The sequence below is a fragment of the Eulemur rufifrons genome, chromosome 1 (genome assembly GCF_041146395.1).
Source record: "Eulemur rufifrons isolate Redbay chromosome 1, OSU_ERuf_1, whole genome shotgun sequence".
Taxonomy (NCBI): domain Eukaryota; kingdom Metazoa; phylum Chordata; class Mammalia; order Primates; family Lemuridae; genus Eulemur; species Eulemur rufifrons.
This window is the reverse complement of record NC_090983.1, coordinates 50446685-50590863: the sequence shown is the minus strand read 5'-3', so window position 1 is coordinate 50590863 and position 144179 is coordinate 50446685. Positions and strand designations below refer to the sequence as shown.

The 144179-nt window shown below is 38.6% G+C and overlaps 2 protein-coding genes and 1 non-coding gene across 9 annotated transcripts; 2 read left to right on the top strand and 1 right to left on the bottom strand.

Annotated features, from left to right (window-relative positions):
* The first annotated feature begins 4769 nt into the window (after window positions 1–4769).
* Window positions 4770–4875, top strand: LOC138387866 (U6 spliceosomal RNA). The gene has a single exon (XR_011233999.1). It is a non-coding gene; the product is annotated as a U6 spliceosomal RNA (small nuclear RNA).
* Window positions 4876–94457: 89582 nt separating this feature from the next.
* HNRNPA3 (heterogeneous nuclear ribonucleoprotein A3) lies at window positions 94458–103615 on the top strand. 3 transcript variants are annotated; one of them, XM_069493791.1, is made up of 11 exons: window positions 94458–94570; window positions 96449–96571; window positions 96663–96809; window positions 96897–97107; window positions 97419–97508; window positions 97592–97687; window positions 97778–97858; window positions 98385–98525; window positions 99523–99645; window positions 99735–99802; window positions 102586–103615. In XM_069493791.1, exons 1-10 carry the CDS (start codon window positions 94499–94501, stop codon window positions 99785–99787), a joined length of 1137 nt encoding a protein of 378 aa, XP_069349892.1. In that variant the 5' UTR covers window positions 94458–94498; the 3' UTR covers window positions 99788–99802; window positions 102586–103615. The 3 variants fall into 3 exon arrangements, with proteins under 3 accessions (XP_069349892.1, XP_069349900.1, XP_069349883.1); XM_069493799.1 differs by lacking the exon at window positions 102586–103615 and adding an exon at window positions 99895–101982 and having other exon boundaries at window positions 98385–98522; XM_069493782.1 differs by lacking the exon at window positions 102586–103615 and adding an exon at window positions 99895–101982.
* Window positions 103616–110137: 6522 nt separating this feature from the next.
* NFE2L2 (NFE2 like bZIP transcription factor 2) lies at window positions 110138–142827 on the bottom strand. Of its 5 annotated transcripts, none has more exons than XM_069493492.1 (5): window positions 142587–142827; window positions 114322–114369; window positions 113402–113491; window positions 112222–112410; window positions 110138–111839 (listed from the first exon to the last, which is right to left on the bottom strand). In XM_069493492.1, the coding sequence occupies exons 1-5, from the start codon at window positions 142818–142820 to the stop codon at window positions 110625–110627; spliced, it is 1776 nt and encodes a 591-aa protein (XP_069349593.1). In that variant the 5' UTR covers window positions 142821–142827; the 3' UTR covers window positions 110138–110624. The 5 variants fall into 5 exon arrangements, with proteins under 5 accessions (XP_069349593.1, XP_069349467.1, XP_069349524.1 ...); XM_069493366.1 differs by having other exon boundaries at window positions 114103–114369; window positions 142587–142826; XM_069493660.1 differs by lacking the exon at window positions 142587–142827 and adding an exon at window positions 141465–142425 and having other exon boundaries at window positions 110175–111839; window positions 114103–114369.
* Window positions 142828–144179: the final 1352 nt, after the last annotated feature.

Here is a 144179-nt window from a genome sequence, read left to right as displayed (position 1 = left end):
ACTAATACATATTCCATAATTTATTTTAAGATCAAGAGTTCTGAAACATGATACTAATCCTTTCTTTATCCCCTCACTTGTCTCAACACTCCCTGATCCTGGTGAATATGTTTGGGCTACTTGCTGGTAAGAAATCCTGATTCCGGCCGGGCGCGGTGGCTCACGCCTGTAATCCTAGCACTCTGGGAGGCCGAGGTGGGTGGATAGCTCAAGGTCAGGAGTTCGAGACCAGCCTGAACAAGAGCGAGACCCCCGTCTCTACTAAAAATAGAAAGAAATTATATGGACAACTAAAATATATATAGAAAAGAATTAGCCGGGCATGGTGGCACGTGCCTGTAGTCCCAGCTACTGGGGAGGCTGAGGCAGTAGGATCGCTTGAGTCCAGGAGTTTGAGGTTGCTGTGAGCTAGGCTGACGCCATGGCACTCACTCTAGCCCGGGCAACAAAGTGAGACTCTGTCTCAAAAAAAAAAAAAAAAAAGAAATCCTGATTCCGTCAGAAAGCAGAATCGCCTCTCTTTCCGGTCTCAAAGTGTTGGTTCATGTTTTGAGAGGCAGAACCACGTGACAGTCAAGAGCACAGATGATGGAAACGGATCACCCAGGCTCCAATCCGAGCCTCCCCACTTGCCAGCTGTGTGACCTCGGGCCACTTACTAAACTCTCTAAACTCCAATTTCCTTATTTTTAGAATGGGGATGATGATAATAACAGAATCTCCCTGATAGGGTTGTTGTTAGGATCAAATGAGTAATACCTGTAAAGAAGTTAAAACTATTCTGCTGAGGATGTGAGGAGTCAAGCAAGCATGATTTTAAATAGGACACCAAATGCCATTACCTTACCCTAAATCTAAAGCACTCTCTGAGTATGTGATCAGTGGCTACTGAGTAACATTGAGCAAAGAACTCTCTAAACCTCTGTCTCTTCATCTATAAAATGATGCTAATTGAAAAAACACTTGTAATTTACTTGGCAATTACCTGACATGCAGTAAATATTGATATTAGCTGTTATATCATCTGTAAAAATAATCTGTAATTATATCTGCTTTATAGGAGTGTTGTAATAAGATAACAAAGGTAAAGTACTAGCATGATGATTTAATATTTCCTAAGCAACGGGCTAACACACAGTTTACTTTTTCTCCACACTTTGTTTTTAAAGCCCATGGAATTACTTATCATCTCTTCCTGGATTGCCTTTGCTTTTCCTGCCCTTGCCAGCTATACCTGGAGTTTAAATGACTGGAGAGAGCCAATGATTATGTAAACTCTGTGTAACATCAGGACCCTCCACAAACCTACAATTGATAGGTAAGTCTTTATTGAAAGTGAGGATTTATCAGGATAATCCAAGTTCAAGAAAGGTGGTCGAGTTTCTGGCAACATAGCAGACTAAGTATCAGGACAAGCCTCCCTGGTAATAACTAAAAATGCTGGACAAAACATAAAAACATCATGAAAAATATATATATATATACTTAAAAACATCCTTGAGAATGCATCCATATGTGAGCAAAAGAGTAAGGAATACCTAGGAAGGCAGCACTGAATCAGCTTTACTCTCAGGGCATTTGCTGAACCCAGTGAAGCTGAGCATAGATTTTCATGCTCTGGAGACAGAAAGCAAAGCCCAGGGACCACCCACGTTAGCGTGTCCTACATTAGAACCCTCATAAAACAGGGACCCAAAAGCATACACTCAATGAAAGAAGGGACTAAAATAAACTATCCACTTTCACTCCCCTGGAAATTGCCTGGAAAACTAACAGTCTCAAAACTTGGCAGTGAGTAGAATGGGGGAATTTTATACTGGAGAATTTGTAACCACAATCTGGCCCTCACACAAGTTTGCACACAAATGCACAACACTCTTGAAGCAATCGTAAAAAAAAAAAACCAAAAAAAAACAAAACCAACCACACAAAACCTGAAGTCAATATTATGTAAACTGGTCCCAGAATGGTAATGTCTCAGGTAGCCAATAAAAGCAAATACAAATCCTTTGTAGGAAACACGTCTTTCATTTCACACACCGAGAATCTCCATGGATAAATTTTCAAGAAAAACTAAACAACTCAAGGGTCAAAATTAATAAACACACAAGGAGTCAAGGCCATAAGCAAGAGCCAGCAGAAACAAAAGACAGCACAAGCAGACCCAAAAAATTCCAAATACTCAAATTATCAGATGGAGAATATTAAAAAGCATGTTTAATTCTAGAAACTAAAAAAAAGTAGCAGTTCAAATTGAACACTCAATTGGCAGATTTAACAACAAATAATACATAGTATAATTGAGAGAATTAGTCATCAGAAGATAAACAAAAGAAATTATTAAGAATGAAGGTAAAAGAGGCAAGAGTTTAAACATTGAAAGAAGAATAAATTGGACTTTATCAAAATTAAAAAACTTTTATGCATCAAAGGACATAAGAAACGGAAAATTGAACATTCATATATTCATGGAGAGAGAGAGCGAGAGAGACAGAAACAGGGAAAGAGAAACATTATTCAACCATAAAAAGGAATGAATTTTTGATATTTGCTGCCACATGAATAAACCTTAAAAACATTATACTAAGTGAAGTAAGCCAGGCACAAAAGGACAAATATTGCATGATTCCACTTACATGAAATATCTAGAATAGGCAAATTTATAGAGACAGAAAGTAGATTAGAGGTTACCAGGGGGCTGGAAGGAGTTGAGAATGGGAAGTTATCGCATAATGGTTTCAGAGCTCTGTTTGGGGAAAAGTTTTAGAAATAGTGGTGATAGTTACTCAACATTGTGAATATAATTAATGCCACTGAATTGTACACTTAAAATGGTTAAAATGGAAAATTTTATGTTACATATACTTTAAAATAATTCCTAAAAATTACTACAATGTAATCAAAATTATTAAATTGTATATTTTAAATGAGTGAATTGTATGGTATGTGATTTATACTTCAATAAATGTTTGCTAAAAATCGAAAGAAAGTTTGTGTCCATTAAGGCAGTAAACTAGCTTGCTGGAACAAATAGACCCAAAGTATGAAATGCCTCAAAGAAAATAGAAGTTTATGTCTCTCTCGTGTAACAGTCCAGGCTGGGTGTTCCTAGTCCATGAGTATTCCTCTGCCTGCAGTGATTCAGGGACTGCAGCTCCCTCCAACTCATGGCTCTGCCATGCCCTGAGCCTGGGGCCTCCTTATTATCTGTATTCAGCTGAAATAAAGGGAAAGAACATAAGGAGATAAATCTACTTCCTAAAAGCTGTGGCCTGCAAATGGTCATACACATGACCACACTAAGCTGTAAGGAAGGCTGGAAAATGCAAGCTTTAAATACAGTTAAAGGACTGTGATATAAGAGTAAGACACTCCAACATACATCTAAACAGAGTTCCAAAAAGAAAGAAAGGAGTGGGAATGAGGTAGCAGCAATATTTGAAGAGATAATGACTAAGAATTTTCCACAACTAATAGAACACAACAATCCATTGATTCAATTATCCTGCAAACCCCAAATAGAAAAAATAAAAATAAATTCACACGTAGGCACATCATAGTGAAATTAAAGAACATGAAGACAAAGAGATATTAAAAGCAGCCAGAGAAAAAAGATAGATTACCTTAAATAGAGACAATTAGGCTGACAGCTGACTTGAACAATAACGTAATCAAGAAGATAGTAGAATAAAATATACTGAGGAAAAAATAATTTTTTAAATAATTATTAACTTAGAAATATATACAGAGGAAATTTTATTTTTTAAGAATGAGTACAAGGCCGGGCGCGGTGGCTCACGCCTGTAATCCTAGCACTCTGGGAGGCCGAGGCGGGTGGATTGCTCAAGGTCAGGAGTTCGAGACCAGCCTGAGCGAGACCCCGTCTCTACTAAAAAATAGAAAAACATTATATGGACAACTAAAAATCTATATAGAAAAAGTTAGCCGGGCATAGTGGCGCATGCCTGTAGTCCCAGCTACTCGGGAGGCTGAGGCAGTAGGATCGCTTAAGCCCAGGAGTCTGAGGTTGCTGTGAGCTAAGCTGACGCCACGGCACTCACTCTAGCCTGGGCAACAAAGTGAGACTCTGTCTCAACAAAAAAAAAAAAAAAAAAAAAAAAAAAAAGAATGAGTACAAATTAAGATGTTTTTCAGACAAATAAAAACTGAGAATGTCTGCCACCCTCACTAAAGGTGTTTCTAAAATACGTACTTCAGGGAGAAAGAGGACGATCCTTATGACAACTCAGATTTTCAAAAGGATAAAGAGCAAAAAAGCAGTAAATATTTTAAAGTGTTGACTATGTAAAACAAAAATATTGGCTGGGCGCAGTGGCTCACACCTGTAATCCTAGCACTCTGGGAGGCCCAGGTGGGAGGATTGCTTGAGCTCAGGAGTTCAAGACCAGCCTGAGCAAAAACAAGACCCTGTCTCTACCAAAAATATAAAAATTAGCTGGGTGTCATGGTGTGTACCTGTGATTCCAGCTACTCAGGAGCCTAAGGCAGGAGGATCCCTTGAGCCTGGGAGTTTGAGGTTGCTGTGAGCTAGGCTGATGCCATGGCACTCTACTCAGGACAACGGAGTGAGATTCTGTCTCAAAAAAAAAAAAAAAAAAAATTATGTGGAGTTAAAAAAGATAGAACAAATATATATAACATCAATAGCACATAAGGGGTAATTGAAATTAAAGTGTTCTAAGTCTCTTATCCAGAAGACCATAAAGCTACTAATGAGTTAAATGTGCAAGTTAAAAATTTCTAAAGTAGTGCTCACTTCGGCAGCACAAATATTAAAATTGGAACGATACAGAGAATATTAGCATGGTCCCTGCGCAAGGATGACATGCAAATTAAAATTTTAAAAAACTAAATAAAAAAAAGAAAAAATTTCTAAAGTGATCACTGAAACACAGAAAAAAGAAGTTATAACTTCCAAATTAGTAGAGGAAAAAAACTGAATATGAAAAAATATAATCAACCCAGAAGAGGGCAAGGAAGAAGAAATAAGTAATATAGAAAAAGTGGGGAAATATAAAACATAGAAGACAGTAAAAATAAATCTAAATATGTGTGCAATTACAATAAATATAAACAAACTGCTTCAGTTAAAGACATCAAGCTGAGTTTTTTTAAATCCTGCTTTTTGCTGTTTATAAGAGACATGTCTAAAACTTACAAATACAGGAAGATTGAGGGTATAAAAATAAAAAGGTAGAGAAGAATATATTAGGCAATTTACTAAACAAAAGAAACCTGGTATAGCCAGTTCAAACAGACAAATAATTTATAGACAAATAAATATTATTAAACACAAAGACAATCATTACATAATGATTAAAAATTCAATTCATTTGGAAGATATAAATTACATATTCATATATGTAATTATGCCTAATTACAGCCCCAAAATACATAAAGCAAAACTGACAGAACCACATGGAGAAATTTACAAATCCTCCATTATATTGAAAGATTTCAACATACTTTCTCAGCAAGTGACTGCTGAAACAGACATAAATATCAATAGTTTTATAAAAGATGTAAAGAATGCAATGAATAAATTTAAATTAATTGTCATATATGAAACATTGCATTCAGTGGCTCAAAATGAACATTCTCCTCAAGCATTCACAGAACATTTTAATCAAATGCTGAACTATAAAGCAGTTTTAACAAATTTTTTAAAAAATGATAGCATACCAATCAAGTTCTCTGATTACAATGGATTTGCAACCAAAACAAACATAATGAGAAAAATCCCTTTATGTTTGGAAATTAAAAAGCACTCTTCTAAATTACTTAAAGATCAAGGAATAAATCATAATGTTATTCAGACTTGAATAACAAACAAGATATTACATATTACAACTTACATTTTGAAACTAAAGAAAACTTAGAGAAAAATATATAGCTTTAAATACTGACATTAGAAAATAAGAAAAGCTAAAAAATAGTGAAAACTACATCCATCTTAAGAAGTTAGTATGGGAAAGGCAGAATAAACCTAAAGAAAAGAGAAGGAAGGGAATAATAAAGTTAGGAGCAAAAATTAATGAAGTAGAAAATGAAGGATTTAATAATAAAAAGTTGGTTCTCTGAAAAAACTAGGAAAATTTACAAACCTATGACAATATTAGAGACAAGAAACAAGAGATAACGTCAAAATAAAAAAATATGAAATGAAAATGTTACATAAATATATGAAATAAAAGTGGCACATAAATTCAGATGCTGCAGACATTAAATAACTAGGAGATGTATAAGCATTATGCCAATAAACTTCAAAATTTAGCTAAAACTATTCCTATAAAACAGAAATTATTTAAACTGGCTCAAGAAGAAAGCCAAAACTGAATGGTCCTAAAACCATTAAAGAAATTTAGGCCAGTGGAGTGGTTCATGCCTATAATCCCAGCACTTTTGGAAGGCCAATGGCTGGAGGATCGCTTGAACCCAGGAGTTTGAAGTTACAGTGAGTTACACCACTTCACTCAAGCCTGCACGACAGAACAGGACCCTGTCTCTAAAAAAAATTTTATAAAGGAAAAAAATCTAGTCATTAGTTTAAAATTTTCCCAAAGGAAACATCAGGCCCGGGTAGGGGTTACTGGTAGACCACTGCCATTCAAGAAACAATTTCAATTTTACAGAAACTATATGAGATTATAGCAAAACAAACAAACTAAAAAAAAACACTACTCAACTCATTTTCTAGGCTAATATAACCTTGATACCAAAATTCAACAATGTAATTCAAAAGGAGGAATTTACAGAACAATCTTACTCATGAACATAAATGCAAAAATCCCAGACAATGGGAGATGGACACGCTTGAAGCTCTGACTCGAGTGGGGCAAAGGCAATATACATAACCTAAACATTTGTACCCCCGTAATATGCTGAAATAAAAACATTAAAAACAAAAACAAAAACAAAACAAAACAAAAATCCCAGATAAGACACTAACAAAGTGAATCCTTCAAGGTATTAAAAATACACACACACATACACACACACACATTATGGCAAAGTGAGTTTATTCAGAAATAAAAATGAATTAAAGAAAGAAAGATAAGTAATATAATTGACTACAGTAAATATTGAAAAAAATTATATGATTATCTCAACAAATGCATAAAAAGCATTTGATAAAATTCAACATTCCTTCATAATAAAAATTTTTAGTAAATATGAATTAAAATGAACTTCCTTACTCTGATACCCAATATCTACCCCCAAAATTACAGCAAATATCATATCCAATTTTGAAAGCATTCCATTTAAAGATCAGAAATAAGCTTATCTGCTATTCCTTCTTCTATGCAAAATTAAACTGGAGGCCTAATACAGTACAAGAAAGCAAGAGAAAAATAAATAAAAGGTCTATTCAGAAAGAAAGAACAACCTGCCATTATTCAAAATTGATACGAATTTCTACAAAGATAAATTATTAAAATAAAAATAAATATGCTGATATAAAATCATTATGCAAAATCTATTTTATTTCTATGTATCAGCAATAAGCATAAAAAATTTAAAAGACATTATAGCATCAAAAATATGATGTGCTTAGGAATAAATCTAACAAATGATATGCAAGACTTTAAGGAGAAAAGTATAAAACTTTATTGAAAGATATTAAATAAGACTTTAATTAATGAAGAGATATATACTATGATAGATATTTTTTTAAGAAGGGACTGGGGTATGGAACCTTAGACCAATGGAACATGATAGGGTGTCCCAGAAACAAACCCACACATAACTTGCCATTGAACATATGACAGAGGTGTCATTGCAGATCAGTAGGAAAAGGATGGATTTTTTTTTCAATAAATAGTGCTGGAACAATTTGTTTCAATATGAAAAAAATTAAATTTACTCCTACTTCACACAAAAAATAAAAATCAGTTCCAGGTAAATTAAAGACCTAAATGTGAAAGGCAAGAATATAAAACTTTTAGAAGACAATGTAGTAGAACATCTTTATGATTTCAAACTGAGGAAGGAATTCCTAAACCAGGCATAAAAATTTCAAGTTATAATGAAAAATATTAGCTACCTTAAAATTAATGACTTCTGTTGATCAAAAAGCATTATGATAAGTGAAAAGACAAGTGCAAACTGAGAGAAGATGATTGCAACACACTAACGAAATATCAAAATGCAAACTATAATTTAAAACTTTTGCAAATCAGTAGGAATGACAAATAACCAAATAGAAAATGGGGGCATAAATAGCCCATAAACACAAGAAAACATGTTCAAAGTCATGGCAAATCAGAGAAATTAAAACCATGAAAGATTATTGCAAAAAGTCCAGACTTAAGAAGTCTGATGAAACCAACTGTTTAGGAGGGTGAGGAAAAATGAGAATGCTCATACTCTCCTGGCGAGAATGTAAATTGGTATAACACGTTTGGAAAACAGCATGACATTACCTGGTGAAATTAAACGTACATATACAGGTACTCTGTGATTCAATGTTCCCACTTCTAAGTATATATCCTAGAGAAATGTTGTATATGTGTACCAGGAGACATGTAGAAGACTATGTATAACAGCATTGTTTATAATAGAGAAAACTGAAAAACAACCTAAATGCATTCAACAGACTAGATCAATAAGTTGTGGTATATTTTCATAATGAAATACCATCAAGCAATAAAAATTAATGAATCACATCTACAAACATTAACATGGATGGATCCCAAAAATAAAATTTTAAATTAAAAGAAACATGTCAGGAAGAATATGTACAGTATGTTTTCATTGACGTGAAGTTTAAAACAATGCAAACTAAATAATACAACATTAAGGGGCATAAACAGGTAGTAATGACCATAAAGAAAAGCAAAGAAAGGATTTAAAAAGTTCAAAATCGTGGAGAATCCTTCTTCTCCTTTCAGGGGAGGAGAGAAACACATAGGGACTTCTGGAGTATAGTACCTGTAATGTTCTATTTCTCAGCCCGAGTGCTAGGTACAAAGGAATCCATTTGATTTTTCTTTAGACTGAATGCATATATTTTTATACATTCTTTTGTATACCTGCTATGTTTTATAACAAAAATAAGATTTAAAACTTTTAATATTTGTCTTATCTGAATTTTTTTCCTGAATTACAAAAATAATCATTTTTCAGTTTCCTCCTCTAGGACTTGTAAAAGGGAGTCACAGAACTTGGGGTTCTCTCTGTGACAAAACTTAAAGAAGTAATTTTATGCACAATCCCTAGGTTACCAATACTTTTTTTTTTTTTTTTTTTTTTTGAGAGAGTCTCACTGTGTTGCCCGGGCTAAAGTGGCGTGGCATCAGCCTAGCTCACAGCAACCTCAAACTCCTGGGCTTAAGCAATCCTCCTGCCTCAGTCTCCCGAGTAGCTGGGATTTCAGGCATGTGCCACCATGCCCGGCTAATTTTTTCTGTAAATATTTTTAATTGTCCAGCTAATTTCTTTCTATTTTTAGTAGAGACAGGGTCTCGCTCTTGCTCAGGCTGGTCTCCAACTCCTGACCTCGAGCAATCCTCCGGCCTCGGCCTCCCAGAGTGTTAGGATTACAGGCGTGAGCCACGGTGCCCAGCCAGCAATAGGTTTTAATTAAGCAGTGTAGGTTTTCACAGTCACTGAAAGCATAGTGGAAAATTATATCTCTTTTATTCTTAATGGCATTCATAAGATTCAAGAAACATCACTCGATAGCAGTGCTGTCCAATAGAAATATATCATAAGCCAAATATATAATTTTATACTTTCTAGTAGCCACATTTCAACATCTGATCAATATTTTTAAAATTATCAATATTTTACATTCTTTTTCATACTAAATTTTCAAAATCTAGTGTGTATTTTACACTTACAGCGCATCTCGATCAGACTAGCCACATATCAAGTTCTCAACAGCCACAAGTGGCTGGTGACTACCATACTGCCCAGCACAGCTTTATGGCCTCCAGGTTAATAATGACTCACTGGGCTTCAGCTGTAGAAATGAGAAGGAGAGAACCACCCACCAAACCCTGAGCCCTGTTAGGCTTCCAAACTACAAAGGAGAATATTTCTAATTTTAGCAGTAAGTAGAGGTAGGTACCTTATTCACATAGAACAATAGAACTAGTCATTTTTATCGCATCTTTTCTCTTTATATCCCTGAATTTCCTCTGAATTAGGCCTAACAGGAACTTCTTGTAAAAGGAAATAATAATGCTTTGGACTTTTAAGCCCATTTTCCTCAGGAATCTAAAAAATTTTAAGCCTACTGGTCCATTATTAAACAGCTTTACAACAGTCTTGACATAGTCGGCCATTTCAATTTATGTGTATTTAGAAAAACTGAGCCTTAGACTAGAACGGCTAGTATCACATATGAAACAGAAACTGAACCAGGGGCTGGGATTCTGAGTCTCATGGCTCCGCTAAGCACACACACATTTCTTTAATGAATTAGATTTTCTTTTGGTTCCACTTGTCCACTCATGTATGGTTAAATTCATTTCAATATTGTCCCATCCCTTAGTTAGTTGTCTGCAGGAGCCAAATTTAATATGCTGACTTAATGCCTTATTAATAAGTTTCTAGAAGGAAATACACAATTGCCAAAAGGTCCTTATTTTTTAAAGACCAAATATTATAATTTCTGTAGAACAACTGTTGTAGCAACAAAAGGCAAATACTGACTAATTATACGAAGCGGGAGAATGAGATCATCAATATTTATGGAATTTTTCTTCTGACTCATTTTCATTATTTTGCATAGGAAACCTGAATTTTCTTAGTAAGTGTATTCATTTTCTAGTAGTAATTGCATAAAGGTGCTACTAATGAGAACCAAACATTGACTTCCCGGGACTCATTTGTATGCTTATACACACACTCATTTTCCTGGTCTTTCCCCATTTTTTAAACTGTATTTTATCCACAGCAGCACAAAGTATTATTTAACTAATCTCTAGTACATTGGTTTTCTGGCTTTCAGATTTCATAACCAATAAAAAAATAAATGTTTTAATTGAGGTACTAGCATAAAGTTGCCAATTTCCTATTTTGCCAATTATAGTTATAAAAAAATAATTAAAATCTATCACTTATTTTATCACCATCATTTCATTCAAGCAGTGGTTCTCAAATTTTAGCACACATCAGAATCACCTGGAGGGTTTGTTAGGCCACAGATGGCTGGGCCCCACCTACGAGCTTCTAATTCAGTAGGTCTCAGTTACAGCCCAAGAATTTGCATTTGCAACAAATGCCCACGTGATGCTGACGCTGCTGGTCTGGGGAGCACTGTGAAAATCACCACATTAAAGAGAGGCCATCTCAGCAGCAAAAATGAAAAGAGGAGGTAATCTCAGAATACAAGGGAATCATTTAAATTGAGTAAATGTAGCTTTATTTTTCTTACTTCTCCCCCGTCAGTGAAAATTTCACAAACAGTAACAAGTCCTTGAAGTAACATCTAGAAATGTTATTGAATAAGCAGCCCTAACCAACCGCATGTGGCTGCCGAGTGCCTCAAATATGACTAGTCCAAATGGAGATGTGCTGTACGTATAAAATACACAGATTTATAAAGGATTCATTAATATTGATTAGATGTTGAAATTATAATATTTTGGACATACAGGGTTATTAAAAGATGTTAAAATAGTATCACCTTTTACTTTTAAAATGTGATAACTAGAAAATTTTTAATTGCGTATGTGGTTGCCATCCTGATTCCATCGGACAGCATTGCCCTAGAGCAGCGGTTTGCAGTGTGATCTCTGGACCAGCAACATCAGTATCACCTGGAACATGTGAGAAATGCAAATTCTGAGGCCCCACCCCAGACTTAATGAATCAGAATTTCTAGGGCTAGGGCCCCACAATCTGCATTGTAACAAGCCCTCTGAGAGAGAGATTCTGATCCATGTTAACATTTGAGAACCACTCCTAGAACAATGCTTATCAAACTTTAATGCCCATACAAATTACCTGGAGATCTTTTAAAATTCAGATTCTAATTCAATAGGTGAGGGGTGGGACGCAAGATTCTGCAATTTTATCAAACTCCTTCATGATGCTGGATGCTGCTGGTCCTGGATCATTCTTTAGGTTACAAGGGCCTAAAACATTTACTCCTCATAGAGCACCCTGACCAATGTCCGATACAAATAGGCACACACCCCTAAACTCTGAAGGATTCTTACCTAGAGATTACAGTTAGGCTGCTCTAAAGAAGAGGAATTGTGTTTCTCTGACAGAAGGGACTTTGTCAAGACCCTTTGAGAGCTATAAATAAATTCTTCCATTTAATTGTTTGCATTATCAGACAACCTGCCATGTTCATCTAATAAGAAAGTGTGTGTTTGTGTTCCTATTTTCTCCAGTAGGTTAATGGTGATTCAATATATTTAGAGCTGGAAGCTACTTCTACGAGGCTGGAACATTTGAATGAAAAATGGGCACTCCAGCTGCATCTCCCTTGGCAAAGTGATCCATTTAATCAGCACTGTTGTTTATATCTAGATAGTGGGTTTTAATCTGTGTTACTATCTGCTGAATTTAACCAGAGAAGGTAAGGAGGATAAGAAAAGAAGAGGAAACTCTTCTCTTGAGCTGTGCTGAGTCCATTCTTAGTGTATCCAGCATGACAAGAGCCACGTGACAAGAGACAGGCACAGACCTTCTCAGATCTGCTTGATTCTCAGGACACTCGATCATACATCCAAGAAGCAGCTGTTCCCATATTTGAGAGAGGTGTTATTTTTTTTCTGGTTTCCCCCTCCTTCTGAGTTTGCCATTACATTTTGTCCACAACTTCCTATAGTAGAAGAATATAGAAAAACAGACATATTTGCAATTGTCAGGAGAAAAATGAAACCTTATAATCCAACTGAAAATATAGAAAGTGACTAATAATTATTAAGCTTTTATCATGTCATGTTTTTTAATAAACCAGAACACAGAAGTGGGAAGTTAGCAAACATGTCTTCTACAAAACTTCTTTGACATAAAACTACAGAAAGCTTCACTTTTTAACCAAAGTTTATCTCTTTTATTGTTTATTGTAAGTATAAGAAGAAAAAACACAGAATTAAATGGGTGAGTTGGGTTTCTTAAAGTAAATGTGATTTATTACCCTTTCTGTTAGTTTCTATAAAAACCTGTAATATATGGTGCATAATCCATGCTAGGTACAAGAATGTGCTATAAAATAGATTTTTGGTATACATACATATATACGTATGCATTTATGCACTCAGTTAAAGCCAACAATTAAATTCAATTTATAAAATGCTGAGTCATGAGAAGTCAGGCCATTTTGTGCCTAGACCTCATTGTCATTTGAACAGATAAAGAACCACATAATACTTTCATTTCCTTTCAACAAAATGAAAACTTTGGCTATTGAGATCTGTGAAGATTGCTCCTATGTTGCCATAAATACAAAACAATCATTTATTGTTTGGACAGAGAAAGTGAAAACAAGTTCCATAAATCACTAGGTTAGCTACAATACAGTAAAAGGTTAAATTCAAATGTTCATGTTACCTGAGAACAAGCAGTTTGTGTCTTTTGCATGAGTTTAGATAAACGTGTGATGGTGGGGCAGGTTTTTGTGACAGTTGACATTGCCAAGAAAGAAAAGTGTGTTGCGGAGTCAAATGAAGAATGAACAAGGTATCGTGAAAGGCCTGCACATTTAACCGGCCATTCCTTGGGGTGGGACACTCAGGCTTCCTCTGGTCACATAGAGCAGTGTAACAAATTGCTCTTACACAGACCTTGCTTTGAGTCCCAGCTGTTCCCAGTTACCAGCATGTTGGCTTTGAGCAAGTCACTTAACCTTCCTATGCCCCGATTTCCTCAACTCAGGTTGACTATGAGTGAAGAGCAATGTTTCTTTCAGTAATTTATGGATAAATCCTTTCATTCCTTGGACTCTCAAGCCCTGTGATTTTTAGATCCTTTCAAAACTCAGGAGCACAACACCTACTTTCCAGCATTGTTGAACATATTAAAAATAACATGTGTAGAGTCCCTGGAACACAGTCAGTGCTCATTAGCTCTATCGGGCAAATATGCAGGACGTGGAGACAACCTGGAAGAACTGGCAGAGTAGTCACTGCTGCTCTTCCCACTCCCTCCCACGTGGACGGAGCTTTGAACCCTGGCTCCTCTGAGGAATGGGAAAGGTCCTTATTTTCTTTAGTTAAGCCACTGGTGGCTCTTGTAATCTTTTTAATGTCATGGCATTTTCAATTAGTTCAGAAACCAATGCCTACTTTGCTATGTTCCCATTATACATTTTCCTCACCTTCCCAAGTCCTAGCTTTGTCCATTCTTTCATTTATTTGTGTTTATTCATTCATCAAATATTTAACACCTACTGTATTAGATTTTAACACGAGGAATTTTTTATACCTACATTTCTCGAACACACCATCTCTGGGAGAGTACCTGAAGTCCAGAGCTCAAGCCCAGCACCACTCAGCTGGAAGTCTGGCCAAAAGATGATACTGATTATAACCTCACTATGAGGGTCAGAAAGGTTCCACACTGAATTCAGAGTAAAATGCAAACCTTTTTATGTGGATTCTGCTGACCTCTCTAGGAACACCTCCCCCCACTCTGCAACAGCTATTAAAATTTTAGAGAGTTCAAACATCTTCCTCCCAGAAACATTTCTAATGCCCCAGTCCCATCTCCATTTCCGTTGCACCTATAACATTGTACTGTAATTTTCTACTGAACCAAACGCTCCTCCTAGAGGCCAGTGGTTCTCAAACTTTATGGTGAATCAGATTTAGTAGGTCTGGGGCGGGGCAAGACAATTTGCGATTCTAACAAGTTCCCAGGGATGCCAGTACTGCTGGCCCTAGATCATACTTTAAGGACGTCTGCTATAACCTACCAGTTCTTTGAGGAAAAGAACCCCAAGTTATTTCATTTGGTACCCCTGGCACCTAACACAGAGTCTGATATATGGTAAACATTCAAACAACATCTGTTGAATAGAAGAATGGATGAACTAGTGAATCCTTTGCCATTTCATTTGGAGATGGAATGACAAATTGGTCTCAAAGCATAAGAACCCAAGACACTCCTCCATTGGTATTAAGCTCACTCTTAAAACAGGCAGGGGGAAGGGCTCCTCTGCTGGGCTCTGAGCTGCCACATACTGACTATCTGGTACTGCTGAAAGTGCCATTTAAAAATGCAAATTTTATTTTTAATACATAAAATCATCCCTTAGGATCAGAGACTTGGTTTGGTTGGAAATAAAAATGGCAAACCTCTTCTGTTAAATATTTTCTTCTTTAGTGGTATTCATATGCAAATAAGTAAAAGAAGACAAGACACTAAATTTATTTCAAAAATGTGATATTAAGTGCTCTTTCCCAAGATCAATACCCTAAATTGGGTTGATCAAATTTCTCTGATCATCTGGGAGTTTTATTTAAAATAGAGATACCCAGGGCCCTCCAATGTAGAGTCTAAATTTCATAGGTATGTAATGGGGCCCCTAGTAGTCAGCCTTTTTAGCAAGTTTCAGGTGGGGCCCAGATGATGGTTGTTTTAAGTTCCCCATTAATTAGTTAACTTATGTGCAGCTGGGACTGAGAACCACTGCAGGAACCCAAGTAAACGTTTTCTCATAAAACTATTTTGGACCTAATATTTTTCACCTGGAACAGGTTAGGTCATGGTGCAAAAAGCCAGGTTCTCAACCTGGAATGTTGCTTTCTTGCCCTTTGGTTTCCTGGAGGGAATAAATGTGTAAGGCATTTTTACCAAAGATCAAGTTTTGCGTCATAACACTATGGTGCATGAGCCACTCCAACAATAACAATAGGACCATTAGTCAAAAGACCTCAGGAAGAGGGGAAACTTGTCACAGGATGACGCCAATTACCAATTATTCTGAACTCAAAAACTAGACCTTTAACACTTGTCTTGTAACATCAGAACTATGGTATGATCTGCAGAAGTAATTAGCATATTGGAATCCTATGCTGGAACACTGTCAGGGTGAAATAAAGGTGGGCTCTGGAATGTAGGGGGAGTTGCTGAAACTAGGAATGGTCTTGCATTTAAGTGTAAATATGGTGGTGTCAACAATTAACCTTCCACTGAAAAATATTTTTCCTGTTTATATGTATGCTCTGGTAGAAAGAAAAAAGTTGATGTCATTGGATATTATGTTTGGAATAGGACTTCCGTTGTGCTAAGGTAATTTAAGGTGAATTATAATTTTAATTCAGAGAGTGAAATTTTCTATCTTTTTTTAAATCAAATTATCTTGGAATCACACTTGCTTTCCTACCTCTCTTCACTCTCTTGCTTTCACGTTAAGTCCCAAGACTAAAATCCAAGCATCTCACCAAGGCACTCTATATTGACCTCCACATATGGATCTAGGCGAGGCCGGTCAGGCTATGAGAGGTCTGAGGCACTTCAGTTCATTAAATTATTTAAGATGAGCACTAATTTTTACTATCTTGTAATAAAAGTACATGTTTTCTCAAATGAACGGTAGACAAATGTAGAAAAGAATATAGGCTTCTAGTATACACGCCCATGGGGAACTTCACTATTTTGCTAAAAAATAGGTTGCAAAGTGTTAACACAGCACCAGCACATCAGAGTTACCAGATAAATGTTTGATGACATTGGTTTTCTTTCTTTCTTTCTTATTTACCAGGGGTTGCAGCCACCAGACATTTGTTTTCTTTCAGGAACTGCCTGTGTCTTTCATTAAACAATGACCATCAAAGAAATCGTTTCTTATGAAAGAATGATTTGAGGAATGAAAGGCTGCTTGTGTGCAAATTAAAGTTCACTGCATTCTTAATAAGAATTTTGAGCACAATAAAGATTTTATATTCAAATATATTACAAAGAAATAGATGCTGATGCTACATCAAAAGGTTACCACACTAGGTTCATTTGCCTCTTTCTTTTTTTCTCATACTCAAAGTCATTGCCTTTCCTTAAAAAAGGACCAGGTCTGAAATCCATGCAGGAGTCCCCATTTTTATGTCTGCAAAGTCGTCGGGCATCATTTGCTCCCCGGGCCCCCACTGTTGATGATGGGAGCCTGGGCTATATGGGAGGAGGCATTGCAGCAGGCTCTGCCTAGGTCCGCCCCAACCTCTCCCTCCAACTGTCCTAACTCATCTTTAACAACTCCTGTGTGGGGGATAACATAGTTGTGATGTGCAGGAAAACTTACACCAAGGAGACAAGAATAAGAACAACCTCCCCCTCTTATCACCTGGATTCACGCTATTATTTAAATCTATTAAATTCAAGGAAATTAAAAACTCAGTTCCTCAGCTGTACTGCAAATGCTCAATAGCCATCTGTGCCTAGTGGCTACCATACCCAATAGTGCAGACATAGAAGGGTCTTTTGGACAGAGTGGCTAAGGAGGGGAATAAGTCCCCTTGCCACTTCAAGTGTCAGCCAAGGAGGAGAGAAGAGAAGAAATAGGGCAGTCGCATTTAGTCCCAAATCTACCCCAATGGATTCCATCCTTTCTCTTCCTCAAATCTTTCCTCTTTCCTGAGCACAAAGGGGTAAGGGAGTGGTAATGTGTGAGAGATGCTAAAGGCAATTAAAAAAAATCCATATGTCTTGAAAATGCGGTGATATTGCTGGTCCACACAGAAAACCAATTCACTGGGGTAATGTCCAAATGAAAGTTGCTCTTATAATCCCTAGGGTTTTAGCGTGGGCACATTTATTCAATTAAAATTATTTTTGTCATCCAATCATCATACTGGTTGGTATTTGGAATTCATATTTATGCTGCCTTAAGTAATGGCCTTGGTGATTTAGTTTTAAAGCCTTAAAATATTTTTATAATTTTCATTTTTTCTTTTCTTTTTTTTAGTTTTTTATACTTTTTTTGTTTGTTTGTTTGTTTATGAAGGGGTGGAGGCTTGTGAGGAGGGGTGTTCAGACGCCTTGTTTTTGTTGAGACAGAGTCTCACTCCGCCACCCTGATAGAGTGCAGTGGAGTCATCGTAGCTCACAGCAACATCCAACTCCTGGGCTCCAAGTGATCCTTCTGCCTCAGCCTCCCAGGTAGGTGGGACTACAGGTGCGAGCTGAAATGTCCAGATGGACTTTTTTTTTTTTTTTCCTTTCTTTCTTTTTGGTAGAGACAGAGTCTCACTCTTGCTCAGGCTGGTCTCGAACTCCTGAGCACAAGCAATCCTCCTGCCTCAGCCTCCCAGAATAATAAGATTACAGACGTGAGCCACCTCACCCAGCCAAAGCTTTAAAATATTTTTAATATCAATGAAAACTGATCTTGTTACTCCTTTTAAATAAAAATTTGCTTGGCAACAATCCCACATATGTTAAAATACAGTAAGAATAATAACCAATAGTAATGAAGTCATTTTTTTCTTCATGTCTGAAAAACATTCTTTTATTTTCAACACACATGGGTTAAGCTGAAGAGACTGGCTGTAGCAGGCATTAGTAACATTCCCCAATATGCAGCTGTTCTCCACTTCAGGATCCATGAAGATTATAATTCCTCCATCCCCTTGAATTTAGACTTAGCCATGTAATCATTTCTAACCAATGAAATGAGAAAAGGACATGAAGTACGTTGCTTCCAGGCAAAAGCATTAATCGGCAGGGGTGTTTTTTATTTTATTTTATTTTTTTCTTAAGACAGAATCTCACTCTGTTGCTCAGGCTGGAGTGCAGTGGTGTGATCATAGCTCATTGTAACCTTGAACTCCTGAGCTCAAGTAATGCTCCCACCTCAGACTCCTGAGTATCTGGGACTACAGGTGCATGCAACTGTGTCCAGATAATTTTTTTATTTTTTGTAGAGATTGGGGTTCAGGGGGATCTTGCTGGTCTCAAACTCCTGGCCTCAAGCGATCCTCCCACCTCAGCCTCCCAAAGTGCTGGAATAACAGCCATAAGCCACTGTGCTGGGCCCATTGGCAGTTCTTGACTCCATTCTTCCTTTCCCCTGTTTTGATGAGCTCTGCAGTATTGCAGGGACAGGTTGCTATCTTAAGATGGTAAAACCTCCATCTCTATAAAAGATAACCACATGGAGCAGAATTCCCCACTCACCTACAAACCAGCCCACTTTGGACATGAAGGCTAAGCAAGAAATAAACCTTTCTTGTTTTAGCCAGATATATGGGCTAATTTTTATGACAAGCATAACTAGCCTATTCTGACTAGTGTGCCAACCCATAACCAACATAGACTTTCTCTGCTGGCATAAGAAATAGTTACTGTTACTTTGAGATATGAAACCAGATTTTTCCATGTGTTTGTCACTTAGACACCTTTTGAAATGCCATTACTTACTTCTTTTAGGGCTTTTCCTGAAAGCGGGTCTCCAATAAAACTGCATGGTGATGTGCCACAGATTTCATCATATACAAACACATCATAGCCCCAAGTGCCTGGAGCTGTCCTTTCAGTACCATTTTAAATGCTATCCTCACCCTCTGACACCATTGTTCTGTGTTACGTGCACATAGCTAAGCTTCCTTTCCCAACACTTCTTCCCTGTTGTGCTCATTTGAGTGGACCACTATTGCACAACATGGTGGACTGTAGATTGCTCATACATTAGAGTGAAATTCTGGCAGGCAGAGTCTTACATTACTCACCTTTATTCCCCCAATATGTAGTGCATTATCTGAGAGTAGATAATTACTAAAATAAATAGACAGATGTATTTACAGATTTGTTCATACCTGGCATGATCTATAGTCACAAAGAACCAACTCCCTTTCTTTACAATTAACTTTGTATTATTGTTGCCATATTTAAAACTCCTAGGATGGCTGCCAGTTAGCATTCTATATTAAAGTAAGAAAAAGATAAATCATTTGTTGAAAGCCTTTAAAGATTGTTCACCATCGCTCAAGGCAAATGATGTATTTTGGCTAAAAATAGCCAGAATAGCACAGATTGGGGAGATGTGCTGTTGACAGTAATTAAAATATCAATTTGGAAAAATGATTCCCAACTTTTTTAGAAGTGCCATACTTTTCAATCGATGATTGGATTCTATGATGTTCCCTCATCCTAGCCCTAAAATATAGTTATTTCACATATTTACTTTCAAAAAAATCTAGTTAAGTCATTAGTTTAGTCACATATTTCCTTCTATTTCTCCTTGTCCTCTTTGAAGACAAAAGACAACACTTCCTCCATGTTATCTTCTCCTATTAAGTTCCAACCACAGCAGCAGTGACTGAAAGTTTAATTCATTGGTTCTCAACCTGGCTGCACATTACAGTCACTTGGGGAATTTTGCTAAAACACAGATGTCTGGGCCTCACCCCCAAGAGATTCTGATTTAATTGACTTGGGGTGTGGTCCAGGTATTTTAAAAATACCTGTAGGGGCGGGGCGAGGTGGCTCACACCTGTAATCCTAGCACTCTGGGAGGCCAAGGTGGGAGAATCGCTATGAGGTCAGGAGTTCAAGACCTCATTTCTACTAAAAGTAGCCCTGCTCGGTGGTGTGTGCCTATAGTCCCAGCTACTCTGAAGGCTGAGGCAGGAGGATCACTTGAGCCCAGGAGTTTGAGGTTGCTGTGAGTGAGGCTGACGCCACGGCATTATAGCCAGGGCGACAGAGCAAGACTGTCTCAAAAATAAATAAATAAAATAAAATAAATAAAATAAAATAAAAATACCTATAGGATTTCTTAAATCAGGGGTATTTAAAAATACATATAGAATTTTAAAAATCAGGATTGAAAACTGTTAGTTGAGTCAAATGATCCATTGGAAAGAATATTGAATTGAGAGTAAGAGGCTCATTCATCCAAAGAGTACACACACTTTTAACTCATCTCACTACGTACTGGACACTATACTAAGCCCTGGAATGAAAAGATAAATAAAACGCAGCCCTAGAGAGGCTCAAAGTCCAATTAAAGAGAAAAGTAAATTACTTAAGTGCTATGATGGAAAGAAACAGGGGACCATGATAGACCAAAGGAGGAGGAATTACTTAATCCAGGCAGAAAGGGTTAGAAAATTCTTTCTGGAGGAGACACATTGTCTAGGATCTTGAGCAAGATAGCATTCAACCTGGCAAGGAAAGGATAACAAAGACATTCAACAGGGAAGAGAACATTCATGAAGTATATGAATGTGAGGCCTTCAGGAGACTGAAAGCAGTTAATGTGTCAGCCTGTTATCAGGTAAGTGGGGGAAGAGGAGGGGGAAGGACAGGTAGAGGCCAAGTCATGACAGTCCAAGGGGCCTCGAGTCTGGCCACAAAGTCACACAAGATCAAAAGCCAATTGGCTGGCCGGACGTGGTGGCTCACGCCTGTAATCCTAGCACTCTGGGAGGCCGAGGCAGGAGGATCACTTGAGGTCAGGAGTTCAAGACCAGCCTGAGCAAGAGCGAGACCCCGTCTCTACTAAAAATAGAAAGAAATGATCTGGACAACTAAAAACATATATAGAAAAAAATTAGCTGGGCATGGTGGCACATGCCTGTAGTCCCAGCTGCTCGGGAGGCTGAGGCAGGAGGATTGCTTGAGCACAGGAGCTTGAGGTTGCTGTGAGCTAGGCTGACGCCACGGCACTCTAGCCTGGGCAACAGAGCAAGACTCTGTCTCAAAAAAAAAATAAAAGCAAGAAAGAAAAAAAGCCAATTGGCTGTATGTAATATGAGATATACAGCAACACCTGAAGTATATTGCCATTGAATTGCTACATACCTTTCAATGAACCCCTTGCCCTCTTTTGATCCCCTTTTCCTGCCCAGCAACATGAAGGCATGGCCTACAGGGACAGGCCAAGGACTGGCTTAGAGAGCCTTAGCTGCTCTGTGATATCCATTTTTATTTCCCTCTTCCAGGAGCCATCTCCAATAAATACACAACCTTGTAAAAATAATGTACTTGTTATACAAATCCAGTTTCAAGGCAAGTCCCTGAACAACCCTTCCAACTGCAGGCCCTCCCCTGAGCCCCCTCCTGCCACTGAAGTCGTATTACATTGTGGTTCAGCTCATGACTTCTGGAAGCAGACCGCCTAGATTCAGATTCTGGCTCTACTACTTACCAGCATTATGATCCTGGGCAAGACGTTTACCCTATTTAGGCCTCAGTTTTCTCATCTGTAAAATGACTTGTGAGAATTCCATGAATGTAAAGCACTAAGCACAGGGCCTGGCAGAGGCAGCATCAGTAAGTGTTAGAGCTAAAACTTTGTGGCACTCAAGGCAGCCCTCAGTCCAGCAGCTCCCACATCACCTGGACAGGTGTAAGGAATGCCACATCTTGGGCCCCACTTCCAGCCACCTAAACCAGATTCTGCTTTTTAACAAGATCCCCAGGTGATTCACATGCACATTAAAGTTTGAGAAACACTGCTGCAAAGTACTGCCTAGTTGGCTGGGCACAGTGACTCATGCCTGTAATCCCCAGCACTCTGGGAGACAGAAGTGGGAGGATCGCTTGAGGACAGTGAGACGCTGCATCTACAAAAAAAAAAAAAGTATTGTCTAGTTGCAATATTTCATAATTTAAAATATTTTCAAAAGGTGTGAATGACCCTGTTCACTCATTAAGACGGTGGTTCTTAACCCTCATCTGTACATCAGAATCACATGGTAAACTTTAAAGAAATCGCATACGGCTGGGCCACTTCCACCAAGCCTATACCACTCCCAGCTCCTCCCCCAGTCCTAGAGATTCTCTTCTGTTGACTGGAGTGGGTGGAACCTAAGCATCCTATTTTTTTTACAAAGTTTTCCAGGTGATTCTAATGAGATTGAGATCCACCAACTTAAAGAGAGCATTAAATTCTGACAAGGTCTTCGTGGTGACTAGCATCATCAAGAAAAGAAATTGAATCAGTAAAAAGAAGCTAATCTGGGGGTAGAGGAAAGAGTTCCACTAAGATCTGTCATGTGTCTAAAACCTCCACTGTTCTCCCCCATGCTGTGATGCCTTACCTTCTCCATGTCTGTACCTGTGGTTTCTACTCTAGTCCTTACTGCCCCTCTCCTTAAATCTTGACCAAAGTGCTTCGAACCTGGCCTGGTACATTTGCCTTTATTGCACCTCTGTCTCCTTCACCCCCAGCTGCAGCCATCCTCGGTCCAGGCACAGTCTGGTGACTCTGCCTTGACTTCTCACTGCCTCCTGCTTGTTCACCCAGATCCTGTGTTTTTGGCCCAGGACTGGTCCTTGATCCTGGTCCTGATAAGAACTAGAAGAGACTTTCTCAGGGCCATGGTCCTGAGGAAGAAAGAATAAAAACCCTTCCCCTCAAAACAGAAGACGCAGAGGGATGGGAGGGATCCGCCTTCTTGAGGAATACAGAACCAGCTTCTCAGAGCTGAAGCTCCTTGCAGTTACACCCCAATCTTCCCCTCCCCACTTCAACTAATTATAGCAGCAAAATATCTAGCACCAGGGAAGAAAATTAAATTGAAGTGTTATGATTGTGCTCTTTAATTTTGAAAATTTCATAGCAAAATGCTCTGGGGTTGACCTGAGAGTTAGAAAACACTGATTTTAAAACTTCCTCCCGGCCGGGCGCGGTGACTCACGCCTGTAATCCTAGCACTCTGGGAGGCCGAGGCAGGTGGATCGCTCAAGGTCAGGAGTTCGAGACCAGCCTGAGCAAGAGCGAGACCCCGTCTCTACTAAAAATAGAAAGAAATTATCTGGCCAACTAAAATATATATATAGAAAAAATTAGCCGGGCATGGTGGCGCATGCCTGTAGTCCCAGCTACTCGGGAGGCTGAGGCAGTAGGATTGCTTAAGCCCAGGAGTTTGAGGTTGCTGTGAGCTAGGCTGATGCCACGGCACTCACTCTAGCCAGGGCAACAAAGCGACACTCTGTCTCAAAAAAAAAAAAAAAAAAACTTCCTCTGACCAGCCTGAGCAAGAGCGAGACCCCATCTCTACTAAAAATATAAAGAAATTATATGAACAGCTAAAAATATATATAGAAAAAATTAGCCGGGCATGGTGGTGCATGCCTGTAGTCCCAGCTACTCGGGAGGCTGAGACAGGAGGATTGCTTGAGCCCAGGAGTTTGAGGTTGCTGTGAGCTAGGCTGACGCCACGGCACTCACTCTAGCCTGGGCAACAGAGTGAGACTCTGTCTCAAAAAAATAAATAAATAAATAAATAAATAAAAAACTTCCTCTTATAAATTAAATTATAGTTTAGTAGCACTAATTCTAAGTGTAATGGGAGGTCATTGAAGGGTTTGAACAGAGATCAGACATAATCCAATTTGCATTTTTAAAAGACCTTTCTGGTTGCTATGTAGGAAATAAAATGCAGGGGGCAAAAGTGAAAGCAGGGAAACCAGTCAGGAAGTTACTGCAGGGGTCCAGGCACAAGATGGTACGAAGCTGGACTTGGGTGATAACAGCCATGATCAACAGAACTTGTCAGATTCAAGAGATTTTTTTGGAGGTAGAATTAACAGGATTTACGGATGGGTTAGATTAGGTGGGAGGAAGAGGAAAAAATCAAGATGACTCCTATGTTTCTGGCTTGTACCTCTGAAAAGGGCCACTTGCTGTAATGGGAACAACTAGCAAAGGACAGAATCTTTGGACAGACCTGCTGACATGTTCTGGCAACCATCCAGTGATAAGGGGCAAGAGGCAAGTGGAACCATCAACTAGAATATTAGAAGCCAAGACCCAAGAGCCTAGCAAGAGCAGACATCTAGGTTTGCATTTAACATTAGGAGGCTCTAGCAGCCTAGGGTGGCGCCTCAAGCACTAGTGCACGTCCTTAGGTCCCCAACCTTTCAGTGATTAGGATATCTTTCAGAGAATAAAGACAGACTCAAGCATAGGAAAAGATAAAAGGACCCAGATACAGTAACAGATGGAGCTTGGACATAAGCACTGAAGCAAGGACTCCTGTCCTGGAACCAGGTCTAGGGCAGGATGAGAGCAGTAGCAAAGATCTTCCTTTCTAAGATGTATTCCCAGAACCTAGCATGGTGCTTGCCCATACTGGGTACTCAGATATGTGTTAGATGGCTTTATTTATTTAATGAATACTTATGTAATACTATATATTTAAAGCATTCTAAGTGCTTTAAAATATTAATTTGCTTAATCCTTACAACAACCCTATGAAGTTAAAACCATTGTTATTCCCATTTTTCAGACGAGGAAACTGAGGCATGCCAGAGGAAGTAATTTGCACAGGGTCACAACGGTAAGTAACGGCAGAGCCAGGAGTTAGCTCCAGAGTTCATACTCTCAGCCACCATGCTATGCTCCACGTGAATAAGTAAAGTCAGAGGTAATTCTTTAATGAGATAGAGATTTTTATAAAGTTCTTACTTTTTTTTTTTTTTTTTAAGACAAGGTCTTGCTATGTTGTCCAGGCTGGTATCAAACTCCTGAGCTGAAATGATTCTCCTGCCTTTCGCCTCCCAAGTGGCTAGCATTACAAATTCTCACATTTAAAATGCTGCAAAACATGGGTAAATTCAAAGTTGTTGCTGAGATGTAAGCCAGATGAGTTTGAATGCACCCTCATATCCTGTATTGCCACCACCAGTAAATTCTCATATTAGACTTGGATACCCTAGGACTTGTAAAAGCAACACTACAGTGCCACTTCCTTTCAGGATGACATACTCTTCTTTTTTCACTTCAGTACAGATAGTTGAGTTCATGGTAAATGACCATCTATCTATCCCTCCTGCTCCTCCTCACTCCATACATAGATACTTCAATGAGATTGATACATTAACTCAATTTGTCTGAATCCTTTTAAATCATGTTGTGTTATTTTCTTTGGGGCTGTTTTAAATTTTGTAAATAGTATTATGCTAAATGTATCATTCATACATTTTTTAAATCATAAAATGTTACTGTAAATCCATATTGCTTCTAACTCCTGCAAAATATGCACCCACTACATTTTATTCATCCACCCCTCTTGGGATGGACACCTACAATACCTCAAACACCTTGCTACCACAAACAAGACTGTGATGAACTTTTTTGTGTGTACCCCTACTGGACTTAGGGAAGAATATATATAGAATCTATACCTCAATGGGGTCATGAGATATTTATAACTTTAAATACTGAAAGACTGTTTTCCAGAAGTGCCATACCAGTCTAGACACTCACCAACAGCACACAGGGGTCCCCATTGTTCATATCCTGTCCATACTTGTTATCACCTTTTAATTTTTGCCAATTGGATGAGTATGAAGCGATAACTTGTTTGAATCTACTGTCTTCTGATTACTGCTAAGTTTTAGCATCTGTTCATATATATTTGTTACATTTTCTAGTGTACCTTTGGGAAAATAACCTATTCATGTCTTTTAACTATTTCTTTGTTGGGTTTCTTATTTTTTCCTTGATTTTCAAGGAAAAGATAAGTTTGTATATTCTATATATTAATTCACTGTTGCTTTTAAACATTGCAAATATCTTATCCCAATCTATCATCTATCATGTTTTTCTATGGACTTTCTATATTTTCTATGGCAAATAATATGAACTTTTTGGTAAAACAACATTCTTTTTCCTTTAAAGTAGACTGGAAAAATGTGAAGGCCTTCAGCTCTCATAATTGCAAAACCACCCCTTCACCAAAATAGGAGACACATTACTAAGGAGAGAGCCTGAGAAATAAATTCAAAGTTCAAATTCCCAGACCACCAAATTGATGATTAAGGAATGCTTTTAGTGTATTCTATTAATAAGCTGAAGCCATTTTTAATTTATTCCACCTTGTTCCACAAAGGATCTGAGGAAGCTTACCATAAAACAAGCAATAAAATTAAAATATATAAATTTTTAAAATCAGGAACAAGGAAAAAACACAGCAGAATAGAAGGTCAAGATCAGGAGGAAACTAAGAATGCAGATATGTAGGACACAGGGTCCTACAAAGTTATTAATGCTGAGCCAAAAATTTGGCTCTGAGCTTCTTGGCAACCAGGGGGAAAAGGGAAAAGGGAATACAATCAGGTACATTCAACGATATTCTTTTTGTTGATAAGAAAACATAACAAGTTTCTCAGGGAAAGATAAGTTTTTTCTGGCCCTGAGTTTCAAAAGAATTTCTTAGGTGGGTTTCATACGGGGGACAGTTTCCTCAACAACATCTCTACGGTAAAAACAACGTTTCTTGTTTGTTGTAACATTTCTCAGTGAAAGCTAACGGCCACTAAACTATAATAGTTTAGAACACGGAAAGCAACCCAGTGTATCATCTGCCAGTTAAGTGTGAGAAGGAAGAAATGAAGAGGAGAGGAGGAGAAAAACAAGTCCATCCAAGTATGTAATCTTTGAGAGCCAAATTTAGGGTAAGAATCAATGAATGACATATTAATTAAGATAAAACTAGCTGCTGTTAACAAAACTCTGAAAATCTCCGTGGCTTCACAAAGTCAAAGTTTATTTCTCATTCATATAAAACCAAAACGAGAAGCAAGCTCCTTTCATCTTGAGGTCCCGCCATATTCTACACAAGGGAAAAGAACATAGAGACCCACGCATGGCAAGTTTTCCTAGACCAGGCCTGGAACCAACAACACATCGCTTCTGCTCATGTCCCACTGCTAGAACGTAGTCATATGGCCGGGCCTAACTATGTAGGAGTCTGGGCACATAGTTGAAAGTCACTTGCCCAGAAAAATGAAAAACAGGTGAATGTTTAATGCTCAGCCACAAAGTATCAGTTGTACCTTTCAAACACTTCATCATAACCTCCATTTTCTCAATCAGGGTCTTGCAAACTATGGCCTTCAGGCCAAATCTACCTTACCACCTGTTTTCATATAGCCCATGAGATAAGAAAGGTTTTTCCATCTTTTAATGATTGAAAAAATAGAAGAAGAATGTTTTGTGACACATGAAGATTATATGAAATTCAAATTTCAGTCTCCATAAACAAAACTCTATGGAAACACAGCCATGCTCATTCATTTACATATTGTCTATGGCTGCTTTTGCACTACACAATGGCAGAGTTGAATAGTTGCAGTAGAGACCATATGGCTAGGAAAACCCAAAATATTTACTGTCTGGCTCTTTACAGAAAAGGTTTGCCAGCCCCTGTTTTAACTGATACAAATTTTTAAGAATTGAGCAACAGGTACTTACTTCTAGGCAGTGACCTGAAACACAAATATGCCTGACTGGTGGTTGAAATGTATTCACAGGCATCAGTGACCAAATGAACTGATGGTAAAATTGATACCTTTTGTGAACATCGAGGAGTCTGAACAAGATTCTGGCCATTCCTCCATATGCAAAGTTGGATCAAGGAGAACTGGCAGGCAAAGCTAGAATTTCTCATAAGAAGCATTTCTGGATCTATACCAGTTCAAAAATAGATGGTTACTCAATAATTTTTACATAAGTAAATAAACACTGTTTTCCAAATTTCTCCAAGAGGCATTTCTTTAATAGAAGTGTTAGATATTACACTAACATGGCTTGTTTTACTAAATAATTTATCATTCCGTTATAGAAAGGGTACTGTTTTCTAGGAGTTGTAAATACCTTAATTCTAATGGTGAAAAGGTAAAGGACAAAGTTGGCTAAGAATCACATATCATAAAACCAAATATCAAAAAGTTCATTTATAAGTAGTTTCCTGATGATTATGTTATGAAATCTTGTTTCTTGGTTACTCAAGAATCAGATCCAGAACAAAAGTAACTCCTTTTTATCAGAATGCTTATCAACCTCAAATATTGACTGATAGCATTTATTTCTACTGAAATTCCAAAAGATAAATAGGTTCACAGGGAATATGGGCTGCTAGTACATCCACAAGAATAGTTTAAGAATTTAAGAAGGAATAAAATGTACCAACATATCAAAATAAGCTTTTAAAAAAATCTCAACATTAATGTCAATAGGCACCCCCTTGAGTGCTCCAGCGGCATAAAGCAAATGCTTCAGGACAACACTTTTCTCTTAACCACCATAGCTGCAGTCACTCAGGGCAAACAAAAACCTCAGCCCTATGGAGTCAGGGTACCTGAGACCAGGATGTCCAAAATTTGGGAATGACGTCAAAGATCATTGTTTCAGGGTCCAATACCAAGCTCCTTGCTTTAGACAAGAGGAAGGTGAGCACAGATTGGGTAAGGAACTTGCCAAGGCCACAGAGCCAGCAAGCAGCAGCACTGGCATTAGGACTCCAGCCAGCCCATTTCCCATCCTGTGGTTCTTCCTCTACACCATAATTCATCCTCCTATGCACTTGCGCTCTGGAGCCATCAGTTCATTGACTCACATAAGGGTAACATATATCCTCTTCCTCTTTCTAATGTAGATAAATTCAAGCCCAGTACCACTTACTGCATGAACGTCTTCCCAATGAGACCTATAAAGCCGAGGCCCTGTCGGCTCTGCAGGGCCCTACGATCCCACAATGCCTTTTTGCCAGAGCTGAGTCTACCTCAACTCTTTAGACAAAGGCTGATGTCTTTCACCTTTCTCATCAGACTGCATTGGTTAACCATGGTTCTTCCCTTCCCTCTTTACCTCCTACCTCTTCCTCCTCTGGCATTTGCTTTGCAGATCATTCTTCCATGGTGCACTGGGACAGATAACACCAACAACTACACAACTGATCGACTGCTGGACAATATAATTCCTGGGCAATCAGATGCACTACTTTCACTTTAATATTTCAAATTACTATATGACCATCTAAGATGTGTTTGTAGATTTATTTCTGCTAACACAAAATTTTTAAAAGTAACAAAAACCATGATGAAATCTTGTTAGTTCCTTTACTGTTTTTAATTCTAAACCTTCACAAGATGGGCCACTTCCTCTTTAATAAGTTATTTGGGGGAAAACTTTCTAATCAACCAAACTTAATTAATATTATTTGGTGTTACCTGATAAAATTAAGTGGTAATGTCCAATTTCCCTCAGCTTTTGAATAGGACCAGATCTCAGTTAACAGCATAGCATCGATTTATTTAAAATAAAAATAATGCTCTCTCTTTACTCTCTAGCTCCCAATTGCAAAATTCTACAATTTCCAATTAACAGTGGCTTATGTTATACAAAAATAGTGGCAATTTTTTCCTTTTTCATCAGTTCCCGAAATGCATAATGTTACTTCAGTGCTTCCTGTATGCCAAATCAGAGATAACCAAAGCACTTTCAAGATCATAGCAGAGTAGAGTAGAGTAGAGCATAGTAGATGCCATCAAAATGGGTAAACACTGCAATCCTGCTTTTCAAAGTGCTTGCTTAATTAGTGTCAAAACAGATTTGTGGCAATACAACCACAAACTGGGGGGACAGAATGTAAAGCATTCTGGATGTAAAAGTTTACAAAGACATATATCTAGATATTTGGAGTGATTAGTTCAGTCTCATTTACAAAATGGAAACTGGGGAACAAAGTTAATCACAGAAACCAGTCTCCCTCCCAACCTACAGTTTTATGAAACTATACAAAGATATAGCTAGGTATCAACTTCTTCCAGGAAACGTGAACATTTAGAATCTTATTTCTTCCGTTATATGACTAAATCTAATAAAGAAGTCCATTTTTCATGCCACAAAAGACCAAATGAGGCCAAACAAGTATTCTAGAATCAATTTGAGACAAAAAGTAATTCCATTATCATCAATCAGGGTAGTATGCCCTTATTTAATAATTTTTTAAATCTTAGGCCATCTCATACATTGAAGAAATTCAAATAAGCTATATTTTTTTTAATCTTGGGATGGAAGAAAAAGGGACTGTAAGCTTACCTAACCTTGATAGTTTAACAGAGGATATTTAAAACTTTTCCTTGAATGCCCAAAGATGTGTGAACCAGGGTACTTATTACAATCTTTTTTGTAATGCATGATGTAGATAAAAACCAAAATAATAAGGGGAGGATAGAATGAATAAATTAACAGCATATTCACATAATGAAATACTATATGATCATCAATTATAGGCCCAAATTTATTTTCATGTAAAGATGTTTATATTAATGAGAAAAAGTAGTTATAAGCAGTATTTTTTAAGATTCCAATCTGATAAAAATCTACAGTGAAAATTATATTTCACATATATAGCTATACATAGAAAAGAAAGTTTGAAAAGACACACATCAAAATAATAATGTTCATTCCTAGGGTAGAATTATGATTTGCTTTTTTGTTTGTATTCTCTAAATGTTTTACATTAATATGTTTCATTTGCTAAAAAAGTAATAAAGTACACAGTGCATCAGAAAGAGCATTATTCAAAATGGTTAATATTTACAAACTGTTTTCAGCTGAGTGGTACATTACCTTCCACAGTATACTTCTACACCTTGGTGATGCCAGATAAGTGAGAAATTGCTTTATTTTCTTTCCATCCCTGGGTAAGCTGAGATACCAAGTAAAATCAGAGATAGAACTAAAATCAATACACAAAGATCCAGAATTTCAATTCCCATTACTGAAATTTATTTTTTCATTTATTCAATAAATATTTGTTACGTGGCTAAAATTTAAGAAACATAAGGATAAATCATGCACAGATCCAATTCTCAGAAACTATAGTTACTAAGACAGTAAGGAACTTATCTGAAGTAAAAAAGAGATAATGCTACAAGAGAGGCATGTTTGAAGGAGAGGTTTCTTTTTACTCAGTGAATTAAGGAAGGATTATTGAAAAATAAAAAAAAACACAGTTGAGACTCGATGTAGAAAAGTTGAATTTGCACGGTTATATGATGTGCATTACCTTAGAGAAATGAACTCTATGTAGCACTGAGTGAAAAAAGCAAGTTGCAAAACAATATGCCATTTATCATACATGTTTTATACACATACACACACATATGCCAACATGCACATGTATACCAAACTGGCAACAATTCTAGTCACTAGATAGGGGAATTACGGGTAGCTTTTATCATTTTGCTATCTATCATGTCCAATTTTCTGCAATGAACTTGAATAGTGTATTACAAAGCAATAAAAGGGGGAAACTTGCCCATGGTAACCAAATAAAAGCTTGCATCATGCCATGATTAGTGCTGCACTATGAAAGAGCTAATGTTGGCCACTGGTAAATTATGACCAGGATGTAAGACTTGCTTACTTCTTTTCTGATAGCCCCAGCTCTGATTTTTTCCATTTGACAGCACTGAATGAGTGGTACAAAATTATTATCTACACCTTTGTGTAATTTTCAAAAACTAAGTACATGTCTGAAGACTCAAAAAAGGACCAAAATAACCCGACCTCTTGAGAGTATATCTAATTATACAATCATTAATGACCAATATGGCTTCACAAAGAACTTGTCCTATGACACTAATATACAGTCATCTTACATAGCAGAGAAGGAGGTCTGGTAGGTCACAGGAAATTACTTAGTGAAACCTAACTTGACTTGAAGAAGGTTTTTGATCCTGTTCTATAAAGCATGCTGGGAAAATATGACCAGGAGTAGACAACTGTCTATTTGCTAACTACAGACTGGCTGGGGAGTTCTAACCAAAACATCCAAATTTAGGAGGCCACAAACAGTGTTTTGTTATATTAAAACTGAACAACAGACAGAAGTGCCAAAAAAGGTATTCAGAAGGTAAAATAACAATTTAAGAGGAAATTGTACAAATAACAAAAAACAAAATGCAGATTTAAACTTAGAATGAAAAATGTGCTCCAAGTATACCTAATTGTAGGAGTTAAAGAATTAGAAATTATTTGGATAAAAATCTGACTATCAATAGGCATTGTGGTAGCATTTTAAAATACTGTTCTTAAAATGGATACAGAATTAAGACTATGCCATACAAATGCACGTTGTCCACATCCATATTAGCACTTACCACAATGTATTGCCATTATTTGTTGGCAAGTCTTTCTCTCCCTACGGTTTCTTGGTTTGTTCTTTTGTGTACCTTCCCAGCACCCAGCAGTCTGGTGGAGAGACAGTATTCAATATAACCTTAAGAATAAATGAGATCATTTCCCATCTTCCTCAGATATCCTGCTAAAGTGCTAAGCTCCCCTCGAAGTACTATATTTAAAGATGGATATGAATAATTTGCTATGTATTCAGAGGAGAACCTAGAAAAAATGAGGAGTTGATAAATGAGAATTAAATTATTCAGTTTACAGAATTGGATTACTCAGTTTATAGAAGAGAAAGCTAGGGGTAAATTAGTTACAATGTTCTTTCTGAAGAGATTTTACACAAAGGATATATCTTTTTCTATTAGAAATATCCAAAAATGTCTGACCAGGCAAGGTGGCTCAAGCTGTATTCCTAGCACTCTGGGAGGCCGAGGTGGAAGGAATGCTTGACCTCAGGAGTTCGAGGCCAGCAAGAGGGAGACCCATCTCTACTGAAAATAGAAAAATTAACTGCACTTGACTAGTCTTAAATTAATTAATTAATTAAATAAATAAATAATAGAAAAATTAGCTGGGCATCATGGCGCATGCCTGTAGTCCCAGCTACTCAGGAGGCTGAAGCATGAGGCTCGCTTGAGCCCAGGAGTTTGAGGTTGCAGTGAGCTATGATGATGCCATTGTACTCTATGTTGGGTGACAGAGTGAGACTCTGTCTCTTTTCTTTTTTCTTGTTTCTTTTTTTTCACTAGTTCTAGTCATAATGGCTGTGGAGGAGACTCTGTCTCAAAAAAAAAAAAAAAAAAAGTCTAGGTTAGAAGCCTAGATTCAGGATGATTAAATATTGTAATGGTTAACAACAGCAACAACAACAACAACAAAAAACCTAAAATATATTTTACTGAATGCTTTCACAAAAAAGCTAGCTTCTCAGCTCCAATGATGAAGGCTTACATATGAATTATTAATATAAGGATCTGGCCTCTCAATCAAACCCCTTTCAGAGCCAAGATTCCACAATTTCATATTAGTAATCAGCCATCATCCAAAATTTTGCACAATTAAGCTGAAAATACAAATCTCAATTTTATTTTCATGACATTTATGTTCAAGGCATTAGAGAAGTCTATACCAATAGAATATAAAAATACACTATGGATGTTTGGGAAGTAGATTTCTGGAAAGTCTCATACTTATTTCTTCTATGCATAGATTTCTATTTTTAAAAAATTAGCTCATTATTTCTTAATTCAGATTGTTCTGAATAAAACCTAATATTAAATTCAATATAATTCTTTTAGTTCTAAAATACATTCAGTATACACAGTAAATATGGTTGTAGTGAGAAATTGTGAGAAAACTCAACTCTAATTGACTTGTCTGATCCATTAACATTTATTGAATATTATATTGTTCTAGTCTCTAACCATTGTTTTTTCATTTGCAATATATAACCATTCTAATAACCCATTTGTCACCATAAAGAGTATTTGAGTTTCTCTTCCTTTCCAAAAAGGAGAAAAAGGGTTCCCCAAACCTATTGATTTAGTACCAAATTTAAATAAACCCAGAGACCCTCTCACTTTTCACATTGAGTAGAACAAGGTCAGACTGGGCATCTTCCAAATGTAAAGGCTTAATTGGACTAATTCTTTCATGATAATAATGTATATTTAAGATAGCCACTAAAAATTGTCAATGCTAATTTAGTAGATCAATTCCATTAAATGCTTTGAACTTTTCACCACTTGCTAATCTCATCTATTACAGCTGCTGTTTTTGTTGAAAATCTGAAGCTATAAGTTAATATCAAATTAAAACAATTCTAGGCAGACCTAAAAAAATACTTCTCTACATGTGAAATATAACCTTAAAGGATCGTAAGTTGTGTTAAATTGTAAGATTCTAGCCACAAAATTTCCTGCAACCAAAATGCAGAAAGATATTATCAGCCAATTGGCAATTGACATTATGGTAAGAAGCTTGCAGGGTTTTATAATATCTTAGAAATACATGTTTTATTGTGTCTGAAGTAAAGGTTTAACATTTTGTGATTATTGATCATAGACCAGCTTTATACACTAAATGGTTCAGATTTTAATATCAAACACAATGCAATTTAGGTAACAGTTCAACTCAGGTCAATAAAAATGTCAAGATTTTGCTCAACATTTAGGTGAATAATGTAAGAAATAGAAGTCATTAATGTAAAAATAATATATTTATTAATTAGCTAATGAAGAATTTTGAGACTCCAAACCACTATAGAATATACACCATGTCTTATTTGTTTGCAACTAGACTTCTGAAGCTATTTTTATTCCTTGTGATTTACCACCAGTATCCTTTGGGTGATAGTTGAGGAAACAGATGCTGGGAATCTCTCTCTGCTCAGTTCCTGAGAGGAGAATTCTGACTCACAGCCGTGCCAGCTCCCTGCTTTGTACTCACACAAGCAGAGGGTGGTGGAGTGAAACGTAAATGACTGCCTGATTTCCAGTCTCTCGTTGCCAGTTTCCTCAAAGTTTCCACTTACGCATTTGCCTCCCTTACCAACTTCGTTTGAAGTTCCCATTCCAAAATCCTGAACAGCATGTTCCCAGGATACGTTTAATTTTTTTTTTTAATTCATTCAGTGGGGATTTTCCAACTGAAATAAAAAATAAATTGAAGACTGGGGAGGGGGCATTCTTTTCTTTTAGTTATTCCTTCACTGTGGATTGATTGTGTTGGTATCTGCAGAACAAAGATGCAAATGTTTTTTTAAAAAATTGTAAAATGTTCCTCTCTAAGCTCTAAGCACATTTGCTTTTGGAGAACTACAATCCTGCCTAAAGTTTTCTGTACCCTGTTATTTATTGTAAAGGGATTTAAACTAATAGAAATCTGCATCTATTTTGGAGATTATATTTAAATTGTTAAGAAATTAATGTTTATTAAATGTGCACAAGATACAGAGCTTCACTCTTTCTTAGTGCATCTAGGCTGACAAGAATACAGGGGGAAAAAAATCTATGAAATTTAAATACCTTTTATAATGAATTTAAAGCAGAAGCACACACCACATTAAAGATTGAGAATTCAGTTTCACAAGGTAGCAGTTTTTATTAAAACTATTATTTGTAGAGAAATTAAATTCACTGGCTAGTCTATATTTTTATAAAGCTTTTTTTAAACCTACTTTTATTTAAAACAATAGGACCTATATAGGTAATTTTTTTAGATTTAATATTTTATTTATTTTTTTAAGAGATGAGGTCTCACTGTCTCACAGACTGGAGTGTAGTGGTGCAGTCATAGCTCAATGAGCCTAGAACTCCTGGACTCAAGCGATTCTCCCACCTCAGTCTCCTGAGTAGCTGGGACTACAGGTGCAAACCACAACACCTAGCCTCTATATAGGTAATTTTTTTTAAATTTTTAAGCCAATGGGATTTCCTTATCTAAACTACCTAAATGTTCACTTACTACTCCTATTATTTAGTGTGGTTTAAAGATAGCCTAGAATAATTGATTAAGGCTATTTTTTACATTAGGAAAACTCAGCAATTGTTACTGCATTTCAGATCAAATGAGTTTAAATCTATGAATTAGGTTTCACAGCATAATTACAACACCTTCTGGTGGTACAGCTACGTGAGATTGAGACAACAGTCAATCTATTACTAATTTAATGGAAATCTGTTGGGGTGGAGGGTGCCAGGAAAGGTGTTGGTTTGTTATCCTGTAGATCAAGCAGGCTACTAAAGACTAAACCACTGCTTTCTATAATAAAGACACCTCACCACCCTCAAGCTGACCACCATCTTGTTCTCTGTGAAAGATCTCACTGGTACACTCCACCTTCTCACTACCACCAAGTAAACATTTCTTACCAGTGACAAAAAGAAAATATAATGTGCCAAATCAGTAACATTCTAATGGAAAATAAGGCATTTTGAATGAAGAAGACAGCTTCAATAAAAAAATTTGGTGAGAAGCCCACAATAAGCAAAGAACCTTAAAATGCAAGAGATTTTCCAGTGGAAAATGGGATAATCTTTATGAAGGGCTCACAACAGGCGAAAAGTCAACACAAAAAAATTGACATCTAAAAAATCCATTCCCCAATAATATTTTTTAAAGATACTAAAATAAAACTACACGCACAGAGAAAAGGGTAATGTACATGATGCTGAACTACTCTTATTGCTGTAACAAATAACTAATGTTTAACACTTAAACTCTTGGCCTCTACGTATGCATAAAAACACCAAGTAACCAATTGATTCAGTCAGACATTTAAGCAAAGAAAGTCAGTCAAACTTGCTGTGTAATCTAAACACTATTTGGCGACCCTGGCAAAGAGGTAAATTCACCACTTACGTATAAATGAAAAAAGACAAGGTCAGTAATATACTTATGGTGACACAGGTTAGGGAAGGGGAACATTTTTTTAAATCAACACTTCAACTCTGGTATATGAATTACAAAGCTAAAATCCCTCCAGTATATGCAAATAATTGCCTAACTTCAAAGTCCCAGGAAGTACCCACAAAGGTAAGACATACTCTAATTTAAATGTTTCCCTGATCCCATAAAATGGACTAATAAGTATAATACTGAAGGTCAATTCTGTTGTATCTCAAGGGTTAAATTCTTTGCTGTGAGTAATTTTGAAAAGTATCCTGGTAAGAATCAGGCTTAGGCTAGTTCAGCAAGAGCAACCATTCCATAATGAGACTTGGCCTGGACTGGTCCCAGGAGAATTAATTTTGTGCTGTAGAACACCTAGATAAATTAGTTTTGCTTTAAATATTGAGTCCTAAAAGAGTTAAAAGAAGGAAAATATCAATCAATAATTTTTAGATTAACTACTTTGTATATGATAAAACAAATTAACTTTGGCATTAAAACCCCTTCCTCTGGCATTTCTGAGGAACCCCAAGTTTAACATAAATAACTAGAGGTTAAAAAAACCAACCAAACATGTGCATTTCTTTCTTGGTACAGAATACTAACTCACTGCCTACTTTGTAAAAAAGAAAAGATCACATACATTTTGCAAAATTACAAATAGTGTTATTTTCTTTATTAAAATAATCATATCTGAGAATTAAGAATTCAAAAACTATATAGACAAATTCCTGTAAGGTTTCTTTAATGAAAAAACTAAAGGAGTTAAGCTTTAAAATTAAGTGAACAATAATATCTCAATTAGCAATGTTAGAGTCTTAAAATTATATTTTAACTAATTCTTCTCAAAGTCTATCCATGACTTCTCTTTAATAAAATTCATTTCTATTGAAATATTTGTGCAGAATTAAAATGATGTCTATAAATGACAACAAATTTAAACTAAAACTCTCTGTGTTTTAATGTTTGTTTTCTGGTTAAATGCCTACCAAAAAGGTAAATATAAGATTCATTTCCACAAGAGATGAAATCAGGCTGTTAATCCTGCCAATTGCCCATATAAACAATCTTCAATATTATTTGGTCATCATTTGGTAATTAAAATGGCAAATCACAACCATGCTGAATTCATATCCAGGTGCCAGAAAGTTATTTAGCAGATAAGTAGAGATAAAGGAAATGTCTCTTTAACAAATTCTTTTAAGAATACATCTACAAGAAGCATCTGGCTTTCCAACAGTCATAAAAACAAGAAGCAGTTGAACAGTGGCACCCAGAGGTGAAAAGTATATTACTTCTAGAGATTTATATTGTCAACCATAATCTGTTTTTCAGCCATTTTTTTGGTCCCTTCCAGATTTTTCTCTAGTAACGTACCATAAATCATTTTTTCTTGGTTGCATATTGAAATATCATATTTTAATAAATAAAAATTTTTTATTTTAGAAAAAGTACTTTACTTCTTTAACTGCATGTACATTTCCCTCCTTCAAAACCATAAACCACAGAACACCAGGCAAAATACCTTCCATAATCAAATATCATGTCCACTCATCTACTTCTAGCCTAACAAAATTATCAGGAAATGCGTTTTTAAGAAATAGCTCTGTGACTACAATTTCCATACACCCCAAATTATATTTTTGCTAAAAATGTTTATGTTGAACTACTGCATATCACTGAACCAAAATTGTAACCCTGGGGAGATTTTAAGAATTCCATACTGAACTCTCCCATTATTATGATAGCAGAGGATGGAAATGGGAATAAGAATGCTAAACAAAAGGAAAGGAATAAGAATACGTTTTTATTCCACAGGAAGTTTAAAAATAACAAAATCTATTTTGACCAAAATCAAAATGAGCCTGCCGATTTTTAATTAAAGAAGTTCCATACCTTTGAACCTGCCAACAAGCAGCTGCATTAAGCATTTGGCTGACTGAGTTCTTAAACTAACCCACAGAAAAATGCCTCCTCCCTGATCTAATCACCTTCGGGAGCCTCAAATAAACCTTAGTTTGTGGGGCCAGCACAGGTCAGGGTTTTTAAGAGCCTCAGTAGAACAGGGTCTTATTTTGGTTCCTGGGCTGAAATGCACACATGCACTTAGGAGAGAGGGTTTTCCAGGCCGGTTTGCCTAATCTATCACGGATTTTCATCTGTTACTGGGTTTCCATTACCTTTTGTCAGACGTTTTCTCCAAGATCTTCGCTGCTTCTTTTTAATCACCTAAGAAGCACCATTGATGTGACAAGCTCCAGAATAAGGGTTATCCTCTCTTATCTGAATCTTCAGCCTAATGATGAGTAATGGGCTTCCATAAACTTGAAAAAGGCAGAAAAATGCTGCCAAACTCATTATCCACTACTTTGAATTGGAAAGAAAAGACCTGTCCCTTTTTAAAAGAATAGCAATAACGTATAAAATAATTGTACAAAGCCTTTGGCGTTTTACATAAGAAATAAAGAACATTGCCCAGTGCTATTTAAAAAAAAAAAAAACTATTCTCATTTCCTACTATCTGCAATCTACATCAGAATCCATGATTTTGCATATCAAGCAGGGTGCTCAATCGTCTGGCAGAAATGAGAGAGAATTATGCCTGCATTAAAGCTAAATATTAAAATAATCTCCCTCTTTTTGATACCTTCCTCTTGTTTCTTTTCCCATAAATAGCAGTGTCACTGCGTAAATCAATATTTTGGCATTAAGAAGTAGCTTGTAGGGAGCTTCTAAGTCGCCAGCCTTCTACTTGCCCGTTGTGTAGGCTGTGAACTGCAGCCGGGTAACTGCCTGCTCGTCGCTAAGTCTCATAGAGCAAAATTGCAGGCTTTCTCGCACTGAAAACCACACCATTATTGTCCATATTTGGGGATTTCATTACAGTAACAGTTTGAAGGAACACCAGGCTTACAGCATTTTGGAGCAGAGCTTAGGGAAGCTGCTCCACATGGAGCATATTGAACTCTCCAGCCCACGCTTGGAAAACCCACAGCTGTTCCAAGATCTGCGCCCAGAGGAGGCGACACGCGGCAGTAGACCTGGGCGCCATCTAGTGGATTCTATTGACCTTGGGGGAGTCGTCAAGGCATTGGGGTTATATAAGATTCTGGGACCACTCTCTACAACCAATCTATAAAATAAAATTTTCTTCAAATTACAGTAGAAGTAATAGGGAAAGAGTCTTACCTATTAAAAAAGGGGGGGAAAGAAAATGATAAAAGAAGCAAATGACTTAAATGACTCTTACAGGAATTTCAAGACTGGTTTTCAATATAAATATTAAAAATCTTTGATTTAAAGTCAAAGTGCTTTTATTTATATCTTTATTAAGAAAAGGGAAATATGAAAGTTTATTTTACCAAAATATCATCATTTTTCTATAATCTGCCAGTTTGGATACTGTGTACATTTTGCTTTAATAGGCTTATAATTCAGTAAGCCTATCGAAATGGAAGTGAATTCTAATTTCTCTTACCATCTAACAAATACGTGAGCCTCAAAGACACTGCTTATAAAATATTCCAGGCCGGGCGTGGTGGCTCACTCCTGTAATCCTAGCACTCTGGGAGGCCGACGCGGGAGGATCGCTTGAGCTCAGGAGTTCGAGACCAGCCTGAGCAAGAGCGAGACCCTGTCTCTACTAAAAACACAAAGAAATTACCTGGACAACTGAAAATATATATAGAAAAAAATTAGCTGGGCACAGTGGCGCATGCCTATAGTCCCAGCTACTCGGGAGGCTGAGGCAAAAGGATTGCTTGAGTCCAGGAGCTTGAGGTTGCTGTGAGCTAGGCTGACGCCACTGCACTGTAGCCCAGGCAACAGAGTGAGACTCTGTCTCAATAAAATAAAATAAAATAAAATATTCCACCAACTATTTTTCCCTTCTTAACCCCAACATTTTCCATTCCTATCGTACCAAAAAAGGTCTTACTCATTTCCTTCTCTATTCTTTGCACATACACACATCTTATAGAAGAAAGAACTTTAATTTTCTTCTTGACAAAGTTGGGTCTATTACTCAGTTTAAGATCAAATTCAAAATACAACTCCTAGAAAGTTATACCTCTGACTGATCTGCAATCACTTCCTACTTTATGTTTCCAAACATATTTTAATGTTGCCACTTGATTATGACTTCCTAATTGTCTTATCTCCACAAATATTACCTTTGATTCACAAACTCTAGCTCAGAAGAGGAGCCTATTAAATGTTGAATAAAATAGTACGACATAAGTAGATGAATGTCTGTTTCAAGATCTGTTAATAAATATTCTAGTTATTCTGCCCTTTTGATGGGCTAAATATATCAACAATAATTAACATTTACTGAGCTCTACTAAAGCAGGCCCTATATTAAGTATGTACACTTTCTTATTGGATGCACACAACAGCCCTATTGAATAAGTACTGCTATTATCCTTATTTTATAGTTGAGGAAAGCTGAATCTGGAAGGTTAAGAAATTCACCCAGTAGATGAAGACATAAGAGGTAGAGCTGGAATCTGAACCCAGTCTTTCTGATTCCAGAGCCTACACTTTGAACCCCTATACTATACCATATATAACTTATATGTTGTTATTAAATCTATGCTACACTATGATCTTATTACTGGTTGTATTATATTTTGATGATTCAATTTATAAAAATTAAGTAGTTATAATTTTATCCACTGCAAAAATCAGTTATTTTAGATAGTTGCTAAAATTATTCAAGTTAATATTTTTTACCATGTTTGTTCTTCAAAGAATGAGCTTACTATAATCAAAAGATTTGTACAGAGGAAGGAAAAGAAATTACTTTACTGATCAAAGGACTGATGTAGGAAAATATGCAAGCTGACTGCATTTGGCTAAGATTGCAACAATGGAGTGGAAGAGCTAGGGGAAATGGGAGATCTGGTAATAACTGTTTCTTTGTTTTTTCAGTTCACCTGACCTCTTTAAACATTTTAATTTAGACATGTTCCTCATGCTCCTCAAGCTTGGCCTCATGAGTAAGCAATCAGGGACCCCACAGGAACCACCTGTGGGGTTTCATTTCAAGAGAATTGGAAAGGGCTCCTGGGCCCCTAAAATATCTAAAGATGTTTAAAATTACATTCTTTGAGCTTCTTGAATGGAAAAGGGGACTTTTCAAAAAAAGTATTGGTCATTTGTATGACCAATATTTTCTGACCAGTATTGGTCATAAGTACTCGACATTAGAAATAACCCACAAGTCTCTAAACAACAAAATGGATAAATAACATGGTAGAGTCATACAGTGAAATATTATTCAGCATTAAAAATGAATTCAAAAATGCCACACTCAAAATGGATGAATCTCAAAATATAATTTTGAGCAAAAGAAGCAAGACACAGATACACATAATTCTACTTACATAAAGTGCCAAAACTGGCAAAATTAAACTCTATTGTTCGGGGGTGCATAACTCAGATGGGAAAACTACATAGAAATGTAAGAAAATGATGCCACAAAAGGCAGGCTAGTGGTTGTCTCTGAGAGGAGGGAGAATGGGGCAGGGAAGGAATACAGGTAATTTCTGGAGTACTGGTGATACTTCATCAGATTGGATCCTTAGGCTGTGTTCACTTTCCTTCGTATGTCATATTTCACAATAAAAATGCTAAAGAAGCATATCCAATGGTCTTTTCAAAAATGTATCTGGAAAAAGAACATAATAAGCTTGGTAAAAATAAATTTATTGGCCCCATGATTGCAAGCAGTCTTGGGAGGATAGGAAAAAAGAGCAGAGGTGAAGTCTCTAAATTCCAGAAGACGGTAGTGGCTAGACTGTGAGCTCAGGAATCAGACAGACCTAGATTTGAACTAGAACTCTGCCATTTACCAACTGTGGACCTTGGGCTGGTGTGTAAAACTCTCAAACCCTCTACACCCCACCTAGAGAATGAAGATCACAGTAGGCCCTACATCATGAGGTCATTTTGAGACTTACACCATGTACTACTTTTCATTAATTTCCCAATGCGAGTTTTTCTTTTTTTCCTTTTCCCTGAGATTGGAAGTAGAGGAGGAAATTAACACAGAGAAAAGGAGAAAACTCACTCTTGCGTCTATGGCAACAGTCACCAGGAAACTTCTTGTTATTAAACCCAATGAACATCTTTTTTCTACATCATTGGATCCTATTGTCTATTTCTTCCTCACTGAAACTCTTCTTCTCTTGTTTTCTTCCATACTCTGAGCTGTCCCCTTCTCACCAAAACCCCCACCACTACCTGTGATCAGGCCCTTGTCATTTTCCTCCTGTCCTGCAACAGCTTCCTACTGGTCTTCTCTAGTTCGGCCCCTCTCCAACCCTCTCCCCACACTGTAGCCAGTGTTTGTACTGACGGGTAGATCTCACCATGCCTCTTCCCCAGAGCCTTTATATGAACCTCTATTCTGTGTAGCCCTGGAAGATCTGGTCTGTATGTCTGTCTTCAGGCTTATGTATTGCTATGCTAACCCACCTGCCCTCGTTGGGGCCTTCTTACCTTTTTACTAACTGCTCTCTCTGCCTGGAACCCTTTGCCATATTGCCTGCCACACTTATAAAACTCTAAAACTCAGGACAAGTCTCCTTCCCACACACCTCTCACTCCATTCTAGATTGTGTACCCTCCTTTGTAATCAGTACAATCTATGATCATTCATGATCCACTGCACTATTTGTCCATGGATGGTCTACAATACTCAAAAGACCATAAATTCCTTAAAGGCAGGCACATTTCTTACTCACCTTTGTACACCACCACCCAACACAGTGGCCAAAAAACCTAGTTAAGTGAATTCATGAATAGGGCAAATAATTGATGCCCACTTCACAGTTTCACAGAACTAGCACTGTCATCTCCTCTACGGTAACTTCCTTTCCCACATCTTCTACAGGGGAAATGAGTTATATATTGTATCCTTGCCTCTTAAACCATGTCTTCTAACATTTTTTGGTCTTGTCATAATTATTACATTTTTCCACACCATATATAACTCATCAAAAACGTTACAGGTAAATTAAATCTATCTGATCTTGTTCAATATGCTATATGTGTAATTGGACAACTGTGGATTCAAATCTTTACCACTTACTGGCCATAAAACTTTGAAGAAGTTGCTCAACCCCAAGTTTCAGTTTTCTTACCAGTAAAATGAGGGTAAAAATACCTAACCAATGTTTTTCTTGTGAGGTTAAAAGAACTCATATACATAAAGCACTTAGCATATTGCCTAGCACAAATAAGTATGCAATAAATATTATCTATTATTATTAATGCACAATTAAGACAGTTACTTTGCAGACTATAATATTTTAATCCTTCATTGTAATGTTCTGTGCTTTTCAAAACTAAAGGTCACCTTGGTTTTAAGAGTAAGGTCTCAATAACTATATACAGGTGCATATTTTTTCCCAAAAGGAAAAAACCCCAAAACATATGCTTATATTTTATATATATATCTATTTTATATATGCATATATGTCATATGCATATATAATATAAAATATATATGGAGTATAACCACCTTGCTTATTTCATAACTGAAAAATATCTAAACTAGAAATTAAATAAAAATAAAGATTTCACTGAGTAAATGCTAGCATTTTCATGGTGCAATCTACATCTTTTATTAAACGCACACTAATCGTGTTATTCATTGGTGAAACATGCTTTAAATAGATAACATGAATAATCCAACATCACAAAAACTTAACTTTTGGTTTTCTTATGTTTTGTGTTTAATATTTCAATTCAAATATTGCTAAATTTTAAATGGAGGTTTTGAAGAACGCAAAAGAACAGAAAACCAGAAATAAAGGAAAACAGAATTGATTCGATAGAACTATATGAGGATGTTTGTATGACCTTTGTAAATATGAGGGCAAGATCTTTGGAAAATATGTCTGATCTTTAATTTATATTACAGATATAGTATATATTTGTATTTTTAAAAAATCACATTATCCTTCACTAATCAAAAAGTGAAGGATCTGTTTGTTTTATCTACAAAACTTACTTTCCCTCCCAATTGCCACTTCCCAAAAAAGAAACACCAAATTTGAGCTACTTTATTCAAAAATGAGACTCTGATGACAATAGGATTATTATGACAAGCATTTTCCACACTTTATTCTTCATGCCCAGAATGACATTGGTAAGATAAGACATTTTAAAAGTCAATAGCACTTATTTTGAAGTTTAAACTATCATGTTAAAAAAAAAGTCATTTCCTTAAACAGGAAATGTATTAATAATGGCACAAAAGACAGTACAAGTCATACTATAGAGTACAATGTTTCCCTTGAAAAAGAAAATAATGTCCTTATCCTCAAAGAGTGCTAATTCTTTAACATAGCTGTTTTAAAAAAAATACAGGAGTGGGGAAAATCTTGGCACCCTTCATCTCACATTCACATATTTTGCTGAGTTCTGATTATTTGAAAAATTAATGTATTTCACTAAGGATTTAAGTTGACACTCTCTGAAACTTAAAATGGCATCGATATAATCAATTGTCACCAAAAAGGCCTATTTGCTTTTTTACATATATTATTTATTTATTCTTACACCAACATTTGCAAAACTATTATATTTTTGCAATTGATCCAGTCTGCTAAGCATCATCATACCATTGAGAGCTCTACAAAGAATCACTTACTAAAATAGTACATTTTTGCAGACTCCTAAAATTTTTAGACTTACTTATAAAACAAGGATTTAAGATGAAACATTTTTGTTATGGTTTAATTTGCATTTTATTTGCAATGACTTTGGATTAAATGATATTGGGGAAAAGTTCCAAGCAAAGTAATTGTACACGGATTCAACGTTCTGAGGGGTTACCAACAGTATATTTTAATTTCCTATTAGCTAAAAACATACAACCTTATATTTTGTTTTAATTCACTGCCTAACTCATTTCACCAACAGGCCTGATTTTCCCATTCTTATCTGAATAAAATTTCCTCATTTGATTATAATGCAAAACTTTTACTGGAGTTTAGCCTAGTGGCTAAGGTGTGTGTATTTGTTTGAAGTGCCTTTGTGTGCTGAGTAGCTACTAGGTCAATCAAAGGCATTATCAAATCCACCCTGAAATATAAAAAACTAGACTTTGTCTACTTCATAAAAATCCATCAAAATACATCAAAATTAATGATGAATTTGGGTCAAATATTCTAAACTCTTTTTTCCAAAGTAGCTAGCAAATAGATTTCTTACAGCAAATAAATGCTTACAGGGATGGCTGCCTGTGGGGATGGAGTCAATTCATTGAGTGATCAGCATATTTATAAATGAATGTCTATGTGAAGATTATTAACCCAGTGGAAGCCTCTTATTTTCTAGGCTCAGGCTATAAGGAGGTCTCTGGAAACAAATGGTTCTTAGCTTGCTAAAACTAAGAAGATGGGACTCCGAAGTCTCCAAAATGGTTGCTTTGTTTTTGAATCCACATTCTCCAGATCCAGGATGTAGATTATTCCCTTAAAGATAACTTTTTACTAAAAACTGGTTTGAGGAGTGATTTAGAAATGCTTAAAGTCTCATTTTTATGAGCAAATAGGATAGTTTTGCCTTGGTAACAGAAATAGCAAAAATGGAATTTTAATTTTTCCATAAAGCTGGAGGTTGCATAAATATGTTAACATGAAAAGGCACATCTTTTTATGTGAATAATCTGAAAATGTAATTTTAACCAAAACCTGAGCAAAAGAAAACGTGGAAACATCAAATCCACTTCTCTAAAGACTTGGATTTATTTACGCTGGGGGAGGAGGGAGTGTTAAATCACTCCATTAAGTTGATTTAGTAAAAGTCTCAAAATATGCTGGGAGTGCAGAGTGAATATAAGGATAACTCACTCTTCCACTGTTTCTTGAAATGTTTCATGGGCAAAGGTGCCTGTTACTTTGGTAGGATTTGAGGGGGATTTAAGAAAGGTAGAAGTTCCCCATCCATTCAAAAACAAATGACAAAAAAATTTTTTCTCTCTCAAAATATCTTCATTACTAACGTGTGAAATTTCACCATTTATTAAAGTAAATAAAAGGACAAGTCTATATATTCTAAGGGGACAGAGGCCATAATTGTCTCACAACTCTATCCCTAGCCTGGCACACAAGCAGATCAATAAATAATCCATTAAATGAACACATTTCCTAGCAGGTTCATATAAAGGGAGATTTTTAAATGTTGTTTGTTGCTTTTTTCCATCAAATCTCTTTCCAGTCCTAAATGCTATAATTCAAAGAAATTATTGAAAACCTAAGAAAGGGAAAACTTTAGGGTAAAGTGCACTTACTTTTTGGAATAATGGAGATGAAGGCAAATTTCTGATTTGTGACAATTTTTTGCTGGCCTGACTACAACTAATAAATGAAGAGGAAAGAATAAGTGTTCTCTTCTAATACATGAATTTGGTTACTTAATAATGGAGTACATTCTTTATCATCAAAATTTTGTGACCCAAAATTCAGTGGGTGGCAGTGTGTCCTCACCTTTATAAGTTCCTATAAATCCTAATTCTAACCTTATTTAATTGAGCAGTTGGGGTGGGCATAGTGAGTTAACTGAAAAAAAAAAAAATTCTAGCATGTGGATTTTCACTAGCCCTTCCATATTATCAGATTTCAGAGTAATAATATTTATTATTGGGATTGAACATTAATATTCTAAGGAAAGATAAATAACTGATGTTAAAGACATAATTTTATTCTTTTTTTTTTTTTTTTTTGAGACAGAGTCTCGCTTTGTTGCCCGGGCTAGAGTGAGTGCGGTGGCGTCAGCCTAGCTCACAGCAACCTCAAACTCCTCGGCTTAAGCGATCCTCCTGCCTCAGCCTCCCGAGTAGCTGGGACTACAGGCATGCACCACCATGCCCAGCTAATTTTTTCTATATATATTTTAGTTAGCCAGATAATTTCTTTCTATTTTTTTAGTAGAGACGGGGGTCTCACTCTTGCTCAGGCTGGTCTCGAACTCCTGACCTTGAGCGATCCTCCTGCCTCGGTCTCCCAGAGTGCTAGGATTACAGGCGTGAGCCACCGCGCCTGGCCCATAATTTTATTCTTTATGAAAATTCTTACATGAATAAAGTCCCCCCCCGCCCCCCGACACCAAGCCAGGGGCCTGTGTAACTTAAAGTCTGAATAAGGCGTATTGGAAAAAGTCAAATGGAGACCTTTGTACTGTAGTATCATCTAACTATTAGATTACCTTTTAAAGAGGGAAAAAATATATGGCAGGTTTCATTTCCACACTTCAAAGAAAAGGCAATAGGGTTATGTTAAACTCAAGAAAGAAAATTGTTTAGTTGCATCTTTGTTAACAATTTGGAAGCATCCATTGTATTACTTCGGTAATGTTATTGAGCTAGTTTTATTAAGGCAAATTTATAGCAATGTTAGAAATTAATACCACTCTTATTTCCTCCACCGCCTGACTTTATTGAATGCCATGGGGCATATTAATCAGTAAAGCCAAGTAGTGCATGAAATAAAAGTATAAATTAACCTGTAACATGAATGTAAAAGGGGCTTAATAAAATAGAAATAAATAACACTTTAATGATAATCAACCTGCCCTGTCTGAGCCAAGCAAAAATTGTGATAATGCCAAACACAGACTCTAAAGAGCCCTATATATTTATATAAAGTTAGATGGAAGCACACATTGACATGGAAGTCAAAGATGACAATTATGGTCACATAAGCCAGAAATGATGTGTTGCTTGAATCATGGTACTATCGGTTCAACAGATAAACACATGTACTGCATTAAAAGAGTTTAAACACTGAGCAGCTAACTATTCTAAGTTCCCACTTTTTGTCAAATGCTTTAGAAGAAAATCATTGTCTTATTTGTCTTCTTCCCACCCCTAACGGTACTTTTAAAAGTACAGTATATGGCTTTCAAATTTATTGATATAAATTGTATTTTCTTTAAATATTTTTTAAATATAATATTGTACTAAAATTTTTAAAATCTCTTCTCTGTCTGTAATTAGAACCCCCTTTTGCTTTCTTCTTGTTACTGTACCTTTTCTCTTTCTCTCTGGATCAAGTGGAATATAATATTAATATATTATGTATGTAAATTATAAATTTTTTAGAAAAGAAAGCTATATTACTAAACACTTACATATAACTGGATGACATTTTATTTTATTTTCCTCCAAAAAAAATGCTTTCTATGAGTGTACAGTTGAATCAACTATGGTACCACACTGTAAGACACCTACAAAATGAAATTCAGCGCTTATTTAAAACAAGTAGCCATAGAATGATAATCTCCACTCCTCAAAGAAACACTGAAACAGCCATAAGCTTTCAGTCTTACCTACAAATCTATGTTTACACATGCAATCAAAAAGAGATCATGGTTGGGGTGGAGCTTATAATACCTTTATTATTAACATCTGTTAACCTTACCAGGTTGACGGAAAAACAAAACAAAATATTTTAGCATTTATGATAATATTAATAAAATATGCTCCCCAATGTAACAAGTTATTATCAATATTCACAGAAATAAAATACTCACACACAGCTGTACTCAGACTTATTCTCCTGGATTTTAGCATTGACTCTATTAATGAAGGAAGATGGCATAAAAACACTTACTATCATATTGTAAAATTATGTGAAGCCGGGGCGTGGTGGCTCACACCTGTATTCCTAGCACTTTGGGAGGCTGAGGTGTGAAGATCACTTGAGCCCAGTAGTTCAAGATCAGCCTGGGGAACGGAGCAAGACTTTGTCTCTAAAAAATAGAAATTAAAAACAAATAAAGAAGATAAAATTATGTGAAGAGTGACTTTTAAAACTTCTTTATTTTGCTTTTTAATGATGATGCTAAATCCATTTGTTTAAATCTTCAAGGATCCTGTACACCGTCACCAAATCAATCTCCCTGGAATATAATTCCTAATATGTCTCTCCCTCTAAAACCCTTCCTGGCTCCCATTGCCTCTCTAATAAACTGTTAACTACTTAGCTGCACATCAAAACATCACAGATAGTCCATTGCTCCTCTGCATGTAGCCAAAGTTCCTATGTCCTAGTCTAACTGGGGCCCCTCTCCAACACTGCTCCTTTGCTTATGAACTTCTTTCTGCCTTAGGCAACTTCTCCTCTCATAACTACACATCCCACCCCACCACCATCCCCATAAAATTCCTTCAACTCGCAAGGCCTCCTCAAACACTACCCCTCTCTAAAGTCTTCTGATCACTTTGAGATTGCATTTTTTTATTTCAACATGGAGAGAACCAAAAGTGCTGTTCTACAGAATTGTTAATCCATCGTAGAATTTTAAGCCTTACACTGTTTTGGCAAAAAAGAAAAAAAATTAATTATTCTTATTTTTTTAATTGTATGTGTTGCACCAGTATTGGAGATCCTTGGCAATGTAGATGCTTAGTTTTAAGTTGTTTCTTATGAAATCCAAAAATTATGCAATAGAAACTGTTTAGATTTATAAAACTCTTCTTAACATGAATGAATCCCATTGTGAGGTGATTTTTCTGACATTACTGGCAGAGTTGCCAATTCAGGCATGTGAATATCACACTAGAGTTGCTTCCCCTCCAATAGAGCAGAATAATATAGGATGCACAACAATATATAAAATGTATGCCCATAGACATTACAATGGTTTATTTAGAGAACAAAAAGTAATTCAGATATTCTGAATTATTTTACAGTAGTGAAAACCTACTGAATCAAGGACCTCATCAAGCATCAGAAAACAATATTAAAGGCCACTGGTCTTCTGCATTTTATTAGCTTTAAAATTGAAAACTAAGTCTGGGCCACATTAGAAAACCCAGTGATTACAATAGGACTTCTCTCCACCATCACAATCTCAAAAACATGTCAGATGGTGCATTTTAACTTCTCTTTATTTCAAGAAAAAAAGCTGCAGCTAAAGATGCCAGAAAATAGCTACAGAGATTACATAGGGACTTTAGCTGATTTCATTTTTCAAGAAATAACAAAATTTGGAACAGGACTTTTCCCTGGATTAAAGACATGGAAGAAAACTGTTACTGCCAAGTTCTTGCCTATCAATTATTTGTAGTGGTAGCCTGATAATTTCATTTAATTCAAGAATAAAAATTGACCCTCTGTGACTTAAAATTGCAACAGTCTAGCACGTGGTGATTGTCTGCATTCTAAACATCTATGTTATACATGCACACAGATTGTAAACATCTATGTTATAAATGTAAAACAACTATAATAATTATTATAATAATCCAGCCAGAGAAACTGCAGACCATAAAACAGTATGGGCTCCCCCTGCTGTTTCTACTGCTAAACTTAACTAACATTTCCGGTTGCCAGGGCTTGGTGCCCTGGTTTTAAGGCTGATTAATAAACAAAGGGTAAACAAAACAAAATTAAAATACCATTATGTCAATAAATCAGTGGGTCGAGGGGAAGAGGAGAAATGAAACTGCCAATGCATTTAATGTAATAAGTGTGAACATGAAGGTGAGTCTTGCCTGGAATTTCAAAAGCTGCACTAATGAGTTTCCAGGGAGCATCAAGGCTGTCCTGCTACTGCATTTAGATTAAGAAGTTTTCCAAGTCTGACTTGCTGTGGAACTTTTTCAAATCTAAAACTCATGCAATGCCCTTGGGCAAGTTGGGCAACAGTGCTGCCATCTCTAATGTCTACAAGTGCGACATGTAGACTAGCCCCAGCCCAATAGGGCGCACTAAGGAGATTATTTTGGAGAAACGGTAATGACATTGAACAGGAGGCTAGCTTAACATCTTGTCCAAGAGAGATCCCAAGCCTCCTCCGTGATGGCTGCTTGGAGTTCTGTAGGCTAATGAGCGGAACCATCTGTAGTACTTTGCCGGCAGATGTGTCCCCCTCACGCTGTGCCAATGGCTCCTGATGGGAGGGTCTGCAGAGGGCCTCCGGATCACTTTGTGAGGGAAGATTGTCATATTTCACAACCATGTAGTCTAGAGGCCAAAAACAATTTAATTATCCCTATATATACATTTTAGTATGCCTTGTCTTTTCAAATGTAAATATCAGAATGAATCTGTGAGTGTCCTTATCTGTAAGTTTGTCTTTATCTTGTCACATTCAGGGACAACCATCCTCCCCACCCCACCCTCATTAAAAATGACATCCTATGTTTACTTCTTTTGTAAAAATTTGATAGAGTATTTCAAATGAAAGGAGCATTCAAATTAAATGAACTGATTATTTGCTGATAACACTATTTCAAAGTCAGAGCAGCAATCTCTAAAGAAGGAAAATATAAATATACTCAGGTATGTTTTCCTGCCTTCAAATGTGTTCATTTGCAATATAGAGTTAATTTCTAATTTTATATTATCAAAAAGTAATAAGAAATTAAACTCAGATGATAAATCCTGAAATCTTTATGAGTAAATTTCAAATTAAGATGGAATGACATTTCAAAGCATTTAGTTGGTGGCATATGGGAAATTATATAAGGATTATAGTAGGCATCAAAATATTTTAAGGCAACCATTAAACAGTTTTAAAGATAGACCTAATCACAAACTCAGCACTTAAAGTAAGTACATACATACCACAAAGCTGTTTTAAAAGAGCATAAATTATTTTATTTTGCTGTCTCAAAATTTTATGACAATTCAACTCTATCATTCAATTCACTTTCAAGTAATCCACTGTCATTGATAGAACATTATTAAAGTTTTTTTTCCAAAACAAAAATAGTAATACTCCTTTTCAGGTAGTGATTTGAAACTCTTATTTAATTACATAAGCTCGGTTTCCATCTCAAAAAAAAAGATAGAAGAGACACAGAGAAGACCAGATGAGCTGAAGATTTTAAGATTTTTAACCAGGGCCTTATCATATACCTCGAGTTGTAAGATGATTAAAATTAAAGGGAAAATGTCAACACTTTAACTTGGTTGGTAACAAGATTAGGTGAATTTTTAACTTAAAATATGCAGTTTTTAGCAAAAGTTTAAAATATGCTTAAAATAGTAGTTTATGTAAATCTCAAACGCCAACACCAAGAGCAGCTATTTTACCATCTAATATCTCACATAGATTTTAAATGCTATTTCTCCAACAGCACAGTAACACAAATTAGACTGTAAGTTAAGACTGACAATTTTTCCTTCCTGACACCTCCTCTTAAACAAGATCTGCCTTCCAAAAATATTATTATAAGAAGTTTCAATTCAGATTATTCTTATTCTCTATAACTGACATAAATATAGACATATAATATGAATGACATTTAAAAAGAAAAGGTCTTCTTTACAACCTTCAGCTTGTTTTCATAATAATTTCCACATGCAATATTAGTAATAATTGATTTTGGCAATAAGTAATAGAGTTATAAACAGCCCCTGCTATTTAGTGAAAGAAATGTCTCAGCTTCAGGTTTTATTTATTAGCATTTGAAGTCCCTCCATAACCCTAGTAAGATCAGTTATGGCTTAATTAAATGAGAAAAATAGCCTGCCAAAGATTCTTTGTTCTTCAAATAAATACTGTATGTTTTCAGTTTTCCTGCAAATCATCATAACCTATTTCTATTTGAGAACAGATTGGACCCCAAGCCTAAATCTACTTCATACATCCCAAAGAAAGTATCTTTTGCCTGGAATTTTTATATTTTTTTCCCAGTGTACCAGCTACAAATATCGTCTAAAGAGGTTTCTGCTTTATTAACCATTTGAGAGTTATTCATCTTAGAGTCGTACCAGTGAGGAGGTAACAGAGCCTGTTCACAGTAGAAATATTTGCTACTTAAAAATGAACACAAATTTACACTTACAACATGTCCTCAGTTCTGTGTTTGTGGTGAAGTTCCATAGTTATTACATGTCCTAAGTATATATTCAAATATATCTACAAATGAAAAACAAAAGCCTAAAAATTCACTGGCAAAAGATTGAGCTGCTCCATCAACATGGCAGGAATATTTCAAGTAAATGATCTCTTCTGAAATCCTTTGGAGAAACGATTGCATTTGTCTGGCCTTTCCTGTCTCTGCCCCTGCCCACCGTTTTTCTCTACTTTCATCTATAATCCTGTCTGCTCCTCTCTGGACACACTGCAATGATTCCCCCATTATGCTGATGGAAAAAAAAAAAAAAAAAAATGAGGAGGACGAGGGACAAGGGGAGGCGAGGAGACCGACGCCTCCTGCGATTTGAAAGCGACAAGGCGGCTCCCTGCTCCTACCACTAGCTGGCGCCAGAGCTCTAAAGATGCAGTGATATATTGCGTCATATCTTGCTAATTAACAAAGCTGTTTTCAAACTGATCGTAGTTATTCGAGGAAAACATGAAATGATTTTAACCATGAACATGCAGTAAAGCAGCCGTAAACAGGCTACCGTTCCGATGAAAATAATTCCATTTTATGTCTTCAAGCTTTTGTCTTTAAAAATAAAAAGAAATGCACCCTTAAAGAATTCGTGGTTTTTTTAAAAAAATCTTACCCAAATAATAAACCGAGAAGTCTTCTTTTTTTTTCTCCACAAACTATTCGCTATACATATAAACTGTAAAGCTTTCCGATTATATAATGCTCTGTTAAATAAAGTGCCTTTTTTATTATGCGTTTAGTCTAAGTAATGTCCGACACATCAGGGTCACACAGAAAGCTACTTTTATTGCTTTAGCCCCTAATTCACTCTTACACACTCCTTCCTCCTAACGAGCTTCAGCTTTCCTCTTCTTGGCACATAGGTTCCCAGAGCTCAGCTTTTGGATTTCTCATCCTAACCTTCCCCCTTCTTGCACAAGCAGAACACTGCCCTTCCAGATTTTTCCATGGCTGCAGGAGGAGCTGGCCAACCATCCAAACGCACATAACATTGCTCACTTTAGGGAAAGATGGCCCCGGGACCAATGAGCAGGAAACAGCGCGGTTGGTTCACAACATAAATTATCCTTATGCAGGTAAGATATGCTGAGTATAGGTCTGGATAGAACAAAATCAAACGCAAAAAATTCAAAGTACTATATATGTTGCTATGGAAAATATTATTTTTCATTTGGGAAAATTTCATATATATGTAGTAGCACATTTTTATTAGAAAACTGACAGACACTGATTATTTTGGCAAGAGAAGGTAAATTCAGACAAAACTACAGTGAAATACTATAATTAAAAAAAATACTTTATAGTTTGACCTGTGAAGTTATTAAATGGCTGGTAATATTCATTCAAATCACATAACCCTATTGCCAGCCCCACACCTTCACTTCCTTTTGTGACTGTGGAGGTCAAAGTCACTTGGGAGAAGAGAGGAAGGGAAGGAGCTGGTCTCTCTGAGCTTTCCTCTGGTTTTCATAGCCAGAAAAATGCCAAGCTTTCCTTTCTCACCCTTATCCTAATTCCTCAAAGAAAGAATGCTAAGCTTTATCTTGCTTTATCCTGCACTACAAATAAAATTAAAACATGTTTTCTCTCCCTATCAGCCAAACTCATACATATGGTTCCTTAAAGGCTGAAAGTTCTAAATCCTTTCCTGAACTGAGTTTTCCCTCAGGGTATCAATGAATCATTGTCCTTAAATTCCCAAAAAAGGTCCCAGAGATAAACCAGGGCAGAAAGTGGTCTGTAACACAAACTAATGTTTGTTTTGATGTCTTTTTGGTTTTCCAGTTGAAGTCTCCTTTAGGAATCTTTTTCTGACACCTGGGTGACTTTAATGCAGGAGAGAACATTCATAAAGTGAAAATAAAGTTTGAGGGAAGTGTCAAAAATTCTGCATAGCAAACACAACCGCAGAAGCTCAGTATGTCTGTAGTGTAAGGAAAGGTCAGATTTAATCCTTTGCCATCGGTAGTAATTTTGCTGGGCCTTGTTCAGCAGACATACTGACAGGAGAACTACATTAACCACAATTTGGAATGCCCTGGTCTTCATGCTAACTACAGTTATCTTTTGTTACTTACTGGTCTTGACCTATAGATGGACTGCATCAGGTGCTACTGAAACCAGCAGGTCTCTCCACAAAGCCTAGTGCAGGCCTGAGTCATACACAGTTTAATTCATATTCCACTCAACATGCCCGTTTTATTTCCAGTGGAAATTGCTCATTTAATTGCACTGTAAGTTTTATGGGGTATGCCCCAGGCTGCGTTCTTTATGCTAGGCATTTCAGTATTTATGGGCAGAGCTATACCCAAAACTTCAAACATAAAGTAAAACCAGCAAAATATGCTCTCCTCTGGTTCCATAAATACTTTTCACCAGTTTCATTATTTTTTCCAATGAAATTAAATGAGTGTGTTAAACCTGTAACATAGACTATCACTTTGTATCTCCAGTGCTGCTTTTGTCCTTCACATTCATATTCTGATACAAGTCCTCTTTGCTGCTTAAGAATGAGACTGCAAAAGAGCAAGTATCATCCATTCTGTGTATGGTCTAGCTCCCCAGTAATAATAAAGACTTCCCCTGTCAATAATCTGTAGAATTTTTTCTGTGAGACTAACCTGTAAAAGGTTTTGTTGTTTTTTTGTTTTTTAATGAACTGTGCCTGCTTCTAGATCACACCTACATCAAGTAAATAAACACTCTGTGTTGCAAATCTGATGCATATGTTGCAAAATATATCTGGTTTAAAGAAATAACTGTGTCACATCTTCTACTGCAGATGGTTCCTGTGTTTGGGGCAGGAGCAGACAGACATGAGATTTTACCTGTAGCAGATGAGAATGCATTGCTATACTACTCAAATGCTAAAAGGGTTCTACTGGGTTTTACTAAAAACTGTTACCCTACTATATAAAATATATAAAAGCAGGTGTCCAGGAAATTCCAGAATTTTAGACAAATGCTTCTCAATAAAAGCCATTAATGGCTTTTTAGATAGTTTTAGTGGAGAAGTACAAACAGAACTGTCATAATGGGGGTATCAGAAAAGGGGAGCAGAGGGAGAATAAAGACAATAGATATAGAACAACCATTTGTCTGTGTTTTTGGAGGGTGTAGTAGGGTCAAGCGATGATGTTTACCAAATTGAGGGTGGTAAGGACATATTTGGAGCTGCTGGGCAAAATGACAGATCTCAAAGACTAAGGTTTGAATGTAAGAACAAAGCAGAATCGAGCAAGACTAGAGTTGTTTTTTCAAAAGAATAGGGAACATTCCCTAGACTTAGAAGGAACTAGAGGTGTTAACATAAACTATAGGAATGGGAATTCTTAGAGAATTGCCACAAATGTACTAGACCTCAATGATTCAAGGATGATTGGCAATCTTAAGAGGTGACTTTTTCCTTCCCAGAAAAGCCCCTGGGAGTGACCCCTGAAAATCCTGCAAAGTATAAGGTGTACTCCCAATGACAGTCTTTCTTAGAGGACTTCGGGTTCTTTTATTATTATTATTTTTTTTTTTTTTTGAGACAGGGTCTCACTCTGTCACCCAGGCTAGAATACAGTGGCGTCATCATAGCTCACTGCAACCTCAAACTCCTGGGCTAAAGCGATCCTCTTGCTTCAGTCTCCCAAGGAGCTGGGACTATAGGCGTGAGCCACCATGCTCGGTTAATTTTTCTATTTTTTGTAGACACGGGGTCTCGCTCTTGCTTAAGCTGGTCTTGAACTCCTGGCCTCAAGTGATCCTTCCACCTTGGCCTCCCAAAGTGCAAGAATTACAGGTGTGAGTCATCAAGCTTGGCCAGAGGACTTGGTTTAAACCTGTTATAGCATTGATGTGATCACTCCTATATTAGTTGGGATTCAGTGCAAATACAAGTGGCTGAAAACCCAAAATAACAGTAGTCACGCAGATACATCCAGAGCTGCAAGGGAAGGGGAATAAATGAAGACTACGTGAGGCCCACTCAAAAGTTGTAGGCTGTTTCACCACACGAGGGGACACAAGGGACTGCCATTCTGTTTTAACTCTCAAAGAACTCCTTTTACAAATGCGGAGGTGATGAGATTGCACTGCCCCCTCCCCTTTTTTACAAAAATACTGAAGTAGAATATTGATCAACGTGAATGATGAGAGATTGAGGTCACCTTAATTTACTTAGTTGTTGGATAGGAGCTTTTTTTCTTCCCCAACACCCCAGTTGGTTAGAGATTATGAGATAATTGTCCTCATTATAACCTTCAACAAGCTTTGTATTCATGCCATGTACTTGCTCACCTGGCTACGTTTAAAGAAACATCACAAAATTCAAATTTATATTATCTGCTATGATGTCTTATTACCAGTCCCGGAAATATAAGATACAGAGATAGAAAGGTTGACATAATCTAGGGATTACATTCAGGTGAGTTTGGCTGTATAATCATTGTTTCTTGCAAAGACCAGAGCTACAGAAAAATAGATCAATGTGGTCAATTCTAACATTGGGGAATTGTTTTCCCGTTGTGTCTGAGCTAAAGCTGGCAGCAGGAATTAGTGCTACCAACTCTAAAGGGCAGATCACAATTGATCGTTCCCAAGACAGTCATTGACAGACTTGGTGAGGCTGCTCATAGTAGAGCTGTATTATACTGCAGAAAGAGCCCCGATCTTTTAATAATGCACTCAGTTCAAAGCAAAGTGAAAAGCTTTTTGTTTGTTTTAGTTTCCCACCTAAGTTCATTTCTGGTCACCATTCCTTGTACGGAATATTTTTTTTATTGTCAAAATGTTTCTTAAGGCTGGGTGCAGTGGTTCACAATTGTAATGCTAGCACTTTGGGAGACCGAGGCAAGAGCATCGCGTAAGGCCAGAAGCTTGAGGTTGCAGTGAGCTCTGATGGCACCACTGCACTCTAGCCCAGGCAACAGAGGAAAGAGTGACACCCTGTCTCAAAAAAAAAAAAAAAGTTTCGGAAGCATTTCCTTTTTTTTTTTTCCCAGCGACAACCTTCTGTACCGCCAAAGGCAGCACGGAGAGCAGCCTCAGAAGCATTTCTGGAGAGCACTATGCCCACTGGGACGGGAACAGGGCCTGACTTACAACATATGGCCCAACATGTGGAGAGGAGAAAGGCTGACCACTGAGTATATGGCAACTTTAATACCAAAATTAATCATCAAAACGTAAAGCTTTGCCTTTGCTTTATTGATGCAAAACAAAAATAAAAACAAGAATGAAATACAAAATGCAAACCAAAAGAGAACCTGAGGTCTGGGCGCGGTGGCTCACGCCTATAATCCTAGCACTCTAGGAGGCCAAAGTAGGTGGATTGTTTGAGCTCAGGAGTTCGAGACCAGCCTGAGCAAGAGCGAAATCCCGTCTCTACTAAAAATAGAAAGAAATTAGCTGGACAACTAAAATTATATAGAAAAAATTAGCCGGGCATGGTGGCATATGCCTGTAGTCCCAGCTACTCGGGAGGCTGAGGCAGTAGGATTGCTTGAGCCCAGGAGTTTGAGGTTGCTGTGAGCGAGGCTAACGCCACTGTACTCTAGCCCAGGCAACAGAGTGAGACTCTGTCTCAAAAAAAATAAAAAAAAGGAGAGAACCTGAGGCAGACAGTGGCACAGTGTAGCTCTGGCCTTTTACTGTCTTTTCTTGGACCTCTACAATACTTCTTTTCCTGCTTCTTTATTTATATAGTGGGGAATCTATTGTCCATTGCTGGGATTCAAGCATGCCTGGGCATGTTTGGTGGGGCAGGCCTTGCAGAGGCCTGAGGGGCCCCTGGCAATGGACTCAAAATGGGTCTGCTACTTAAATTCAAACACATCCAGACAAGTCTGAGAAATTAGTGTGTGTGTGGAAGGGGAGAGTCTGTGTGAGATATGGACAAGTCTCCCAACAAAAAACTTATTCTTAGGGAAGAGGGAGCCTTAGTTGCATGACATAGGGACTGATTTATTTTCCCCTGGCAAAATAATTCTTATCATTGTTTTTCAGTCCTGGGAAATTAGGGAAGGATCAGAACCTACGTATTTGATGGGATCTTTATTATTAGAGAGGATTAAATAAGATCGGGTATCAGGTCAAAAAACAAGCCTAAAGCATACCTTTGTATTTATTATATTATTATAATATATTATAACATATTACTATATTTTTTAAAAGGTACCTGATCTTTCTTCCTGTAGCCACATTGGTGTGACTCTCCTAACCTACGCTACGCTTCTATTAGGTTATTAAGTATAAAGTGTCCGATTTCCTTAAGTACTAGGTTTGACAGTGTTTCCAAAAGCTCAGCACTTGTCCTCAAGGCCACATCAGAGGAAGGAGAACAAGTGGCTTGAGAAGAAAGAGAAGTTTATTACCTTGCCGGCAGAGGTGGAGGATGGGAGCTACCGTCTGAAAAATGCCATCATCCCAATAATAAGCAGAAATACAGAGCTTTTAAAGGGTAAGTTCTCAGCTTCAGGCAATTGCTGTTCAACTACAGTTGATGATGCTAATCATCCCATCTCACCTGAAGACAATTCCATGATCCCCACCCAAGACCTCCCTCCCACAGATCTGGGCTGAGCCTCTCTTGTAGCACAAAGAACAAAAGACATTACGCTGCCCCTCCCAACCACTGGCCTGAGGCGGGGGGTGCAGGTTTTAATTCCCTCCCCGTATGCCCAAACCCAGTTTTGGCATCTTCCCTCCCTTAAGCCAGCTAGCCTCATGGGATAAGAGCCCAAAGTAAAAAATAACTAAACTGCGACCTGAAATCTGATCTAACAAAGCCTGAGAAAGGAGCTGGGAAGAGTGTGGGGTGGTGAGCTAAGGAAGAGCGACCTAATGCTTAAATTACCAACACCTTATGATGATATAGTTGGCCATGATGGTTCTCAAAGTGCAATTTTAAGGAGCCACTACAACAAGCAGGTGAAGAAAAAAAAAATGGGAAACCAAAAGTAATGTGGAATAAATTAGTACAATATTCCAATACCAGATCCCAAAAGGAACAAAAATGTTAACAAGAACTTAAATATTAACACTGCTCTCTGGCCCATTAACATAGGGGAGGGGCATTTTTCTGGAACACATCCATTTCTGTAATTACTTAACTGACTAATCCAATAAAGCTAAATTTACTAAACTCCAAGCTTATAACCAGAAGTTTTTCTTTCTTTTGATATATCTTAAAATATTTTAAAGTACTTTAAACCATCATTCTATATAGAGTTATTAGAAAGCTAATGGTATGTAATGTAACTGTTATAGTTTTAATAAGTAATAAAATTAATGCAGTTTCTTAAATAGTGATGTAAAATGATTCAGTGTTCTTCAAATTATATTTACTATGCATGTTACTTGAAAAGGAAGAAAACAACCAATGGAGACATGGTTTTCAAACATTTTTGTAGCCATAAAACCTTTTGCAAAAGCTACATTTTACACAGACATTCCCTATAAATACAAGTGAAACTAGCTCTGTGCCAAGGGTGTGCTGGTAAGTGTTTAACAAGGAGCTCTCCGAGAGAAAGAAACCTGGAGGTTTACTGCTTTCTATCGTGTAAATGCTCCCACCATGGACGTCATTCAGTAGAGTTGGGAAGAGAAGTACATAATCTGGTCTTGCAAGCAGCACACCTCTGAAACCACTCCACCTCCACCATCACCCCCAGAACTCCTTCCCCTCTATCTCAACACCCTAAGGGGCACAGTTTGAAAACTCATAAGATAACTTTGTACAGGGAATCTTTTTTTTTTTTGTTTTTTTTTGAGACAGAGTCTCACTCTGTTGCCCAGGCTAGAGTGAGTGCCGTGGCGTCAGCCTAGCTCACAGCAACCTCAAACTCCTGAGCTCAAGCGATCCTCCTGTCTCAGCCTCCCGAGTAGCTGGGACTACAGGCATGCACCACCATGCCCGGCTAATTTTTTCTATATATATTTTTAGCTGTCCATATAATTTCTTTCTATTTTTAGTAGAGGTGGGGTCTCGCTCTTGCTCAGGCTGGTCTCGAACTCCTGAGCTCAAACGATCCGCCCACCTCGGCCTCCCAGAGTGCTAGGATTACAGGCGTGAGCCACCACGCCCGGCCCAGGGAATCTTTTTGATGGTTATCTTTAAAATTGATAAATTGCTGCCTATTAATACTTAGAAATCCTATTTTCCTAGTTTTATAATTCAATGAAAGATCTTATGAAATACATAATAGGAATTTAGTAAACCAATAGATGACTTTTCCTGCTCATTTAAATAACTTTTTGACCTACATCCATGATATTCCTAATATATACTTTAGATATTTTTCCTCAAATTTAACATTATATACAATTCTCAAAAAGGCCCATAAATTAACTCTAAAATTTGCTTTTAAAATTATAAAAGAGGCCAACTAAAAAATATATATATATACAAAAAATTAGCCGGGCATGGTGGCACATGCCTGTAGTCCCAGCTACTAGGGAGGCTGAGGCAGTAGGATCGCTTAAGCCCAGGAGTTTGAGGTTGCTGTGAGCTAGGCTGACGCCACGGCACTCACTCTAGCCCGGGCAGCAGAGCGAGACTCTGTCTCAAAAAAAAAAAAAAAAAAAAAAATTATAAAAGAACACACAGACATTATCTTAGTCCCTCCTCACTTCTTCCCTAGTCTTTTCCTTCTCTCTCTCTCTCACTCAAATTCTCTCTCTCATCTCTTTCCCTCCCTTTCTTTCACTCTCTGTCTAAAAGTTATAATAAATTTGAGTGAGTGCAGCCTGGTTGAATGAGGTATTTGTACAGAAACAGAGTGAGTTTCAAGGATTTACCATCCCCAGCCTTAGAATTGAAGGATATGGGCCTTTTGATGTGGGGGAGTCCAGAGAGAAGGCCAGAAGCAAATGATTCTCCTTCTACTGTTTATGTCTGAGAAAGCCCAGGGAATCTGAATGAGCTGCTATAGTCACGTGATAGACAAATGCCCAGTTAGAGAATGCTGCCAGGGAGCATGACAGTCACACATGGCAATGATTCTCAGAAGGATAAAAGGAGGAACTGATTAGGAATCCCAGCTTTTGCTACTTCTTGGCAATACCCATGTTTTCTCCCTTTTTATACATTTGCTTTCTTGTTATCAAATAACCACTCCATTTTTCCCCTTCTTCTCATGGCTCTCTCTAGCCACCTTCTTCTTTTTTTATCTTTAAAGATTGTAGATTATGCCATCAGAGGGTAGGACATAAACATTTTCTCACACATGCTAGGAATTCATAGTGAAATACTTGCAGGTCTCTCCAAGAGCAGATCAAATTAACCAAACAAAGGAAGAGGAGCCACCTGATCTGCCTGATCTGCAGAGGGAAGTGAAGACCCAGACTGGCCTTGCCAGACCGTGGCCTGGCTGAGAGGCGCAGCCAGTTCACTTACCCACAGGCATTTGTGGAGCTCCTACTATGTGCCAGGCACTTTGTAATTCAGTTCTGCCATCCAACATCCCCAGGTTGCCCTCAGTTTATAGTTTGTTTGTTTGTTTGTTTGTCTTTGCAGGGGCAGGGAGCTGGGTGATCTTTTCTCTCTCCAGGCAATATTTAAATACCCCCCTCTCCTACACCCAGCAGGTGACTGTGCCCTCTGCCTAGGAGTGAGGTAGGTGGCTGCTCTGTCTCTGGGAAGGGAAGGCAGGGAAGGAAGAAGGCAGAATAATGTGTCCTCTGGATCAAGCGAGGCATATTAAGGACTTGGAGAGAGGGGCTTGTGAAGGAAAGGGGATCTAGAATGTGCTACTTTAGGGGAGAAGGGCTCCAGCAAAACGCAAGAGCAGGAGACGACAGAAGAAGATTCCAGTGACTAGAACCAAGGATATGCTGGTGACGTGCCAGTCAGGTGGCTGGGGAAAAAGCAGTGTCAATACAGGAAGGCAAGTCCAGTGCACTGGAGCAAAATCAAAGAAAAGCCCATTTCTCTAGGAACCAGGAGGCTGAAAGAGACCATTCGTCCTAAACCTGGGAATAGAAAGATGATGGAATAACCAGCACAGGTGGCTCATGGAGAAGCTAGAAGAGCTAACATTCACACTGTGTGCCGCGCACTATTCTAAGTACTTTCATGTGTCAGTACATTTAACCATCAGTAACAGCTGTGTGTGATGGGTGTTTTTTATCATCCCCATTTTACAGATGAAAAAACTGAGAAACAGAGTGGCTAATTTATTTCTTTTCACCTAGTAAGTAATGTAGTCTGGATTCAAAACCAGGCAATGTAACCCCATGACCCACGCCCTTAATCACTATGCTTTCAAATAACCCTAAGGAAGAAGAATAACAACAAAATTGGGAAGAACAGTTAATGTTTTCTAATGAGTGACATGAGATTGTACCCTTACAACTTACCTCATCCATTAGTAGAATGTGTCCCAAAGTTCTTTCATATATAATTTGTACACATGACAAATTTTGAGCACACTGTACAACAACCAACACATATATTCATTCAGCAAATACTTATTGATCCCCTCCCTGTCCCAGGAATTGGGCTAGATGATAGGAATTCCTGGGGTTTAGAGTCAAGTGCGGGAACTCAGTGGCATGGATTATTACTAGAGAATGTAAGGTGAAGAAAAAATACATTAAAACTTTAAAATTAATTACTGTCAACTACTGATTACCCATCATGTACCAAAAACTTCACATACAATTTGCAAGGTCACTGTAATAACCCTGCACGTACCTTAAGATGAAGAAACGTGGGCACTGAAAAGTTAAAAAATTAGCCATAAACAAGTGGCAGAGATTCAAATCTAGATCCGTATGACATGAAAGTTCATGCTCCCTTTATGTCTCTACACTGAAATACTGAAGTCCTGTGAAAAGAATGAAAGTCAGTGACTGTTAACTAAAGGCCCATGGACTTTCTAAATCATAATCACAATTGTTTCGCAGTTTGAATATATGTATTTTCACAGTAAAATCCATGTGTGTATTGGGCAGGGAGTGGGATTTGAGAGCAGGGGAATGTTGGATGAAAGGCCGACAAGTTCTGAAGTAGAGTCTTTAAGGCAAATATGTTCAGTTTAATGATGAAAATTGTTTGCCTTTGAATAGCAATTTGCCTTTCTGAGAGTGTTTAAAGGTAAAGGAATTACCAGGCCAGCCTTAAGGTGGTGGAGACCTTTACCTTATTCCTCACCTAGTGTTGGGGGGTAGAATAACATCCACTTAGTAAAGCCCTTAACTCCCTTTCCATTTCTGTTAGAAAGCTCCCAATTGGCAAACTGATCTCAATATTCTCTTCCCTTATAGGTTAGTGAAAAACCCTGAAGCAGTTCCAGTCCTGGATGCCCCATTTTGATGCCTGTTTTGGTGGAAATACAAAGCAACCCAAGGTGAGTAAAGGTAGCACTTCCTCCAGGAGAACTGTCCTCATAATTGATTTGTCCTGTCTCAATACAAACACATACACACACACACACATCCCCGGGATATGTATAAACATGCCCCAAGAAGACTGAAAAGTAATAATAAATACAGAACCAATATAACAAGAAAAGAGGAATTAAAACTATATAATAAGATCTTCATGGCCGGGCGCGGTGGCTCACGCCTGTAATCCTAGCACTCTGGGAGGCCGAGGTGGGCGGATCGTTTGAGCTCAGGAGTTCGAGACCAGCCTGAGCAAGAGCGAGACCCCATCTCTACTAAAAATAGAAAGAAATTATATGGACAGCTAAAAATATATATAGAAAAAATTAGCCGGGCATGGTGGCGCATGCCTGTAGTCCCAGCTACTCGGGAGGCTGAGACAGGAGGATCCCTTGAGCTCAAGAGTTTGAGGTTGCTGTGAGCTAGGCTGACGCCACGGCACTCACTCTAGCCTGGGCAACAGAGTGAGACTCTGTCTCAAAAAAAAAAAAAAAAAAAAAAAAAAAAAAGATCTTCATGAGGCGCCCCCATAATCTTCTCTCTGGAATCCTCCAAGCAAGTGCTACTTTGTAACAAGGTTTTAGTCACCAGAGTATTCCCTAAAATAATTGAAGCCTGTAAGCTTTAAAAAAGAAAAGTTGTCACTAAAGTTGGTATACAACCCCCACAGCTAAATTTGGCTTTAAAAAAAAAAAGGAAAGAAAAGTTACGTGTTACAACTTGATTCTAATATAGTTGCTGGCAGTTAGATTCTAATACAATGGTTCACAGCCTTGGCTGCATATTGGAATCACCTGGGGAGCTTTCAAAACTACTGATGCCCGGGTCTCACCTCCAAAGATTAGATTTAATTGGTCTGGGGGGTATAGCCTGGACATCAGGATTTTTAAAAACTCCCCAGCTGACTCTAATGTGTAGTGAAGGTTGAAAAATCATCGTTAATTTTAGAAACATAAGATGTTGATTGGCTTTCATCTAACTATTTAAAAATAATTGGTGAGTTACTTGTGTCCTGACAGGCCAGCTCCAGAATCCCTGGCCACCTTTGATTAAGAGTCTGGACTAGATCCCACTGACCCCATTAGAGAGGGGCTCTGTTGGCCAACTCTTCTAGATCAGCTAAGGCAATAGGACACACACCTGGCTGTGCACTTCTGTTGCCCTGCTGAGCCAAGTGTCAGAACCATGCTGTTCCTCTACTGCCAGGCTGAGGGAGTCACAGTTTACAGGGGTCAGAACGACCCTTCCACCCCCTACATCAACCCTGCTGTCGTGGGCACACACACTCCGGAAAGCTGAGAAGCAATAACCTTTAGCTCCTTTGGAGGGCCAGCCTCTCTGGCAGGAAAGTCAAACTTGCTCTTAACACTACTGAACTCTAGTATGGAAGGAGAGGCTGTCTATCTTTACTTCTGAAAAAAGAACTTTTTTGTAATGGCTTCAGTTCCAAAGTTTGCACCTTTTAAATATATTTATCATCATCTTACCCATATGCTTTTGTATTTCATTCTAAAAATATTCCATACATTTTTATCAGGGGAGGTTAACACCTTTTATTTTATTTCATTTTCAAATGACTATATTATTACATTGTTCTAAGGGTGAATACAAAAAACTTCAGATAATTTTCTTTTTTTTTTTTTTTTTTTTTGAGACAGAGTCTCACTCTGTTGCCCAGGCTAGAGTGAGTGCCGTGGCGTTAGCCTAGCTCACAGCAACCTCAAACTCCTGAGCTCAAGCGATCCTCCTGTCTCAGCCTCCCGAGTAGCTGGGACTACAGGCATGCACCACCATGCCCGGCTAATTTCAGATAATTTTCTTTAATGAAAATTTTAACGTTCACTTTACTTATTTCAACTTATTTCAACTCACCAGATACGCTGGCATTTCTCTGTGCACCAGTTTTATTACTGCTGTATTTATTAATATATGGAAAATGATTTGGTGTCTAGGAGACATCAACAAAAGGAAAGGAACTTAAGGCATGTATATTTCAAAAGCAAAAAAGTCAACAGGTTATATAGTGTCATAAATATTTATAGTATTCATTAATTTCAAAGGTTTTAGATATTTGACTTATGCTGTTTGGTTAATGCCTATGTAGTCATTATTGTAATTATCTCAGGATTATGAAAGGTTTAAAACATATTAGCATATTAATATGATCTGCTATTTGAAAAAGCACTTCCGCTTATGACTCAGAACATGAAAGAAAGCTACAACACCAATGCTGTACTGTACAATTCAGGAGAAGGAAGTCAGTGACATCATAAGCTCCATGATGGCAAGGTCCAGTCTGTTTTATTCACTGTTCCATGTCTAGCACTTAGCACCAGTGACCTAGTGACTAACACATGGTAAGTAATCAATCAATAAATATTGTTTAGTGAGAATGCAGGTAAGGAGAATAAAAGGAAGAAAGAGGGGGATATATTATACAAAGTGAATGGAAAAGCATTTCATAAATTCTAGTATGAAATCCTTTTTTACAGGTTTGACAACATTTTTTTTTTTTTTTTTGAGACAGAGTCTCGCTCTGTTTCCCGGGCTAGAGTGCCATGGTGTCAGCCTAGCTCACAGCAACCTCAAACTCCTGGGCTCAAGCAATCCTCCTGCCTCAGCCTCCTGAGTAGCTGGGACTACAGGCACTTGCCACCATGCCTGGCTAATTTTTTGTTTCTATTTTTAGTTACCCAACTAATTTCTTTCTATTTTTAGTAGAGACAGGGGTCTCCATCTTGCTCAGGCTGGTCTCGAACTCCTCATCTCAAGTGATCCTCCCACCTCGGCCTCCCTGAGTGCTAGGATGACAGGCATGAGCCACCACACCTGGCCTCTAGGAACATTTTTATCGGTTCATAGGTCAGCCAAGTTCAAAATTAAAGTCTTTACTTTCCAAAAGATACCATTCCATTTTCAAAATGATATCAGTTTTGTAATAAATCTACTTTTCCTGAATTTGAATAAGAAAAATGTACCTATCAGGTGATTTCCAAACATGTTTTGAAAAGAATAAATTGTCAATTGCTTGTTTAAAATCAAATCTTTAAAAAGATTAAAAGCAGACAGATTAGGAAAGTATGAAGAGAATAAAATTAGAGGGCAATCAACACTAGAGATCTATGATTTTAATACTAATCTGGGCAAAGGTCAACAGTGCAATTAGTTACATAGATGATTTGTGAGCATTTACCAAAAAAATTGATTATTAGCACAGAATTATTATTGAGGCAAGAATTACTATGGAATCTGATCCAGATACCCACCTTGTTAACTCAGAGTAGGAACTCAATAAATACTTGTTTGATTGATCCATACCTTATAATAGATCATGTATAAAAATGCTCTTTTATCCCCCAGATCATTTACATTTCTCCTTTAAAAATTCATCTTCAAGCATACCAGTATCCTGGCCCTTAAAAAGGTTAAGGCATCAAGTTGAATAAAATGTGACCTCATCTGTTCTGTGTTTTGCTTCCTGAATGTTTAATCATTAAATTTTACAGTAACTCAAAATGTCAGTGGCGTAAAGCAGATCTTATGTTGGTATGTATTAAATATTATTTATGCCAAAGATAATGAGCATTTTAGGACCTACCATAGGTAAAATGCTAAGTAACACTTATCTTTGGTGCCCCTTTTTCTCCCTTTTAGCACCCGTTTCCACCAGAGATCCCCTTCCCCAGGCTTCTCTTTGATGTTCAAGAGTTGCCCTACCCAGGCTTATCATTTCAACTTTATCCTGATACTGTCACCTGTAGGCCTCCACCCTCACCAAAACCTTGTTGTATTCTGTGTCCTTAGGTGTAGGCAAGTTGGGATCTCTGCTCCTTTCTCCTAATTTCCCTTCTTGCTTGTGCCCAACCTAAGCCCCAGGGGGAAATGCTGATGATTGGTCTGAGCCAGAGACATTGAATCAGGCCAAGTTTACTGTTGAGCAGATTCACTGTGTGGTTAAAGGTCAAGCTCCCTTCTCTCTTTCCCATGACACTAGATCAATCGGGAGCCTGATTCAGGTTCCCAGCCATCTCTCTCTCATTATATTCTTTCATGAAGCCAATCAGATCTCAAAGCAAATTTGACAACAGAATTGTCCACAACCTTGAAAGAATATAACTCTCCTTAGTTTCATTGGGACCCTTAAACCAGCAGTCTCAGAAGGACCTAAGGCAAAACAAATGTCAAAGGGAGGGCCAGGGGGAGGAAGTACTATATTTTAGGAGTGACCCCTTAAGGTCGGCGTTGAAGTAGCTTGTGGAAAACCCAATAATGACTAAAAAAGGAAATTAATCTGAAAAGTCAAATTTTATGTTTTATCTAGTAGTAATCTGTGAAATATTCACACAAATTTTTCTCTGTAAGGAAGCCAGAAAAGGTGCCTAGTTAATACTGGAAATTTGTCCTGGGAATGCAGTAAAGAAGAAACCACCATACATACAAAGATACATAAATCCCAGTACTTCGAGAGGCTGAGGTGGGAGGATCACTTGAGGCCAGGAGTTCAAGATCAGTTTGGGAAATGTAGGCAGATCCCATCTCTACAAAAAAAAAAAAAAAAAATACACAAAGTTCATGTAAGGTGGCAAAAATAAATAAATGAAATTGAAATTTATATAAAAAAAGAATTTAAAAAAAATTAAAAAAAAATCAGCCGGGCATGGTGGCACATACCTATAGTCCTAGCTACTCAGGAGACTGAGGCAGGAGGATTGCTTGAGCCCAGGAGTTCAAGGCTGCAGTGAGCTATGATCATGCCACTGCATTCCAGCCTGGGTGACAGAGCAAGACCCTATTTAAAAAAAAAAAAAATCAATTTATTTATTTATTTTATTTTTTTGAAACAGTCTTGCTCTGTTTCCCGGGCTAGAGTGAGTGCCATGGCGTCAGCCTAGCTCACAGCAACCTCAAAGTCCTGGGCTTAAGCGATCCTACTGCCTCAGCCTCCCCAGTAGCTGGGACTACAGGCATGCACCACCATGCCCGGCTAATTTTTTCCATATATGTTTTTAGTTGGCCAGATCATTTCTTTCTATTTTTAGTAGAGACAGGGTCTCGCTTTTGCTCAGGCTGGTCTCGAACTCCTGACCTCAAGTGATCCGCCCGCCTCGGCCTCCCAGAGTGCTAGGATTACAGGCATGAGCCACCTCGCCCGGCCAAAAAAAATCAATTTAATTAAAAAAAATTTTTTAAAGATACATCAAAATAATCTACTCAAATTTATTTGTTTAACCTGTAAGATGGACTAATGAAGGGAAATAAGCAGAGACAGATATTCTGTTTCTCTGGAAGAACTCAGTGAAAGGACATGGAAAGTATAGGGAAGGCTGATCTTTGTCACATGGAGTTTAGCTGAGAAACACTACGTGCAGGAATATGCTACTTTCATGACTATTTTATTATTTTGAAACTGCTGTGGAGATTTTTGAAAAAGATAAAGCAAATGGGATAAAGAATGAAAATGTAGAGTTTTAACTTGGACTTTGCTCATGTTTAGCAGTTAGACTTTGGTCAAATTATTCAATCCACAATGAGGAGAGCAATTTTGACTGAGTTGGGAGGAAAGGATAATAAATGGTTGTAAAGCACCTCATTACCAAATGTCAACTTGATCAAGGTTTGGTAGTTTTTATTTTTGTTTTAGTGACTAAATGTAAATGAAATGTTTAATTTCTTAAGTCCTCAAATTTAATAATGTTGGCAATGTTTAATAATCTTTTTTTTTTTTTTTGAGACAGAGTCTCACTCTGTTGCCCAGGCTAGAGTGAGTGCCGTGGCGTCAGTCTAGCTCACAGCAACCTCAAACTCCTGGGCTTAAGCGATCCTACTGCCTCAGCCTCCCGAGTAGCTGGGACTACAGGCATGCACCACCATGCCCGGCTAATTTTTTGTATATATATATTTTAGTTGTCCATATAATTTCTTTCTATTTTTAGTAGAGACGGGGTCTCACTCTTGCTCAGGCTGGTCTCGAACTCCTGACCTCGAGCGATCCACCCGCCTCGGCCTCCCAGAGTGCTAGGATTACAGGCGTGAGCCACCGCGCCCGGCCTGTTTAATAATCTTGTTAGCCAAGGGCCTGTGAGTCTTCCTGAGGCTGCCGGTGGGATACTGTGCAGACAAACCCATTTAAAGGAAGGGTACCTTCCTTTAACATCAAGCTGTATTTCATATGAAAAAAAATTGTGCTATTTTTATTTTAAGGTAAAAAATTTAAATATGTTCCTTGGGCAGTATTTCCTTCCGATCCCTTACATTCAGCCCAGCCAAATCATGCTCTTTGTATCTCTCATCACCCTTCCCAACCCCTTAGTCGACAGTCTCGTGAGTTAATGGTGTCATCATCCACTCAGCTGCAGAAACTTCAACTCCTACCTCTCTATATTTAATCAGTGGTTGACTCTTGTAAACTGTCTCTCTGGAAACCTCTGTTTTTTATTTTCTCTGCATCCAACAACTCCACCCCCATCATTCCTCCTGCCAAATCTATCCCTTCTCTCCCTTCACTCCCCCCTACTAACAGGACATATTTAGCCAAAATGAAATAAGTAATGTATATTTATAAACTTCTTGAAGAAAACAGAAAATTTAGACCTGACTTATCAGCTGTCATCTACTGAAAATAGATTAGATTTTATTAAAACTTTATATCATAAAAAATTCAAATATTTACAAAAGAGAGAGAGAATGATGAATGTCCATGACTTATCACCTATATTCCTCCTCCTGTCTATTGTCTTTTCAACTTTTTTTTTTTTTTCCTGAGACAGAGTCTCTCTCTGTTGCCCTGGGTAGTTCATCATAGCTCACTGCAACCTCAAACTCCTGGTCTCAAGGGATCCTCCTGCCTCAGCCTCTTGAGTAGCTGGGAGTACAGGCACACAATGCCTGGCTAATTTTTCTATTTTTAATAATAGAGACAGGTTCTCATTCTTGCTCAGGCTGGTCTCAAACTCCTGAGCACAAGCAATCCCCCCACCTCAGCTTCCCAGAGTGCTAGGATTACAGGCATGAGCCACTGTGACTAGCAACTTTTTTCCTATTTTGAGACAAATTCTTTATGTTTACTAGTACATACTTCATATACTGAATTTTTGAAATTTCAGTTACTCAAGAAAAGACAGGAGAAATTTATAGGTGATAGAATAATCTGTCCCCTTAACAACAGAATTTTTCATAGTCTTCAAGAATTTTTCTTAATTTTATATTTTCCTTTCCTTCATAAATTGCTCTTTTAAGTTTCCTAATTGTATTGAATTTAAAGATTTAAATTCAAGTATAATGTTTTATGTTTAATTGGGAGTTCTCAAATAATAAGCTGTCCTCAAATGAAATTAAATTCTTTTACTCCCAAATCAACAAAAATTTACAGGTTACATACTTGAATGTTAAATGTTAAATAAGTATGTAGTTTATCTTTTACCAGTGAGCTTAATTCACTTATTCTCAGGATATCCCATAATTCAGTACTATTTTAAGTTCTTTACTCATATAAATTACCTTATAGTAAGACTATTCTATTTAATATATATTTATTCACTGTTAGGTATCTAGGTTATTAAGAAGTCACCTGTCCATCAGAATTGTTTATTTTTATTAGTAAAATTAATCATTCCCTTGAGAATTTGTTTGTTTGAATACCTAGATTTGAAGTTTAGATTCTGCTTTGGTTTGGTTTTGCTGTTATTGCTATTTTAAGAAAATTGTCAAATTATGAATCTTCTTTATGTCATAGATTAACCTAGGTTCTATAGTTGAGATTTAGGGGATCTATAACCCTCTGGGATGCTATTAAGAAGAATGCAAGAATAATGATCCCATCCAAGGTGTCATATGGAGTCTTATCTCTCAGTCTTCATTTGGACTTAAAACTCACCAGGAGCATCTTTCTGTCTCCCCTCTACCAATTCAGATATTATCCATCCTTTAAAACACCATTCAAAAGTTTCATCTCTATCATGAAATCTTCCTAGATACTTAAGACCTTCATTTATTTCAACACTTCTCTGTATCATACCACTTTAATGGAGACCACACAACATGCTTGTTGCATGTTGTCTCCTTGTTATAACTATATTATGAGGACAGAGGACAGAGGACAGAGCAGGTATCTTAACCCCTTTTAGTGTTTTCAAAGCTTTGCATAGTGCTGCAATAAATTCTTGATTAATTATTATATAGGGAAGAGTCTTAGTAATCTGAGGAAAAGGAGATGAAATTTATGTCTAAGTACTATATTGCCTCCAAAATCATATTGAAACAATTATTTATTACACATGCCATTTGAAGGTATTGGTATAAAAATGGTTCTTTATCAGTTATTTCTAAGGCCACCTGAGTTTGTACTTTACATATCCTCAGGATTTTAACTTTTTGATTCATATAGTGGGCTGTTTTGCCCAGTTTACTAGAAAACAGATTCCAAGAGAGATTGAGGGCTCCTGCTTTATTTAGTAGGTATAAACCCAGGACAGTGGGAGTGAGGAAAACGGAGGGTGGCAGGAAAGGAAGAGAAGCAATGCACAGGTAGGTTACATGGAAAAACTGTGCTACTGCGAAGTCAGTCAATGAGAGGGAGGGAGGAGGGGGACTGATCCGCCACACTCTGCCTGTCTCCTATTTCTATTGGCCAAAGTTCATATCAACTGTAGTTAACACCCCAGCTCTCCGAATTGTGTCATCCTCTGGCAGTCATTTGGGAAGCCAGATACCATGCTCTTCAGTGTGGTGTTTCATCCAAGTCCCAACTTGATGGAAGGAGCCAGAAACTCCAAATGCCTAACTGGCACAGCAGCAGCCAAGAGCAGCCAACATCACAGATAAGCAACTGGTCAGCCCCAGGCAGCAGAACCATGCGGGTCCCAAAATAGTCAGTTAGCCGTGTGCATGGCTGAGACAGAGCAGCCAGCCTGTGGGGGCAGAGGGAATCTGAGAAAGTGCATCAGATGTCTCTGATATATATATGCCTGCCATAAGTTTCAAGGGACAGGAAGACCATCTCATATTTTCTCTGAGAATTCTTTCCCTGAATTTTCAAAAGCAGCATGATACGTTAGTCAGTAATCAAGTGGAAACCCTCAGCTTTCATTCTGTGTGCATATAACAGGAATTTTTGCTCACTTGAATGGAATTAGATTACAGTATGACTGAGACAGAGAGGCATCCTTTCTGTCCATCTACACCATATAGGGGTGAGCAGTAGGAAATAGCTTCCCTATACTCCATGTGAGATACAATATATAAATAATATATGACTTAAACAAAAAATTTATCCCATGGCAATTGTATAAATTTACAAGAGGATTCAAATGTGCAGCTTCCACAAGGAAGTGGGCTATTGGCAAGTTGCTCCTTACATGAGCCCTAAGAGAGAACAACACATTTGAAGTTTTCTACGCAATGACAACTTTCCACTGTAGGCCTGGCCCCTTGGGGGAGGGAGTAAGCCCACCCTCCTTCCATCCAAGGAAATAGGTAATATTTTCAGGGCCTGGGGCATGAGTACAATGGAGGCTACCATCTACAGGCTATCCCCACCATCTCTTTCCACTTCCTGCCCAGACAGACACCAGGAGCGGCCTCTGGACTATTCATATGGACACTCCAGCCCATGCATCTAAGGGGTACAGACCATGGGAGTGGAGCACCTCAGAGAAGACAGGTATAGAAAAGGGATACTACAGGTTCTCATGTGTGTTCCAGCCTGTTTGGGCAAGGAATTCAGGAGTCCCAGAAAGCCAAGCATGGTCTAGAAGAGGGGGTTGTCCTAAGGAAATCACAAAATTGTATATCTTGTTGTAGATGGTTGAGAGCATTAGTGGACCCCTAATGCTCTGTCTAGGCCTAGAGGCCTTTCCATGAGTTCCTATGGGTGGTATCAGTGCTGCTTGTTGTCTGCAGATGACATACTGGCATTTTGGGGTAAGTGGCTACATATATTTCTTTGAAGTGATCAAGGGCTTTATTTCTTATACAGAAATTCTTTTTTTTTTGAGACAGAGTCTCACTCTGTTGCCCAGGCTAGAGTGAGTACCGTGGCGTCAGCCTAGCTCACAGCAACCTCAAACTCCTGAGCTCAAGCGATCCTCCTGTCTCAGCCTCCCGAGTAGCTGGGACTACAGGCATGCACCACCATGCCCGGCTAATTTTTTCTATATATATTTTTAGCTGTCCATATAATTTCTTTCTATTTTTAGTAGAGATGGGGTCTCGCTCTTGCTCAGGCTGGTCTCGAACTCCTGAGCTCAAACGATCCTCCCGCCTCGGCCTCCCAGAGTGCTAGGATTACAGGCGTGAGCCACCGCGCCCGGCCAGAAATTCTTGTTTTGGAAAAAAAAAAGTTGTTACAACAACAACAAAAAAATAAAATAAAATCCTTTACCCCATCAATAGAAAAAAAAAGAAAAACAGATGAGAATATACATTAAACAACACTCCACCTCAAAAAAAAATTTTTTTGTTATTCTATTATATAATCTAACCAAAGAATTGATTATTGAAATTCAGCAGCTTATACTACAGCAGTTATTTTGAGCAGAGAAAAGATAAAGCAGAATGGTATAAAGATGTTAGGAATTATATGGTGAGAGATTACTGGGTGATAATTATAGCTTTAATTCACATTATGTATTATAAAATACTTGCTTTATTTCTCTTATAGAGGGGTAGATATGGAGGATTTGAGGATTTAGCCAATCTCCCAACCTTATTTCTCAGAGAAAGCCCTTGGAAATAATTCATTCTTCTGGCATGAAATGATATATTATTTTGATTACAATTTATTCCATTTTGCTCTTCAATCTGAGAGATTTATTATATCCTGTGAGAAAGTAGCTAGTGGCTTATTTTATACTCCTTAACTCACACATCTAATTAGATGAGCAAAACACAATTAACATCTAAATTTCACACCATTTTGGAAAGAAAAAAAATCTTTGCTGAAAGCGAGTTCTGAGTCTTAAGAAATGAATTGCCTGTTAACTGAAAGAACCAAACAGGGAAAGGTTTGAAAGCACAATCACAAGCCTGTAAGGCTTACTCAAAGTCACCAAAAGAGAATGCACCTCCCATACAGGTGCCCAGCATTGCCCTCCATCTTGAGCAGTAGAAAAGCTAACAGACTCCCCCCATACCCACACTCCACCCTTAAGAAAATGAAAATATACAGAAAAAATAGCTAGGAGAGAGGTTTTTGAATATTCTCATCACAAAGAAATAAATGTTTAAGGTGATAGATATGCCAATTTTATCTCTATACAATGTATAACATGTATCAAAATATCATGTTGTACCTCATAAATATGTACAATTAATACATGTCAATCATAGGCCAGATGTGGTGGCTCATGCCTGTAATTCTAGCACTTTGGGAGGCCAAGGTGGGAGGATTGCTTGAGGCCAGGAGTTCAAGACCAGCCAGGGCAACAGAGCAACACTCTATCCCTAAAAAAAAAAAAAATAAAGTGTCAATCATAAATTTAAAAAAACAACACAGGTGAGTTACCAAGTGAGATGTTTTATCTCTCACTATCTGCTTCCGGCCAGACCTAGTATTCTCTTCCAGTCTTTTATTAGCCGTATGGTCTTAGGCAAATTACTTAGCTTCTCTGACCCAGTGTCCTGGTCTCCTACATGGAGATAATAAACCTACCTATGGCCAATAAAAGAATTACTTAACAATTCATGTAAACACTTTTGGAAACTAGTGGGGATTTTTTGTTTGTTTGTTTTCTGAGAGAGTATTGCTCTTTCATCCTGTGTAGAGTGCAGTGGCATCATCATAGCTCACTGCAACTTCAAACTGCTGGGCTCAAGGATCCTCCTGTCTTCAGCCTTCTGAGACGCTGGGACTACAGGCACACCACAATTTTTCTATTTTTAGTAGAGATGGGGTCTCACTCTTGCTCAGTCTGGTCTCAGACTCCTGACTTCAAGCAATCTTCCCACCTCAGCCTCCCAGACTGCTAGGATTAACAGGCGTGAGACATCATGCCTGGCCCTAGTGGGCTCTTTAAGTTTCCACACCACCTCCTACCTCTTAAATATAAGTGGAAATGGGAAGCCACACTGTTCCTACCTTGTTATCTTTGTCGCCTAGAAATTCAAACTTATGGCACAGGAAATAGCACAGAATCTAATGCTGGAATTGACAGACAGCCAGGAATGGGAAGATGGCTGCGCCATTCTTACCTGAGAATTATTTAATTCTATCAATACAGATTCTTAAAGGAATAAGCAATAACATTTTTTTATTTTATATATCTACTTTTAAAATTTTTTACTATTTAGGAATTTGGCTTTTTGAAACAATTTTTTGCTCCACATATTAAGGGATATTTTAATGACACCCTGGGACTTTTGTTTCCTGTTTGTTCTGTTTTTATCTTTCATCTTCTTTGTTGTTGATAAACAAGATTGATTTTTAACATCTGGGAGCCCTACAAAACTAGACAACTGAGGTAAAACTAATCCATGCATTGGCTCTCCTGCATCAAATCATATTGATATTCTCTCTCTTCCTTTCCCTCTCTCTCTCTCTCTCTCTCAATGATTTTAAACAGATAAAGCCTGAAGATAGTTATGTTAAAAAGTCATATAGATCTGGAGTCTGCCATGTTGGGAACAGTGCCTCATTCTGCCAGTTAAGTGAAAGAGGAAAATGCAGTAAATGTGCTAAGAGAAACGAAGAGAAGACACCAGTTGGACCAAGTGAGATGGAAAAAGGGAGATTCCTTGGTCTCTGACAACTTCACAGTTTACAGCCTCATTTCCCATGAAGCCTGAATATATTTTACGTTATTTATTTTTTAATTTATTTAGAGACAGAGTCTTGCTCTGTCACCTGGGCTAAAGTGCAGTGATGTCATCACAGCTCACTGCAACCTCAAACTCCCAGGCTCAAGCGATTGTTCTGCCTCAGCCTCCTGAGTAGCTGGGGCTACACAAGTGTGTGCCACTACCCCCGGCTAACTTTTCTATTTTTTGTAGAGACGAGGTCTCCCTCTTGCTCAGGCTGGTCTGGAACCCCTGGCCTCAAGCAATCCTCCCACCTCGGCCTCCCAGAGTGCTAGGATTATAGGCATGAGTTACCTCGCCTGATTTTATGAGATCTTTATTATCCAATATCCCCATCCCCTTTATTTGAACTAATTTGAGTAGATTTCTGTTCCTTACTAACAAAAAGAGCTGAGACTAAAATGGCTCAGAATATACTCCAGGGAATGTCTGTAGAGCTGGAATGATCTATGACAGCCAGTAAGGTCCTTTCAAGCAGAACTTGGAAGGACTTCATGGAAACGTCTAAGTTCTTGGTTTACAATGCTCTATGTTGCTGGTTTACTGGAAACAATAAAATGAGTGCCTAGCCTGGACTTAACTGACCTAAAATGGTTTCTGAGAGATACACTGGAGGCTCAGGGAGACTGGGGGGTCTAATTCAGTGGAGCAGAGGGCATCCACCAGCCGGAGGTGTGCCTACCCACCCTATCAGCCATACCTTATAACTCTATTTTACCCTTCAGTAAATAACAGCACTCCTTGAAAGAAAGTCAGTTCTCTAAATTTTAGAAACTTAGACTAACTATCTGATACAGTTCTAATTTTAGCAGTTAAACCAGTATGTGGCCAGTTTGTTACTTATTAGCACTAGATTAAGGAATGTGCAATTTCAAAATTGAGAAATCAAGGTCATTTTTTAGCCAAAAGGAGAAAAATATCAAAATTATTTCAAATTTGGAGATCAAAATTTGAAACACCTCTCACTGAGATACGTGGGATCAAATGTTTTGAATGTTTTAAACGTGATAGCACACTTTGAGGGACTTGATGCTAAATGATCTTTTATTAGGATGTGTGGGTCCCTGCCTAGGTATATTTAAACCTCCCTTCTCCCTGGTCCCCCCAAAAAAGCAATTTTATTGCTCTATTATTTAATAATAATACTTTAAGCTTTTGAAATTGACTTGTACCTAAGAGTAATAGTTAATGCTTAAGACAAATTCAAATTTAAAATAATATTAACTAAGTAATATATACATTTTACTTTCAGAACTAACTAAAACTGCTTTAAATCTAAACTATTGCACATTAGAATATTTATAATTATTCTTTTCACATGGTTCATATGACATCATTTGATTTAAGGGACATTTCACCAAGAAATAATTAATCTGCTGGAAAAAGTATAGTAGGACTATAATTACAACATGTACATAATTAAAATAATAAAAATCTAAGAAAGCTGAGATAGAAACTGAAAAGAATCCGGTTTTACTTGTATACTTAATAGACAGTGTTTAAGATAATATAACTACATCTTTAATAGACCATGGTAGTATTTGGACTGAACAGAATTCACAGTTGATAATCGTAAGCTTGAAGTAAAACACACAGCATATGCTAGTTAGTGTGCGCTAAAAATAAGCTACAGGATGTAACAAGGCGAGAAATGTATTATCATTGTAAATTCAACATGGTTAATCCTACCAAACGGAGATTGTTGCCTGCCTCTTTCAAAAAGAAAAAAAAAAAAGATATTCAGAGTTCTATCTACTTTGTCTCTCTTAATACATAAGATTTCTTACTAGTGATCCAGTGATCCTGCTTTGGCCTCATATGTTTACTAGCAAGAACAATGTGAATTATACTTTGTTTTTTACTTGCAGTTTTGTGACTGTCATAACTGCTGTAAGGGATTAACCAAAAGCATAGATCTGTCACATAAACAACAGAATAACATTGTTGGATTTAATATTGCTCAACGGTAAAAATAATCCATTAACTCAGTCTTTACCCCATTTGTGTCTGTCATTTCCTATAAATTTAAGGTTATTTTCATTGTATGAACTGATAACACAACTGAAAGCCAGGCATATTTATTCATCTATTACCTTTTGAAAGGATTACAGATAATCACCATCTAAATCATGCTACACCTACATCTACAAAGAATTAATAAATGCCTATTTTCTGAGCCTAAGTAGAGTCCTTATAGTTCCATTTTTTTCAGCCACTTTCTCCACTTTGTTCTGAGTCATAATAATAATGTTCATACATAATAGCTAACTTTTTTGAGTTCTAAAGTTTTTAATTTTTAAGTTTTGAGTTTTTAATTAATGTAATTAATTTAATCTTTATGAGAACCTTATAAATACTTTGTGAAAAACCAAATAGAACCACTAGTTAGAAATCTGACATAAGAGAGATACAATATACAAGTCTGTAGGGACAAAGTAGATAGAATGCCAAATGTCTTTTTTTTTTTAAGATTGGGACAATTTCATTTGGTAGGACCAACCATGTTGAGTTTTACAATGATCATATATTTCCAGTCTTGTTTCTATCATGTAGTTGTATAGTATGATGGAGGTACTAGTAGTATCTCTTTTCATATATAGTGACTAAGTAACTTGTTCCAAGTTACAGAGATATCAAGGAGTAGTGCTACGGTTCAAATCTGGGCAGTCTGGCTCCCAAATCCTTTCTGTAAACCACTGTTATGTAGCTCCTGTGCCCATGTGGCATAAATTAAAGGCCAGGAGCAAAGTAGAGTCCTCTCTAAAACTGAGGGCATCAGAGCTGTGCATATCTACAAGTACACACCTTTACCTGCTGCTACTCACTGGAGCCACATCCTTCAGCAGGCGACAGGTCCAGGTCCCTTATTAAAGGATCCGGTTAAGGCCTTTTCTGACTCCCCTTAGCTCTACCTTCTGGCTCTTCAGGCAATGTGATGAAGAGAGATATCCATCACGGCTCCCTTCTCTTTTGGGATTCATTTTCTGAAGGAAGAAGCCCATTTCCTATGTAGTCTATGGTAAAGATAGGACAGGACTAGTCTTAGCAACATTATAGGATGGAGGACATTTCTTTGTTACTTTCTCAGCTAGCAAAAGCCATTTCTCAGCCTCCTGATGTACTCAGAAACTAACCTCCTATTGACACTTGATACCTCACATTGAGCTGCCTTTGTGCTGTCCAGACCCTTCCACACAGTACTGCCCTCCATCTTCAGTCTCATTTTCCAAATTGCCTTTCTTTCTATGGAAGAAAGTGCTAGTTATTTTGTATGTCCCATCTTCCATAACAATAGAGCACCCGTTTGCTGGCTACCTTGTAGTAAGTTATGGCCACGTGACTAAGTTTTACTCAACGGGATACAAACATATTGATGGGGTTCAGGACACACTACCCCAAAATATAGCACCATGGCATTTGAGAAAAAAGCAGAAAGGTCACTCTCACCATTTCCTGTCCTTCTTCCCTAAAGTAAGCCATAGGATCCTCTTCGAGAGGGGCCCTCCAATATTCAGAGAAAAGGAAACACGCTTATCTCTAAAGACACAGAGACACAGACAAGAACCTGAATGAACAGGCCTAGCCAAGGTCCCCCCAGATTATCACCACTAGATCATACTGTCTTTGTCTAATCATAATTCTACAATTATTCACCTCTTTATCAAACCTAAGCATTAAAAAATCCACCAGTTTACCTGTTTCTTTTGTCTTCACTTCCTTCTGAGGTCTCCTATGTCACATAACACTTACATTGAATAAATGTGTATGCTTTTCTTTTGTTGATCAATCTTTTGTTATGGAAACCTCAGCCATGAACCTAGCAACAGGTGAGGAAAGAAATATTTTCTCCCCTACAATATATTGTATGTATAATTTACTGGAAATGTCCTTAAAGGAAGATGATGTACCCTTCCTTCCCCCTTCCTCTTTCCTGCTGGCTGGAATGTCGATTTAATTTCTGGTGTGAAACACAGCAGATAGCAAGATAGAAGGAGCCTAAGTCTCTAACACCATGGAATGCCACACCAGACTCAGACTGACAACCTCATAGACTAAAATGACTTCTGGAATATGACAAAGAAACAAACTCCTACCTTGTTTAAGCTACTATTATCTGGATATTTTTGTTACTTGCAAGCAAACTTAACCTAACTATTCCCCCCTTTCTATTATTGATCAACAAAATTTGTGACTTTGCTAATATAAACAGAAGAATATACTCTCTTTACCACAAAACTTTATGAGCTGGTCCCTCCTGATTCAGACAGAGATATATTAAAGGGGGAGAAGGAATTTTGAAAAAGCCTCTCTTATAATAAAAACTCAGCTTGCAAGGCTACTGACATGCATAATCCTATTTTGCTTTCAGAAGCTGAATATCATGTAGGTGATTCTTTTTGTGCTGTTTCCATACCCCAGTTCTGCTAGCCCAGACAGCACCTCTGCCAGCTAGAGCAAAGATTGTGTTCTGAGAAAAGCAAAAGAGTCACAAAAATGGTTTTCAAAATATTATCTCATTACAATTACCTGAAAGAAAAGAGTTAAGTCTCATTTCTTTGCATTCTTTTTTTTTTTTTTTTTCTTTTTTTGAGGCAGAGTCTCACTCTGTTGCCCGGGCTAGAGTGCGATGGCGTCAGCCTAGCTCACAGCAACCTCAAACTCCTGGGCTCAAGCAATCCTTCTGCCTCAGCCTCCCGAGTAGCTGGGACTACAGGCATGCGCCACCATGCCCGGCTAATTTTTTCTATATATATTTTTAGTTGTCAAGCTAATTTCTTTCTATTTTTAGTAGAGACGGGGTCTCGCTCTTGCTCAGGCTGGTCTCGAACTCCTGACCTTAAGCGATCCTCCCGCCTCAGCCTCCCAGAGTGCTAGGATTACAGGCGTCCTTTGCATTCTTCAAGCCATTTCCCATCCACACAGGGCCAAACTTCATCTTTTAAAAATGACTGACAAATTTATAGAAGCAGAAAGTAGATTAGAGGATACCAGGGCTTGGAAGAGGGAGAATGGGGAATTATTGCTTAGTGAGTACAGAGCTTTTGTATGCAGCGATGGAAAAGTTTTGGAAATAGAGAGTGGTCCTAGTTATATACAATATTGTGAATGTAATTAATGCCACTTAGTTGTATACTTAAAAAATACTTAGGCCGGGCGCGGTGGCTCACGCCTGTAATCCTAGCACTCTGGGAGGCCGAGGTGGGAGGATCATTTGAGCTCAGGAGTTCGAGACCAGCCTGAGCAAGAGTGAGACCCCATCTCTACTAAAAATAGAAAGAAATTATATGGACAGCTAAAAATATATATAGAAAAAATTAGCCGGGCATGGTGGTGCATGCCTGTAGTCCCAGCTACTCGGGAGGCTGAGACAGGAGGATCGCTTGAGCTCAGGAGTTTGAGGTTGCTGTGAGCTAGGCTGACGCCACGGCACTCACTCTAGCCTGGGCAACAGAGTGAGACTCTGTCTCAAAAAAAAAAAAAAAAACTTAGAATGGCACATTTAATGTTATATATATTTTGCCACAAAATAAATAAATACCATATAAATTGTCTATTAAGGGGAATAGAGGAAAAGATGCACACCTCTAAAACCTTTTAATAATCTGTCTATGCCTACACCTACTTCTTTTTATTCTATTTTCTAATTTTTTTGTATGCTTTTGAGGTTAGAGAACGTGTCTAATATATGCTGAAACAGTATGCCTACGTCTACTTCTTTTTATTTTATTTTCTAATTTTTTTGTATGCTTTTGGGGTTAGAGAATGTGTCTAATATATGCTGAAACAATAACCACACATTTTGTTTTCTTACCTGAATAACTGTAAATAAAAGCACTTTACTTGGTACATGGTTTCTTCCATTTATATTTAATGATGTGGGGGCTGGAGAAGTAACTTCTTATCAGCTCACTCTTACAGAGAGAGACTGTTTACTTGAGCAGACCGCTATAAAAGAAAGAAAGAAGTAAAGAAGGAAAGAAGGGAGGAAAGAAAGAAAAGAGAAGGGGAGGGGAGGGGAGGGGAGGGGAGGGGAAGGAAAAAAGAACCTTACCTGAGGGAGGACTCCACTTTGCATAACCAAGGGGAGAGGGAATACCTGAGTCACATTTAGGCTCCTTCAAACCTAGATCCTTGATTGACAAATTATTTGTCCTCTAAGGTTGTATATAATTTTATGTAGTATATAGGGTTTGTCTCCAGGATAGATTTAGCTAAATCAAGAAAACTCAAAGCTCCTTGTTTAGGAAGTATTAAGAAAAAAAGTTCTTGATGGGCAGAAAAATGACATTATATCCAGGAAATTAACTAATAAGGCAATGATAGCAGAAGGACCAGATGAACCAGAAGAAAGGAAAATCAACAAATAAAGCAAAAGTATGCTAAAATCTAAGTGGGGATCTAAGTAAATAGAATGAAAAGGGTTTGAAAGGTTATTGAAAAGACGGCAATCTTAAATGTCTTCCAGGCTGGGCGTGATGGCTCACGCCTGTAATCCCAGCACTCTGGGAGCCGAGGCGGGTGGATCGTTTGAGCTCAGGAGCTCCAGACCAGCCTGAGCAAGAGTGAGACCCGTCTTTACTAAAAATAGAAAGAAATGATTTGGACAGCTGAAAATATATATAAAAAATAAAATTAGCCAGGCATGGTGGCGCATGCATGTAGTCCCAGCTACTTGGGAGGCTGAGGTAGGAGGATTGCTTGATCCCTGGAGTTTGAGGTTGCTGGGAGCTAGGCTGACGCCAGGGCACTCTAGCCTGGGCAACAGAGTGAGACCCTCAAAAAAAAAAAAAAAGTCTATTCTTGAAGCCTTTACGAACGTTATTTAAATTTTCCACATCAATATCCCTTGAGCATTACTGTATTCACAGCAATATGAAAGCATCTGTCCTTGCTTCTACAAGGAAGGAGATTCCATAGTTGCCACTCAGGGTAATTTAATCCCTATGTTCTACTTCATTCACAGCCATATAGCTGTAAGACTGCAGCCAGGGCCAGAGATCTGTATAGAACAGAAGTAGCTATTACGGTGTAACTTGTTGAAACAGTTTCTGCCCCAAATCAAATTCCTCCATTGCCTTGCCTCAGTGACCCAAATTCCCACTGTTTGAAAATGTTTTCTTTGGGTTAAGGTATTATTGTCATAATTTTCTTAAGACATAGATATCCCTGGGAGAGCTAAGATAACCCAAAGCTCTGGAATTCATTTGTCAAGGTGAGCTCAGAAGGAAGGAGGGAACAAAGCACAGGCCAGCTAAGTTTCTGTGTGTGGAAAGCCCTATGAGTCTGCTCTCTCCCACATCTCAGTCAGAAGTCTCATGTCGCTATTCACATTAACATGTTTTCCTCATTTAGTATTCCATATTTCCACTGATGAGAATTTCCCTTTATTGTATCTGAGTCATACTTATCTTCACTCTTCCTACATAGATAACAAAGCAGTTCTTAATTCATAAACAAGCCAAATATTCATATAATTTTGGTTTCCCACTGCCAAAAAACTCTGAAAAACAATGGGGCTTTTGGTGAATCTGGGACTCAAATATGAAGGAAGAGAATACTCTCCAGGTCAAGATGAGCCTAGATGGCTGACTACATGTAGGACAATCTCAATGGTAATAATATCCTGCCTATATAGAGGTCATTCTCTCCCTCTCCTCATCCCCAAATCTCTTCCACATACTGCCTAAAATTCAACCATATAGTTTGTTTCGATTAATAAAATTCAAATGTACCTGGAAAATGACTGTAATTCATTATAAAACATTAATTAAAACCCCATGAATCTGATACCCAGAGAGACAGAATTTGCCACCACTGAAGATGATTATTACACTAACTTCTTACTATGAAAATTGGTAACTATAGCATTTACCCTGCCTTTTAAGGTGGAACTGTAGCTTATTCCTCTGGTGAGGGAAAGCTGTTTATTTCTCTGGTTTGTCCACATTGAGAATGTTTTTTACGAACAAATGCTAGCTAATAAATGTAGAAGAAAAGATACAATTAGAAAAGTCACCATTTTGCCATCCCCAATGAAATAATTCAGTCAAGGATGTTAACACAAAATGGGAAAGGTTGTTTTGGGGTCGGATATTTGCATAGGACCAGAGTATGAATACCACCTCACAGATTACTTTCTAATTACAAAGGAGGCCTTTACCAAGAGAGATGTGGCAATCACCGCCTTAACTAAGTGATTAAAGGATTAAATTTAGCATCACAAATAGTGAGACAATCTGATATCTGTGCCTCCTAATGTGACACACTCTGAAGTATACATCATCCATGCCTCTAATATATTCTTGCCAAATATGTTTAATCCAAATTTAATCAAGCCTTTTGCCCTATCTTCTGATTTACAGGAAATGCAGGAGATAAGAGAGTCAAGTTAAATAGCACCTGGAGAAAATAATCAAACAAACAAAAAATGTAGACCATTCTACAATTCCTTTCTCCTGATCTCTTCAAAAGGTCAATTTCATGGGGAAAAAAGTAGAGGACTACTCTAGGTTAAAAAGATAACAAATTCTATGTGTTTGAGTCCTAATCAGTTATAAAGGAAATTTGGGGTATGGAATGGATATTAGATAATATCAGAAAAATATTAATTTTCTCAGGTGTGATAATGATAATGTGATTATGTAAGAGAATGTTATTTTTAGGTTATGCAGGCTAACGTATTAAGGTAAAAGTGTCATGATGTTTGCAATGTATTTCCATAAATATAGATAAAACATATATGGCACATTGTCAATTGTTGAATCTAGTTGGTGGGTATAAAGGTGATTTCTATACAATTCTTTCAGCTTTTCTGAAATTTAAAAATATTTCTGTATTTTAAAAATATTCTATAATAAAAATATAGGGAAAAATACCCTTAATAGGATGAAAGGTCTCTCAGTCGATTCAGATGTTACTCTCATTTATTTCAATCAGACTACTTTCTTCCTTATGTAGGGGCAGAAAGGTGTGATACCTTTTCCTCACCCTGTTATAGGGGTGTCAGCTGTAAAGGTCACAGCTGACACTCCTGTAACAAAAGACAAGTTAGTAAGAGAAAAACATAACTAATTTATATAATTAAAGTTTTACATAGAAGTCATTTGTAAAGGACCTAATAAAAAGATTTTAGCCTTTTCAGACTTCTACATTGAGACGTGTCTGAAAGAGAGCATAATCATTGTGAATGATTCACCAATACTTCTTGCATCAAATTACTTCCTTAAGCTCTAAATCGCCCACCCATGGGGTGTGTGTGTGTTGACAGGAGAGAGTGATATATATCATAATCTCAACACACTATACAGATGGGACCTTGACTTTAGCTTCCTGGGAGGCACTTACAAATTCCCCAGGAAAAGTGGCCACTTCTCAGAGAACAATGGGACGTTTCACAAAGTCCCTTAGGAGGTTTCATACCTTATGTTACAAAAACTTATGGAAACAGAGGGGAGAGGAAATAAAAGAGGGAAGGATCCAGAAGGAAGCAGAAACAGCACTGACGGGAAGAATCAACGTCCTTAATAAAGACAAAGGAGGAAAAGGTCAAAATGGAGGGATAAGCAGTAATGTGAATCCCTGGTTTAGGTAGGATTAACGTTGAGAATAGGAAAATTAACTTGATAGTTAAATAATCATTTGTGACACTGGAGAAAGAATTTCCATAGCCTGTAGCAGAAACTAGATTATGAACACTCAAGCAATGAGTGGCTGATGAGGAAATGGAGGTAAATCACAAGATGCTAAATGAATAAATGGCTCCAAAGAGACCAAGAGGCTGCTGTAGACAGGGCACTGCACTGAGCACCAGCTGGCTTCATGAGTACATGACCTCTAGAGACATGACCTCTGCACTCAGAAGGGTCCTGGGTTGGTTAATGCTCTGATATTACTGTCTTGAAATTCTTATTATTATTATTATTTTTTTTTGAGACAGAGTCTTACTCTGCCTAGCTCACAGCAACCTCAAACTCCTGGGCTCAAGCAATCCTCCTCCCTCAGCCTCCCGAGTAGCTGGGACTACAGGCATGTGCCACCATGCCTGGCTAATTTTTTCTCTATATATTTTTAGTTGTCTGGCTAATTTCTTTCTATTTTTAGTAGAGACGGGGTCTCGTTCTTGCTCAGGCTGGTCTTGAACTCCTGACCTTGAGCGATCCTCCCGCCTCGGCCTCCCAGAGTGCTAGGATTACAGGCATGAGCCACTACGCCCGCCCAGCCGAAATTCTTTTTTTTTTTTTTTTTTTTTTTGAGACAGAGTCTCACTCTGTTGCCCAGGCTAGAGTGAGTGCCGTGGCGTCAGCCTAGCTCACAGCAACCTCAAACTCCTGGGCTCAAGCGATCCTCCTGTCTCAGCCTCCCGAGTAGCTGGGACTACAGGCATGCACCACCATGCCCGGCTAATTTTTTCTGTATATATTTTTAGCTGTCCATATAATTTCTTTCTATTTTTAGTAGAGATGGGGTCTCGCTCTTGCTCAGGCTGGTCTCGAACTCCTGAGCTCAAACGATCCGCCCACCTCGGCCTCCCAGAGTGCTAGGATTACAGGCGTGAGCCACCACGCCCGGCCTCGAAATTCTTAATTATTTTTGAACAAGGAGCCCTGCTCTTCATTTTGCAATAAGCCCCACAAATTATGCAGTAGGTCCTACAGGCACTGAAGGGGACACAAAATATTTCATTCAACAATAAATAAATGAATTGCCTACTACAGAGGCAGACCCTGTTGTAGTCCCTGGAAACACAATAAAAAAATGTAGTGAACAAGATAGATATGTGATAGGAAATGTCTTTAAAAAAGATTGTTACCCTCAAGAATATTAAAATGTAAATACAGCTATGACATTCCACTTCAGCACCTTAGTCCTAGGGCCTATATAATATTGGTCAATTTATTCAACTTACCTAAGCTTTAGGCTATTTATCTAAAAAACAAGAATAATAGAACTTTCCTCCTACCTAAGGTACTTAGGGGAATTAAATGAGATCAGAAACATAAGGTAGTTAGCCCAGTACAAGGTACATGGTAAGTATTCAATAATGTGACTATGATGAATTTCCAACACCTAGCATTTCCTGGCACTATTAAATAGTAACAGTTCAATAAATGCCTTTGTTAAGTGGGGGGGAAAGGAAATTTCAGATCAATCTGGCTAGTTAGACATACGTTTTCAAAAGTTAAACAAATGTTTGTTTCATGTATACTTAAAGAATTGATTAGGCCAAGAAAAAATGTAAAAGGATATATGCTAAGTTGTTGACTCTGGTCAAATCTGTATAACAGGATATGGGTGGGGGGAGCTTTTTATTTTGTCTTGTGTTTTACTTTACATACTTATTTAAAAACTAAGATTTTAGAAAATAAAGCTATTGGCATATTCTGAATATAGCAGCAGATAACAAAGCTTATAGTTTATTTAATTCCTCCCTCCTAAGAATTTTCTTCCAGTCCAAACTATTTTCATTCAATTTCCATTCTCTTTCTTTCAGTTCTAACTCTGCCATAATTTGCTTAATCTTGGAAAAATCAACTCCTAACTCTGCAAACAGCTTCATTGTTGATATAGAAACACACAATCCAGACATTGCTTCCTAAACTGTCTGACCTTGGAATGCTGGTGTCTTGAATAGCAGTGAGAAATTGACCTTTTCTGTATTGGGACAGTTAAGAGGGGTAGGGCAGCCGGAGTCCTTTGGGCCAGTACATCTTGTCATGAGCAGCCTTATTAGGGTTCCTCAGGCAGCCCGTGCAGAGTGGTCTGGAGTGTACGCCAAACATGCAGCAAGCACGTAACAGTTCTGCCTGCCGTCTGTGCAAAGCCAAATACAAGCCTGTCATGTGGGCAATTACATGCAAAGTACCCCACTGCCTATCAAGAACCTGAGACCTTGGAGCCAATGCGTGAGAGTTTGTGATCCAGGTGCCCAAGGCATACAGCACACAGCTTCAGGGGTAGTCTGTTAAGGAGTGACAGAGGAACCTGGGCAGAATGGGGTTTCTGGTGGGCTTAGCTCCATGCAGTGCCCTTAATCTCTGTCTTAACATATAGTGGTTGTTACCATCCCTTTGCAGTCAGTGCTCTTTTAATGGCATCCAGGCTAGCTGTTGACAGTGCATGTTCCAAAAGCTAGAGTTTCAATGTGGAAATCTTGATATAAAAATGTATTATTGGGTTTGAAATCCATTTGCATTATCACATGAAATTACAACATTACATCTGTCAATAAAAGAAAAGGAAGAGTTGTTAGATTCTTTAAATATAATTACAATGTAAATTTTGAATGGTTGTATAAAATGGTTTTAAATATTTTATCACCCACTTATGTGAATCAGAGTCCCTCAATGATAATGACTATTCAGAACATGAGGAGTTCACCATTAAAAAGTCTAGATCAGAAACTGCATAAAGCCATTTCAACCATAAAACCTAATATCAAAATATATTCACAGGAACAAGTTCAAGTCGATCATTAAAAAACAAGGGAAATTTTTAAAGTTTTATGCAAATTTAATGTTTAACATCTTTCCTAATACTTTGTAGTCTTATTTTTATCAAAATTATGTACTTTAGAAAATGTTATGAATTTTTTAACCATCATTTAGATGCCTCCAAATCTCTTCTAGTTTACCCCAGTGGGCTGCACAAAAATTCTCATTTTCTTTATGTTATGACATGAAAGAAGTTTAAATGTCGTGATATAGATTATGAAGTCTGTCCGCCACCCATCCCCTCACCCCGTTTCCCTCCTCCCCACCCCCCATATATTCTCTTTCTCTTATTTCAAAGACAGTCAAGGATACAAGTGTAGACAGCAGCCCATGCTCAAGTCTATGTCCTACAAGGTCAAGGACTGGAGCAGGGATGTTATTAATAGTACGAGGTACTGTAAGGCCACAGAACTAGAGAGTAAACTTAGACAAAAGCATAAAAAGTAGTTAATGTCTAAAGACCACCTATAGTCAGGATGAACAACAAATATGAATGAATCCAAAGGGAGGAATCCACATTTTATTGAAAGACAAAAAGATCTGAATGAATGGACTGATGTATCATGTGCCTGGATGGAAGGACTTAGTATCCCACACCATGCTATTTCTCAAATTAACATAAAAATTTGGCTAGGGCAGTGGCATGTAATTCTAGCACTCTGGGAGGCTGAGGTGGGTGGATTGTTTGAGCTCAGTAGTTCGAGACCAGCCTGAGCAAGAACCACACCCTATCTCTACTGAAAATAGAAAGAAATTAGCTGGACAACTAAAAATATATAGAAAAAATTAGCCGGGCATGGTGGCACATGCCTGTAGTCCCAGCTACTTGGGAGTTTGAGGTTGCTGTGAGCTAGGCTAACGACACAGCACTCTAGCCCAGGCAACAGAGTGAGTCTCTGTCTCAAAAATAAATAAATAAATAAATAAATAAAAATTTAGGCCGGGCGCGGTGGCTCACTCCTGTAATCCTAGCACTCTGGGAGGCCGAGGTGGGCGGATCATTTGAGCTCAGGAGTTCGAGACCAGCCTGAGCAAGAGCGAGACCCCATCTCTACTAAAAATAGAAAGAAATTATATGGACAGCTAAAAATATATATAGAAAAAATTAGCCGGGCATGGTGGTGCATGCCTGTAGTCCCAACTACTCGGGAGGCTGAGACAGAAGGATCCCTTGAGCTCAGGAGTTTGAGGTTGCTGTGAGCTGACGCCACGGCACTCACTCTAGCCTGGGCAACAAAGTGAGACTCTGTCTCAAAAAAAAAAAAAAAAAAATTTAATACAATTCAAAGAAGAAAGAATAAGACCAGAAGTCATTGATTAGAATAACTTGTTTAGAAAACACCTAGACAAACATGCTCCAAAGTGAAGCCAGGTGATCATTCTTCTTTATCATGCTTGCAAGGTTTCATAGGGTACCTTGGTGTGAATACCATTTTCCTAAAGCCTTTTTTTCCCCCCTAAAGTCTTTAACTTTGTGTTTTTGTTTTTTTTTTTTTTGTTTGTTTTTTTTTTGTTGAGACAGAGTCTCACTTTGTTGCCCAGGCTAGAGTGAGTGCCGTGGCGTCAGCTTAGCTCACAGCAACCTCAAACTCCTGGGCTCAAGCCATCCTACTGCCTCAGCCTCCCGAGTAGCTGGGACTACAGGCATGCGCCACTATGCCCGGCTAATTTTTTCTGTATAGATTTTTAGGTGTCCATATAATGTCTTTCTATTTTTAGTAGAGACGGGGTCTCGCTCCGGCTGGTCTCGAACTCCTGACCTTGAGCAATCCACCCGCCTCGGCCTCCCAGAGTGCTAGGATTACAGGCGTGAGCCACCGCGCCCGGCCAACTTTGTGTTTTTGTATGTGCCCAGAATTGATCAAGTTTGTCAGGACTATTTCATAGTTATGAAATTCACAAAAAAATCTTGATATTAACAAGACACTAAGGCTATAAATTTTTCCAATGTTTCAAGTCCGTTTTTGGCTATCAGGAGTACCTGATAAGCAGAATTCATAAATAAAAGTTTGCTTGTGACAATGGAATCAGAACAACAAGAGGAGGCTAATTTGAACATTATCTCAACCAAATTATCTTAAGGCCTGGTTAACTGGTTTCTGCCTCACAACAGAGTACCCTTTCTTCATGTTTCCCAAATTTCCTCCTTGGGCAATGGGATAAATATCAACAAATTCTTTATTTTTTTAAAGGCTTAATTCACTTTATTTTTCTTGTATAAAAACCTTAACTAACAAATTCTTACTCTTTGTACTCCCCTTTTCAAACTCCAAGATGATTACTCCCCATTTGTTAACACAAACTTTTTTCAAACAATTTACTAGATAACTGACAGGATTTCTAATCTTTCCAAGAAAGGGCAAGTTCAATTCTAAAGGGGTTGGTCGAATGGATTGCTAAATAAAATATAAAGCATTTCCTAGGTGTGAAGGGAGACCTGTCAATTGTGGTTATTTTTATAACTTTGTTTAAATATGGATCCGTAGATTATTTATGGCTGTCATGGGTGTTGGACAATCATCCAATGCCATCCCTATTTTCATTTAAAAAACTAAAACTAAAGCTCTGCAAGGTCAAATGATTTTAAATCACTTGACTAGGCCGAGAAAGGATTAGATCTCCAGTCTTTAACTCTGATTCATCCCGTTCATTATACTTCACAACATAATTGGACACAGGTGATCACATTAAAGTAAAAGTCATTCGCGAACAGGCAGCAATTATCTGGCAACCCCGCTTTTTAAAAAAAAAATTTTTTTTTAGACTAGTCAAGTGCAGTAGCGAGAAGAGGGGGAAAGTAGTATAACAAGGAGTTCAATCCGTAACTGTGTACAATCAAGTGAAATAACTCACTACCTTCAGAAAAAGCCGGCGGCCCCGCTTTTTAAAAACACTTATAAGTCACTCAGTTCCTTAAATTCTGTCCGCCAAACAGATGTTGCAGCTCTTTCCACACTAACAGGAAAGAAAAGCATTAGAAAATAGTCCCAATATGTAATATTTATTTCTGGAGATCAGTGAGTACCTAATGAACTGACCTCCACCAGTGCTGCCTCAGGTCGTTAAGGGTAACAATTCAGTATGTCAGCCGCGTTTTGAGACGGGTCCAAGGTGCCCATGATTCACACGTGTCGGTGTCGCAGGGATTTCCAGTACGTGCCCTCTCAGGTGGGCTCCACAGTCAGACACCGGTCCCTGGCATTTGGAAACAAGAGAGGTGATCCGAGGGGCCCAGAGGGCTTTTTGCAACCTTAAATTACAAGAAAGGAAAGTGTGGTTTTATTTTAAGCACCGGAATGTAATGAATTCGGAAATGGAGACCAAGAGGCCTGCGTGGGGGAGGGGAATAGGCGAGGGAAGAAAGGGAAAAGCCTTTCTCTCCGGTGACGCGCGGTCACGAGGCGGTTTCCCGACGTGGGCGCTCACCATTGGTGGAGTCCGAGTTAGCGTCGCGTCAGCCACCCCGGCGCGAACGGCGGGAAGGGCGGTGCTACACTGGAAGTTGGCGGGACGCGCGCGCTCCCGCAGACTGTCGCGCCTCCGCCCTCCACCCGCCAACCTGCTCGTCCAGTCCCTCTTCGCGCCCGCTCGGCCCCGCCCCTTTCTCAGCTCGCCCCTCCCCCACCACGCCGGTGGCGCGCGGAAAGCGCGTCACGTGACGGCTGGCCCCGCCTCTTCCTCTCGGTCCCATATTGAACTCGAGTTGGAAGAGGCGAGTCCGGTCTCAAAATGGAGGTAAAACCGCCGCCCGGTCGCCCCCAGCCCGACTCCGGCCGTCGCCGCCGCCGCCGGGGGGAGGAGGTATTAGGGGGAGAGCGGGGGGTTGATGGGTAGTGGCCGGCGTGGGGGGCTTGGCTCGGTGGGAGCGGGGAGGCCGGGTGGACTGGGTTGGCCGTCCCGCGCTCTGCGTTCAGACGGGCGGTGGGGGGGGAGGAGGGATCGGGCCTCGGAGGCCTCCTCAGGGGTTCCTCGACCGTCTCGCCTTCACCTTCGGTTGCCCAGGCGGCCCCTCGGAGATGCGGCGTGGCTGGGGAGGCCTCGAGAGGGGAGCTGGCCCGCCGGTTGCGCGGCCTCGGAAGCGAGGCCGAGGGCGGCATGGCGGGCCTCGGCGGGAGCGGTTGGGAGGAGGCGGTGGGGGAGGGGAGGGGACGAGCAGGCACATCCGGGCGAGCGAGCAGGCGGGCGGCGGCCACATTGACATTGATCCGCTGCCGCGTTACGAAATGGCGCATTGGCCCGCAATGGCCGCCGCCGCGCTCCGCCGCCGGGAGAGAGCCTGGGATTGGAGGGAAGAGGGAAGAGGCGGCCCGGCAGAAAATGCTGCAAATGGCCTCGAAGCCCGGGGCGTTGAAGTTCTGCCGGCGGGTTTTTAGTCCTTTGCAGATCTCTTCAGCGACGAGAATTCATTAATTCTCTGGCCTGTTCTTTTTTCCTCAGCATCCAGTTGGAAATAGGAGATTTTTCAAAAGTTTGCTGGTTTAAAATAGTTGCTAATCTGTTCTTGCTAAAGTATTTAGAATTATACTCCTGAAATCGCCATGTGGGTGAGGTACTTAGTATTTCGGAATTTGAGTGTAGATGTTAAGTAGGAACTTAAATTTTTTTTGATGTGTTTGCCCCCTCTTTGGGTCGGCTCTGGTTGTAGTTTTCTGGATTTTTGCTTTAGAGGACTGCAACCACAGCTACTTTGTGAGTTGTCAATCAGATGCCTTTATCCGAGACTTGAAAAGATGAGACTAAGTGAATTAATGCTTTAGGCTATTAATCATTTAACATTTTTTTTCTAGCATGTGACAGTCTCTTCACTTTAAATGCTTTAACATCTCTACTTCTAGAAGACACAGGAAGACATTAGAATGTAAATGTGAGCCCCTTTATCTAAGGACTATGGATGAGTCAAATCTTAATGCATGCATTAAATGACAATTCGTGTAATTTGTTAAAAAGTTTTTGACTAAAGTGTAAAACAATTTCAGGCCACATCTTAATTTTTAAAAAAAAAAAATCTCAATTTGTTTTATTGTGCTCCCTTCTTTTCTGGTCAGGCAGTATATGCTGTACCTAATGTAGGTCCTACTTTCCAAATTGTTGTAACTCTAAAATTGTGTTGGTTTTGTAGCACATAACAAACGTTAGTTACAGAAGGCTACTAAGTGGTGGACTTTTTGGGGTGGGGAAGGTTGCTTTAACTTAGGACTATTTTAACATTAATTTGTTTGAAACTGATAACTTTCTCTGAATTTGCCACTTGAAACTTTTCAGTTGTATTTCATCACAGTTTTGTGATTTTAAAATTAAACACTTGTTGGGATGTAGAATGAGAAGACTTGCAGTGGCATGGGTGGAACATTGCTTCTCCAACACATTAGCAACTTCTGTGAAATAATCTACACTTTTAGTTGCAGCTTAAAAATGAAAGGATTTTTGATTATGGAGTTGTCGTATACTTAAGTTGCAGCTGAAGTGACGTTGGCATTTGAGAGACTGGTTATAGATTTCCTTGGCAGCATTTAGTTCCTTTAATGTAATATGCCTAGTCAAATTTTTAACTGGACAAAGTGTTACTGTTACAGGAATTTGATGCTGATTTTATTATTTGTAATAGGTTAAGGCTTGTGGGTCTTTCTTAGAGATTCATCCACTCTTAAATAATTAAAATGTATTGGATCTTTTTCTCAGGGCCATGATCCAAAGGAACCAGAGCAGTTAAGAAAACTGTTTATTGGTGGTCTGAGCTTTGAAACTACAGATGATAGTTTAAGAGAACATTTTGAGAAATGGGGGACACTCACAGATTGTGTGGTAAGTTACTAAGGGAACAAAAAATTTCTTAGGAAGGGGCTGTAGAGGACCTGTGGAAGTGTTTCAGTGCTTTAAAATTTTTATCTTGTAGGTAATGAGAGACCCCCAAACGAAACGTTCTAGGGGCTTTGGTTTTGTGACTTACTCTTGTGTTGAAGAGGTGGATGCAGCAATGTGTGCTCGACCACACAAGGTTGATGGGCGTGTTGTGGAACCAAAGAGAGCTGTTTCTAGAGAGGTATTTTGATTATATGTTGTGTAATATATGAAACTGTTGGGAAAGTTTGGGGGATTTTTTTTGACCCTTAATGTATTTTATTTGCAGGATTCTGTAAAGCCTGGTGCCCATCTAACAGTGAAGAAAATTTTTGTTGGTGGTATTAAAGAAGATACAGAAGAGTATAATTTGAGAGACTACTTTGAAAAGTATGGCAAGATTGAAACCATAGAAGTTATGGAAGACAGGCAGAGTGGAAAAAAGAGAGGATTTGCTTTTGTAACTTTTGATGATCATGATACTGTTGATAAAATTGTTGGTAAGTAGCAACTGTGAATCAGAAAGCAGAGGTGGCTCTCTGTTTTCATCAAAATTTACTTAATTGCTTGTGATTTTGTGTTGTGCCTAATAGACTATAAAGTGTATAGTCATTTTCATAAAGCGTCTACATCTGTGTAACAAGCATTCAGCTCAAGAAATAAACATGCCAGAACACTCACTTATCCCCACTCACAGTCACTACCTTGATAAAATTTTAAAGAGTTACGTAATGACAAAGGATTTCATTTACATGTGCTTTTCCAAACATAAAATAACTTTTTGTTTGTTTGTTTGATTAAAAAAATTTAGTTCAGAAATACCACACTATTAATGGGCATAATTGTGAAGTGAAAAAGGCCCTTTCTAAACAAGAGATGCAGTCTGCTGGATCGCAAAGAGGTGAGTAGGACCATACACATATACACAATGGATGTGAGTAGTGTTTGTAAAGTTCTTTAAAATCTTCCTTGCCTGTCTTAAAGGTCGGGGAGGTGGATCTGGCAACTTTATGGGTCGTGGAGGAAACTTTGGAGGTGGTGGAGGTAATTTTGGCCGTGGTGGAAACTTTGGTGGAAGAGGTAGGATATTTATCTTATTTCTAAGTACGTGAGTACCTAAAATTTAATTATAAGTTGAATATATAATTTTAATTCATATTTTCTTTTCAGGAGGTTATGGTGGTGGAGGTGGTGGCAGCAGAGGTAGTTATGGAGGAGGTGACGGCGGATACAATGGATTTGGAGGTGATGGTAGGTGGTTTTTGTTTTCATTGATGTTTGATATTTTGACGGGTTCTTTACCTTATTGAAAATTAAGTATTTGTTATATTTTTCTAATTTTAGTTAAAGCTTGAATGGCTTGATGGGTAAAGTGTACTTCCAAACTAGTACCATAGACAAGTAGGCCTTTTCTCCCCTGAGGATTGAACATTAGCTAATCCTTTTGGGGCAGTAAAGTTTGTTGGACTAGCAGTTGAGCTAGAATTTAAGTCTAAGACTATTTAGTAAAATTTTAGAAATGAAAACAATGATTTTTTTCCCCTTTTTGATATTGAGATGTTTAAGCATTTATTTTAATTCTTACTAGCCCAGATTCTTGCTGTTATATTAACCAGGTATTACCAGATTCAGAGTATTAAAGTTAACTCATTGGCTTGTTTGCCAGTGACTTACATGTTATAAAAACCCAGAATTCAGTAGTTTGATTCTCTGTATATCTATGATTTTGTGTGGCCTGTTTTTTTTTTTTGTTTGTTTTTTGTTTTTTTTTCCTTAGGTGGCAACTATGGCGGTGGTCCTGGTTACAGTAGTAGAGGGGGCTATGGTGGTGGACCAGGATATGGAAACCAAGGTGGTGGATATGGTGGCGGTGGAGGAGGATATGATGGTTACAATGAAGGAGGAAATTTTGGAGGTGGTAAGCTTTCACTTGTTCTATTTAAATGTTAAATACTTCGTGTTGCTAAGAGTTTCATTATAGATGTTCAAAAAAGTGTTAAAAGTTAGCATTTGATCAAATTTTACCTTGTATAATACTCAAGTGGTGGACAATAAAACTGAATTTTCTTAGCTTTACTGGCTTTTTAGTAAATTGATAAAAATGTACTGAAATATTATGTGTAGTTAAAATGGGCATTATCTAGTGTACATGTAAAGGATCAGTAATGTATTTATTGCCAGAATTTTACTTAACTCTTAAGTACTCCGCTCCCACCCCCCCCACCCCGTTTTGTTTTTTGAGACAGTATCTTGCTCTGTTGCGTGGGCTAGAGTGTGGTAGAGTGATCATATCTAACTTGCAACCTCAAACTCCTGGGCTCAAGAGATCCTTCTCTGTTGGGATTTTTCTGGTTTTGGGTTTGTGTGTGTTTTGAGACAGTGTCTCAACTCCATCACCCAGGGTGCGGTGGTGTCGTCATAGCTCACTGCAACCTTAAACTGCTTAGGCTCAAGTGATCCTCCTGTGTCAGCCTCCGAGAAAGTAGCTGGGACTACAGATATAAGCTATCACACCTGGCTAATTCTTTCAATGTTTTAAACGTTAGGCTGCATCAGAATCATAGTGAATGAAACACTGACAATTTTGATGCTGTTAATGGTAGGAAGGAGGGAACATGTGCATAGGGCATAGCATCTAAATAGATAATACTGATGTTTTAATATTCTGACATGCTCTTCTGGCATTGTCTTTTCCTTTTGTTTCTTCCTCTCCTACCTATGCCTTAGGTCTGCTGGGGGGCATCTGGGTTAGTGGTGGGGAAGGAGTTTGGTAGCTATAAAATCTTTTTTGCAAAGGGTTGCATATGAGTGTGGTAGAGCATGCTACTATGATTGTTAAAAGATAATAGTTAACATACGTTAAAAGGGGAAAATGATTATTGTATAGGTAAACCACAAAACCTTTGTGATTTCAGGTAACTATGGTGGTGGTGGGAACTATAATGATTTTGGAAATTATAGTGGACAACAGCAATCAAATTATGGACCCATGAAAGGGGGCAGTTTTGGTGGAAGAAGCTCGGGCAGTCCATATGGTGGTAAATAATTTTTTTTACCGAAATTCTTTAGAGCCTTTTAACTTAAAAACTTCTATATATTTCTTTAAAAATATTGTGTATATTTTTAGGTGGTTATGGATCTGGTGGTGGAAGTGGTGGATATGGTAGCAGAAGGTTCTAAAAACAGCAGAAAAGGGTAGGTATCTTTAAATTTTTATCATGATGATAAAAAATATGTGGAAATGTTCACTGAGTGTAATAATTTTTTTATCCTGTATTATTCAACAGGCTACAGTTCTTAGCAGGAGAGAGAGCGAGGAGTTGTCAGGAAAGCTGCAGGTTACTTTGAGACAGTCGTCCCAAATGCATTAGAGGAACTGTAAAAATCTGCCACAGAAGGAACGATGATCCATAGTCAGAAAAGTTACTGCAGCTTAAACAGGAAACCCTTCTTGTTCAGGACTGTCATAGCCACAGTTTGCAAAAAGTGCAGCTATTGATTAATGCAATGTAGTGTCAATTAGATGTACATTCCTGAGGTCTTTTATCTGTTGTAGCTTTGTCTTTTTCTTTTTCTTTTCATTACATCAGGTATATTGCCCTGTAAATTGTGGTAGTGGTACCAGGAATAAAAAATTAAGGAATTTTTAACTTTTCAATATTTGTGTAGTTCAGTTTTTCTACATTTTAGTACAGAAACTTTAACAAAATGCAGTTTTGAAGGTGTTTCCTTGTGAGTTAACAAGTAAAGAAGATCATTGTTAATTACTATTTTGTATGAATTTTGCTAAAGTTAACTGTAAAGAAACACCTGCTGACTTGCAATTTAAGGGGAATCTATTCTCCCCATTTCCAAACCATGATATGAATGGGCGCTGACATGTGGAGAGAATAGATATTTGTATGTTTGCAATGTGTGTTTTAGATAAATAGGATTGGGTATTTAAATTAGCATATTTGTGAATTTAATAGCATTAAGATTACCATCCAATGAAAATCTCAAAATTCCTATTTGGTTTTTGTGCATTTTCTTCCAAAATGTAATCATGATTTTAGTGTGTTAGATTTGCTGAGTCCTAGATGTGTTTAGAACATCTTCATTCTACATTTACCTTGGTCACATTTGAACTGCTGCCATAGTTTTTGGGTGTAAAGAATGTCTACTACCCACTATTTAAATTCTGGGAAGGGGCAGTGGATGTTTTCCCTCTTCCTCCTACTTTAAAGATGGTTCTTAAGAACTTTTCAAAATACAGGACCACTAAGCCTGCTATATCTGAGCAAATTAGTGGGTACTTTTTTTTTCCTTTTTAAAAGCACAAGAGGCCCCATGATACCTTATTTTCCTTGGTTTAATTAATTTTTTCCCATACACACTTTCAGAGCAAGAGAATAAAAATCATGCATTATTAAACGCCTAACTGGCTGGCATGCTTTCTGGTTTGTACCCTATACATTATGCTGGAGGAAACCAAGAACAGTCGAGGTATAATTGTTCAAAATAACTTAACTGCAGCAGAAATGTAGCATAGTTGCTTAGTACAAGCTTCTCACTTTATAAAGACCTGAATTCAAACTTGGGTGATCTGAGTTCCTAAATTCCCAAAGAACACATTGTTATTTCTTGTGTGTATTTGAACTTAAATCATGTTGATGTGAGTTATCGATTTGTTTGGAAGGCCCTGGTTGAGAAGTTTTAGATAACAAGGTCATATATATATATATATAAATATAAACCAATGTCTACTGTTTTGCGCCAGCTAGTGCTTACAATTTCATTCAAGCCCTAAGTATGTGCCCTGCTGTTATTCTTTCTTTGGCAGTTGAACATTGAATTCGAGATTCTTATTTTTGTTTTAAGACGTACTAAGCAAAACAAGCAATAAAAAGGGGAATGGGGCGTGCTAGTGTTTTGAATATGCTCTCTTGTTGCTCTAATTCTGTGCCTCTGTGCATTAATATTTGGATGCATGCAATGCCAGCATGGAAATTGGTCTTCACACATACTGCAGTTTTCCAGAAACACTCACAAACCAATAAATGTAACAGACATTCCATTTGTTAATGGGCATATATGTGAATAAGCAGTGTAGAAAATAGGCTAATATTAGAAAATGGTTAAGTACTTAAAACAACTTCAAGTGTGGTTATATAAATGGACACTGTCAATGTTCATAACTTAAACCTGGGTACCTGGTCAAAATAATGCTTGGGGAAACATTTTATTAAAATTAAGCTAAATTGTCTCAAGTTCTTTTATTCTTATAATAAAGGTTGAAAGAATGGGGGAGATTAACATTTCCTGTTTTTATGTTTGTGAAATTGTTTGACACAACCTTGACAGTATCCTTTAAGTGGCATATGAGGTTAATTGTACTGTTAACCAACTTTCTGTGTTCTGGAACTAGTTTAATAGTAAAAACATTTTCAGTAAGTTGATGTTTGCAACCTATAAGCAGGTGAAATCTGTGTATGTGACCTGTTTATAAGTTGTATTAGCTTAGCTCTTGTGAACAGTGTGGAAAAGTAAGCCATGAGGAGAGCGATATAACCAGCTTTAAAGGACCTAAGATGTGCTTTTTAAGCACAGTGTGGATCAAAGGAAACTCACTAAGACAGGACTTCAGCAGCCTTTTGAGTATGGACAAGTCAGCATAAATAAAGAATGACAAGGCAGCAGCAAGAGCTTCAACTACAGAGAAGTGAAGGCATAAGATACTATGTGATGATAGTGAGCAGCTTTCCAAAAGCTAGTTAAATCTGCTTATTACAACTGAAATATCGAAGAAAGTCTAGCAGGAAGGAGCTCTTCGCCTTTTGGAACATCAATGAGAGATAGTTGCCACAGTCACTAGGTCTAGCATTTAGACCTGCAAGGAAGGGCAATAAGCATTAGGTAAGGCTTGAATTTGAATTTTTTCACTAATTAAAGAGTAATTTTTTGTAAAGCAAGGTAAGAGTAATCTTTTTGATTTGCAGGTTGAATGAGAACCCTACTTGCCTAAATGAGGAATGTCTTTCCTACCATCTTAAATACGAAGGTTTCTGGCTGGGTAAGGTTTGTAGTTCACAGTAAAACCTGATGACACCATTTGTTTCCCTACAAGTCTATATTACATATTTTAAAACGTTGTCCCTCTCTAGTAGGTACATTGGCAAAAATTTTCAGATGAAAACTATCTTGGTACCATGTCCAACACATTTGAAACCTTAGTTTTAAGAATTCCCCTGCAATAGCCATGAGTGTTCATCTTGAGTCAGATGTGGCCCCTTCATGTGTACAATTCATTGTTAGTATCTTCAGAGTAAAGTCAATTTTTGGTAAGAGAACGTAGCCTCAGCTTTTTTGAAAACAGTTTTTTGTGATAAGCATGACTTGTAACAGACTCATGAAGTTGCCAGTTCTAGCACTAGGAATGACACCTTCGAATGGATTTCAAAATTATCAAATGATAAAGATATAAACATGGTCTTCATTCATGTGGCCTCATATAAAAGCATACTTGCATATAAATTCAGGGAATTAGTTGGACAAATAAGGATAAATTTTGTTTTGGTTATTGTTGACCAGGAGCACTGAGGGCCTGATTATGTTAGTGCTCGTTTTTAAAAAGACGTTTACCCAAAGAATACTCAACTGTTCAGATTAGTTGCTGATTATTTTTAAGGGCTGTTTTTGCTGTCTCAAAAGGGCTTATTAAAGGTTGAGGTTAATGTTTATTTACTTTTTTTTTTTTTTTAAATACACTTCAGGGGATAGATGCTCAAAATACAAGGTAGTTTCTAAATTATAAATAAAGCAATTTCTGCATGAACAGGAGTAGTCAGTTTGCCAGACTTTATTCTCAGAAAATGACTGGTTGGCTTTCTATCTAAATCAGGATTGAATTTCTACGCATCATAGAGTGAAGTGTTGAATAAGGTAACAGCCTTTTAATGATAAATTTCCTTGGCAACATGGTTTTTAGTAAAGCAAATTTCCTAAGATAGGAAACATTTTTCTTTCTTTTTCTAAAGGCATTGTTCTTTCCAGTCTAATTTTTTTATGAAATAAAATTATTTTACTTAAATGTAGTTTTATTGTCATTTCTGAAAAATCCAATGTTCTCTTAAGTTTGTAGCACCAGTAAGGAAATTGTTACGTAAATGGTAAATGCTTGAGGCAGAGACTTTTTTTAGCTGATGTTAAAACAGTTTTGTAGGTTATTGCTTCTAATAACTACATTTCTAACACTAAATTTTCACACATGTCCTAAAGAATATTTATGTGGTAATAAAGTCCATTTGTTAAGGAAATAATTGAAATAGGCTTGGTTTCAAGAGTTCCGGTGTATATTAGTCACAATTTCAAACATGTCTGATAATGACGATATCACTTGGAGTTCCAGTAATGTCACAAAATAGTGAATAAGCATGCTAATGTGCAGGGGTAATATAAGGTTTGTTAGCCTACCTGAATATTTAAAATCACTTTTAAAACTTCCGTCTGTTTTATCTGGTTTTTAAGACTTCAGAGGTGGTCTGTAATGGGTTCAAATGTTTCATTTGTAGTATAATGAAATGTTTACAGAAAGATAACTTTTTCATTAAAATATTTTTAGAAATGTGTGTGTTGTTTTGTCACTTCACAATGTTCATGTGACTTACACTATCAGTGGATATTTCGGTCTACTTTACTAGTAAGTAATAAAACATCAGGAAACTTGGAATGAGCCTTCAGTTATTTAAAAAGTTGTGGATTTTATTAAATAGAAAACAAAAAACAGCCATGGGAAGTAGGTGTGGAAGAAAATATTTTTAAAAGTTTATTGCCACATAGTGTTTAAAAGGACTTGGGTCTTGAAGGGCAGAATACTGGGGTGTTGTATATGAGGAATCTGTGAACTTCGAGGAGGAAAAGAACAGGATAATTAGGCAAGTGAATTAGTGAAGACAGCTGGGAGAAGTGAAGGGGAATTCCAGGCTGAAGTATCTAGAGAGGCAGTGGGCTAATTGAACACTGTATAGTGAGGAGGGTGAGTTGGGGAAGAGCTTACATGAAATTAAGTGGTCCCACTATGCTGTTGCACTTTGTCCCAAATAAAAAGGGTGTGATAAATGTCATGTTTAGCTTGATAAACTTGTGGTTTAGGTCTTTGATAATTTAAATGTATTTTCTTCAATAAAATTATTTTTTATGGTACGTTTGGATTTCTAGCTTTAATATTTCAAGTGAAATGCTTCAAGTTGAAGCAGGTGAGAATTCTTGATTAGCTGCTACAGGATTGTAACATTTTTTGATTCAAACACTGGCTTTTGAACTCCTGGCCTCACACTTCAGCCTCCCAAAGTGCTGGGATTACAGGTGTGAGCCACTACAACTGGCTCTCAGACACTGGTTTTCATAGTATTATCTGGTGGTTTCATATTCTGTGCAGTTAAGTAATCTTAAAGGATAGTCTTATAATTTAAATACTTGGGTCCTGAAATAATTCAGGATTAGTGGACTTTCTAACAAAATAATTATATTTTCTAAATATACATTGAAAATACTGTTATAAACTAAAATATTCAGGAAATGAGGCAAAATTAGAATTTTCACGTACCTATCACAGACATCTATTAAGTTTTCTGAAGATTAGTTTACTTTTGTAAAAGTGGGATTCTGTTATATACTGGGTTGGTTTAACTTTGAATTGAATATGCTATCAGGAGTAGGTTGGTTAACAAAAGAAAAATAAAATAGAAGGGAATTGAATATGCATGCTAAGGTTTGGGGCAAGTAGGCAAACTTTCTGCTCATTTTCAAAGACCTTAACGTCAGGAAATGGTAAGGGTGCACGTTGAACTGTATATGCATGTGGTAGAGGTTAAATGGATGGTTGCAAAAGCTAGCTAGGAAGTTAGGATTTACCCATACTATTCAACTTCCAGAATTTATTGGTAAAGAAATAGTAAATGTGGATGAATAATGTTATATACAAGGGTATTAACAGCTTTAACTTCAAATATATGAAACAGTTAAATATTTCACTACATCTGTATATAGGTACTTTAATACTTAAAGGGCTTGTAATATTCACAGAGAAGAATTCTAATGTTAAGCTATATCTGGAGGTTAAAGTACTAATTTTTTTGGGGGGGGGGACAGTTTCACTCTGTTGCCCGGGTGAGAGTGCCCTGCCGTCAGCCTAGCTCACAGCAACCTCAAACTCTAGGGCTCAAGCAATCCTACTGCCTCAGTCTCCCAAGTATCTGGGACTACAGGCATGTGCCACCATGCCTGGCTAACTTTTTCTATATTTTTAGTTGTCTAGCTAATTTCTAATTTTTTTAGTAGAGATGGGGTCTCGCTCTTGCTCAGGCTGGTCTCGAACTCCTGAGCTCAAAGGATCTGCCCGCCTCGGCCTCCCAGAGAGCTAGGATTACAGGCGTGAGCCACTACACCTGGCCTAGACAATTTTTTAATGCATTTTATTACTGTATGTTCTGTCAACAAATGCTGAGAAAACCTACATCCTTTAAAACATAGTGAAAGAATTCTGATGGGTTCTTTATTTTGAGTTAACTTCAGCTGTGTTCTCTTAGGTTCTCATTTAACAGGTACTAAAAGAAAATTATTTAGGTTTTTTTTTAGTCTGATTCTTATATACCAGGTTTTGCCTGTCAAAAACTTAAATACAGAACTTAGTTTTGTGAGCTCAGACGAGATACTTGTGGGTTAACTTTAATGTTGTCATTGGTAATGCCAGCAGACCCCTTAAAATGTTAGTGATTTTATATGCATGAAATAGGTAGAGTTAAACACTACGTGAAAAGAGTTACCGGAATAAGTTTGTGACTTAAAACATTATGCTTTAAACATTGAGATCTAGTGACTGACTTCTAACTTTGAAGTTGTGATGCATAAATGATAGTTTGACATTTGCAACAGTGGTCTAATTTGTGCTTTAAACTAGATCATGAGCACTGTGAATATCATAGTTTGTTGCTTAGAATATTGAAGGAAATGTTAAATTTCATTAAATGTTACTGAAAAAGAGGTAACATTGTCAGAATTCTCAGATCTAAATTCTACCTACGAACTGTTTATAACCTAATTTCTTTTTTGTAAAGTGGGCGTAGCACCCCACCCTCAATCTAGAAATTAAATTCAATAATGCGCTTAAAGAATTCAGCATAGTACCTGTGTCTCCTGATCCCTAAAGATAATATTTTTGGTAATGTGATGGATACTGTCTTAAGGATATATTGACTCATACCTAAAATTTTAATGGGTGATAAGAAAGGAATTGATATTGGAGTTGAATGTTTTTTTCCCCCACATAGAGTTGAGATATTATAGTCTTTAAATTTTTTTTAGTTTTCAAATAGTATTAGCTTCAACTGAAACTGGCCTGATGACTGTCTTCAAAATGGGAATGAGAATTATTGTGCATATGTTCTCAGGCTTCATCACAAATTTTGGTAAGGCAATTACATTTGAGCAGACCCCCTTCCTTCAAAAACAAGCTTGAGAAATCCTGGCAAGAAAATAGGTTTTTTCATAACAATTCATGCAATTAAGATTTTTAATATAGTGTTTGACATTAATACTTCAATGTAAAAGGCATATGTACACAATTTTAAACTACAGAATTAAACTGAGTTCAAGTAAGGTTTAACAGTTGGGTAGCCAAATTTAATATGAGGACAGTTACAAGGTTCTTAATTCAAATGCATATTGAGAAATGAAAACATGGTTTTATTTTTTGTCATGGATAAGTTAGGATTTGTTATATTTGAAATTGTAAATTTATAATTCTACATAATGCAATATGTTTAGTACTTCAGTGGAGTATTTTTAGGTACTGTAAGGTTCTATGATCAGTTATCTTGCATGAATTGGGCAAAATATTTTGAAGTTTGACTAACTCAAAAGAATGCAGATAAAATCTGTTCTTGTCTGCCCAGCAATGCTCATGCCACTTGTAAGTACTAAGCCAATTCCAGGTGTTCCATATGGGGATGCTGCTGAGCTTGCATCTCTCACTTTAAGAACTGGGAATGTTTTGAGATTGGAAAAGTGATGTCTTCTGACAGGATCCTCCATCACTACCACCACCACTGGAGGAATTTCCTGGATAGCATGAGAAAAATACTTGGGACACAGAATCTTCACATTTGAATCCTTGAATCCATTAGACCTTGGAGTTATTTTCAACCCTGAGATTTCTAGTCATCTGAGTCAAAATTGCTTAAGCTAATACAAGTGGTTTCTCCTTACTTGTAACTAAAAAGCATCCTAATACAAAGCTAAAGAATATTGACCAAATCATTTAGGGTGTTTACTATGAGCTAGGCAGTGCTTTTTTTGTGGCGTGACCTGGGTACTAGTATGCTTTACAGATAAGGAAATATGCCTAAAAGTCCTTGGGTTAGTTGCTAGAGGCCGTTCTAGGAATTGGCAGCAGCAAGCCCAGGCAGTCTAGATCTAGGGCCAGTGGACCACTATACTGTATTACTAATGGATTGATGTGACTCTTCAGTGAATAATTCACATGTAGTGCTTATTCAAAACAGGTGAATACCCATCATTTCCCCACTTTAAAAAGGCAAAGCAAAACATGAACAAATGACAAACAGCTGCTTAGATGAATATCATGAACTGATAATTGAATGGTGTATTGGGAAACATGCAGATTTTCAAAAAATTTTGAGGGCCTTGTTTTTATACTCTCAATTTATGTATCTGATAGATCTCACAGTATGTCCAAAAGTGAACAGACTTTCCACCTGGACCTCCCTCCTGGATCCAGTCTTCACAGTCCCTGCCTGGGCAACTTAATTCTTAAAGATGTTCAATGCCTTGATTCTCACATCCATTCTAGTAAGTCCTTTTAGTTTTACCCTGGACAAGCCATCATAATGCATGAGCCTCCCAATTGGTCTCCCTGTTCCCATCCTTTCCCTCTAGTCTAGACTCTTCTCAACACACAAGTCAGAGGAACTTTCTTAGATTGTATCTCTGAGGCATTTTAATTTAATTTAATTAATTAATTTATTTTTTTGAGACAGTGTCTCACTGTTTCCCAGACTAGAGTGCTGTGGCGTCAGCACAGCTCACAGCAACCTCAAACTCCTGGGCTCAAGCAATCCTCCTGCCTCAGCCTCCTGAGTAGCCGGGACTACAGGCATGTGCCACCATGCCCGGCTAATTTTTTCTATATAGATTTTTAGCTGTCCATATGATTTCTTTCTATTTTTAGTAGAGACGGGGTCTCATTCTTGCTCAGGCTGATCTCAAACTCCTGAGCTCAAACAATCCTCCCGCCTGGGCCTCCCAGAGTGCTAGGATTACAGGCGTGAGCCACGCGGCCGGCCTCTGAGGCATTTTATAACAAGGTGGTGCTCATACATATTTAAAGTTCATACCTATATTTTTTAGCTTGACCTAGTAAATCATTAACTTCAGTCTTTTTTTTTTTTTTTACTGCTATATAGAGATCCTTTTGTCTGGGTGACTTAAGACTAATTTGTCAATGAACATCTCTTGTTTTTCCTTTATTGGAAGTAGGGCAGTATTAATGCTTCCAATTTTGTTGTTTTGGGTTCAAACTCACCTCTGTAATAGCCACCACTGAAGGCAGATTTGAAAAACTTTTACTTAAGGCTCCATGTGCTTCATGGCTTGCAAAATGACAGCCTGCAAATCCTGCAACAGCAATGGCCAGTCCAACTGCTACCACTGTACCGGCCATGGCTCAGGTTCAGTTCGCCCTGCCTCAGATGGGAGGGCAGTTCAGTCACTGGCCTTTACCAGAAAGTGCCGCAGTAACTGCCAGCAGGCACAGACTCCAGAGGGAACTTTTAAAAACCAGTCAGGTGCTACTCTTACCACCACCAGTAGCTTCCCACTTAATGTAGGCTCATAAGGCTCTGTGCCATGCCCCAAACCCTATCCTTCCTGACTTACTCTCCCCCTCCCCTTCTTCAGCCACATTGTCTTTTTTTCTTAAACATGCCTTAGCCTTTGGATTGGCTGTTTTGTCTGCAATGCTCTTAATTATGAAGATGGCTTGCACACTTTCAAATGTTGCCACCTCAGTAAGGCTCTTCTTATTTGTAACCTTATTTTAAGTTGTGATGCTTTTTACTGATCTGCCCAATCCTTTTCCTTCTAAGGATATATATATAGATAGTATGCTTGCTATCTCCTCTTCATTAGAATACAAGTTCCAGGAGGACAGGCATATTGGGTTTTGTCCTTTGTACTTCAAACAATGCCTAGTGCATAGTAGGCAATGTATCTTTTGACTTGAATAAACAAATCAATGTTTTCATATCAATGTATAACGTTTTCTTGGGTTAAGAGGTACCTGCTGTTGAAGAAGACATAAAAATCTTCTTGATATACTTTATTTCTCTATGACCCTGGACCAGAAATTTAATATGAAATGCTTTTCATATTTTTGAAGAAAACATTCTGAAAATGCAAAACATCTAAACATGTTAAATTTTCTTTGGAAAATACTACTGTGCAAATAAACTCAAAGGAATCCCAAAGAAATAATTTAACAGTCATAATATTCCTTTATTAGTACCAGCTCTTGAAATTGCTTTTTTTTTGCCAGAGCTAAACAATTTAATATAAAAAAGTCATTTTTTGTTCATACAGTATTTATAAAAAAGTACATAGTGGTTAGTTTTGCAACAATTTGCTTTTAGCCAGATGTCATACCATCACGTAAATTCTATGAATGTAACAAATGAGATAAGAACAGTATAAATAAAAAGTTTTTGTAGTATTTACACTTATACAGAAACTAGCCCAAATGGTGTCCTAAGAAATTAAGTTTACAGTTAAAGTGAAACTACTGATTCAACATACTGATAGTTTAATGCTTTTTAAGGTTTCATATTATTTTCTATACTAGTTTTGGCTATAATTTTGCATAGAATTACTTATAAAGTATGATATTTCTGCATTTCACAGTAGGAGCTTTTAGTATAACAGCACAAAAGAACACTAGCTCAGAAAAGGTCAAATCCTCCCAAATCTAGTTTTTCTTAACATCTGGCTTCTTACTTTTGGGGACAAGGAATACATTGCCATCTCTTGTTTGCTGCAGGGAATATTCACTAGGAGAGTAAGGTTTTCCATCTTCATCACGTAGCATGCTGAAGACTTCAAGATATAAGGTGGTGAGTTGTTTTTTCAGTAGATGAAGGCTTTTGTCATTTTCTCCTTTTTCTTTGAGCAGTTTTTCTTTCTCATCTTTTAAATGATCTAAATCTTGCTCTAGTTCTACTATATTTTCCAGTTTTCTTTTTCTGCAATTCTGAGCAGCCACTTTATTCTTACCCCTCCTACGTATATCTCGAATTAATGCTAGTTGAGCTTCATTGCAGTGCTCTTTGGACATCATTTCATTGAAGTCATCAACAGGGAGGTTAATGATTTTTTCTACAGGGAATGGGATATGGAGAGCTTTTGCTCTAAGCTCATCTCTTGTGAGATGAGCCTCCAAGCGGCTTGTATGTTTATCTTTTGTGAATGGAGTTTTCCGATGACCAGGGCTTACAGGCAATTCTTTCTTTGGTGTGTTCTCACACTGGGCATCATGCCCCCAAGATGGTGATGGGGGTTGCACTGTATCCCCAGACGAATGTACTGGCTGTGTTTTAGGACCATTCTGCTTGACACTTCCAGGGGTACTATCTAGCTCTTCCACTTCAGAATCACTGAAGCTAAGTGGTGTGTCTCCATAGATGGATGATTCCACTGAGTGTTCCGGTGATGCCATGCTGGGACTTTTGTTCAGTGAAATGCCAGAGTCAGAATCATTGAATTCTGCTGTGCTTTCAGGGTGGTTTTGGTTGAAAGCTTTACAAAGTGATAGATCAGAAACATCAATGGGCCCACTTAGAAGTTCAGAGAGTGAATGGCTTAAAGTAGCAGATGAGGGCATGCCATTACTGATACTGGGCTCTGCTATGAAAGCAGAATAAAATTCATTACCAAAATCTGTGTTTATTGTGGCATTTGAATTTAATGAGTTCACTGTCAACTGGCTGGGGTCTTCTGTGGAAAGGATACTGCTGAAGGAATCCTCAAAATCATTAAGAAAATGTGGACTGCAGTTACCTACTTCTTTTTCCAGTGAGGGAATAGATGAGTAAAAATGATAATTGTTGTCAATTTCTGTCAGTTTGGCTTCTGGACTTGGAACCATGGGAGTCTCAACCAGCTTGTCATTTTCAATGTTAAGACACTGCATGGAAAAAAAGTTTATACTATATGAATCAAGTTTATATTTTTAATAGTTGATAATCCATCTCTGATGGTAAATTTAGGTAAACTCTGCTTACCCCCATTCTCTCCATGCTTTTCTATAATTCAGAGATAATTCCCATTTCCAACAGATATTTACATATTTTCAGAGTTCCTAGATCAAACTTTAGGTTTATAAAGTTCTATCCTCAAGATATCCAGCCCATTTAACTAGCATGGATGGCTCTCATGACTAATTTAAAAACACTCTCCAATCCTTTCTATAAGCTGGTAGCATGTAAATAATAGATAATCAGAATGACTAATTCAAAAGACACTGAATATAAAATAGCATCTTCAGTATTACATTAGATCTTAGTTACCTGTAATTCTGGAATGGATAATAGCTCCTCCCAAACTTGCTCAATGTCCTGCTGCATATTGTCTAAATCAGTGGCTATCTGAGCAACAGATGTTTCAGATGACTGAGTCTGATTAGAAGCAATGAAGACTGGGCTCTCAATGTGGCCAGGAATATCAGGAACAAGTGACTGAAATGTAGCGGAAGAAACCTGAAATTGACAAGGCATTTATCTATATGAGTCTGCTACCAACAGTGGATGAGTGAGCTCTAGGGCACCATCACACACTTTAAAGTGCAATCAGCTGCAGTTCTATATTTCTCTGCTTATTGACCATTATGGCCCCTATTTGTATATAATGAAACAAATCTTTTTTTTCCAACCAGCTGACTCTAAATTTACTCTTTACTGGCTTAACTGTTTTATCCTATGCATTTGAAGGTAAATAACTTCAAAATGACAACCTTTAGGATTTAATTTATATATCTAGTATAGTATCTTCAAATTACAACAGATTTATTAAAATTGTTAATTGAACAGGTCTTATTCATTACCCCCCCAAAATTTTTAGATATCTATATAATTAATTATTATTTTTTTATTTTTTTTTTAATTTTTGAGGCAGAGTCTCACTTTGTTGCCTGGGCTAGAGTGCCGTGGCGTCAGCCTAGCTCACAGCAACCTCAAACTCCCGGGCTCAAGTGATCCTCCTGCCTCAGCCTCCCGAGTAGCTGGGACTACAGGCATGTGCCACCATGTCCGGCTAATTTTTTCTATATGTATATTTTTAGCTGTCCAGATAATTTCTTTCTATTTTTTAGTAGAGACGGGGTGTCGCTCTTGCTCAGGCTGGTCTCAAACTCCTGACCTCGAGCGATCCTCCCGCCTCGGCCTCCCAGAGTGCTAGGATTACAGGCATGAGCCACCGTGCCTGGCCTATAATGAATTATTTATTTCCATGGTTATGCTGATCCATGTTTCTGGCTATGCAATAGTAAAGGGGTTTGATTTTGTATTGTATGAGGGTCCTTTTTTTTTAATTGCAAAGTTATCTACAGGCTAAGGTTTCCTTGACAAAATATTTCCTTGATAAAAAATTTCCTAAGTTTTTTTTTTAATTTTCTTTTAAATGGAGACACATTAAAGAGACTTATATAGGGTATGTTTGATGTAGTTTTGCTGTTAGTCAAATGTTTTATACCTCATTGTCATCTACAAATGGGAATGTCTCTGCCAAAAGCTGCATGCAGTCATCGAAGTACAAAGCGTCTGGTTTGGGAATGTGGGCAACCTGGACAAAAGGGAAAGACATAAAGGAAGAAAAAAATTGTTAAATGTTCCATTGCCAAGCTAAAGACTCACTATTTATGTTTGTAAATATTTAAAATCTAGTTAATATTTTGAACCAGACTACCTGGGTTCAAATCTTAGCTCCCCCGATTTTTTGAGTGATCTGGGAAAATTATTTAACCTTTGAGAGCTTCAACTGCTCATCTGTAGATAAAATGGGGATAATTGGCACCTAATCCATAGTTATATTGATTGAATCAGTCACTGTATGTTAAGTTAGTGCCTGCCACAGTACCATAGTAATCCCTAGTACTAGTACAAGTTCCACTACCACTACTTCTGTTGCTGCTGTTTGATCCTTACAGGATGTTTCCATAGTTTGCAAAGCTCTTTCATGTAATTTATGTCCTCCCAATCCTTATGATAACTCCAAGGTAAGTAGGTCAGGTATTGAAGTCATCAGGAGGCTGAGGTTGGGAAGTGGACTTGACAAGGTAAGTAAAACACATAGTAAAAGCCAAAGCTGCAACTCAAATCTAGATATTTTAATTCCTGGGTCAATATTTCCTTAAACACAACCATATACTTTCCCAAGAACTGAGCACTCTGTACCTGGGAATAGTTGGCAGATCCACTGGTTTCTGACTGGATGTGTTGGGCTGGCTGAATTGGGAGGAATTCACCTGTCTCTTCGTCTAGTTGTAACTGAGCGAAAAAGGCTTTCTCTTGCTCCTTTTGGAGTTGTTCTTGTCTTTCTTTTTCAAGCTTTTTCTGTTTTTCCAGCTCATACTCCTTCCGTCGCTGACTGAAATCAAATACTTCTCGACTTACCCCAAGATCTATATCCTGCCTCCAAAGTATGTCAATCAAATCCATGTCCTATGTTTAAAACAAAAAGGGAAAGAGAGAGACCACCGTTAAACTGGTTTTTAAATGGCAGAAACAACATAAATTAATTCACTTTATGCCACGGTTCATGGTGGAGAGTGGGGAGATGACAAAATCTGAATGAGAAAACAGATCTAATGTTCTAGAAGAGCACAGTTAATTCCATTCAATGAATCTATTCATTAAGAACAACAAACAACCTACAAACACAGCCATCCATTCTAATCACTTACAACTTGGATCATTAATGATCGGGTGATGGTAGAGGTCACTAAAGGGCAAAGTCACAAATGCTGCACATTAATGTGTTTGAATTAAAAGAAATTCCACAGTTGTTTAATGGCATACAGAAATTAGACCAAGCACTTCAAGCCATTGGCTTCTTACTAGAAATGGGGTTTGGAAAACATTACTGAATACACGGAATTTTCTTTAAACTTGTTCAGCAAATATCCAGTTTTTAGAGAGACCCCCCCAAGTTAAACTATCAATCTAGCAGTTGTAAAATATCACCATTCTTTTTTTCCTTTTTTAATAGACAGACTCTTGCTCTGTCCCCTAGAGTGGAGTGCAGTGCAGCATGATCACAGCTCGCTGCAGCCTTGAACTCCTGCGCTCAAGCGAGCCTCCTCAACTCAGCATCCCAAGTAGTTGGGACTACAGGCACCCACCACCAGGCCTCGCTTACTTTTTAAAAAAACTTTTTGTAGAGATGGGTTCTCACTATATTGCCCAGGCTAGCCTTGGGAACTCTAGGCCTCCCAAAGTATTGGGAGAACAGGTGTGAGGTACTGAGCCCAGCCTCACATTCTTTTGATCTTTCCTACACTAGATTATCTGCTCACCATCATTTGTTGCTATTCTTGTCTCTGTGGCTCACCTATTAAATAATTTTCTTTTAACTTGAGTTTTAGTTCCTGAGGCATGAACAAGTTGGGAAAGAGAAGGGTTGTCTATTGCCTACCAAAAAGTTGGGAAAGGGATAGAGTACCCACCAGCTTCCTTCCCGAGAAATCATCAATAACCCTCTTTAAAAAAACATCACTCCAGGGAAGGATTGAAGGCATTACGTTTTAAGATATAGGAAGAATCTTACCAGGAGGGAATGGATTTGATTTAGTAAGAGACATATGGGGATAGAATTTATATAACCCAGCTAGGCTTAGGAACCACATCCAGATTTTCCTAACCAAAAGTGTGTCGAAAATTATTTTTCTGACTTTTTTTTTTTTTTTTGAGACAGAGTGTCGCTTTGTTGCCCTGGCTAGAGTGAGTGCCGTGGCGTCAACCTAGCTCACAGCAACCTCAAACTCCTGGGCTTAAGCGATCCTACTGCCTCAGCCTCCCGAGTAGCTGGGACTACAGGCATGCGCTACCATGCCCGGCTAATTTTTTTCTATATATATTTTTAGTTGGCCTTTTCTGACTTTTAACTGTAGTTTTTGGAAAAATCTGAACAGGAAATTTAAATCAGTTTTCATTTGACAAATTATCTATACTGAAAATAAAATGAAATTGAGACTGTGAAAACCAAGACACGGGGGAATGCAAGCAGGGGCCTGAAGGCCAGTGAATACAGTGTGCACAAACATCACATTTGGTAGGTCTAGAGCTCCACTACTTTCAGCCTCCCAAGGACAAACATAACGTGGTGGTTTCAGTGAGGAGTCCAGCTACTTTTTACCCAAAAAAGGAGGAGCAGGCCACCCAGCCTGGAGCCAGCACAGCTGGCTGGATGACACAGGCCACCTCTACGCTTGACTAAAGGTTAGTGTTGGAATCTTAAATGTAAAGAAACCCTGCTCACGGGCTCATCGTTATTCTAGCCTTGAACAATATATAGTGTAAAACATACAAAGTAGGTATAGTTAAAGCACCTGCAGCTCTCTGAACTTGCTAGGGCATACCTAATTGTTTGAAAGCCAATATGTGTATTAATGGCTTTCTATATGCCAGGCACTGATCTAAGTACTTTACATACACAAACTAAAACTTATAAAATGTCCCTATTTTAGAGGTAAGAATACTGATGTTTAGGAAGAAGATATTCTGCTAGCAAGTGGCTGAACAAGGATATATACTCAGCAGCTCTACTGGGGGTCTGTGCTTTTTTAATCACTAGTCTACACACAAAATCTAATCATTAGCTACTGGTTCCTAAATTGGGTAGGATATAAAAATCTATTGTACTACAGTTGTCCCTTGGTATTTGAGGGGGATTGGTTCCAGGACCCACCTGCCCCCCCAAGATACCAACATCTGAGGATGCTCAAGTCCCTGATGTAACATGCTAATATAGCTACACTTAGTTTATCTCATCTCTAATACCGTGTAAATGTCATGTAAATAGTTGTCATATTGTATTGTTTTTGTTATTTTTCATATTTTTGATCCACCATTGGTTGAATCCACGGATGCAGAACCAGTGGCTTATAGCGCCCACTATGTATACACTTTGCCTTAACATCTTAGTGGTGTGAAGTGGCCACTTTACATAAGCTGGTGCCACCTGGATCAGTTTCCTGGCCAAGAGCAACAAAATAGCAACCAAGAGCACTCAGTCATACGTAGTTATCTTCTCTGGGGGTTCCCCACTAAAATAAGCAGGAGAATAATTTCCATTTTAAAAAATGATTTGTTTCCATTTTAATGGACATGCTTATCGTACCAAAGGTCATGTGAAAGAGAAAGGTCTCAGGTATAGAGAAACCTACCTTAAAATTCTGATGAAGTTGGGCCTTTCTCAGTGAATCTAAGATATGGCAGCATATCCTATCTAGACTTTCTGCAAACTAGAGCTATCTGACCAAGATACTAAGGAAATGTTCAAAATTAAAGGATGATCCTGCAATCTTAACTGAACTCTAGTTTCTCTCTGTAAAATAGGCAGTACTTGTTCCTACCCCTCTCAAGAATTGATGTGCAAAGTGTGTGGAGATCTTTAGAAGGTCAATAAAAGAAAACCAAACACATGTTCCTGCACCTGGGGACCACTTAGACACATCCCTGCCTAAATTACCCCAGAATGCCTGGGCCTGGGGCTTCTCTTGTTAGGAGATCCCAGAATAAAAACCAGCATCTGGGACAGGTGTGATGGCTCACGCCTGTAATCCTAGCACTCTGGGAGGCCAAGGCAGAAGGACTGCTTGAGGCCAGGAGTTCGAGAATAGCCTGAGCAAGAGCTCGGGCTCTACAAAAAAACAGAAAGAAAGAAAAATCAGCTGGGCGTGGTGGTGCACAACTGTAGTCCCAACTACTCAAGAGGCTGAGGCAGGAGGATCACTTGAGCCCGGGAGTTTGAGGTTGCAATAAGCTATGATGACACCACTGTGCTGCTCTGCTCTGGTGAAAGAGTGAGACCCTGTCTTAAAAACAAACAAAAAACATAGTATCTGTTGTGACTTTTTCACACAAGAACTGAAGCAGCACCAAAGCAATTTACTTTGCAAACACCTGCTCATAAATCTGACTTCCAAAGTATCCCTAGAACCCCCCACCCCCAACCATGAACTGGAGGATAATCTCTAATGTAATTCACTCTAAAATTATCAGTGGCACTCATGCCAAGAATTGATATAACTTACTGCCTTTTCCTCCTTTCCCTTCCCACCAATGATAATGTCTGAGAGGTTCTGATGGTTTTAGCTGTACAGTGTTTAATTCCATCCTACCCAAATACACAGATGTTGGTGGATCAAATGAGACACGTAAAAGATATCTCTCTATAAATGTAAAATATGCAATGTTGTTAGACATATTAGTATAATAATGGGCTCTACTACTTGCTGTAGGGAAGAGCAAACTCCAGACCATGGATGATGATAATGACGTTGTGGACCTAACTGGTGGGAGCCTAAAATAACATTGGGGCTATCTAGACAGAAAGAAATAAGCTAATTAACCTTTTTCAAAATCATGGACAGCTTCATTGAGGCAATGAAGCTGCTTGGTTCTTCCTTAGGGAGGTCTGAAATAGATTACTATCCATGTGTAACATGGTATAAATAAAGGATTTTGATTTTAGAGAGATTTCTGCATTATTTATAAGGCACCTTAATAAGAAGCAAATTAGAAGATGGAGATTTAGTGAATGTTGTTGGTAGTGGTTTTGCTGTTACTGTTGGTGACTATAATGGTAATACAGTGGGTACATACACTTTTACATATACTTTTTTCTTTTGAGACAGGTTCTCGCTCTGTCACCTAGAGTGCAGTGGCACAACCATAGTCCACTGCAGCCTTAAACTCCTGGGCTCAAGCGATCCACCTGTCTCAACCTCCCAAGTAGCTAGGACTACAGGTACGTGCCACTACACTTGGGTAATTTTCCTCTTTTTTGCAAAGACAGGGTCTAAGACCACTATGTTGCTCAGGCTGGTCTTGAAATCCTGGCCTCAAGTGATCCTCCCACCTCTCCTCCCACCTCAGGTCCTTAAAGTGCTAGAATTACAGGGGTGAGTCACCTCCCATTCAACTGCCATTCAGTTCCTGCTGTGACTATCCTTCAATGCACAGCTCTAAAACAATTCAGTATGTTTTTGTTTTTAATTTCTCATAACATGGTCAGAGAAGGACACTTTGATGGATCCTTGTGAACAAACAAGAAAAACATGAAGCATTATTTGGATCAGCTTTTGAGCATCCTGTTCTTGTTATCTGATGTGAAACTGCTGGACCATGGGAGACTGGGCAGCTCCTACCGCCCTAGCTTACTGTCTCCAACAGGAATGCCACCAAATGGTGTTTTAAATGACAACATCTAATAGTTCTTAATCAAGCTGAGGGGCATTTAATGCAATCATAATAGGACCAAAACAGGTTTCAAAGTGTTCTGAGAGGTTTTCCTATGTATTTTAAAGTTTATATTTATGTAGAGTTTATTCTTGCTATGAGAGGTCTCTAAAAGAACTGTTTTAAAAAAATAAAAAAGCTTAGTTTTAAACAACTATTTTGGATTCAGCAAAACACATTCCGATCAAGATTAGCATGCAGCAACAATGGGTTTCTTGTCATAGCCTTAATACGCCACACTCTGTTACTCAGATTTTCACGTTTCAGAAGGAAAAATCCTGCAGAGATTTGGTATCTATGACACATTCAAAGCTTTATGTTGAAAAAGAACAGAAGTCTGTTAACCTAAGACTTGCTGCTGGGGAGGCCTGCAGGCTCAGTGCTGTGTTCTGTGCGAACCTAACAGGCACGAGCATTTCCCGTCAGGAGCCGTGTGACCAGGCACATGACTGATTCCACAAACGACCCACTCTAGGCAAAGCTCACACATCATCGAAGAGGAAAAAATAGTCCGGGTGGAGCCCATAACAAACAAGAACATGACACTGGACAGTAGGGAAGGGAAGTAAGTAAGGAAGAACTAAAACTGCTCTTCTGCACATAAATGCAAGGCTTTGAGGAAGTGCGCCTGCCTGACCCCGGCAAGTCCCCCCAGGAGGAAGGCCACAGTGCACAATGTCAGATAAGTAGGGTTTGGGGAGGGAGATGAAAGAGGTGGAGGGTTTGTGTGGCACTTCAACAAGTATTTCCTTACAACTGATGAAGTTTCCCAAGAGCAACGCAACACTGGCTGTGAGCCTTCACATGGCATGTGGAGCAAACGCTGTCTGCCACATTTAGTGTCTGAATTGTTTTGCTGTTGTCCTTCAGTGATTCCTGAGTGTGTTCCAAATTATGTTGCTAGCTTGGCTTAGACAAAAGAAGACAATTTAATAAGAAACAAATGTTGGACACTTCATGTTATATCACCATCTGGCCTAACAGAAATATTCATGTTTAAAATGTATATTTCATCATTTGCCATCTGGGTAATCTGTTACACATTTTATGGGAAATCTGAAGTTGGACAATTAACTCATACCACTTTAAAACAAACATCTTTGTACCAGGATAAACAAAGAAGAAAAGCCTCCAGCACAGAATCCATGCTAAACATGTCTTTTGCAAGCCAATTTTAGTGCCTCAAACAAACCAGCATTTATCATGCTCAGATGATCAAAAAAAAAATCAGAAAAGGTAAAAGCAAAGATAACATGATCCCTGTCCTAAATTAAAATTATTCAATAAACCGAGACTCTGGAAAAGTATTTGAAATAAAAAATAAAATAATTTCTTTTACACACTCAAATGTATAGATGATGCTTGCACTTCCCAACCTTTACCCTTTCCCCCTTCCCTCTCCCACCCTCTATTTTGCCCTGAAAGTGACAGAAAGGTGGTGGGAGGTTTCCTTCTAAAGATAAATTTCACCAATAAACTGTTAAAAAGTAAATTGTACATATTATTAACTTTGTAAACAGAAAATGGAAACTGATCCTTGTTTCTAATTTTACAATAAGGTTAAGATGTCTTAAGTTATTTCTTTATAAAACCATGTATTTCCATTAATAATAAATCTTATTTTAAAGTTTACTCCCCTGAGATCTATTCTTCATCCAAATATTGGTTACTAGCATTCAGAATCTAAGTTACACCTGCTTATATTTTTCTTTCATATATTTCATTCTGCATATTATGCCCAGGTGATTGTATTATTTACCTAAAAGCTAAATCTGGTTTAATTTTTTTTTTAATTTTATTTTAATTTTTTTTTTTTTTTTTGAGACAGAGTCTCATTCTGTTGCCCGGGCTAGAGTGCCATGGCGTGAGCCTAGCTCACAGCAACCTCAAACTCCTGGGCTTAAGGAATCCTTCTGCCTCAGCCTCCTGAGTAGCTGGGACTACAGGCATGCGCCACCATGCCGGCTAATTTTTTCTATATATTTTTAGTTGTCCAGATAATGTCTTTTTATTTTTTAGTAGAGACAGGGTCTCACTCTTGCTCAGGCTGGTCTTGAACTCCTGACCTCGAGCGATCCTCCTGCCTCGGCCTCCCAGATTGCTAGGATTACAGGCATGAGCCAACCACGCCCGGCCTGGTATAATATTTTTTTCGGTAGAAGCTACCCAAATATTTTTGAACAAAACCGGATGGAATATGAATCATATCCTACTGTCTGTATGAATATAAACCAAATTAAGAGCTATAGGAAGCTACAAAAACAATTGAGAGCAGGCTTGAATTTTGAAGAATTGATAAAATTACAACAAAGATCTCCCTGATTTACAAGGTTCTACTTTGCAATCATAATTCCTTACTAAAGTAAATGACACCAAGCAGATGTTTTTTTAACATTAAATGCCATGTGAGTTGTATTTAACTCACACTGGCTTTGAGCCCAGAGCCTCTGGCTTTGAGCCCAGAGCCTCGTGAACCATATGTAACTCATACATCTCTTCACCTTGGGAGCCAAGAGAACTATATTTCAAGTTGCATGTAACTCACGCACAGAAAACAATAAAAAAACCACAAATTTTTCGTTAAATTAGAAAGGATCATTTTGTTTTCGAAGTTTTTATTCTATTTTCATAATTAAACACCATGGCCCCAAGGAAAAAAATTTTTTCCAGTGTGGCAGTCAATGTGTTAAAATACATCTTGCTGATGTATTTCTACCTATTTCATAAATATCTACCTATTTACTTCTCTATGGCTTCTCTCCCATCTTGCATTACAAGAATACAGGTAATACAACACCAGTTGTTTCATCAGTGAGAATTCTAAATAAGGCAGATGATAGGGCATTCTTTATAGTTTTGCCCACATTCAAGTAGGTTTAGTTTTACTGGACTGATGTGCTAACTCTTAACTGTGTTGCTATAATAATTGTAAAGTAGGTGATTAAAAATACAGAATCACAGAATGCTGGCGATGAAAGGGGCCTTACAGCAATCTAGGCCAAATGTAAGTGTTGCCAGGTTTATTTCTGTTTAACTACAGCACCATTTAAAAAAATAACTGGCCTAGCGACATGGTGTATACATCAGCAGAGACTTAAAAGGTAGAAATAGTTACCACTAACCCAAGGGTTTCTTCTAGAGAAATCTTACTAAGGATTATTTCCCTACTTTGGAACTACAGATCTTTACAGCTTACAAATTCCCAAATATACACCAAGAGGTGAGTTATTCAACAAGTTAAAACGCTAGATCACAAATTTACCATTACCTGGACTGTAGAACCATCTTTCTATCGTTTTATCTTTCTACTAGAAAGCAGACCAGTTTCTTCAGTCTGGTAAATTACTATGTACAGACATTTTCATGGCCTGCTTCCTGTTCACAAACAAGTTTCTCAGCAATGACTCAATCTGAGAAATATGATCCAGCCAGTTTACTGGAACTCTCACCCATTATAGTTGTCTGTAAACTGCAAAGCATGATGCAAAGATAAAGCAACCTGGAAAGTGAAGACAGCAAGAACTTGGATGATTTTCTCGAGAGGCACACACGTAGTTAGGTCAAAAAGGGATCAGAAAGGACAGTTAATTTCCAAAATGGGAGGTGATCCCACCTGCTACAAAAAGTACATGGTTCTGACTTTTCCATGAGACGTTTCATACCTGCATTCCAAGAGTTATTTTTCGGTTGATTAAAATTGCGCAGGATACTGCTGCTAGGCGTGTCAGAGGATTTATGCAAGGGTCTTACTACTTTGCTGACAGAATGGCTTGGTCTGACAACAAACTTTAGGATATATTTTTCTAATCTCTTCCTCATTTCTGAACAAGCCATGCATGTATTCAGTTCTAAACGCTGTCCTTCACACATGAAAGGACCTTTTCACCTTTTTGATTAGGACTTTTATTAGAATGATCCAACCCTCCCACCAATACTGACAACAGAACCTTCAGGAACCTTGGATCCAACTCCCTAACCTAATTACCTAACCTACCTGGAAGTAACTAGGTGTGAACTAACCAGGTGGCTCAGATATCCACCTTGAGGTTAAACAGCTTTGCTGCCCATCCTGGTGCACCCTCTTCCGACAGGGGAGTCCCCTGTGAGGGTGGGCGCACATGCTCCAGCACGGCACACCGCAAGGGCTCTCTACAGACACTTCTGCCGCTTCTAAACTGCCCAAGATACCCTTTATCCTCTCTCTGGTCTGGCACTTATAAAAAGAAATCAGTTCAATCTTTGGAGTCCTTTTCAGATTTAACTACCTACAATTAGCTAAAAATAAGAATCAGGACAGTTAGTCACCTGGGTTTGGGGGCTGAGAACTAAATGCTGTTTTTTGCTACCAGCCGGAGACCTTGTGTGCCCGTGGTGGTGGGTATGAATTTTAGATACTTATATTTATACAATGTATCATATTATATAAAGACTATGAAACACTTAGCTTTTTTTTTTAAACAACAGAACTTATTAAAACAGACCAAGGGATCTGTTTTTATAGTGTGGACTTTCTTGAGTATGAAATATTTCTTGATATAGTAAGTTACTAATGGCTAAAATGTCATTCTACCAGAAGGATGGTAGTTATAAAGGTGGTGGTCAAGACCAACAAGATTAGTATACATACTACCCTAAATGGATCATTAATCCATATACCGATCTAATACTTATATGTGAGACCACCTCTCAGGTGCCAGGAACTGTGCTAGGTGCCAGGGAAACAGAGATGAGTAAGAGACAGTCTCTGATCTTAGTTGTAAGACAGTGTGATGAGAAGCCTGTAGAAACCCAGGCGACATGGAGGAGGTACCACTAAATATGCACAGAAAGACCTCACAGAGGAGGTGACAACTGCCATAAAGCATACTAGGCATGACTATATGAACATCCTACCCATACGCAAGTGTTAAACCTGCTTTCCAAAAGCCTTGCCCAAGTGAGCACTTCAAAGTGAAGGAGGCCATGGAGGTGGTGAGAACACAACAAATAAACACATCTTCACTCTTCTTTATGCATTCTTGGTCTCCCTTCCTGGTGGTGACAATGATTTTCCTCAAGCCCCCACCCCATCCCCCAGGCTCAGATTCTCCAGCTCAAGAGACTCCTCTCACGCAAATAAACTTCCTAGAGGTTTCCACCTCGTATTTCAACTTTTTCGGTCAATATGAGTCATCTGTCTCAGCCAAGATGGGAATTACTGTTAATGCCACGTTGTTACGGCATGCTACAACTGCAAGGGACCACAGGAATCACCCAGACGGCCCCTTTCATTTTGCAAATAGGGAAACAGGTCTAGAGGGTGAAATAATTTGTGAGAGGTCAGAGGTCAAAGGATTCTAAAACTACCTATGATCTACTTTTCTACTTTTACAACTCTTGCCAAGTTATTTAGTAAAGGGGAAAAGATATATCCTTGCTTCCCTTTAATTTTTTTAATTTATATATATATTTTTTAACCAGGCGGGGAGTGTGGCTGAACTGTTACCGCCCACCTGCCTAATATTTTTAAATTAGCACCTCTTGCTCTAGCCTGCTGGCCTCACAGGTACCTAACAGCTTCTATTACAACTAGTGTTTGAACACTTCATGGTTTAAGCAATGTTCATGGGCAGTCGTTCATTTGAGCTTCACAACAGCAGCATGAGGGAGGTGAGCGAGGTATTGTGATCTTCATTTCTAGATGAGCGCATTGAGGCTTTGGGGATCAAGCAACCTGCCCCAAATCACACATTCAGCAAGTAGTAGAGCCAGGACTTCCAAGTCTGCCCTCTGGACACTCAGGCCTGCCCGACCCAGATGACTCACAGGCAAATCAGGCCAACTTACTTGCATAGGAGACTTTAGCATTGAAATCCATCTTCCCATAAAGCCAATATTTACCCCCTAACTTTATGTGTCTTATGGGGTTTTCTTACAATGGTCTAACTAGATTGTAAACTCCTTTAGGGCATGAGAATGGCTTTTAAAAAATATTAATAGATAACACATGATTATGGTATAAAATTTAAAAGTTGCCAAAGTAACCTCCCAGTTACCCTCCTCCAAGGCAACCATTGGTATCAGGGTTTTTTTTTTGCATTTTCTTATGAACATAAGTCAAGACACACATATAGACACACAAAATAGCACATAATCATAGTGTTCCACAATCATTTACCTCCATTTAATACATTTTGGAGATGGTTCTGCATCAGGGCATGGAGATGTCTCATTATTTTTAATGACTGCACAGTATTTCATTATATAGATATCCCTTAATATATATTATTTGATAATATAATTATTTAATCAGTCCCCCATTTGACTTTTAAGTTGTTTCTAATCTTTTTGCTATTACAAATAATACTATGATGAATATCCTTGGACAGAAATCATTTCATAAACGTGAGGATATCTGTGGGATAAATATTTAGAAGTGGAGTTGCTTGGTCAAAGAGTATGTGTATTTTTAATTACGATAGATACTGCCAAACAGCCCTAACAGAGGTTGTGCCTTTTACACTCCCACCAGCAATGCATGAGGAGTGCCCCACACCGATGTCCTTCACATCTCGCATCATATTGCCATAGGGGACCCACTCAATAAATACACATTAACCATTTGTACAAGGTCTCCTATATTAATTCCAGAATCATTTCAAAATTTAGGCCCGTCCCACTATCTTTTAACAATAAAACTGGGGCTAAAGAAAGGAATAACTTCAGCCTCCCAGAAGTGTTGGCCAGCAAACAGCATTTCTTTAAAAAGACCACCAGTGTAAGCCCAGCCAGGCTCCAGCAAAGCCAACCCAGGTTTGTGCCTTGGAAGCTGGCAGCACATTTTACAGAGGCAAGAAATGTGGAGGCTGGGGTACCCACAGTTAAGACAGAGATTGGGCAAAGTCTCAATATGGGAACTCAAGCGTGACAGGCAAAATCAGCAACCTCAGCTTTTCTTATTGATAAGGTAGACTTTCAAAAGAAAAAGCAAATCGAGCCAGGCCGACCCATCTATAGCTCCTTAAAGATCAGGAAAAAGCAATCTTTCTAAACATGTGTCATTCAGGAACAGGTGTTTCTTGGCCATTAAAGTATTTAATACATTTAGAACACTCAGCTAAGGAGGGCTGATGGTGATCTTAAAGGCCACAATCCAATCCCCAGATTTGTAAATGAGGACCCTCAGGCCCAAGATGCTAAATGGGCAACTGGCCCTAGGTCTCATGTAACTGGGTAGAATCCAGAAGCAGTCATCTGGTCAACCTAACACAACTTAGATTTCAAGCTAGACTTTCCTATTATAATGTCTATTACTTAAAAACTCATCATATATTAGGAATTACTTGGAAAACAGATCCTTACAAAACTGTTGTGTGTTATTCAACCCTGTTACCAAATTAAGGGCCCATGAAACTCTGTTATTAGAAAACCACCCAATGTCTGACCTGTACTCTTCTTTAGAGGACTTTCCTTCCCCTGCCAGCAAGCTCTGAATACTGTGTGGTTTTCTAAGACTGCTCCCCTGCTGAACACATAGGAATAAGAGCCTCCCAGTTCATCTTCAGGCAGATCATCTCCGCTGCCTAGCCCCCAGTGTTACACCTTCTAGAGCAAAAGTGGCTCAAAATTAGTGTGGATGCCTGAGTACCCCCAAATCATGGAGCAAATGTCATGTACCCACTAAATGCACATTTCTGGCTGACTCATCCAAGGGCTCACCAAGACCTAAGTAGGACCCAAGAAATAAGTTCTCTACTCTTTGGAAAGAGAAAGCCCTTGAAGATGCCAGTCCTTATAGCTATCATGTTTTACGGGCACAAAACACTTTCACTTCCATCATTACGTCATTTAATTCTCACACTACTCTGTGTGAAGATCAGTGAGATGAAGAAATCAAGATGAAGGTTAAGTATCAAAGGTCACACAGCTTATCAGCTGCATTAGTGGCAGACGCAGCACTCCTCCAAATCTGATGAACATACCCATAAATCAAATTGCCGTTTAATAAATCATAATGCCTCCCTTTCCGGCCTCACACTCCTCAAAAAACAAATTAAAATTCTGGTTTGCTCTAAGAGTGTTCATTGTAGTTGTTGGTGGGGTCTTCCTTTAAATCGGTTTCTCGCTACACTAGTAAGAAAACAAGGCCGGGCGCGGTGGCTCACGCCTGTAATCCTAGCACTCTGGGAGGCCGAGGCGGGTGGATCGTTTGAGCTCAGGAGTTCAAGACCAGCCTGAGCAAGAGCGAGACCCCGTCTCTACTAAAAATAGAAAGAAATTATATGGACAACTAAAAATATATACAGAAAAAATTAGCCGGGCATGGTGGCGCATGCCTGTAGTCCCAGCTACTCGGGAGGCTGAGGCAGGAGGATCACTTGAGCCCAGGAGTTTGAGGTTGCTGTGAGCGAGGCTGATGCCACGGCACTCTAGCCTGGGCAACAGAGTGAGACGCTGTCTCAAAAAAAAAAAAAAAAAAAAAAAGAAAACAATACCATAAAACAGGCCTAAACTTTTAAATGATCTCAGACAACCTCAACTAAATAATAAACACATGAAGTCAAGCTCTGAGCCTTTTCTTCAAAGACCAAAGCTGTGGGTCTGGTTTAAAATCTCTGGCTTTGGGGAAAACACTTCTTAAAATATGAAAACCAGCTGTATGGAATTTTCCAAGGAAATGCTCATACAAAGCGTGGGAATTATTTTTACCTATTACTATTCCCCATGAACACATTGTTTATACTGCCCAACAAAAATACATGTCAAACACCTAAATAAGCACACGTCCACTGGTAGGCATAACACAAAAATTCTTTTTCATTACCACCTAAAATAATTTTTTTTTTTTTTTTTTTTTTTAGAGACAGGGTCTCGTTCTGTTGCAGGGGCTAGAATGCAGTGAGTGGTTTCATCATAGCTTACTGCAACCTCAAAGTCCTGAGCTAAAGTGATCCTCCTGCCTCAGCCTCCTGAGTAGCTGGGACTACAGGTACATGCTACCATGACCAGCTAAGTTGGTTTTTTTTTTTTCTGTAGAGACAGGATATTGCTATTGCTCAGGCTTGTCTCCTGGGCTCAAGGGATCCTCCTGCCTTGGCCTCCTAAAGTGCTAGGATTACAGGCATGAGCCACTGCACCCAGCCCAATAATTGCTTTTTAAAGACATTTTCTTCAGTCTGGATCTGGTAGAAGTTTAAGTTCTTTGCAGTTCTGATGTCTACTATGTTTCCAATTCCAAGTAAACCCAGGATTTAAAGCAAAGACTATAAAGAACACTCGGTCCAGTCACCATCTGGAAATAGGTCACATCATTTTATAGCAACCTTTGGCCTCAGTTTCATCTGCAAAAGGACGGGACTGAGTTAGGTGACCCCCAAGATCCTTTGCTCTAAATGCCTCTGATTCTATGAAGCCCAAAATATTAATGTAAGTCTGAAAACTAATTTTGTATTTCAAAAAATGGGCTAATTTTAGCTACTCGTAAGATGCTCTAAAGCTGCAGTCCCCAACCCCTGGGCCCTGGACTGGTATCCATCCATGGCCTGTAAGGAACGCAGCGCACAGTAGGTGAGCTAGCAAAGTTTCATCCATATTTACAGCTGCTCCACATCACTCATATCACTGCCTGAGCTCCGCCTCCTGTCAGATCAGCGGGCATTAGATTCTCATAGGAGCACAAACCCTACCATAAACTGTGCGTGCGAGGGATCTAGGTTGTGTACTCCTTATGGGAATCTACTGCCTGATGATCTGAGGTGGTGATGCTGGTGCTTCGGAGCGGCTGCAAATATAGATTATTATTAGCAGAGAGCTTCAACTACACAATAAATGTAATGCGCTTAAATCATCTGTAAACCACCTCCCCCAACCAATCCGGTAAAAAAATTGTCTTCCATGAAACTGGTCCCTGATGCCAAAAAGGTTTACCTCTGCTGTAAAGCATCCTTGCCTAATAGAAATACAACACTAGTGCCAGGCGCGGTGGCTCACGCCTGTAATCCTAGCACTCTGGGAGGCCGAGGTGGGCGGATCGCTCGAGGTCAGGAGTTCGAGATCAGCCTGAGCAAGAGCGAGACCCCATCTCTACTGAAAATAGGAAGAAATTAGCTGAACAACTAAAAATATATATAGAAAAAAATTAGCCGGGCATGGTGGCGCATGCCTGTAGTCCCAGCTACTCGGGAGGCTGAGGCAAGAGGATCCTTTGAGCTCAGGAGTTTGAGGTTGCTGTGAGCTGGGCTGACGCCACAACACTCACTCTAGCCCGGGCAACAGAGCGAGACTCTGTCTCAAAAAAAAAAAAAAAGAAATGTAACAATAGGCCAGGCGCGGTGGGTCAGGTCTGTAAATCCCAACACTTTGGGAGGCTGAGGTGGAAGGATCTTTTGAGACCAGAAGTTCGAGACCAGCCTGGGCAATGTAGAAAGGCCCTGTCTCTACAAAAAATTAAAAAATTAGCTGGGCGTGGTGGTACGCACCTGTGAGGCTAAGGCAGGAAGATCACTTGAGCCCAAGAGTTCAAGGCTGCAGTGAGCTATGATCACACCACTGCATTCCAGCCTGGGCAACAGAGCACGACCCTGTATCTAAAAAAAAAAAAGAAAGAAAGAAAGAAAACGAAAAAGAGGAACATGCGAGCCACACAGGTAATTTTAAATTTTTAGTAGCCTAGTCTCCCTAAAAAAAAGAAACAGGGGAGTTTAATTTTAACAATGTATTTATTTAACCCAATATATCCAAATACATTTTAATCTGTAACCAAAATTTTAAAAATTAATTAGATATTAGAAGTGACACTCTCAACACACACTACAATCTTTCTCAACATGATGACATCAAATATAATCCTACCAAAACAATAAAGGTATATTTAACAGAAAACTATTTTATAATACTTCTATTTTTAAATTTAAACCAAAATTCAACAAAAATTAAAAATTCAATTCCTCAGTTGCACTAACCACACCTCAAACACTCAAAAGTCAAGAGCTCCAATGTGACCATATTATTGGACAGTGCAGCTTTACAAGAGCCTGCATGAGTCCTCCATACTCCTGAGGGATGAATTCTACTGAACCAAACTCTTCTGTTTTGCAAATTACTTCCTGAGGACACACTGAATATACTGTGAACATTAACTCTTTCAAACTACACTAGGTAGTGTTTATATTATTAGCAAGTATTTGTAAAAAGCTACCTGAAAGAACTGAAAGAGCTGATGTGAGTCTGAATTACTAAGAGGGTTCATGATGACTAAATGGGTCATTTTGATTTTATTCAGCAATGTTATGGTCCAGCCCCCAAACAATTACCATGTTTATTGCAAAGGTTATCTGAAGAATGGATAAAAACAAGGGGCCTTAGGAGATGGCACAATCTGTTTCAACTAAAACTATAAATTAACCTGGAGTTCAGAAATTATATTTCAACTGCTTCCAGGTGCATAACCTTGAAAATGCACAGTACCCACTCTTTTTGCCAATTGTCAGACAGCAATCTGGACTTCTTAAAAAAGAAATTATTATTAGTGTATAGATCATACTTCATTCTCTTAAAATCAATACAGGAATCTTTTCCTTAATGTAAATCTTTTCAACAATCCCACTAAATAATTGTATAGGGACAGTGGTTACCTGGTAAGCCTTCACATTAAGATTTGAGAATGAAAGATCACAGTGTCAAGATTCTGAGTCCAGATAAAGCTAGGTATGCCTGCCGCCGTCTAAGTAATAACAATCATGGCCACCATCTATCATGCACTTTCTATGTACTCAACACTATTAGCTTTTGTATCCATTATCTTATTCAAACCTCAGTCCCCTGCGTGCGTGCGTAGTAGTGTTATCACTGCCATTTTGCAGTAAGGAAACAGAAGCAGAGAGGTGAAGTACTTTTGCCTGAACACCTCCATCTGATAAGTGGTGATAGGGAGAGCCAACTCAGGTTATCTTACAGAAGCAGAACTCTTACCACTCAAATGACACAGTCTCTCACTTCAGAATAACCTAAGCCTCCTCAAGGAGGCTGCACGGTGCAACGGAAAGCACGCTGGCTGGGGAAGGCTCGTGGTGCCAACGGGGCCTCCGCTGTGCACTAGTTGTGCAGGGTAGCCGAGGCCTTGCCCCCTAACCTCATGGTGCTGCTCCTGTAATGGGAAGCCAAGACAATACCTGCCCTTGAAGAAGTGTTTTTCATATGAAAAAAAAAGCACATGAATGCTCCTTAAAAATATAAAGGACAACCCAACGATGAATATTATTAACATATTCAACTCCTGTTGTAGAGGTCAAATGACCATGAGAAGCATTTACTTGTTAGGCTTCTAGGTCTATATAAAAAAATAGAAGGTGAGGTCATAACTTGTTTATGTATCAGACATTTGTGTGGCAACAACAAAGGCTAGTAAATGTAAAAAATGTTCAGCATTGTCATATCCCTCAAGAGTGTTAAAGGTTTTCTTTCCCTCCACCACTCTTTTTTTTTTTTTTTTCAGCCAAAGTTAGTCAGGGGTAGTTTACAAAAGAAATATTTTAAAACCATTAAAGAAGGGGTGGGGGGGATAGGAAGAGGCCAAGGCCACACAGGCTGGCTCAGTTCATGTTTGGATTTAGTCTTCTTCCACTAATGCACTTCTACACCCCAAACTCCTGTCTACATAACCTGCCTGTGGACACGGGGTTTCTAGGCCCAGAACCCCAGAGTAAGAACTTCCGCTGCAGGTGAGGGAGTGGGTCTGGAAGGGAGTTCTATGAGATGGTTTAACCATCCTCATAAGCACAAGGAACCCAGTGGACAGGCTGCTGGGTTCCCCAGAAGAGCCTGAGTAGTGTGTGGGGCCTCTGCCGGTACAGGGTGCACGTAAGGCCCCTGTGCCATCCTGAGGAAGAAAAGAATCCATTTTTAAAGCCAAACAGCAATTTCTGGCTGGTTTTTCCTCTCCTTTCACCAATGGAATGAACACAATGGTGGATGAGTTTCTGTCAAAACACAGAATAGCAGAGTGTGCAAGCTTGAGGCACAAGCGGTTTCATGGTGGGGCCAACAGAAGAGGAAAATCTACCTCTCTCCCTTAAAAGGAAGGCTTTAAAAATTCTTTTTAAATGTTTATAGCAAAGGAAGAATTTAGAGTGACAATGACAGATCTTCAATATGTATGCTGATGTCAAACCGACAATGCTTACACCCACACCTCGGCAGGAGCCCCGCCACCTCTCCCTGCCTCTGACCTGCCCATCTTCCAATTCACCTGCCAGATAACTTCCTATCCACTCCCAGATTATGTGCCTTGCCCTTTCCAAAACTTTCCATGGTTTCCAGATGCCCTGTATAAATTTTAGATACCACATATGAGCACCAAAGGCCTTCTTCAGCCACACCCAGGTTAACCTTTTCAGCCCTGTCAACCCAATACTCTGCCATAGTCCAGCTCATGTCTGCACCGTTCCTTGGGCTTCCAGCTGGAGCCTGAACCCAGTGAAATCTATTGACTTAAAAAAAAAAAGTCTAGGCCGGGCGCGGTGGCTCATGCCTGTAATCCTAGCACTCTGGGAGGCCAAGGCGGGCGGATCGCTCGAGGTCAGGAGTTCCAGACCAGCCTGAGCAAGAGCGAGACCCCGTCTCTACTAAAAATAGAAAGAAATGATCTGGCCAACTAAAATATATATATATAGAAAAAATTAGCCGGGCATGGTGGCGCATGCCTGTAGTCCCGGCTACCCGGGAGGCTGAGGCAGGAGGATCGCTTGAGCCCAGGAGTTTGAGGTTGCTGTGAGCTAGGCTGACACCACAGCACTCTAGCCTAGGCAACAGAGTGAGACTCTGTCTCAAAAAAAAAAAAAAAAAAAAAAAGTCTAGTTATTAATAAAATGCCAGCTCCTCCAGGATGTCCCCTCTGAGCACTCCTGCTGGAAGTCACATTTTCTCATCTGCACTGCCATGGCCCTGTCTATGTCACAGACTAGCTTGCATTAAATACCACACTCCTAGAGGGCAGTTGATGGACTCACTCGCACATTTACCGAGCAGCTATTAAGTAAGCACCAAGTATGGTGCTAGACATCAGAGCTACCAAAAAAGACTAAAATACAGTACTTACCCTACTGGAATTCATACACTAAGCAGAGGAGACAGAGACACTAACGAATTTACACTAATTATGGTATGAAACACACCCTCCAATTCAGGTGTACAAAGAGCAAAAGGAATCAACTAGGAGGGGCAATTGGAAAAGCAAATGTCCTCACTGGAGGACGTTTGCTGCATTATCTTGGAAGATTAAAACAGCTTTATGCCCTGAAAGCTCTCGCTTTTATTATCTACCCCAGGGTGTGTAGATACCTAATAAATATTTGTGGAATGAATAAGTGTACATTATTTAGGCCAGAATTCAATATTTTCATTGTATATGTAAGGTATCTGGGATTAAAGAGTTCAAATTACATATGTACCAAAGGTATCATGTTTTATATCATTTATGACCCAACTACTAGTCACAGAAAAATTATTTAACTTCATTCCCAGTAACAACATTTAAAAATTATTCTTTGGGTATTCTACTAAAAGTAAAGTATTATATCTTACGAACTATTATTAACACACGCCCCTTCAAGTTAATGATAAAACTGATTTTTTTAAGAGAACAAACATGAAATACCCATTAAAGAATTTTGCAATCTGGATAATATAATCAATATAGTAAGTGCTGATTAAGTGTATTTTCTTAGAGGATACTAGTTATTTCCCTCAGGCTGATGGTTAGAAAAAGGACAAGTGGGCAAACTCACCTTGCCCCATATTCTAGACTTTTTTTTTTTAAGGCATTAAGCTATTACCATATGATCTCAACCTATTCAGCTATTCTACAGCTTCTTTTACTCTTACCCCAGTACGCGACTTCTTCAAAAAGGACCCAGTAGAAAAGCTAGTAAAGACCCAGAGAAATATGGCATGTGATTTAGTTTATCTTTTTAGGACCAATTCCTTGCAGCTGTGGGCCTTAGAATTGGCAAATACCAGGGGTAACATTACCGTATCAAATAATGCTGCTGAGTTAAGGGATCTGGACATGTTACTCTACCTGAGTAAATAAAAGGTACCTAGACCCTGCCCTTTCTAAAGCTTTCATTACTTTCTATGACCTTTCTCCCATTACCCTTTTGTTGAGAATAAAAGCTCTCAACAGGCTGCCATCTGGAGAGATGGTGGGCTTCCCTATAAAGACCAAAGAAGTAATATTCTGAGATTTCCTGAGAACGAACAGTAATAACTAAATCAATCCTGACTTCATGTTATCTCTGGAAGTCAGTGTACCACAGCTTTCCACTGGGGCTGGCACCCCCCGCTCGGAGCAGTTGGAATTGTATGAAGGAGGGGTGGGGGGCTTTCTGGCAGGCACAACTACGCCAAATATCCTGTAATGTGGAACAGTCCTCCATTCCGAAAAGCAGTCCATCCCGTGTGCCGACAGCACCCCCTCTGGTAATCGCTGGATGAGCTCCTTGAGTAGAGACACCGTTTTATTACTCTTTGTAAAAGAGTCCTTCATTCTTTGGCAGCTAACAAAATGCCCGTAGTCATTAGACAAGGAAAAAAGAAAGAAGGGAGGGAAGGAGAAAAACAGGCAAGGGAAAGTACAGATGATGGACATTCAAAATTTCTGTTCTGCCACCTGCGAGTGGTGCAGCCCTGGCCAAATGACTTAACCTCTTTGAATAGGTTTCCTCAGCCATAAATGGAGAGAATATTCCCATCTCCATAGATTTGTTGTCAAGATCAAGTAAGAGGGCTGGTATACTACTAGCTGGTTTTCAGTGAATGTTAATTTCTTTTCCCTTTTCTTCTCCATGAAATTGTGAGTTTTGTCTGTATTCAGATGTCGAGTTACACCAAAGGCTGGTTCTCTTTACAACATAGGAAGTGACTTGGTAACATGAACTGAAATGAAAGACTAATTGTTTCCTCAGTCTCCCTTATTATCTTCGCCAGCACACAATCACTGGAGCTTTACAGCACAGTTGTACTGTTATCAGGTGCACTTTGGAAACCTGCAGCACAGGCCGAGTGGCCTATCCCTGGAGCCCCAGACTTCCGAGAGGACATTACTGGAGCTGGTCCTTGCAAGCTCTGCCTGGCAACCCTGAGCGAGAAGGCCATTATGAGCACGGAAGTGTGCACTCTCCTCTGGGCCTGCTCCCACCCTGTCTGCAAGGTGGGTACAAAGGGCAGGGGCCAAGCCAGCTTTAGAAGGCCCCACACCTCACCGTCAAATCTCTCAAGTGCGACAGCAGTGCCGCAGCATGTATACACACAGAACATGCCAATGGTTTCCAAATATGTAAACCAGAAAGCCATTCAGGTAAGCATAGTAGCCACTGTGGTCAGGATATAAACTTGGACTTTTATCAGGCAGATACAGAGAACCAAAAAATGAAGTTGCTAAAAGTTGCCTTGAGATTTAAAACTTTTGTTTTTAATGGAGGAAGCCAAGGCCCAGGGATGCAGAGCTCAGAGCTTCCTTAGACAGAAAGGCAGTTTCTGTCCTGGCCTCCAGGCTCTCTCACACCCATCTGGAGCTCTGAGCGTTCTATCCTCACTGCCTTTTCTATATGCTATTCCCAAATAATCTAGATTGCAGGTTATCATGGCCCACATTCCTAAAAAAACATGGAACAATTCTACTCACCCACTTGGGGAAAGCCCTTTGATAACAAAGTTATCATGCAAATCTTCCCAAAGGATTCAAAAAGATCAAGTTATATTTACTGAAATTCAAACATTCACCAGGCATCTTGAAACACAGTTCCCAGATCTCAGTGTTAATCATAAGGCTGTGAAGGGCAGTGATCAAACATAGAAACATTTCCGTTCATGTTTTAAATAAGATGTCCTAACCAGATTTTCTAAATCACTATATAGATATCAATGGGTACCAAGCACTGAGGTAGGCCCCCTAGGGCACTGGCTCTCAAACCTGACTGCACATCAGTCTCTTCAGACACTTTAAAATACAGTGATGCTTGGGCCCCGTCCCCAGAGAGTTTGACTTCATGAGGGATGCAGCCTGGACATCCGCATTTTAAATGCTGATTGTGAGTCTAATATACAACAAAGTTTGAAAACCACTGCTGTAGGAAACAAAAAGAAATAGAAAAAGTAGGAACGACTCAAATGTTCATCAACTGATGAGTAGACAAATGTGGTATATCCACGCAACGGAATTGTATCCAGCCATAAAAAAGAATGAAGTACCCATACGTGTTATAACATGGTTGAACCTCAAAAACATGCTAAGTGAAAGAAGCCAGTCACAAAAGGACATACAGTGTGTAATTCCATTTATATGAAATGTCCAGAATAGGCAAATCCATAGATACAGAAAATAACTGAGTGGTTACCAAGGGCTAAGGGAGCTGGGGGGAATTGACTACTAATGAGTATGGGGTTTCTTTTGGGGGTGATGAAAACTGATTATAGTGATGGCTGCATAACTCTATGAACACACTTAACCACTGAATTGGTTTAACTGGGTGAATTGAATTTCACTTAAAAATATACATATATCTGTAAATTGAATGCCCAGCTCCTAAGGAGCTTACAATTTAGCTGTAGAGACAAAAACATAGATATACACAGGTAAGACAAGGATCAAAAAAGATTTTAAAAGGCCATTAAAAAGAATTGCCTAAGTCATACAGAAAATAAAACTTATAAACTCAGAAGAAGGCATCAAAGCCAAAGTGATCAATATTTTTCTTTTCTTACCCCATCATTTTTCTTTTCTGATCTGAAAAAGCAATAGAGTTTGGATCTTGTCAGTGAGCTTCATACTATAGGCCCCAAAGTCTCAATTCCAAGCTTAGGAAAAAGGAATGGCTATGTAGTATTGCTAAAGAATTTTTTAAAAATTCTTCAGAATACAGGCTGGTGATGAATTGTAATAACTCTCAAGAGTCATTTATCAACAGAGTCTTTGAAAAATCACTTGGTTCTTTAAATCCTACTTATCTCCTGGATTTGTCTTAAAGGTAACCACAGTTTGGGCCAAATAAACTTACATGCTCTCATACATGAAAAGACTTTCAAATATAAGGATTTGTAACACAAAGGTATTATAGTACATATGCTGTAAAAAAACAATTGATTCAAAGTGCTTGCCATCCTCAAAGTTCTTAAAATACTTAACAATAATAGTTAAAAGGTGTTTATTGTGGTAGGGGGCTGACACATAGAAAACATAAACTTTAAACAGGGCAAAATTTTGTTTAAGAGTCTTGTTTTAGGCCGGGCGCGGTGGCTCACGCCTGTAATCCTAGCACTCTGGGAGGCCGAAGTGGGCGGATCCTTTGAGCTCAGGAGTTTGAGACCAGCCTGAGCGAGAGCAAGATCCCGTCTCTACTAAAAAAAACAGAAAGAAATTATCTGGACAACTAAAAATATATAGAAAAAATTAGCCGGGCATGGTTGCACATGCCTGTAGTCCCAGCTACTCAGGAGGCTGAGGCAGGAGGATTGCTTGAGCCCAGGAGTTTGAGGTTGCTGTGAGCTAGGCTGATGTCATGGCACTCTAGCCCAGGCAACACAGTGAGACTCTGTTTCAAAAAAAAAAAAAAAAAAAAAAAAAAGAGTCTTGTTTTGGTTTCTGGAAGAGGGGTTAGTGTAAGAATGTTAAGTTTGGGAATGTAAATATTACACATGTGAACGTATTTTTGCTTTCATTTACAAAAAACACACCATTATCAATTGATGAAGACTTGGCCTGTACCTTAGCCCTGTTAATAAATGTTTGTTGGCCTTATTTAAAAATGCATGTGGTTCCAGAATCAAGGACCAAAGGGGGAGGGGAGAAATAAAAATAATAAAAAGCAGGTGGCAGTGAAATTTCAGTAACTCCTAGAAATCAAAACTCCTAGATTATCAAAATATAAACTCTAGTCTCCATTTATAGTAAACATTTTTATAGTCATAGATGAAAACAAGCAAGTTAAATGTTACATCTAGTAAACCTGTCCTTCCCTACTCTAGTGTGCAACAAATTTCAGTCAACTTTCAGAAGTGGCTGCCCCAGGCATTTAAAAACCCTGGGATTTACCCAGACCAACTTTTAGGCAAATCATCTGCAGTGTGAACTAAAATAAAATCTTAAGGCTCACCCCCAACTGGCTGACTGAATGGACCCCCTTGTGGCCAAAGGAATATCCTAAAACTAAATTGCCTGCCAGGAGGGAGGTCAGACATGCCTCAACATGCCCTCCTCCCTTCTTGGGGACATCCTTTGTAACCCATTAACAGGCCTAAGGGTATGCAAGACAAACCTGCAGGTCCTCAATTTACACAACAAGTATGTATCTGGTGGCAACAAAGCTTCCTGTCTTTAGCCAATTACAAGTCAAAGAATCTTTAAATCCACCTATAACCTGTAAGCCCCCACCCCCTTTGAGATGGCCCACCTTTTCGGGCCAAACCAATGTATGGCTCCCACAGATTGATTTATGAGTTTACCTGTAAACCCTGTCTCCCTGAAATGTATAAAACCAAACTGTAACCCGGCCACAGCAAGTCCACTTGCTCAAGGCTTCTTGGGAGTGGCTCTGGGTCATGATCCTCAAATTTGGCTCGGAATAAATCTCTTCAAAATTATTTTACAGAGTTTGGCTTTTTTCCCTTTAACAACAGGATGCTAAAAGTCCTGCAGTGTACTTAATTCAGACAAATACAACAATAATTCTGAAAACAATGTGTTTAACAATAAGGACTAAGAAATAAAGTATTTAATTTTGAAATGTACTATTCTGAAAACCCCAACTAAGCTTCAACTAGATAGGCAAGCCCTTATGCTTGCTTCAATTCATAAGTGCCAAACCAGGGGATTAGTGTTTAATTTGGGCCAACAGGTTTCTTCTAGCTGTTTTCAACTCAAATTCTCCCCATTCTACCTACTTTCTTTCAACCTGGTTTAACCCTGTCTGCCACACTCTTCACCATATCCTCATTACCAAACTTTTTAATCACTACTTCAAAATATAAAAAGAGCCCATGGAAGAGGAGAATGTACCAACTAACAAGGTAAGCAAAGGCAAAGACTCTATCTAGTAGCTAAGAAATTTAATTAAGAAAAAAGGAAAACAGTCCCTGAAAAATGTGAGGCAGTATCCTGGACACTGCTGAAATCCCTGGAGTTTTAAAAACTATTATTATATTAAGAAACAGTCCTGCCTCTCTAAATTAAACCCACTTAGGCTTCCGTGTCTTCCTTAAAAGGACGATAGGGGGTAATTCCATTGTTAGGTTGTATTTACTCTCCCCATATTTAATAAGGTCCATCTCCCCCCTCACATACAGTTATTATAATAAATATATTGCTAAGTAAAAATGGTGCAGACACCAATCTTTTAAATTCCTGCCTCTTCCTCTCCTAATTTTCCCCAATTCATCCACTTTTAAATAAAAGTCTGAGCTTTTCCTCCTGTTTAAAGTTTAGTCTTGGTCCAGTTTGGAAGTGGTGATTAGGAGCCCCCAGGGGTCAGACTACCTAGGTTTGAATACAACCTCAGCCACTCCACAGTTGGGTCTCCTTAGCAGGACTCTTGGCTTCTTTCTATGCCTCTCTGCTAACCTGGAAAAGGGAGATGATAGCATTTCCTGTGACGTTACTATGAACTAATGCATGTGAAGCAATTATATTACCTGGTACTCAGAGAAGTGCCCAGTAACCTATCTATTATATTATCATCTTAATGCCAAATTCTTCCCACATATTAAGAAGTTAACCCAGGTTCAAGGAAAAATTAAAGAAGAAATATTATTTATGCAAAACCCCTTTTAAATGTCGTCAGTCAGGACAGAGAATATTCCCAGAAAAAAATGTGCTTATAGTCCATAGGGTTCCTTTCCTCATGCAGCTTTAAGTGTAAAAATAAATATTAAGAAAAATGATGTATTTGGCTTTCAACTCTTCCTTATACTCCTAAAGACAGTGTTTTCAAAGCATCATTTATATGCACCCAGGTTAAAAAGATTTCAAAATGGCCCAGGTTATTTTTAATGCAGAAAGACTGATGTGAGTTGTGCATTTATCCTCTTACATGCTGCTTCCACAATCTCTCAAGAGATTTTTTTCACCTATCCAAAAAGTCAAGTTGTTCTTTGCTAACTGTTCATTCAGGAAATGAAGCCTGTCCTATTTTTCTTTGTGTTTAACTTTTAAAAATAATTTGTCTAGTCCAAGATCAACTTTATCCCTCATCTACAAAAATACTTTTATCTCTCCAGGACACACCGGAAAGGAGTAATGGATAGTTCCTTCCATCTAACGGAGATACACACTCTAAGGCTCTCCTACTGGCCTGTTTATCAACACATCCTGTGCACAGATGATGAAAAACTGTATCCTCATACCACTTCACACCTGGAGAGTTTCTTTGACAAAAGGTCAAGAACACTTTTGATTCTGTTCAAATCTTTCTGGACTATAAACAATGATTTAATAGGAATCACAGACATGAAATTTATTCTAAATTTTACTTGTTTTTCTTTCATAGTTTTCAAATATGCAAACTGATGACTGATTAAAAGGTGGAAAAGCTGATACTTTTATCAATTGAAAAAGTCACACATAAAGCTGTATGTTTTACATACTTTTGTATATGGAATGTTATGTTACACAGTAAAGAAAGAAAAATCAAAAAATGATAGAGGGCTCTAGACTACAATTCTTGAAATTAGGAAAACTAAAGTTCATTTGCATCATATATCCTTTGGTCAAACAAGCATTCTTATAGATAACTCCTGAACAGCAGCTAGATCAGAAAGTACAATTTACTTTTCTTCATAGTAGTGGGAACCAGGAGAATACAGTCCCAATCATTAATGGGTAAAGTTCAAGACAAACGACTTTAAACGAAAAAAAGCCACAATTAATACACTGTCAATAACTTAAAGCCGTACACCAGATCTTTGGTAGCCTAAAACTTTAAGCATAAACATACTTACTATCCCTATAAAGTTACACATTTTCTTGAACCAAATGTTCTTATCCTAAAACGCCATTACAAAAAAATTACAAATATATCTATTCCTCTAAACGTTTCTACAAAGCATGAACAGAAACTTGTTTTCACTTTGATAACAACTTACAAGCAAAGTTATCATGAAACCTGTGTCCCACTCTCGGCTCTTGCAAAAGAGGCATGCTAAGAAATTGAGGCAAATTCTCAATACAGAAAAGTTAAGTACCCAAGGGAGAAATAATAGCTGAAAGCAAAAAATTTAGTAACAGACTAAAAGCAATAGAAATTCTAATCTACACTCGCAAGTCTTACCCTTGACAGCACAGAACAGAATATCCTGTCTTACACATTTTGGAAAGGGAACTCTGAAATGCTAAATCCAAAGACAAAGCCGCCCTGGGGAAAATAACAATTGCGCAACAGATCAACAGCTCCAACATGTCCCTTGGCCCCAGCGCGGCGAGGTTTGCACGCTATAAAGCAGGAAAGGGCCCACCGAGGGCCGCCGAGACAGCCAACCGGGCACTGTCGCGGAGGCCGAGGCCACGCACGCGGCGTGCGCCAGCAGGAAACACCCCGCCCGGAACTAGAAGTCCGCTAGCCTCGCCCGCACTTCCCGCCGCGTTGCTAGGGGCCAATCCCCGGTCCCCGAGCCCCAACCTCTTCCCCGGTCCGAGGAAGCGCGCAGGACCCGGGCAGGCCGCCGCACGTCGGGGCATTCGAGGGCGCTGGGCACTTCATGACCTCCTCCCTCCCCCCGGAGACTGGGCTTTCTATAAAACCCATGGCTGCCAAAGAGTGTTCGGAGTGTCTGATGACTTCGCAAAGCAGCACCCATAGACGGCCCCCCACAGCTCACGCCCACGGAGGTCTTGGGGCCGGGGTCGGGTGCAGCGGCAGAGAAGCGGTTGCGGGTCCCAGCCCAGAGGAGACCTCAGCTCCCCCAAGAACGGCCCCGTGACTAGGCACATTTTTGCCAGCTCCGAGGCGGGGGAGCAGCGCGATCCGGGAAGGGCTGGGCCGCGCCGGCTCAGACCGACAGCGTCCGCCCCCTCCTGCCCAGCCGCCTGTGGGGCGGCTCAAACTCCGGGGTTCCCGCCTCCCTGCTCTGGGAGCCGGGGACGCGCCTAAGAGACGTCCCTTCGCCCCACGCGCGCGGGCGAAGTCCCCGAACCCCGACCCAGCCGCCCTCGGCTCGTGGTCGGTCTGACCAACTGGCCATGTCCCCACTCCCTTCGCTGCCCCTTGGGTCCCCGCTGCCCCTCCCCGCCCAACCCTAGCGCAAGCGCAGCGGCTCCAGCGCGCGGCCGCTGCAGTCCTGGCTCCGGCCAGACGGCAGAAGCGGGCTTCGGCTGTCCCTCCCGGGCGGCGGTTCCTTCGCTCCCCTGTCCCCGTCCTGACACCACCGCAGGACCCCGAAGGCCCGGGCAGCACCTGCTGGGACTGCAGTCCCGGCGGCGGCAGCTCCAAGTCCATCATGCTGAGGTGGGGACCGTGTGTTGGACTCCTCGACGGCAGTCCTGCCCTGGCTGCCGAGCCGCGCGGCGCAGACAGGGAGGCACTGGTGGTGGTGGCGGCACCGGCTCCTCCGGGCTCCCCGGCACTCGCTGCTCGGCAACCCAGCCGGAGTCGCCGCCGGGCTCTGGCCTGCTCCGCCTCCCGCCCCATAGGGCGGGGCAAGAGCCTGGGCCTTCCTTCCCCTGCCGGCCTCGCGGGCCGAGCTGCCGAAAATCCCCCACCCCCGCCGCGGCTGACGCAAGAAGCTTGCGGCCTGGGGGCGGGATGGGACAGCTGGCTGGGGTCCCAGCGGGTGGGGTGCCGAGAGGTGGTCCCCTTTAGCTCCCCGGCAAGTAAGGGCAGCGCTCTCGCCCGAGAGATTAAGAGTTACTTGGGAAGGTCGCTCGAGTTCGGGCGCTTTGTAACAGTTTGAACAGTTGGAGCAAACACACCCGGAGACCCGGCAAAGGCGTCGGTATCAGAACTGCGCCTCCCAGGTTTGAAGTTGCAGAACTTTGCTCCGCTTTATCGCACCCGACCGCCCAAGAGTGGCGCCAGCCTGGGGGTGGCGGGAGCTAAAGGTTTGGACCCAGGCCCTGCGCACCGCCAACTGCCCTCTCTCCCTCGGTCCTTTCCGGGGCCGGGGCCAGTGGGCCCTGCCCAGGGGAGATGCGGCCCGCTCTGGGAGCTCGTGCTCGCAGTCTTCCCGAACGCCCTCCACTTACTCCCACGTGCTCGCACTCCCGCTTGGCTCAGATCGCCAAGGGCAAACGGAGAAGTCTGTTAGGGTCCGAGAGTGGTCAGTATTGCCCACCAAGAGCTGAGCGAAAACGGGAACCCCAAGAGCTTTCTCTTCCTTCCGAAGTACACAGACCACGCCACAGGTGGCGTCCTTCAGTGATGTAGTGTGTAATACTACAACATGCTATAATCTTTACAGATTGCCTTTTCACGTACTCAAAATATAGTAAAAAAAAAAAAAAAGTTATAAAATGGTTTGTGTAGTATGAGCTCGTTTTGTAAAAATATGTGACTAGAAAAAAAATTGAATGGTCACTCATTAATAGCTGTACAGTCAAGAATGATTTTTATCTTTGTTACTTTAAGAATGCTTTAAATCTTCAATGAATATGTACTATTTTATATTAAAAACAATTATTTAAAAATTAATCATTGCCCACAGAAAACTTCAAGTATTAATATTTGAAACCAGGAATATTGTGAATTCTTACAAGATTTAAAAGAGGAAAGATAAATGTGTTTTTTTTTTCCTCTCACACATTTACAGTCTAACTCTTTAACAAGACAGGTTTTCATTTTCTAGCTTCTTGGAATTATTCAAAACCAGGTGAAGTATTAATAGATAGTGCCGGCAGTGGTTTGTTTCATTCAAAAACTTCTCACACACACAAAGCCTGACTGTAGCAGAGCAACGCCCAAAAAACTGCAAAGTACTTACTTTCTCTTGGTTGCGTAATTTGACACTCCCAAGATTTAAGTGTAAATTTATATGTTCAAATATTCCTTGAG

Bases quoted from the DNA above. Each gene is read 5' to 3' on its own strand.
- HNRNPA3 (XM_069493791.1), top strand. From the start codon at position 94,499: ATGGAGGTAAAACCGCCGCCCGGTCGCCCCCAGCCCGACTCCGGCCGT. The intron at 94,571-96,448 runs GTATTAGGGGGA...TCTTTTTCTCAG, and splicing joins GCCGCCGCCGGGGGGAGGAG to GGCCATGATCCAAAGGAACC. The intron at 97,509-97,591 runs GTGAGTAGGACC...CCTGTCTTAAAG, and splicing joins GTCTGCTGGATCGCAAAGAG to GTCGGGGAGGTGGATCTGGC.
- NFE2L2 (XM_069493366.1), bottom strand. From the start codon at position 142,820: ATGGGGCGGGAGGCGGAGCAGGCCAGAGCCCGGCGGCGACTCCGGCTG. The intron at 112,411-113,401 runs GTATAAAACATT...TGTCAATTTCAG, and splicing joins CATTTGTAGATGACAATGAG to GTTTCTTCCGCTACATTTCA. The intron at 111,840-112,221 runs GTAACTAAGATC...TTTTCCATGCAG, and splicing joins TATCCATTCCAGAATTACAG to TGTCTTAACATTGAAAATGA.